Source organism: Dunckerocampus dactyliophorus, chromosome 6, assembly GCF_027744805.1.
Source record: "Dunckerocampus dactyliophorus isolate RoL2022-P2 chromosome 6, RoL_Ddac_1.1, whole genome shotgun sequence".
Taxonomy (NCBI): Eukaryota; Metazoa; Chordata; class Actinopteri; order Syngnathiformes; family Syngnathidae; genus Dunckerocampus; species Dunckerocampus dactyliophorus.
In genome coordinates, this window is record NC_072824.1 from 18,317,219 (window position 1) to 18,461,397 (window position 144,179).

Genomic DNA, 144,179 nt, shown 5'->3' on the forward strand with positions numbered 1-144,179 from the left:
CTCGATGTGAAGGAGCAGCGGCCCTCCTCTGAGCTCCTCCCGACTTAGGGTGAGTCCAGCCACCCTACGGAGGAAACTCATTTCAGCCGCTTGTCCCCGCGATCTTGTTCTTTCGGTCACGACCCAAAGCTCATGACCAGAGGTGAGCGTGGGAACATAGACAGACCGGTAAATTGAGAGCTTTGCCTTCCGGCTCAGCTCTCTCTTCACCACGACGGTCCGGTACAGCAACCGCATTACTGCAGACGCTGCGCCGACCCGCCTACCGACCTCACGCTCCAACCTCCCCTCACTCGTGAACAAGACCTCGAGACACTTGAACTCCTCAACCTGGGGCAGGACCTCATTCCCAACCCGCGAATGAGGCCTCTGAGTTACTACAATCGCCCTACTTATTTATCAAATATTCATCAAATAGTCTTATTTCCAGTCATGTGGAACAACATGACAAACTAATTCCCAGGCCATTGGGTAGCCAAATGGGCATGTCTCTAATCAAAACAAATCCTAATCAGTGAGCATGCACACAACAACCAAATCACATTCGAGCCTACTATAGAAACAATCACCCCTCCACCTTCTTACCCATATCACTTCTCTAGGCCACTTCCATCAGAAAATTGTTACTGTCAAGGCTACCCTCATTCTCATGCAAAATCGCAAGTTATACCTCGCATACCTTGCTGTCATAGCTCAGTTTTCTTGCTGATCCAACCTCTGCAGACTACTTATGTTCTCTTCAGCATTGCCATGCTCCATGCCATGTACCAGTTGTCCATACATCTCAAGAGTCCTGTCCTCATTTTTTACGTTAGCTGCCATTTCCAGTTGTGTCAAAAAATCAGCCCCATCGGGGTCTCCTGATTGTTTTTCACCTAACTGTATGGTTCAGGAACCTCTACATACGTACAAGTACCTACCCAGGAATGCTTTCCTAACAAAGATAAAGTGGCATCCGTTTTGGTTCACCAACAGAAAAGATTGCCTGACATCACGTTTAACAGTTTTGTATTGTACAGGTGGTTCTGGGTTTATGGTGTTAAAACGTTTCGTACATAGTTATGAAGGCGCTCCCATAAGTCAATTAAAACTGTAATTTTAGTCCATAAACATTAGACTCCCCGGAGAACTACTTACAGCACGCGAGGTGGCAATACACGCTGCCGTAGTGCAAGGAGTAAGGATAACAATGCTTATTAGACATTTTTGCACTTCGTTATATTTCCCAAGAGTAAGGCACGCTCTTCGGATTGAAGTCCATCAAGGAAAAGAAAAGACATCACCATGGAAGTGGACATGAATGCACTTTTGGTCTTAATTGTTGACTGTCGTGACCATCATGAAGGATAAAGTGTGTATAAAGTGTGTATCCTTTTCTCCAGGTACTCCAAAACCAAAAACATGCATGTTAGGTTAATTGGTGACTCTAAATTGTCCATAGGTATGAATGTGAGTGTTTGTCTATATGTGCCCTGCGATTGGCTGGTGACCAGTCCTGGGTGTACCCCGCATTTTGCCCAAAGTCAGCTGGGTTAGGCCCCAGCATGCCCCTGCGACCATAGTGAGGATGAGCGGCATAGAAAATGGATGGATGAATTTTATATGTCCATGTGTTCTGTGTGCAGTGTGAGTGAAACAGGAGTTCATTTAGGTATAAGATCAATCTTACACTGAAACTCGACTAAAGTCTAGGAACAGAACTCATTTATAACCCGAGAACCACTTGTTTATCTTCACAAATTTCAGGAATTGTGGTACAGTTACAGGAAATGTTGCCGACACATTGACAGCTTACTCTTGTTTATTTATAGGTGGGACAGACACAATACCTTGAATTAATGGAGGAAAAGTTTGTGTGTCTGCGCAGGTGTGTGTGTGTGTGTGTGTGTGTGTATGTGTGTGTGTGTGTGTGTGTAAAAGAGCGCACTCTAAAAAGTTGAAACAAACTCAGTCTTAATGAGCACAATGAAGCAAACGCATAAATAATACACTCTTAGCTATTCTCATCTTCATCATTGGCACAAACTCTCGCAACATTTTCTTCTATCATCCATCATGCAGCACAACATCTTTCCTTTCTTGCATCAATAAGTCAAGAATGTGCTTTTCGGCCTTGACACCTCCCTCGAATGTCGACAGGAGAGGTGTGCTGGTGTGTGTACTTCTGAAATATTGAAGATGCACAGCAGATGTTAACCAGCGCTCTCTGGAAATGTGTGTGCATGTGTGTGTGTGTGTGTCCGTGTGCTTAAGACTGATTATCTGGATGGATGCTATGAATATTTTAGATTCTCCCACATCAGGTCTGAAAGTTAATGATGTTAGAATGCATGTATGAAAGAAGGATAATGATGGTAATGATGATGGTATGCGTATCATATGGTCGTCAAATCAAATATTCCATGTGTTCTCATTTCGTTTTGCACCTTCGCAAAAAGTTTGACTGAATAATAGATTTGACTTATTTAAAAAATGACGATTAATTAAAAAGTTCCCAGAAAGTCACTTGTTATCATCCCTGGTTTTCCACTTTTTTGCTCACATCTCCAACTTTTTCTGTATAATAAAAAAATGAATAATCCTTGTAAGTCACAGAGTGATTAAGTCAAAAGTAATTCGCATTCAGGTTGCGATGAGGGGTTTGTATTGATAAGCACAATCCACACTTTAAATGCGGCTCATGAACTACAATACGTTGTTAATGAAGGTCATTTTAATCTTAAAACAAGCCTATGTTCAACATTGTTATGTAAGAGCGCAACTAGTTAAACCTATCATTTTATGTAAATCTTCAGGATGAGGTGGATTACACGTGCTTACATTTGTAATTCATGGACATTTCAAAGAAAAAAGACAGGAGTAGATTGAAGAATATCTGTCTTGTACTTTGACGACAGATGAAACAGTATGACCTTTTTATTTATTAATGATTTGTCACCAATATTATCAATGTTTCATGATATTGTTTAACTTTGCTGAAAAAATATTTGCACTTCAGCCAGAATATTTCAATTGCTGTCAATTGATTTGCCTTCTGCCAGTTGTGACGGTGACAGGACATACTGTCTCATGTGTTTTTTGTGCTATATTCAAATTATTGGTGATTCTTTGGAAAGCTTTACATTTAAAATACAATTTTAACATTGAAAGCAGCAAGTGAACACACTTCCTCATGCTATCGAAAGAGGAAGTCTGTCCGAACGTTTGACTGGTAGTGTATATTAACAGCATTGATTGTTCTATTGTTAACGTCCTATTGCCCAAAAGTTCTCTGTGGATCGCAACCTTGCCATGATGGAGAAACTTGCGTTTTCCAGTGAGTCTGAGGGCAATGCCATCTGGAGAGATAAAGCATCGGCGATGCATAGTGGCAGACACTGGAGACACCAGAAGTTTCTTCGGCGCAACCGACACCATCTATGGTACAGTACAAGCCACCATTGCCTGATCCCTCTGCACTGAAAGGATGCAAAGGGGCTCCAACTTTATCAACGTACGGAGGAAAGAGCACTTCCAAGAACTCAACCACAGTCACATCTGAACCCGATATCAACCATATCCCCCGGAATTCCATAAGAGAAAACATGGGGGAACCTCCCACAATGATTGAAGTGCAAGACGCGGCTCAAGGAAGGCCAGCGAGCACCGGGTGGGCAAGCGAAGTGCTTCAACCTTAGAAAGGATAACACCAAGACCAACCTAAAGAAATTTCATGTCACACTTGACAACTGGGAGCATGTCGTTGAACAGCTGCTCCTGAATTGCCATGCTGCTAAGACACAGCAAAAGAAAGATGTGCAAAGGCTCCAACCAGACCCCACACTGTTACTTTCCCCTACCCATACCGCTCCAAAATATGCAAGTCTCTGTGGATGGCTGCGGATTTGCATCCACAGCCCTCTCAGGACCCACAAGTAGACCCAACAGAGGACAGTCACATTAGTCTCGAGTGACCGCTGATGATGATGATGACCCAAAAAATTGGTACATCCCAGTCATTCCAACTAGAGACCTGGTTGTGTACAGAGACTTAACAGGAACACTACAAGGATTATGATATCTGTTAATTCCTATATAGTAATTTCACAACTAAATCTAATGTCTTCAATCTGCCAATCATTAGCTTTATGTCCTATAAAGTTATGGCCTTATTATTCTCATTTCCGGTGTATAAGCCACTACTTTTTTCTCACACTTTGAACGCTGTGGCTTATACTGTGATGCTGCTAATTTAAGGTCACGTTCTAATCTTGCAACAAGATTGATCTCGCAATTTTTGCTCAAGTCTGCCCGTGGATCATGATAGTGTCGAGCAGTGTCTAAAAATCCAATATCACCAACGGGTTTCGAAAGGCTGGACTACTGTGTGATGCAGAGGAGAACAGCACAAGCTGAAGGGCTAATTTGCCTCAAGATGAAAGTGACACTGAGAGTGAAAATGAAAAAGAGAGAGAGACTGACGTGTGAAGTGTGTGACGAAGAAATTATGAGGCTGTTCAATTCTGACACTGACAAAGGCGCAGTAGGAATTTGACAGCAATGAATTACTTTTCTGGTAGGGCACTGTTTAACTAGCCGTATTACAAACAGTGTTTAGAAAAAAGCATTTATTACATTAAAAGTTTAAAAAGACTTTCTGTGTAACATATTTCTATATACAAAATATCCCATGTTACGATGTGGACACCTGCGGCCTATAGACAGCTGTGACCGATATGCACTCCTGATCAAAATCTTAAGACCAGTTGAAAAATTGCTAGAATTTGCATTTTGCACATTTGGATCTTTTTCAGTAGAGCTACAATATGCAAAAGCTAGAAGAGGGAGTGAGACAAAAAGCATTTTGAAAAAGTAATTTATTGAAAACAGCAATTAAACTGAAATAGGCTGTTTATCAGCTGATCAAAAGTTTAAGACCATCGCTTAAAAAATAATAAAAAACTCTGGAAAACCAGAACAAAAAATGTTCTCAGTAGGAGTCAGTATTGAGTAGCTCCCCCGTTCTTGTTAATCACTTCAAAAATTGTTTTGGGCATGCTTGATGTGAGTGTTTCCAGGAGGCTAGTGGGAACATTGCTCCAAGTGGTGAAGATGGCTTCACGAAGGGCATCAACTGTCTGGAACTGATGGCCTTTTTTATAAACTTCCCTTGTCATCCATCCCAAATGTGCTCTATGGGATTTAAACAAGGGGAACATGCAGGATGGTCCAAAAGAGTGATGTTATTCTCCTTGGTCAAGCAAGCATTGTGAACTGCAGCGTTGTCCTATTGAAAAACAGCTTGGTAACAGCTTACCAAGCAGACGAGGGCCCTCAGTCATGAGGGATGCCGCTTAAACATCTGCACGTAAGCATCCGCCGTTTGACGACCCCGCACCACCTGAAGCTCCAGTGTTCCACTGAATGAAAAAGAACCCTAGATCATGATGGGCCTCCCTCCACTGTGCCGGGTGTTGTGGAATAATAAGAGGCACAACACATCTCGTATGCAGTTGAGGGAAAAGGGACACCCCGTTTATTCCGTTCACCCTTAAATAGACCCAGTGAACAATAACAATGACGTGGATTACCAAAACCTCGTCCTTCCTTGGACCTGTTGGCAGGACATTTTGAAATCACATAACATCTGGCACACATCTTGTATAACTTCGGTCACGATGACCTCCCCCTCAGTCACGTAGGCCTGAGTTCAACTGCCTTTCACAGAACAAAAGGTACTCTGGAGTTCACAGGACAAGAATCATTTTACAATATATTCCCCCCTTTTGGGGGTCCCAAACCCCCAAAACAAATGATAATGTCTCTTAGACCCGTCATTTCAACATTGCTCCCGACCTTGCCACACACCGTATCACTGCCCATAACACGTTCCCCACTTCCCCGTGCCCATTCTTCAGGACAAGCATGCATCAAAATCCCCACGAACTTAATCTTTGAACTTCTTTCGGAAAATGAAGACGGTGAAATGACGGGTCTAAGAGACATTATTATTTGTTTTGGGGGTTTGGGACCCCCAAAAGGGGGGAATATATTGTAAAATGATTCTTGTCCTGTGAACTCCAGAGTACCTTTTGTTCTGTGAAAGGCAGTTGAACTCAGGCCTACGTGACTGAGGGGGAGGTCATCGTGACCGAAGTTATACAAGATGTGTGCCAGATGTTATGTGATTTCAAAATGTCCTGCCAACAGGTCCAAGGAAGGACGAGGTTTTGGTAATCCACGTCATTGTTATTGTTCACTGGGTCTATTTAAGGGTGAACGGAATAAACGGGGTGTCCCTTTTCCCTCAACTGCATACGAGATGTGTTATGCCTCTTATTATTCCACAACACGGGTAGAAAACATCTCAGGTGGGATCTCCTTTTTGGAACGTTGGAAGCCATTTGGACTGTCAAAGTTACGTTTTTTCTCATCAGAGAATAAAACTTTTTTTCCACCTTTCAATGTCCCATGTTTGATGCTCCCTGGCAAAGTCTAAACGGGCAGTTTTGTGGCGTTGAAGGAGACAAGGTCTTTGAATTCCTTTTTTGTTTTTTAAACCCTTTTCCCGAAGATGCCGTCTGATTATTGCGCTGCAGTCGGCACCAGTAAGGGCCTTAATCTGAGTGGAAGACCGCCTTGTGTCTTGATGGACAGCCAATCGGATCCTCCGGCTCAGCGCAGGCGTGATTTTTTTGTTCCATAATGCTCAGGATCTTTCAAAAAATGTAGAATGACTGTCTTACTGCGCCCAACCTCAGCAGCAATGGCACGCTGCGAGAGGCCTTGCTTATGCAGCTCCACAATCCGACCACGTTCAAAAAGAGAAAGCTTCTTAGCTTTAGCCATCAGGAGGGCATGACAGTGTGAATTCCTGATAGAAAATTACAATTTTGAGCAGATTTTGGCTTTTATAGCATGTGGTCTTAAAATTTTGATTAGGTGATAAACAACCTATTTCAGTTTTGGGTTTTGTTTTGTTTCAATTACAAGTTCCAAATGTTTTTTGTCTCCCCTTTGTCTCACAGTTTTCAGAGCTGCAGCCCCCGAAAGCACAGCAACCTTCCGAAGCAATCAAAACTTGCTATTAGTTGAAGTAAAAATGTTGACAGTAAAAATATGGATAAAATAAGACCATGTGCAACTTGAAAAAATGAAAAAGTAAAGTGTTGCAATAAGAGAATACTTACAAAAACATTCAGAAAATACAGAACATAAAAAACACCATTACTTTTAAATTTGGCTCCCAGATTAATCAAATTACTGTATATTCAATTAAAATATTAGTGACAATCATTAAATCATATTAAATTAATCCATCCATCCATTTTCTATGCCGCTTATCCTAATTAGGGTCGCGGGGGTATGCTGGAGCCTATCCCAGCTAACTTCGGGCGAGAAGCGGGGTACACCCTGGACTGGTCGCCAGCCAATCGCAGGGCACATATAGACAAACAACCATTCACACTCACATTCATACCTATGGACAATTTAGAGTCGCCAATTAACCTCACCTGCATGTTTTTGAATGTGGGAGGAAACCGGAGTACCTGGAGAAAACCCACACACGCACGGGGAGAACATGCAAGCGCCACACAGAGATGCCCAAGCGACGATTTGAACCCAGATCTTCCCGATCTCCTGACTGTGTGGCCAACATACTAACCACGGTGCGGCCTTATATTAAAATATTAATAAATTAAACAATCATAATAAATTAAATAACAATGTAATAAATTAAACAACATTGGTTTTTTTGTCATTCTGCTAAGTGGTCACATGTAAGATAATGCAATGATGGCTTACTGTGTCTAGTTTGTTTCGAGAACTAATTTTTAAAATTGTTTATCAAACATATTCCAATACATCACTTTTCAAGTAACCAATGTGCACAAAAGGAGGACAACTAAGTTGCAAAAAATTTGATGTGATCATGACGTTAACAAGGTCAGGACCTAAATAAATTAATATTGCAAATCATCTAATCGAGTCATCTTAATGAGGACCGACTTTATCGTTGAATGAGCAAACATGATTTTCTAATATCCAGTCATTTTGGGGCCCAGATGCTTTATCACCTCCAACCTTGAGTACAGATAACAAAACCAATTCCTCATAACAGCCATTTCTACCAAGTAGTGCAGAGATATAAGGGCACACGTAGTTAGAAAGCAAATTGGACGTAGATTTAGATTTTAAAAAAGATCATGAGCAAATGAGAGAAGACTATCAGTGGGTCCATTAGTCCAATATTAAAGTATGAGCCTGAGAAATAAGAACATAGCAGTTCAAGTGAAGCTTTCCAAGGCAAAACTTTTTTTTCTATGTTTAAACTGTTTCTAAGTACAGTAAATTTCTTCTCCAGCTTCAAATGAAAAGAAAAACAAAATTCTCTGTGGGTAACTACGCAAAACGTTGTTTTGGTCTGAATTTAAATAAGGATCTGAAAACAGCACAGGTGGCAAGAGAACAGAGGGAAACTAGTCCAGATATGTGGGAAGAACAAGGAGAGGCAAACCAATTAGGGACAAAGCAGCAGAAGGAGAGGCTGGGAATGGTCGTAAATTAGGAAGGGTGTGTGTGTATGTAAGGACATATTGGTATCACTTTAAAATCCTCTGCAAAGTCAGACTGGTCTTTAATTCCCAAGATGAACAACCACTGGCCCACACACGTCCACCCAAAACACTTTCTTTGTTTCTCAATTTCTGCTGAAACCATTCAAAGACGCTCCAAACTCTCTACAAGAGCAGGTTTTGGACAGTGAGTAGGTTAACAACATAACAAATTAATTCGAGCAAACTTCTGTTTTCTGCACAAAAAAAAGCAATGGCTAAAATGGTCCAATTTATTTATTTTGTGTAGGACACTAGAACCACATGCGACTCTTCAGCCTCCATATTGCGGCTCCCATGCCGAGCTCTGATTTTTTTTTTTTTTAAACGCAGAAGCAGAGGATATGTGCGTTTTCGAAAGGTTTGAAATATCTGACTCACATCTAGTCCTTGAATGCATCTATACTACAGTACATTCTGACTGCTGGAGCTGACTGGTGATCGCCGGTGCTTATAAAATTGGTGCTCAGCCAAATGTAACGATCACAAAAAAAAAATGCTCTCTGATTACTGACAGTATTAAAGTCAACCTGTAGCACCCAGTTGGATCTGCTCCTGTGCAGCTATCATGCAGTAGCATTATGACATTATCATGCGGTACTTTTCAGCGCAATAGTGACTTCCAGAAGTTTTTTTAGAGAAACTTGGACTTGAACTTGGAAACGTGTGACAATAAATGTGCTCAATGGCAGACTCTCTTCAAGAAGACTTTCCTACTTTCCTGGCAGGTAGGTTTCATTTCCAGATCAATATGAAAGTGCATGTGGGTGGATGTTAGATGGCAGAGGTTTCTGCAAAGAAAAATATTAAAATCTGGGCTGACATTAGTTCAGACCATATTTACTTGACGCATTAGTGAGCTATCAGTCCTTTGCAGTGAGAATAATGTTGCTTGCCAATTGCTTTTTCTCTTTTCTGGGTAGAAGTTTCTTTTTTTTATGTTATATTTTATGTTACATATTCTGTGTGAATTGTTACGACTGCCAGTTGTCGAAATGTCAGGAAAGTTCCCCTGCACTGAGAAGTTTTGTGTGCATTGTGAGAATCTGAAGATCAAAACCATTGCCTAAAAAACAATGATGAATTATTCAGGGTTGAATGGCAATGATCATTGTCACAAAATATAAAAAGTTAAAACATAAAAAGTAAAACTTTTGGAAATTGGTGTTATTTCTGAGTTTCTGAGTTGTATACTGTTGAAAAGTCTGTTTATTTCCATTTTGAACGATGCGTCTTGTTGTGTTGTTAATAGAGTGATTAATACACTGCATGAGTACTCTCAGTTCTCCAAGACACAGCCACCTTTGTTTTCAGGTAAGTCCATAACCATTGTTACAACTAGCGATGTCTACCCAAGTTGGTATTTTTACATGCACTGACCGAATTCCCTCAGTACTACCGAGCACCGATTCCCGTAAAATCAAAAGGTACCATGTTTCGATACCTAAACGCCAGTGTCAATGGAGTGTCATGTCGCCGCTCCTAACAGCATTCAATTCACAAGCGAAGCTCGAGGGACAGAGTCAATGTTTACAACCGACAAAGAGAAAAATTAAAGCTACAGAAAATGAAAGAAATCATATTTTTTAATTATATGGATACAATAAAACCTACTTGTTTAATAAATGTCAGAATGTTCTGGAAGAAGATACTTTTAATACTGCATATTTTAACACGAAAACTTTTTGAATTCACAACATTTTTGAATTCACAAATGAATTCAAATAGATTGAAAATCACATGTTTGTATTTTGTAAGTTATAAGTTATTCACATCATAAGTCATATCGTTCATGATTCATAATCTTTCCACCTCGCAGTTTTGGCGCATCGTGATGCTGATGAGACAGCATGATTATTGCACAGATATACCTTAGGTTGGCCACAATAAAAGGCCACTCCAAATATGCAGTTTAACTGTATTGGGGGGGTGTCCAAAAACCAGTCAGTATCTGGTGTGGCCACCATTTGCCCCAAATACCATCTATGCCGATCCAGAGCATCCCAAGCATGCTCACTATCTTCAAAATACCATCAGTAAAATGCATAAAATGCACCTGTGTTTGTTGTCCATAACTTATGCGCCTGCCCATACCATAACCCCACTACCACCATGGGGCGCTTCACCCACAACACAGTTGCATTTTACTGTATTGATGGCATTGTGAATGCCCCAATACAGTTAAACCGCACATTGTAAGTGGCCTTTTATTGTGGCCAACCTAAGGCACACCTGTGCAATAATAATGAGGTCTCATCAGCATCTCGGTATGCCACAACTGTTAGGTGGGTAGATTATGAATAATGGATTATGAATCATGAATTATGAATGCTCACTAACACAGATTTAGACAGATTTGGAAATAATACTACTTGAGAGTGATAGGTACGTAGAAAAAGTTTAAAATCTTTTGAGTTCAGCTCATGAAAAGGGGGAGCAAAAACAAAAGTGTTGAGTATAGGTTTCACAGTGGAAATGTGGCTTCCACATCTGCCTCATAGTCAGGTTGTTCTGGGTTCAAATTGGGCTCAGACCTGCATGTTGTCCCGTGCTTGTGTGGGTTCTCTCTGGGTACCCCAGTTTCCTCCCACATACCAAAAAACATCCACGTTAGGCTAATGGGAGTCTTTAAATTGTCCATAGGTATGAATGTAAGTGTGAACGGTTGTTTGTCTATTTGTGTACTGTGATTGGCTGACGACCAGTCCAGAGTGTACCCCGCCTTTCATCCAAAGTCAGCCAGGACAGGCCCCGGTTCACCTGTGACTTTTAACAGTATAACTGGCAGAAATAGAATGAATGTGAAGACCAACATAACAGTTACATGAAATAAATAGAGTTTTTTTGTGGTGCCTGCAATGGGATCATATTCTCATTTGCTTGGTTGCATAATGTTTTTATCTCTGGGGCACAATTTGTTTCGCCGTCTTTTGGAGTTTATTATACAATAATAGAGAATTGAAATGCTTAGCATCAGAGATTTTTGAGGCAATCACAGCAAATGTTTTTGTTTATTTCCAGATGAAGAAGGCTGTGTGTGACGCAGCTGCTAATTTTGGAGGCGCATTTTCCGTATGAGAAAATGGTAACCTGGTTCATGTGAAACACAGGAAGTGAACAGAAACTGTTGAAACGCGGTGATGAGGGAGGATTATATTTAGGTTTAGGATTTATATTAGGTTTATATTTATCCCCACTCCTTTTCTGACAGATTGAATTGTGCAAATGACAACATGTGATGTACTTCAACGTAGCTTTATTAAGCATGTTTGAAATAAACCATTATATGCATCAATGTTTTTCTAATTTCAAAAATATGTGCTCATATCCATCATTAAAGATGCACAACATGCTATTACTCACTGTATTCACTAGAGGCCACTGTTACACTGTAGACTCTCTTCACATTAAACACCTTATTTAGAGCATCAAGCACGGGGATGTGCAATTCCGGACTGTGTGCAGTAGATGTCGCTGGAGTCCATCTTAATAGCTCTGCTGGAGAAGAGATGCGTCACTCTCAGTGGTAACTTTTGAAATATTGTATTATGTAACAATAAATAGACGGGGGCACACACACATCATTTGTCACCAATGAAAGCAATACACAACAAATGTGTTCTCTCCTACAAGCAAAGGCTTAACAAAACATTTCACCCTCTACAGCAGTGACCTTCACAGAGAGAGAGGACGCGATGCTGCTGAGGATGATGGGAATACATAAACAGTAAAGTATCAGAGTGACTGCACCAGGATATGTCTCGTCTGGGACTGTGTGAGACAGACTAGCTGAGCCAGGAAAGGTCCTCTACCACATTCCTTTTTAGAGATATCTTTTGTAGAGTGTGATGTTGATCAGGGTATATTTTAAAGTACATTATTTAAACCAAAAACCAAAGACACTCCTTGGTGTTGTTATTTATTTCATATCCCTTAATTTAATATCCAGCTACTGTACATGTTCAACTAAAAACTGTCTGACAATAACATATCTCTAAATGTCTATAGCCTCATGAATTAAAAAAGTACACTTAAAGAAGTTGACATAGTAGCAAAGTGACACCTTCAGCAAACCGGTAATTCTTTGCTAAATAAATAAGGATCTGAAAAATAAGAACGGAGAAATGCTCAACACCAGACCAGTATATTAATAATATGAGTCATTGTACAAGAGATGCTGCACATTCTAGTTTTTATATCCACCGAAAGACATTTTTTTCGATACCAACTTTATATTTATGCCTGATTCACCATACACACCTGAATGTCCTTCTTGAGATGATCTGTAAGATGTGGATGGATTCTGTCCAAGCATATGCATAGAGCATCATCATGGCTGAGTGAGCGCTGATGGATATTGTGGTTTGACTGTCCATTTCCCCTGGCCGAAATTGTCACATAACAGATTAAAACATACGCCCACCTCATCACACCAGAATATCGCCAAACCAGTTTATCCTGGTTCGAAATAAAACCCTCCATGAAGCCAGTCATGTGCGCACATGAGTGGAGTTGAGTTTGAACATCAGTGCTCACAGGTGACTACTTGTAAAAAAAAAAAATTTAAATGGTTTCAGTTAAGTTGCAATAAATAGAATAATAAATTATACCTATGGCAGGGTTCAGGAAGTAGTCTGTTTATACGAGAGATCTTTTGTTTCTTTCCAAGTATGGCCTTTTTATTCTATACTCGCCTTTATCAAAGTTACACCAAGAAGTTCTATTTTAAAACTAAATTATCAATCGGCTAAGGATGATATGCTGCCAAGAGATAAGCAGCAGAGTGGAGTTGTCCTGATCCTCCTCCATTTCCTCATCCCTACATCCCAGCTTCCTCCCTCCCTCCTTCCTGTGTTCCCTCACGTGGATGCATCAGCAGCAGCATGAGGGGGAGCACATAAAAAGCAGAGGTTCATCTCCACAATACTGGGGCAGCCACACTGCAGTGCCTCTCCTTTTGTTTTCTCATGATGTTTTTTCTATGCTTAATTGCCCTCATTTGTTTGACACATCAGCATCGCCATGTGTTGCTCAGCATCTTTCCCCTTTGTTGTTTTATATCATTTCTTCCTATTTTCCTTACATTGTGTTCCCCTCCATTCGTTCCTTCCCAGAACTGATTATTCTTGTTATACAAGTGCACACTGTAAATATTAGCTCTGCGTTTAATCCATCACATGAATGAACATGCAGAGCAAACACACACCATTAGGCAAGGTAAGTTTATTTATAAAATACTGATCAAATGTCTTGGGCCACTGACATATTTCTTGTTTCAGCAATGTTCTTTTCACGTTCTGGTTGGTCGTGACTTCAAGATGCAGAGACGGGAACCCAGTGCGGGTAAAAAGTGTTAATTATTCTCAAAAAGATGCAGAAGGCACATGTCACAAGCATGTAGATAAGGCAGGAAGCATGCACAGCTCTGCACTGCACTGCATGCACTGAAGACACGAAACAAACATATAATGCTCCATGTAGCGGCTCCCAGCGGAGCATAGAGTTCACAGTTAACAATCAGTACGAGATGTGCTCCAGAAAGTAAAGGCACTGACTATACGGTGCACAGCGGGAAATAGAAATACAAAATACCGTAAGAATCAAATGAACAAAAATGATGGAAACACGGGAAAACAACTTAAAGTCGTGATAAGTGAATTTCCACAAAATAGAATTCCTTATTTGTAAAGCGAATATTTTCGTATTTAGAGCATAGACAACCTGGTTAAGACCTTCTAAATGCGGTTTTTAACATTATTAGAGCTCTCTAGACTTTTTTTTACCTATCTCTTTTATTTATTCCTTTTATTGTTTTTATTCTTGTTTTAAATATTTTAATGTTTTAAATATCTTTGTTATTATTCAATGTATTATTTTTTACTGGAGTAATTTGTATTTTTACTTCTGATTATTTATTGTTTCACTCGTCTGTGCAGCAAACGGTGTTTATAAAATGTGCTACACAAATAAAGCCAATACAGTAGACATTATCCGAGAAAATAAGCCATTTACGACATAAATAAGACTCATGCTCGTGTGTTACTATAATTGTGTGAGTGACGGGTGGACAGGAAGTGACGTCGGGAGTTCAGAATTGAGTTTTAGCTAGGCATGGGTTACGGCCACAACAATAGCATGTGATTTTATTAGGGATTTTTATTAGGAATGTGTCTATTGCGAGACAATTCAAACCTGCAATAAAAGCCTGTTGTTCCGGCAATCAAGTCTGGCTTTTTTCTGTGTCACCAAACATTACAGTGACATTACTGACAGCTAGTGACCATTGTGGAATACATATCATTCACGGAGTTTTTTTATGTGTCTTCTGAATGTCTTATATTTGTATTTTAGTGAATTTAGACATTTTTATGCTTAAAAATGCTTAATTTATGCAATAAATATGAAAAATTGCCTTCAATATGCATATTTTTGGACTAACGATAGGCCATAGTCAACCACAAAACAGCATGATTTATTAATTAATATATTTTTGATAAATATCATAGAGTGAAGCTGCAAATTCGAAATTCGAACAGCAATGCGGCGAGGAACAACTGTACAACTACACACTTAATTAAGGCAAAACTAAAATTCAAGGCAAAAAAAAACAAACTGAACAACCAATGTCTATGTAAAAATGATTGCCGCAAAAATGTAAGAGGTTTCACAAAAGTATGGCAACTGCATATTCCTCATATGTACATTAAGAAATGGCGTCCCAACAATCTGATAGGAAGCTTAGTAAAGAACAAAGCTTGTCTTTTACTTCACCAAAGTCGACAGAGCTGTAAGTCCTACCCATTTTGTGTGTTTTAAACCTATCCATTTAGTGCTTTATCAAATTAAATATTTCCGGAAGCGGTGAGCCAGCTAAGTAAGCAACCATTTAACAGTTGAGTTTTACTTATAGCTAACATTATGCATAAATTCAATTATGTGGCTTGAATCGGGTGTCATTTTCCTGTAGTTAAGATGAGTTGAAATGAAATGCAAATTAAATTTGGGGTGCAAAGAAAAATATACAGTACTTTTCAACCTTCAAATTTGGGATTTGTCAAAATCCTTCGGACATAGATGTAATAATCCTTTGCTGACATTCCTTCAGGCTAGAGAGGATCACAGACGGTATGTTATTGAATCTTTGCTCAGTCTCTCGCTCACTCAGTATTACTGTACATCCTCCCCACTGCTTAAAATAGACACCGGCCTCCTGTGGGAACTCCAGCAGAGCTGTGCTGTAATATCGTGTGTGTGCATATGCATGTGTGTGTGTAACTTGAAACCATCACACACACAAGGTCATTTGCGAACTGTTTTTTTTTTTTTGTAAAAATCTGCTTTAAGGTGTGGTTTCAAAGTAATCGTTTTCATGGCTTCGAGTTTGTTTTTTGAGTTTGGTCACAAAGAGTTATCAAAACCAGACCAGACACCTAGATGTTTGCATTCATAAATATATACATAATTATGCTCTGTCAGCAAGGTCTAAGAGCCTGGAAAAACACTTCAGCAGCAGATGTGAAAGAGGAGAAGAACACGGAACAGCAGTTTTAAACAGAGACAGCAAGTCTGTTTGAACAAAGCCATCTATAAATTGATGGAATAACATGAATAGACACGTAAAATGGTAAATGTATTATTTACATAACACAACAACATTCTATCCGCCACACACTTCCACTTGAAGAGACAACTAATATAACAAATTCTCGAACAAAATTTAGAACTCATTTTAATAGATGGACAGAACAGAACCACCCAATTATGGAAAATGCTAAACGTATATGCTGCTGAAGTCTTGTAAGACTTCATAGAATAGAGCTAGACCAATATTTTCAGGGGAAAATAATGGCTTTTCAAAGTTGCACAGAATTTTAGAGGTCAAATCACCATCACGCAAGATTTCAGCTTGGGTGCGTTTTACTTTTGCTTTTGCTTTTTTTGTGAGGCTCCAGCTCACCCGCAACCCTAATGACAGAAGTGGATGGATGGTGGCGTCGCCACAGAAGCGTACAATTAAAGGTCTGTCATGGTCACCGCCTTAAGAGATCATCAAAGGGCGAGTAGTTTGATTTCATTTTAGTTTCGCTTCATTTTTATTTTAATAGGTTATTTTTGCATTGTGTGCACAATGAAAATGGTTGAGTAAAACTATTACCGTGCGACGAGCTGGTGTCAAAGGTTTTGTCATTAAATTGTCAGTGCTGCACAGGAATTATTCTTGTTGTCACATGGTTAAAATTAAAATACTGATTTGTTGTTCTTATTTGCAGGGAATCCATGAACAGAATGGGACTGACAGGAGCAGAAGACAGAAGTCAGTATGACTGCTTGCCAGCTGTTTGAAAAGAAAAGACCCTCACATTGAACAGAGGGCGACAGATGGCTTGTCAGCAAAGTCATGTGCTGCTAACACACGCACGCATAATAACTAGGAATGTTGAAGGGCTGCAGATTACATTCAAATGACCAATATCCAAATGATAATTTCCATGGAACACAAAATTATTAATAAAATTCATCAAATCTATCAATATGTCATGCAGGGTCGTGTGTTGAGGACATAGTGTCATTTTAATTTAAAAGACTGAATTGAATGTTGAATGTGACAACCAGTCCCAATGTCATCACAATGCACACCCTGTAATGTCCCCATGAAGACTGAGCTTTACAAACACATACCTGCATGCAGAAAGCTGTGAGGTGCAGCAAAACCACTGTTCAACGAACGCGCTGAGAAAATAACAGTAACAGGTGCATTGTCTCCTTCACAAATAATAACGGTGAGGTCAGCACTGAGTTCAAAACGGTCGCCTACGGCCAATGCTGTGTGAAAGCATTACGCAACAAACAACTTTACACCTACTCCAAATACTGCCTCACATGCAACACATACTGCGTACCCCCCCGAGTTCTTAAATACATAACCAGCCTTTTGGATGAGTGAACACAAACAAGTATGAATTTGCATTGTCGGTCTAATTTTAAATGTCCACTGCTTAATTTGAACATTTGTCCATGCTACTACAGCAGATATGCTGCTTCACACAGCAGACTTACAGAAGTAGTAAAGTTGTAGCCTCCAATGAGAGAACAGGGTGCAAAACACTCACAAACTACATTGAAAAAGACTTTTAAAAATGATTATACAGGGCTGCATGTGTGACTTGCAATTCTCTGCCAAAACACAAGGAGTGGTGATTTCCACAAAGACAACCCTCATTGACCCATTAGCTTGTTTGCTTCCTTTGTCACCTTTGTCAGAGCAGGAACTAATCAATGTGTTACAACAGTCACCTTCATTGCAAATGATCCAAAAGAAGGCCGAACTGTATGCAACACAAACTTACATTTGTTTGGAGGCGCATGTCAAGCTATGTAGGAGGATTTGGAGGGGGGGTGAGCTGGCATATCATACAGTGGCACCACAACGCAGGAGCATAATCCAGCATTAGGGTGTAGTCACACTAGGCCATTTGTACCAGTGACATGCAGTTCCGTCATGAAAAATGAACTAAATAATGCTAAACTAAAAATGATAACATAAAGTAACTATCAATACCCCGGGTGTACCCCTCCTCTCGCCCAAAGTTAGCCGTGATCCTGAACAGAATAAACAGTAGAAAATGAATGAATGTAAAAAAAATTATAATAAATTAAAAAAAAACACTTCATGGGAGTTCTTGCAAAATATAGTGATGTGCAGGATCTATTAAAATGTATTAAATGTATTAAAAATGACTGCAAACCCATACATCCTAAACTAAAATACCTTGCAACTAACACTTAAGTGATTTAGCTATTCACTCACTTCCCTTTTGACAGTTTGGACCTATGACCCACTAATAAATACAAATATTCGTCAAATTTAATCACATTTCTCTCACTCTTGACACACTAAGCTTTATTCATTTTTATCTTTTAAATGCTGCTTGTTTGTAATCAGGATTATTCAAGAACTACTAAAACAATTTCCACAACACTTGTGGACCATGGAAGAGCTCATTCATTTTTACTGCAGATTCATTTCTTTTGCAGTGTGACTGGAAGGGCTAACGCTGCATTGCATTGCCTGGTACAAGTATGGACAGCAGTAAAAACAACAACAATAACAAGAGCCTGTACTGCCGTTGAATTGTGCTTCCTTTTGCTCGATGTATGCGTTGGCGTGCATGCGAACACAGCTACTTCTATATGGACTAATCACGCTGAAAATGAAACAGTTGACAGGAAGTGGTTGACATTGGGTAAAAAACTAGGCTGTTCGAGTCTGTTGATATTTGAGTGTGTTGTATACTTTTGTATATGTCTAAATTTAAAATGTGGGTGCAAGCTACAATTAAGGACCTGAAATTAACATTTGACTACAAGCAGTGTGTTGCCTTATGTGTATTTGGTACCTGGGCTGTTAGTGGGGACTAAATATGTAAAAAAAAATGTCTTGCCTTATTAATGAGGTTGGGGCCATGGCGTTGTGTTGTGTGTGTCCAAACTTATGGCCTGTACTGCATATACTGTGTACAGTATATACATCAATAATATGAAAAATGCAATATCAAGAGGCGTGGCATTACAGAGAGAGGCATTTTGCGTATTTGGGTTGAACGCAATTATTACTACAGCACAAACCACAGTTAACCCTTTATCTTCACATACGTTGTCACCTATACATCTGCGTTACATTTCTGTGAGTAAATTCCTGCATTAGTTAACGGGGAAGCAGCCCAACGTGACAAAAACATCAAAACTCACCCGAGTATGCTCCTTAGAGGCCGTAAGCCAGTTGTACCACTTGTAAGCACTGGTCTGGAAGTGGCAACAACAAACAACAAACCCTTTCCCGGGCTGATACAAGCTTGCTGGCTTCCGAGTTGGCCTTACAACGTGTTGCTTTTCTGAAAAAGTCCAAATTGAAAATGGATTTTTAAGACTGTCCGACACCATGTCAATTTCTTCTCTTCCTGAGTCAGCCATCATGGGCGTTATTGTGTGCAAATCGCTGCAGACTGTTCAGCTTTGTTTTGTTCTGATCAACCAATCGCAGGATGATGTTATTGTGAGCCACCTAGCTAGTGAGTTGAATCTTAAATCTGATTGGTTAAAAAAACAGCTCCCTTGCTCATCAGAGTTTACATGACATCCACCAGCACTACTGATTTTGAAGATCACGGTCGGATTGGATTGATATGGCAAGACATAGACGCTGAAATCTCATTCATAATAATGGATTCGATTTTTTGTAGCACTTTTCAAGGCGCCCAATGTGCTTCACAATGAAGTGAAGCCATTATTCATTCACTCCTTAGTCACACACAGCTGCCCTGGGGTAGTCTGATGGAAACGTGGCTGCCAATTCATGCCTACGGCATCTACGACTACTACCAAACATTAATACACCATTATGGCCAGCACTGGAGGCAAGGTGGGTGAAGTGTCTTGCCCAGGGACATAACAACAGTGACTGGGTGGAGAGAGCGAGGATCAAACCGCCACCCTTCTGGTTTCTGGACAACCTGCTCCACCTCCTGAGTCACTACCGCCCAAAATCTGATTCATACACATACACTACTGGAAGTAGTGCAACCAAGAGAGATGCTACAAAATGAAAATAATAGACTGCGGAGAACAAATTAATACAATTTCATGGAACAAATACCATATACTAGGTCAGTGCTTCTGCTTAGGCCAGCAGAGAAGGCCTTGCTGGCCCCACTGATTTATATAAATGTTTATTGTTCAAACATTGTGACATTCCTGCACACTGTGTCCCCATAACAGAACGATCATTAGTTTATGATCTTATGAGAATGAATCTTGTGGAGCACAACTCAGGAATCTGAACTTTATTGCTGCAACAATGGCCTCATTCATCAACTGTGCATAAATAGGCCATCTCTAATAGAGGCAGCGGTCTTCATTACTACTGGGAAATCATTATTCAATTTAAATATATAAGTCACACAGGTGAAACTGTGCACAATCATACTGTACATACAAGTAGAGGGCCAAAATAAAAATACTGCACACACAGGTGTTCTGTAATCATTAATATTATGTTAAAGTACAAAATCCATATGATGACCACTAACCAGAAAATAAGAATGATAACAACATTAAAACGGCATAAACACCTAGTAGTGGTGCACACAACAACCCTTAAAAAAAGCAAAAACAAATGATATACTTTATCATTTAAGACAGTTCAGCAGTGCAGTCGATAAATATGCAATACAAATTATGTATTGCTTTTATAATAAATTGAGAAAAAACGTTTTTAAGCCAAGTGCAAACATTTGTTGCAAGGCAGACTTCAGCATTCAAAGTTCATGTAATTCATAGACATTATTAAAACATTAACTTAATGATAAATTTACAAAAATAATAACCCTCACTTCCAAATTTCTGCCCAGTAACCATTGTCAGACACCCATTGTTCTCTTCTATCGTCCTCAGGCAGCCAGTGACATCATTCCCCTTTCACCCACTTCTCCGAAGGCTGCAGTGAGAGGTAACCTCCGGTCAAAACGAGACGCATTCACGTATTTTCCCACACGTCCGACATTCAAGTATCACGCTGTGGCTCACTTGACTTCTGGTCAGAATTGTCGACACGAACAGCTTATTTGGACAAAATATTTACAATCACAAAGTGTTGTAAGTGATCGTACTGAAGAACGAAAATGGAAGTCAGTGAATTTCATAAATGCCAACGAATACTTATCATCATTGCTGTCGGTGCCAGACTGTTTAAACTTGCGCAGTGGCAGTACGTCCGGCGGTACCTGAAGTTAACACGAGCGCTTTTCTTTATAGCTGCTAAAGTGTTTATTCAACACAGGATCCCATCAACAGAAGTCATTTGCGGTTCAGCTTTCCGGCATTTATGATTGTCGTTTGTATTATTTCATAAAACTGGCGCTTTGCTTCTTTCTTTCTTCTATTATTTCTGCTTCGCAAAAATTACGACGTGGCTGTTCAAAGCAATCACATCAAAGGCAATATGACACTTAATGTGTATATATTATCAATTCATTTTGCTACACGTTATACACCTCTCATCCTCTCTGCTTCCATCTGTTGTATACTGGTATAATGGTAAGGTTACTATCGGTCAAATCGCCCCTCCTCCTTCATTCGCAGCTCGGAGGTTACTATCGGTTAAAGCTTTCCTCCTCCGCTTTTTCCCGAGTTCCAGCTTGCCAGTGCCCTCATGTAATTATGACCATGTGCTCAGTATGTCTTTATACCACAACTACCCTGTTGTTTTACTGGAACAGTCATTCAAGAGGAACTGAAACGTGGATTCACTGCAACGTTGAGATGTCTTACCCAGCTCTTAACAGAACAAACTTCAAAGGAAACGTTGAAATTAAATAAAATATGAATAACAAATAATTAACTATAAACGAAACCATCACCATCCAACTGCTGAATTCTCTCGGCATTCACAGCAATATGATTGTGTGTGTGATAAAATACATTATAAAGCCCAAACACTACACAATTCAGAGGTAAAGTGTGTGACAAAAGTGATTACAAACCTCACATTTCTGCATTCCATTTATTATATATTTTCATCGGACAACACTAAAGAAACAACACTTTGATGCAATTTAAAGTAGTCAGTGTACAGCTTGCATAACATTGTTGATTTGCTGTCCACTCAAAATAACTCAACACAAAACCATTCATGTTTACGCCGCTGGCAACAAAAGTACATCCTTTTGTTAAACTGTACAAATTGGGCCCAGGCAGCCTTTTTTTTGCCCCAGGGTCATGAAACCTTTGGTGGTACAAGGTCTTAGGTGTGAATGGGTAGGCAGTGTGTTAAATTTGGTGTTATAGCTCTCGGACTTTCTCAGGCCCTGTCCACACAGTAATGCGGCTGACATTTTTTTTGGCAGTTTGAAAAAAATTTCACGTTCACACATCGAGACGAGAACGGATCACTGAAAGCGATGTAATATACAAAGTTCACCTACGTGTGGCGCTGTGAACAGACACGCAGACGGAAGCACGTGATACGCCAAACCATAGAAGAAGAAGAATGCACGCACATAACTCTGTCGTCTTCTCCGTTCTAAGGCGCATCTAGACTTACGAGAAGTGGAATTGCTTCTCATTATTGAATATAAGACAACAAAGACAACAATATAAGACAACAAAATGTCAGGAGAATGTGGACTGGGATGGGTCATGTCAGTCGGAATATTCAGATGTTATGCTCAAAGCTCACTTCTGGTCACGTGACGCTGACGGGATGGAGGTGAGTTGGTGAAATCATCGTTTTCGTGTTGGCTACCTGCATGAAAATAACAAGCCTGTGTTTTCAGATTTTACCACTTCGAAAGCCGTTTTCAAAAAATACCATTTCAAGGCACCCAGAATGCCGTTTCCACGTGGAGGAGAGGCTGAAACAATAAAATACTTTGCCCTTTCGACCTGAACACACTTCTTTGTGGATAGCCCCTCATATTGGTCACTGGAAGTTCAACATGGCACTTCGTGGCATGGAACTCTCTGAGGATGTCATAAAAAGAATTGTCGCCCTACATAAAGATGTTCTAGGCTATAAGAAGATTGTCGACACCCTGAAACTGAGCTGCAGCACAGTGGCCATAACCATACAGCGCTTTAACAGGACAGGTTCCACTCAGAACAGGCCTCACAATGGCAAGTGGTGGGAGTGTATATGGTTAACAGTTAATTGTGGAAACATTGAATGCCAACATGTATTGTGTCATGATGCCCTCCCTTTAAAAACCTTGCAATTGCTATAATATGATGTGATGTACTGACCACCCACAATTATACTAGTTCATTGGCAATGGTAAATGTTTATTTGTTTCGGACATATTAAGAAGTTATATTAAGGAACACCATACACTTCCACTTACACAATTCAACATGTCCGAAAAGGAATAAGAAGAAGCAAAGTATTTAATCCTACCCCTTCTTCATGTCTATGACTAATTTTTCCTTCTCAGCCATACAGGGCCCGGCACGGTAAGATTGGCCTAGTATGAATACATCCTAAGAGGTTAGAAGGAATGCATCAAGCCAGCTTGGCACTGTAGAGTTACAGAGTCACGTTCTTGGACAGAACAGGCACAGGCCTTAATTTATCTCTGCTGTGGTCACCATGCAAGAGTAGGGACATTGTTGTTGTTGTTGTTGTAGTGTCACTGTTGTGTTTCAGACTGGAAATAGATGAGTAAGTGAGTGTGACAGTGTAGAGGACATGAAACAGGGATCAGCAAAAGGATTTAAGAATTTTGGTGGACTATCTTTTCTGGGCTAAAGGTCTCCTTTTTAATGGCGTGCCAGCACTACTTCCTCCAAAGAGCGTTTCTGATGTTTGCCACAGGGGAAGAACACATGAGAACGGAGTTTTAACACAACTCAGACAAGTTGAGACGCCAGGACTTTAAGAAGGGTAAAGGTCGAGTTGTATGCAGAAGTAGAGCATCTGAAGGTTGATCATCAACTTCAAAGATTCACATGAGCAAGTTTGTGGCGGAGATGAACACATGACTTTGGTCTTGTTGTGTGTTTTGTTGTGTATGTCTTCTGTCTACATTGTCACCCCTTGGTTGAACATTTTCTAACTCTGTGTTGTGCTGTACAAAAATAAACCAATATTTTTTGCCCTGACACTCCAAACAGCTTTTCCCTCTAATAATCCCATTAGCTTTTAGCGCATATCTCACACTGTCTCACCTCCATGTTGAAGCACTGCTCTCAAGTCAGTGGAATAACTTGTCGTGGCAGCTTGCCTCCTGAGCCGGATGACTGAGATGTCAATGACTGTACTTCCACAGAACCATTTGTTGGTCTGTTGCACAAAAGTCTCGTGCAGCATATTCACTCTTCAAAAAGCTATGTATCTAAATTGTCAAGAAAATAAATAAATGTAATTGTTTGCCCTGATTTTAAATATCGTTTTACACTCACAAAACTAAAATACAATTTTTGTTGTCAAGATGTCAACTGGTTTCATATAATTGTCTTTTGTTGAATATAACAAAATTTACTGCAAGTGTTGGTTTAATACGAAAATTGTTAGTTAATTTAACAAAATAAAATTGGCTGGGATTATCTTGCAAAAAAATGTTGATTACTTCATGTGTAAAAAATAAAGAAAGTTAAACTAATTGATAAAATGGCCATATTATACTCCAGTGTATGATCAGACAAAGTAAATTGTCAAAAAGAAGCAGTAATTCAATTTCAGACACCCTGAATGATAAAAACAATAAGAGTGGTATTTAATCCAGTCATTTTAAGTGCCTGTTCTCCATACTGAAAGCTCTAGACCAGGGGTCACCGACACGGTGCCCGGGTGACCACATGAGGTAGCCCCCCATGACCTCTAGGTAGCCCCCTATGACCACATGAGGCACCCGCAAGGCTACTTTTCATTCAGGTTTTCAGTTAATAATGTGATAACACTAGAAAGAAATGCATTCTGAAATACAAAATGTGAGTTGTGGATACCAACATTTTGTTAATGTTCTGGTAAAACAAGCATATTCTGTTTGTTTGGGTAAAAATAAACTATGAAAATAAATGTCACAAAAATTTGTAGTTCTTGGCCATTTTCATTTTGTAAAAGTAGCTCTCACAAGAAAAAACGTTGGAGAGCACTGGACTGGACAGTCTTTTTAAACGTACAGTATCGGTATCCACTTTTGGAAAATGACTGGAAAGAAGTAGGATTTACCTGCCCAGCATCTTCACTGCTCTCCTTACCTTCCCTCAAGCAAAGAGAGTGAAAGAAGGCCGTCTAGGGCTGTTAATCACTGCCTGAGGGCTGAGTTCTTTCCTCGTTAAGCAAGGTTGCTGATGAGTTAACCGGCAAACTGTTGAGGTGAATGGTTATGACCTGTACAGGGCAGTAAAAATGTTCATAGCTGTATTAATGGGTGATTCTTCTGATAGGGGTACCAGCGAGGGTGCCATCACTTCGAAGGGCATGACATAGTGATTTGAAGCCATAACTATATAAAAATATACTACAAACACATTGAATAACCAGTGGAAACAGCATCAAATACTTTCTTTGTGTCTGTTGTGTATAAAACACGATCTGATGTCAATTTCAGCCCATTTGTACATTGCCATTTTGTGACATGCAAAAGTGTGTCACAAAGACGATGATATAAATAATACAAAACGGTGGAATTCACGTTTTAGCTGCTGTAATTCACAAAGTGTAACAAGAACGTATCAAAATTGAATCAACGAAGACAATTTGCAAATGAGCTCACGTCTGCATTGACACACAGTGTGAACGAGTGAATACTTCCGGGTTTTTTCGCCACTTTTTCGTCAAAATTCCGACAATAACGAAAAATCAGAAATATGGCGTGGTGTCCATGACACATGTTACGATTCTATTTTCAACGATCTTTTCTAATCAATACACTTTGGGGAACTAGTATTTTACATCATGATTCCGGGGAAAGTCACGTGTGTTACTGGAAAATAACACGTATAATAACAACTTTCATTTTTGTTTGCTATGTCACGCTTTTGCTACCCCTTTTAGGAGAATGACCCTAATGTGAGATTCACTTGGATTACGGTCATATAATGCAACATTTATTTAACGCTTTTGACCCAATATGTGCTTGATATAAGAATATTGTCTCTGAAAAGAAAAGTACTTTTCATACAGTGCCGTTAGCGGTACAGTGGTCAGTGCTGATTTGTCAAATCCTTGTACTCGTTGAATATACTTGTATTTATACCTTTATTTAAGATAGAAATTTAGCTTGGAAACTAGTGATGTACGCTGATATAGACTGACTGTAAGAAATTGATTCCTCTTGCAGATCTACAATATATTTAGCCTTTCACGCTAAGAGATTTAATGCCAATAGATATGTCTGCTCTGTCTGCGGTGGTTGATTCCACTCTTAAAAATACTTCTCCTACGCCACATCTAACACAGACCGACATTTTGTGAAAATTAGTAATTCATTTCAGTAGAAGCAGTTATCCCTGCAGTCCAGCCCTGCACACAATGCACCCGAACCGGTGACCACATCCTGTAAGTCCACTGATTGAGCGTTAAGTCGAGCAGCGTTAGCCAGTGAGCTGAAAGGAACAGGTTGTCATGTCAAGTCACTGTGCTGCACATTTCTTAAGGGTCAGGTAGTGAGGTTTAACCAACGTAGTATCACAACCCTGCTACTTACACATGCACACCGTGCTTCTGTTTGTTGTATTCCGTTGTTATAGGTAACATTATGAACGACTAAAACTTTTAAAAGTTTATAAGATGTTATGCTTTGCGGCTCCGGACTATTTTTCTTTAGTGGGCGAGGGGGCAAAATGTTTTTTTGATAGTAAAGGTTGCCGACCCCTGGTGTAATGCCGAACCGATTACTCGAAACAACAAGCTTCAGATTAATCGACTAAGAAAATAATCGTTAGTTCTAGTCGTAGTATGGAACTAAATTGTGGAATTAATGGTTTGTTTTCGTAATTCTGAATATGTACTGTATCTCAGTATGTCACCAACATTATCGCTAGGTAATGTAGCTCATACAATGGGTTTGGGAGGAGGATAAGAGCTGAGAGCTGGCCATTCAACTTCTCAATCTTCCAAATGTTTCCCGAGATGCGTTGCCTACTGTGTGCTCTCACACCAACATCTTTCTGCCGTAGCAAGTGCCTGAGAAAACAGATCGATCCCATTTCTTTTTTTTTTTTCTTTTTAGCTATCCCTAAATTTATCTTTTAGAATATGGAACAGTGGTAACAGTCTTGGAAACATGAATATTTTTCCAGACTTAAGTTTCCATTCTCCATACTATTCCACACCTGGAAATGTATCAAATCAAATTCCATACTGTTGCATACTTCCCAGACTTGCGTACAAATACTGTATAATATTAAGCGTCCACACCTAAGGCATGGAAACAATGTAAATAAACATTATCTCGAGTGTTACTGTTTGTCATTTTTGGAAGTGAATTCTGAGATGTTGTAAATTCTTGCTGGTTGACCAGATTTGCAATAGTCAGCGTGGGTTTTTGCAATTTACCTAGGCGTCTCTTTTGAAGTGGGCAACGAACCGCCCCAAATCAAGGTGAGTACAGTTATGCTGTTCTGAGCTAAGCCGGTATTGTGCAGTAAAGAAGTGGCATCAATGTCTCTAAGCATTGCAGTGACGTGTAGTGAGGTTCTTTGGAGTTTTTGTTTATGTTAATACAGGTTGATCATTAAGAGAATAACAGGAAAAAGAAGAGAATAATTCACTTTTGCTCAAAAATTTTTTTTCAAATACTTCGACACATTTATTATTTTATTACCTGAAAAATATTTGTGATCTTACCTTTTATTTGTATATGAAGTACATGCATAATATCCTTCCCCAGGAAAAGTTCTGATACTTTGTTGTAAAAGTCTGATCAACTTCTGGTGAGCTTGGATATATAATCCTCCATCTTGGCAGACAATTTCATTTATTCATAAAAATATCATTAATACATTTGACTTGCTGCTAAACAGCTGGCACTACTGCTGTCAAAAAAGATGGCTTTTCTTCTCTGTAGAAGGACGGCAGTGACAAGCACCTTCCAGCTCACACACACCCAAGTCCTTTCAGGATGAGGTGGAGTACTGCAGCACCTCCGTGTATTACTTATTTCTGTATTTTATTGTCTGATGAGCAAGAATAATGATGTCACTCTTACATACACATGATGCAGAAAGTCACGTGTAAAATGAATCTTTTTGCAACATTATACGACAGGTATTATTGACAACATGCTGACAAACACAACCTGGCATTATCCAGCTCAGTGCACTCACTGAGTGCACTCAGAGCTCACGGCAGCCTCACCTTAGGTTTCTGCCTTGTATTTGATCAAAAAATATTCAAATTCAGCAATTTTTACTTAAGAAAATGTTTTTAAAAAATTCTTGGAATCATTCAGAAAATACATTTATTCAATGGACACAGTTCAATGGACAAATATTAATATTTATTTAATCTTTTTATTGTTTTTTTAATCACCATTACAGGTGTGGCTCCTAAACTGCCTCCCCTGACCGCATGTCAGTGGGTTTAATGTTAGTTGGCGAGGAACCAAACGGTCAGAAAGACGAACAAGTGTTTACTCTTGCTTTTCAATAAAAATATTGTCGGACATTTGTGATTTACAGTTACTCAGCTGTTGTGCTTAAGACTGTGTGTGGGTTAAGACAACGTACCAATGTAACGGATTACGCTGAAGAAGGCAATCACACTGGTACAAGTCAATGCATTCTGTTGTTCTAGGAAATTGTATCACTAAACATACACTGTACAGATTGATGGAGCATTGTAATATGTCTTGAAGTTACAGCAGCACAAAATTATTACTTCATGCTCACTCTTTTTGTCTTTGATATTGTTTCAGCCGTGAAGGGTTGTGAAAAAAAACAAGAACTGTATGTCCCATAGCATAGGCGATTGTAGACTTTCAACTTGAAGACGGATTGATCGATAGATCATCATCTTTTTTAACAATAATGAAAAATCATAAGTATATCCTTGTCTTAAGAACCTATCTATTTTAGAGGAAGCTATTTCTTGGAGACGTATTTGGAATAATTACACTGCCTTGCTGATATTTTTTATTACCAAAATGTATATGTACTGTACTCCATATACGTCAAAGAAACTTTGCTTGAGATTTGTTTCCAATAATCTTGCCTCTTTCAACAATCTGTGTGTGTGTGTTTTTTTTAACTTGACAGGTAACTCTTGACAGTCTTTGATAGATGAAAGCAGTAAGTAAAATGACACAAATCCAAGGTAAAAATCCATAGAGTCTTTAATTTCTGTCATTAATTCTGTTCATGGTCCTGTTGTGGATGGATTATGATGGGGGAGGGGAATGACCCCAGAGATGAGTTCTCTTGTCTTCTCCTGTGGCTGGCGTTGAAAGAATTCTACTAAGGATGTTGTCATTGATCATGTCATGCTACGGCAGCTAAAGAAAAGATTTGATTACTGTTGTTCTACGCATCTTTGAAATTGCCATGTATGAAGCATAGCCAATCAGTGACAAGCATAGCGCAATCATGGACCCGTCGCAGATAACTTTTATATTTCTATACAGCATACTTAGGTATGGTCTTGATTGGAGTGATAATGATACAGTACATGCAGTGAATTCCGTATATATATGGGAACAAAGTGTTTGAAATTGAGCAGATACAACTATAGCTCCATTCTCGAAGAAATCATGTCCCTCCTTGAAGAAAAATGCATTAAAGCAATACATACATTTGTATACGGGACTTTTGTTACATTTTGAAACCAAAGTCACCAACCAAAACCCTTAGGCCGCCACAAGCTTGACTTTATTTACACAGCAGTCATTTGACATAGTCATACTTGAGTATTTAATTGTTCTACATGCAGTATCCCTATGATCTGTGCATGAAAATGTGTTGAATGACCAGAAAAAAGAATTTGACAAATGTTGCTGAGGTCTACTGTGAGGCTAAAACAAATTATTTTTGTTGTCAAATCATTATTTTGTAAAGTCGTAGTCGACAGAAAAGAGAATGTAATTAAAATTCCTATGTACGTAACCTACTTAACACCTACATTTGTAGAGCACCTCAGTCAAGCAAGGCGGCGCCAGTGTTTTGACGCTGGCCCTTTAAGAGCTGTTTTGACTGCGCACGTGCGCTCCTTATATGGGTTAGAGGCAGCTAGTGGTGACCGATAGTTACCTCTCCTGCTTGCTTCTACGCGGCACCAAGCGGGGTATAAAAACCTGCTGGGGTTGAAAATGTGTTTGCTTTGACTCAGACACACAGCTGCAGAGCCCCGCTACGGAGTAGGAGGTGGTACCGTTTTTTCTTCACTTTTATTTCTCCGGAATAGTTATTTCTATTAATGAGAAAGGAAAAACGGAGAGGATATTCAACAATATTCACAACAAAGGTCGGTGAGTTGGATTTTTTGTGTAATTCAAGTGGATTTGCTTGTATGTCAGAGCAAATTAATTTGTAATTTTCACGTCTGTGTATATATACATATTTTTAGATAATTCTTTAATGAACATTTGTTCAACCTTTGTTTCCAAGTGCTAATTGTCCGAAATTATATTTGATGCGTTTCTAGAAGAATGACATCATGCTGAATCTGCATGTTACATGACATAATATTGTTTTTTGAAGGAGGGGTGACATTCATGGTAAAACATGTAATGTTTTCTTTGTCACTACTCAAGTGTTTTGTGTGTGATGCCAGTATCCTCCTCTCTTGCCGTGTGTTCTATTGACTGGATTATTGTCAAGGGTAAACTAATTATTGTGCTTATTTCCGGTAGGAGCTTTCAAAATAAACGCCATTTTATCTTCATCTTAATAAGCATTTAGAAAAGTGTGATTAGGAGGGAGAAACCCACGCTGTGTCTTGGATTTACAATGATATTGCCAAGCACTGTTAGATATTGGTAGTGGGTATTGTTCTTCATAGGGTGATGCATTTGAAGATGTAAGGCGTTTTCCTTTGTCGTAGATAAATGCAGCGCTTGACGCATTTGTGGGTCATCGCAGGGATGGTGACTGTCTGATTGTTACCTCGGCTCAAAGCAAAAAAAAAAAAGCAAAAAAATCGTAGGATCAGAGAACCAATTATTTAAATGACTTAATCAAACAGCAACAGTTGTCTTGTCTGCCCGTTTGCTGTGTTGTCTTTGCAAGGCAAAATTTGAAGCACTGCGGCTGGCTCCGTTGAAAACTGTGTGAGGTTAATGCGATGTTTTGTTTTTATTAGTGCTATTGTCTTTAAATTTAATTTGACGAAACGCATCTACATTTTTTGAGCAAGGTTTAATTTACCTGAAGATTAAATAAACTATCGATTTATGGCATTGCTTGAATGAATGAAGTCATAACAATAAATGTGACATAACAAGTGAACTGGAATGGATGGTAAACAAGTCTAAAATTGGACATATTTGGCTTTATTACCACTAGGGGCGCTCTAGCTCTGCACCATTCTTGTTTAATGGAACTCTTCATTCAAAACAACGTCTAATAGCACCTCGATGTTTGCAAAAATGACACAACAACCAGTCGATGTCGAAGTCTGGAAAGTGAGTCGACATTTACAAGCAATGTACGTACTTACGTTGCACAATTAAGGTAATAGCATTTAGATCCAGTAGAAAACAGGATGCCATCTTGTGTGGCTCGCCACATGAAGGTGCTATAGAGGTGCTTCATCAAAATGTACAATAGCATAATGTGTGTAAACTACTAGGTGATAAAGTGGAAAAGTTAATATGCACTAATGTGGTGATGGTGTCAATGCAGGTACAGGCCACAATATTAGTTACAAATGCACAATACAATATGATTAAATGCAAGACAACCCTAATTTACAAAGATAATACCACTCAGTTCTGAGTTCTGTCAGAGATGCAGTGTATTATATTAATAACAGTGTCAAATAAGCATTAATATCTTTATAAAGGAAGACTGATTCATTGGATCTCATCAGATGAAACTTGTTGAGGGTCACATCACAATTATGGCTGCCCTTAGAGAGCCACTTATAACTGAGTACAATACAATACAATACAATACAATACAATATAATATAATACAATATATCCATCCATCCATCCATCCAGCAAGCTGTGCATTGTTCAAGCACATTGTTTGCAGGCCACATCTGGCCCCAGTCGGGCATTGAGTCTGACACCTGTGCATGAGATGATGCAGGCGTGGCTAATGAAGTCTGCATGTGTATGTCAAGGCGGGTCGCGTAGATATACCGTAGCTTTATGTGTTGAGAGATGTTTGGGCACTTTTCTTTTGGTTAATTTAATGCCTGTTGAAATCCATTAATAGAGCAAGAAATTCTGATGAAAATAAGTGTATTTTTTTATTTGCTGGTAATGTAATGCAAATGATGTGTTTTTCATTTTAGTGTACATAACATAATACAGTCAAGATGGTGAAATAACGGCCGTGAGTGCTTCCATTAAATTGAATGACTCACAGAGAAAGCAGATGTGAAACAGTCCATGTCCATGGCTCATTGTGTCGTTTGGTCATCCTGATGTTCCTATTGATTTTTATTGCAACATTTTAGACATTCCAGTGAATTGACTTAATGCTGCTTTTGTGAAACTGTGGACAAAATGGGTCTGATGTTTAGCTGGGGTATGACAGTAAAAATGTTTGCCAGTCTACTTTGCTTTAAGGCAGAAAATATTGATACAGCTATAAAATGTCAGTCATGCCAGAGATAATATGAATTAGTGTTATGTTAAGAATTTATATTACGCAAGATGTCATACCAACAAAACCACAATAATGATAGGATTATCCTTCAAGCAAATAATCAACAAGCTATTTTTCTCTCCCATGTTTGCACATCCTTTTGCCCTTGACATGGTCTTGCTGTCATCGAACTCTGTATTCCATCCAATCAGCTTTATCTCAGGGAGTGGGGTGACAAAAGGAGCTGCATTAGCATGAACCTTCATTTTTAACTGATTATCCCAAAGAAATGTGCATTTACATGCGTCAAATACCGAAATGTAGTCTGTGTTGGGCTTTCACAGGGAAAGACAGCTTTAGCTTTCTTCATCAAACCCACTGATGAAACCGTCATTGGCTTGTTTAGAAGTTAGATGAGTGAGGGTTTGACATTTACATCGCAATGGGAGTACTTTACATTTGTAGCCAGTAAGAAGGTGCAAAATGTGACTCTAAAGGGTTGCAGACTACTTTGGCACTATGTCAACTGGATGTACTTTTACACTTGTGTCACCCCTTTTTTGAACTGTCATTTGACCTTTGGACACTGGACTTGAAATATGTTGAAATTTGCAGTGGTTGCCTGCTTTCCTCACTCATTCACTGTCTGGCTATCACAATTGTCAGACTTGGTGGAATAGAATTTGATAGGCAAATCTGTTGTTTTCCCTTTTGACAAGTGTGCATTCCTAAGGTAGCTGTTTTCGTTTCCCATTCTGACTAACTTCTTCTGAATTGTTGAGTTACTTAACAGTATCCAATCTGATCCTACCTGATGATGGAAGCTTCAACCACCAACTTGTTTTTATGGATTCACAGTGAGGAGTTGGAGTGTGCTCAGTGAGCTCGGAAAGACGGCGGCATGGCGGTCTCCACTCAGCTGGGCTTACTGCTTTGGAAGAACTTCACATACCGAAGAAGGCAGACTGTAAGTAGGAGTAGCGTGGTCAGCAATGTGTTTATTTGTACAACAGTTGTAGATTTTACACACAATACATATGCTTTACCCCTCAACTGTCTCAGTCGACCTAACAGGTCCGATGGTAGATTGACTTTAGCTTAAGTGAATTTTTGTGAATATCGTTGTCTATATTAATATATACATCTGATTTTCATCACTTGCTGTACTTTATTTTTTAGGTTTAATGTTCAATTTTTCAATCTGAAAATGGGGCATACTCAAATCTTGCATCATTTTCATTATATTACAAGATATTTTCTTACTGTGCAACACATAAACGATATGATAGTCCTCTCTTTGGCACCTGGATAGTATTACAGCTCATATTGCTGTGAGTCATTCAACAATGTGATGACACAATAACACATCGTCTTCATAATCCAGTTAACATCTTAAGCAGCCTGTCGTCCACTCACTCAAAGTTATCTCAATCAAATTCAGCTCTAGGCCGAAGCACAGAGCCACCCTCTTGTTTAAACAAGAGGTCTGTTTTGCATACAGTGCAGTCCTTTATCCCTCCATCAAGAAGGACCCTTCCTCGAAGTGACGGCACAATTGCTGCTTCATTTTCAGTCCAGTTGATTCCAACAAAGAGGTACAGTGTACTGTCAGAGAGAATGTCTTTATTCTCCCCCCACCACCGCTTTCGGTGCATGTCTGCCATGCTGGTACAGACTTAGAGAAGCCATATGGAACAGATGGGCAGCAGTCTATTCTGAACCCTGCAGACTTCTCTCGTTGTCTCCCCTTATTAACCCATATACTTTACTACTCAGTCTCATGCTAGGATTACTCCTGACAGACCCCCTCCGCTAGCACACATGCACTTGTTTTTATGTCTAAAGCACTTAAGATGACCTAAGTTGAACCAAAAAAAAGAACAAAACAATCAGGACACAGTGCTTCTGTGAATTTCTTGTCTCATCCCTCTTTTTTGGTTTCTTTTCTCAGATTCAGCTGCTGATTGAAATAATCTGGCCTCTATTCATCTTCTTCATCCTCATCTCGGTTCGGATACACTATCCACCCTACGAGCAGCATGAATGTAAGATATGCCGTACTACAAAAAAAATAAAAAATTGGGATTTAGTACACATTGCGAAACACTGAATGTATTAATTAATAAAAGTCATTTGTATGCCATTTGTACTATTCATTGTTCATAATAAGAGTATGTTTTCTGTGTATAAGGTAAAGTTTAGACAAAGTTTGCGTAGTTTCTTGGTAAACGTGAATCATCCTTTGCATGTTATCACAGAGGGATCTTTTGGATTTGTCAATATTTACTTGGACCCCTTGGACATGTGGTGGGATTTTCAGGAAAATACAATCATTATCTTGCGTCGCTTCTCCGCTGAGCTGATTTAACAGCTTAGTCTGCATCCCAACGAAGGTTTCTTTACTGCTGTGAAAGCGACGAAGAGGATTCATTGCATCCAGTGTGAACAATCTCTTTAAGGGTTTAGGTTGCAACACACAATAACAGAAGACCTCTTTCCTGAGGAAGTATGCTTTCATGATAAAATGATTTTGCAGTGCCCAACCCTTTAAATGAGGCTCGTACATTTCTTCCTCGTCTTGATGGTGAAACTAATACTAACAAAAATAATCATGGCGTTTTATTCTGAACTTCTCAGGCCACTTCCCAAACAAGGCCATGCCTTCAGCAGGCACTCTGCCCTGGGTACAAGGAATCATCTGTAACGCCAACAACCCTTGCTTCCGGAGCCCAACCCCTGGAGAGAGTCCCGGGGTGGTGGGCAACTTTAATGATTCAATGTGAGTGATGAATATGACCTTTCACATTCACATTAGCGCAGTCATTGTTTTTTGCGTAATAATTGTTTGTGCAATAATCCGAAACAGCTGTTCTATTTACATCTAAAAAAGTAATAACGAGGAGTTTTGATTGACACTTTCAGAGAGGTATTCATTTAACAATATGTTTATTACTATGTTTTGCAGTTTGCAGTGTTGTACAACTGCATACTGAATAAAAGCTGTTTCCAATATTTTTGGTGACCATATTTACCTGCGTCTTTGTAAATACTACATTTTTGATATACAGTAGCATTAGGTTGCTGTGGCACGTGAGTGTAATATTTGTATTATTGACATAATTAGGTGGAATATCTCTCTTGTCTCACTGGGAATGTGTGCGTACTGTGTTGTGTTTTCAGACTCTCCCGACTGTTTATCGATGCTAAGAAGATTCTGCTGTACACCCAGAATGATAGGAGCTATGAGGGCTACCGTGGACTGCTGAGGGCCCTTCACAAGATGCAGAAAAACACCGCCCGTAAGAATATAGTCACATTTTTTGTTTTGCATTAGGCCTGAGTTTTAAATATCCCCATGTTTGTTGAGTTCACTGTTGTATCCATTTTGCTTCAAAACTACACAAACCCAGATGTGATTTAACCATACACTTCATTGCTATTTACTGTAGATGAATTATACTAGTCAACAGAAACATAAAGCTTCTTTTTCGAGATATTCAACCCCTTTTGAAAACAGACACATTGGATGTTCACTTGCTTGATGTATACCATGCAGTCGCTTAAAAGGCACACTTAGATCTTAAATGAATAATTGCTAAGCAATCGATTTGTGCGTTGCAAAATGAAATGAGTTGTAAAGGTCAGCAACTTATACAAGAAAGTCTCCAGAGCACTAAGCATGTTTCTTATCACTGTCTGACAGCCTGGAGGGACCCCATCTATCAGAAGTCACTGGGTGTTACATTTCCTTTCCTGTCTTATTATGTGCCAGAAGAGGTGCATATGCACCACTCTGAAAATGATTGTGTAATCGGTACACAAATCTGCAAATTGTCCCAACTGGAATGTTGCCACTTCCTGGCTCTGAGGGCACACGTTGGAGCTTAGTTGAAACACACCGTTCAAGCATTTTGATTTTTTGGGCAACATTTTATAAGAGAGTGAGAAAAAGATCCATTGCTGTGACCTTAGCTGTAGAGAAAGGTTGTGTTTCTAAAATAACGTCTCGTTGACGACATCACTGGGCAGACTTGGTGCAGACAGTTTTAAATTTAGGAACGAGTACCCTTTTGACTCTGCAGAAATGTAAAACAATGAAACACTTTGCCGAAGGAAAGGAGAATCTAAGGAAAAAAAAGTATTCGCAATGCATTGTAGGTTTGTAGGAATCATACAATGAGCAACCAAAACAAAATTCAAAAGAAGGCAACATAATTGGCTTTAATAAACCACACTACTCAGCCAATGTAAAGCTAGCGCAGGAGCAACCAACAGTAGTATCAATCTATCTCATCTAGTAATGTAAGTTGTTTTATTTGAAAAAAACAAACAAGATACACGTCCAATAAACATGCGATCAGTTCAATTAGTTCCCATTAATGTATTAATGGGAACTAATTGATCTAATCTACTGTAAGCTTATTTGCACGAGACCCTGATGTCCGCCTTCAGCTGTTATGCAACTAAACACAGCAACAATGGTTCTTGCTGTATTTTGCAAACCCATCTGTTCTTTTTGTCCAAAGGTACAGAACATTGTTATGCAACAGCCCTGCAAGGCAGAGCAGACCCTCAAAAAGACAATTATTTGACATTATTTACAGTAGAAAGTCATATTAATGTCGAAAGAATTGTAAATACTAATATGCTTTCCTGTGCCTTTTGTGTAATATTGCTTATTGTGTTTGTATTGTATTTTCCCGTCGATTTTGTTAATTGTACATTAGATATGACCTAATCTATGGGCATTCTAACTGGAAGCCTTAATCTCAATCAATTACTAAATGCGCAGTGTGCGGTGATCTTTCACCAGCATGAAGGATTGCTTCACCTCGGAAAAAGGAGATGTTTAATGCTGGAAAATACACAGGCAGTTCTACTGCAGAGTGATGCTCTCGGAATTAGAGCATGGATCAAAGAGATAAGAGGGGAAGCACTCACGTGTCTGCTAACAATTGAGCAGCTGATGTGAATCGGGAATGGGATTTATACTGAAAATAAAGGGAGAGTGAAAATGGCCATATTTTGCATATAACCGGAATGGCATTCATTAAAGTGCAGACGTCCAACAAGGCTTAACAGTCTTTGTCGACCTTCAAGACAGTGCAATGTTTGAGCTGTCTCATTTCCAGAAAAGGCCTTTCTTAGCTTCTGGCAGGAGCATAACTCGTTAGGTTGAGTTCAACCATAAACTAGTGGAATTGATGTCAGAGTTGTGTAGCAACCCACTGTTCTCGCCACTTTTTGTGCTTGTTTGTTGGGTTGTAAAATTGGGAGTCTGTGGTTCACAATAATGGCAGCCTGTTTATGGACCAGTTTTGGTTGTGATGAGACTGGTTGCTAAGGAGTGAGGACCCATCCATCCATCCATTTTCTATGCCGCTTGTCCTCATTTGGGTGGCGGGGGTATGCTGACTTTAGGGGAGAGGCGAGGTACACTCTGCACTGGTCGCCAGCCAATTGCAGAGGCGTGAGGACTTTTCAACAAAAAAAAAACACTGGCAGAGGCCAACCTTTGTCATTTTCAATCTTCAAGCTTGAGTTGGGCTTAGGAAAAACTCTTGTGATCCTGATAACAAAAGAATTTCAACCACTTAGACTCAGTAAATGAGGACACACTTACACAGATTAGATAAAGGACCTGGGATGGACACATGCATCTTGGCTGACTGCATAACCTCCCATTTTAATGAGGTTGTAGCATCTATTCTGTTGTGTCCTCAAGGGTCTTTGTAGGCCCAGTACCAATTGGGGCCTTTCTTTCCTACTGGGACACTGATTAGACCTTATTAGCCCTCCATGGAGATTCACCTCGGGAGAGTTGAGGTCACCCATAGACACAAGTGCACGATGTAACACCCACACTGTGCTCATGCAGCCATAGAACCACGCTTTTCTCAGTCACTTCCTCCCTCAGGATGTTCACTCCGTCTGAACCAAACTTGTTTTGTGTGTGTGCGTCAGACAGGAACAAACCATTTAGTTGCATGTAGAGCAGAGTGGAACGGCCTCAAGTAACCTTAACCGAGGTTGAGGAGTTCAATGTGTGCAATCATGGAAGTGAGTCAGGTTGTTAAGACACATCGTTGACATCCTTGGTATTCAGAGGAGGCACAAAAAGTCCTCCGGAGGTGCTAAACAGACCGTTAGTACTCTGGTTTGTGATGTTATGACATAGTCCTCAATACATCCCCCCTTTTCTTGAATTACAGGGTAAATATTGAACAAGGTAACATCAGAATGATTTCATTGTTGGAATGCTTAGTTGGAGACATTCTCGTCACACACTTTGCAGGAACAAATGTTTGTGCTTTTCCTGTCGTTTATGTATGAAGTAGTGTGCTTACTATATGTTGTTCTTTTGCTTCTAGGTTTCAAGCTGAAGGACTTTTTGAAAGATAACGAAACCCTCTCCCACTTCTTGCATCACAACGCCTCACTTCCTCGTCACGCGCTGAAGCAGATAGTAGAGGCTGACGTCAATCTGGAAAAGGTAGAATATCACACTTGGCATTTCCAAATGTCAAAGCCCAACACAAAACAGTGACAATTTGTTGTTTAAAATGTACTGTACTTGAATAAAAAGATACAGACCATAAATCCTCCTACTCAGTGCTCATGCACAAATCCAGTGACCTTGACTCGATGGAGTCTGTTAAGCCCTTAATACCAGAAAAAAATCATTCTGGGTTGGGTTTAGATGGGTGCAGACACTGTGAGAACAAATGATCTCTTCTGTCCCTTATTCTGCTTAAATAAACTACAATTCTCAAATGGATTTAACATATACATATATTCTTGCATTGGGAAATCATCCTCACGCACGCACGCCTCCTCTCCCATTCACATCATCTTAATTTCTCTAGCCAACCAGCTTACATCCACGTCAACAACAGCTGCCAGTAAGTCACATCATAGCAGAGCGCGCGAGTCATGTGACCGCTCCCCTTGCTGCTCCCCTTGCTGCCAGCCCACCCCTATCCCGTCCCTCCTCACGTGCAGACACGCGATGTGACTCGGCTCCGCCCACCGCTGCTACACAGACGTCTATTGATCAGTGACGATGTGCGTCTGTTAACCTGGCAAGGTCGTTATTCAAGGAGAGGGCTTGCTAGCCATTTTGGTAATTGGTTTGCAGCAAATCTACAGTATGTTGAGCATATCTTTGATGTATTCTTCTAATTACAGCTATTTCTCTTCAGTAAGTCCATAAAACACGCTTGTTTATAATAATGCTTGTGTTTACAGTACATATAATAGCATGATAAACGTGCTGGCAGTACGCAGGTTGGTCAAGGACACTTAGAGGACAAATGTTTCTTAGGTTTGAAGCATAGACGTACATAAAAATAAACATTGTGTCTGATAAAGGGTAGCGTCTCCTATGTCCTTGAAGGTCTCCCACTGAGAAGTAGAGACGTCATTAGCTCCACTGGACTGGACGCAGCTAATATCTAAAATAAAGTCCTTGCTCTTACCTGCAACGTTTTTTTCGGACTTTGATGTCGTGCCTGCTCCTTGCTAACTTTTTTAGCATGTTAGCACACGCTGTTGTGATCGCGTGGGCTCTATCTAGTGCTGCCGTGGAGTCTCGAATGGACAGCTTGTATCACCAATATAATTTGACACTCGTACAGTATTTTCGCTAATATTGGAGTGATATCCGCTCGGAACACCCCTACCTTTTATGTGTCATGGAATAATCACTGTCTCCTTCTCCCTTTCTGTATCCAGGTGCTGACTAAAGGTTTTGGCTTCCATCTCAGAGACCTATGTAACACAACACCCCTGGAGGAGTTTGTCCATATTGCTGATGGCAATGTATCTCGCCTGACGCAAGAAATTATTTGCAAGTCCTCCAAGGACTGGCTGAACAAGGCCCAGATCCACTTCCTGTCGAACTTGGACTTCCTCAAGCCAATTCGGGTAAGTGTGTTAATCAACCAAATCTGTTATGCAACAGTATGACTTTCTGGGCTTCATTTTTAATGTCAGTAATTAAGAATTGGGGTCTTCTAGTATTGTTTTGCTCCTTAGCTCCCACGACAGCTGTGGAGTCCAATTTAAAGGAAAACTGCACTTTTTTATTTTTTATTTTCCCCGTCATCCATGAAGCTAGTTGCTAGCTGGATAGCAGCTAGCCGGTGCAGGGTGTTGAGGTGTCACTATGCTAGTAAAGTAGTTCTTCGCTGTAACCATGTTAATAACAATAACAATGTTGCTATAGCATGGTTAATATGCAGGTCACATTGTGTAAATGGAGCATTGTTGGCAGTTTTTAGTTTTTTTCAGAAGGCTTTTTATGCGGAATAGTTGCGTCCCATTACGGCCATTCTTAGCTGCCTCTTTTTAGCTGTTTTTATAGCTTTAGAACGCACAGTAAAGAGAAAGACGTGTGTTCATGTGTCACATAAGGATTGTGGATGATGGGCAAAATTTGAAAAAGTGCAGTTTTCCTTTCATGAACCACATTAGCAAATGCAGTGAGAAGCAAAATAAGACCAAGACAGTCTTTGCACATGTGTTATGTTATAAAATATGCACTGATCATATTAATGTGCAGCAAAGTTTGTACATGCGCTATACACTACTCACAGTAACATTACCAGTAACCGCTGTGAGCAAGAAAGTGGGTGATGAAGATTTTTGTTTGTGAAACGTACTATATAACTACTTTAGCTTTATAACAAGAGAGATTAGTGACCAGTGTCACCTTTCTCCCACATTTGTTTTCCCAATAAAGCTGCCCACTTTCCCTCCATACCAGTCACAGGCAAGTGAGTCATGCGGGAGTCGGAGCAGAGGTGAACAAAACATTCTGTGCTACCGATGTTTGAAGACCAAAACCCACAAAGGAACAGAGACAGTGAATGTTATTAACGGCAAGAATCATTTGATTAAAGAAACAAGTAATTAGTTGAAAATAGTTAGTCTGTGTGATTGTATGCTTGGAGTGGTCAGATCTTTAGGAAAACAGAAAACAAAGCTGTATGAGAGTAGGCTAGAAAGTTGACGCATTTCTCTGCCCCTCCAACTTGGTTTTAACTGCAGCAATGCCTGTGCTTTATTGTGTGAGACATTTTAGCAGCTGACTACTGAGTGATAGGTGAGATCAGACCCACTGTCCATGCAGCAGTATGACACACGAGAACACGAGAGGCCAAACCACTGTGACATCTTTTTTTTTCTACCTTCCCTCTTTTCTCCCCCTTGTTATAATTTGTCAACTTTGAATGCTTCCTGCTGCGTTACGTGTCTTTATTTTGACAGTATCATTATGGTACTAAATTCATGTTGCAAAAATATTTTCTTATTAGAGGATACATCTTAGTGAAGTCCACACATACAGGCGTATTAAAACAATTATTTACCGATTTCAAGGCAAAATAATTCTCTATGACCCTGAAAATATATTTGCATTATGAAGCAAAAGTGGGAATCATACATGTGGAAGTCTCTGGCATGGAGGCATATAAGATTTGAAGCAGGTTAACAAAGGAAAAAACAATAAATATAGATATGTTAGGCTCCTGTAAGGCGATAATGCCTTAAAATAGGACTTCAGAACATCCAATTAATCTATTGGCCATTTGTAAAATGCATACAGAAATGCAATTAAAAAAAATACCTGCATTAGTGTAGACTTAACCAGTCATTCTTTTGTATTGTTATGTTAAGCTGCAATGTAAGAGTATATATTTACTCTGTTATTTGTCTTGTTTACAGAAGGATGTAAAGTCAGATCCCAAAGTAGTTCAGGAAGTCTCCGCTGCAACTGACTATCTCCTGGAGAGCCTCGGACAACTGGCTGTGGAGGTACATAAACTACACGTGCTTACATGAACGCATGCATCCAAAGCACAGACACGTGAGTGGAGGCACGAACAAGACACGCAGCCTATGGCCTGCATAGTAATGCTCACCAAATCAATGGCAAATTGTGACTGCCTTCTAATGCTTGCACACACTTACACATGGCAAACATTCCCTTTACAATTAGTTTTTTCTCAGACTGCTTCATTTAGACTGCTACATAAAGGTAAATGTTTATGTAATCTAGGCAAGCAATATTTTACATGACCACAAAAATGTTTATGCACTGTTAGTGTTCACCTTCACGCTTTCCATCATTCATCTAACCAGTGTTTATAAACTAAATCTCTAATCTCCAATCAACATTTTTTAGATACTCATTAACATAAAAACATGAGTGAAATATTTGACATTTGTTCACTTTGATCACTTTTTCACAAAGACAACCCCCCCCCCCACACACACACACACACTTTGGCCTGTGTTCTGCTATGCTGACAAAGCGTTAGCATACAGCTGTGTGTGTTCTTTCCTGTCTAATCAGCAGTAAGAACAACAAACCGTGTTTTTCTTCTCACCCTACCGTTGCAGCATTCAGCATTTTCATCCCCCACCCCCCCAAACTCCTCTTTGCCTGGCACTGAGACCCTATCCACATGGTAATACATAAGGCACACCTACATGTGGCGCTGTAAACAGACACACCGACATAACCACGCGACACGCCCGAACTAAAGAAAGAACGCATGTGCATAAAGTCCGTCGTTTTCCGCTTGACCAGGGCTTGTCTAGACTTAACGACGAAGTGGAATGTGAAACTGCGAGGCGTTATGGAGGATAAGACAAAAAAAATATCAGGAGAATGTCGATTGGGGTGATTGAAAATATCCACATATTATGTTGTAGTGGTGTCACGAGACACTCAGTTCACAAGACAAGACGATACACGACAGAGAGAAGATTTTAACATTATTTTTAGGAAAATAGGAATATATGACAATGTATTGCAATCTACTAATAAAATTTTTCTACTACTACTCTTCTGCACTCGGTGTGAATGCTACCGGCTCCGCCTTTACCCAGGAGACAAAGCGACAATGACTGACAAAAGTGCTCACTCCGTTCATGTCGTTGTTCGATGGAAGAAACACGCCAAGGTGCTGAAACCAATGCACAAAGTGAACCTACTTTCTACCTCTTTGGAGGCAAGAGACAAGGAAAACAGACACGCATGCACATGGCTATATATTGAGGCTGGCAAAATTATTGAGTTCATTCGTCTGTGTAGGCTCTCAGTCGTACAGGAGTTGTCCATCGAGGAAAAGGCTTCTTGAGACGTCATCTGTACTTCTGTGTAGAAGGTGTCGGACGTTTCGCTCCTCATCCGAAGAGCTTCGTCAGCAAACTAATAAGTGCTGGTAGCTTAGGCCTTAAATACAGTAAGAGTGGGCGGAATTGGTGTGCCAACACCCTCCTCCTATTGGTTCGTTACACTAAGCCTGCATTCCTCATCTTTACAGTGGTATAATCCTATCCTGTTATTCACACCTACGATAAAAGGGAAGTGTCGCTCCCTGAATTGGGTATGAACGACTCTGATACTGGCTTGTTAGCATCTATTGTTCTGGCTCGGCCCTGCCTTCACCTCATTTGCAAGACTAAGAGCTGTGGGTTTTGGTCTCAGTAACCTGCTGAACACAGGGTCCAAATTGAACCTCAAACCACCATTCCGATTCAATGATGGGTTCTGTTGTTTGACAAAAATAGCTTCCTTTACTCCTCTTTCAAACCATCTGTTTTCTTTGGCCAAAATCTTTACCTCGCTGTCCTGAAAAGAGTGATTGGTAGCTTTCAGGTGTAGATGTACTGCTGATTGAGGACCACTAGCATTGTCCCTGCGATGTTGATAAAGCCTTTTTTGGAGCATTTGCTTAGTTTCCCCAATGTAGTGCTCTTTGCATTCCTCATCTTTACAGTGGATGGAATAGACCACATTGCTCTGTTTCTGGTTTGGAGCCTTGTCTTTAGGATGCACTAATTTTTGTCTCAGGGTATTTACTGGTTTGAAATAGGTAGGAATTTTGTGTTGCCATAAGATCCTCTGGAGTTTTTCGGAGACCCCCGCTACATAAGGGACTACCACTCCTCTCCTTTTAGCTTCTGTGGGCTTTTGGGTTTCTTTCCCTACTCTCTTCTTTTGACATTTGTTAAAAGCCCACCGTGGGTACCCACAGGTTGAGAGCGCTCTCTGGACATGTTGTGTCTCCTTTTTCTTTCCCTCAGCACTAGTTGGTATTTGTTCCGCTCTATGTTGGAGGGTCCTAATAACCCCTAGTTTATGTTGTAGTGGATGGTTTGATTCAAAAAGCAGGTATTGGTCAGTGTGTGTGGCCTTTCTAAAGACCTCTGTAAGTAGCTGTCTGTCCTTTCCTATAATTACCTTGCAGTCTAAGAAGGCTAGTTGGTTTTCTTTAGTGTCCTCGCGAGTAAATTTGATATTGGTGTCCACCGCATTGATGTGATCTGTGAAAGACTGAATTTCTTGTTTTTTGATTATGACAAAGGTGTCATCCACGTATCTAAACCAGTGCCTTGGTTTTGTCCCTGAGAAGGATGTGAGAGCCTGTTTCTCCATCTCTTCCATGTACAGATTCGCCACTATGGGTGAGACTGGTGAGCCCATAGCACAACCATGAATTTGTCTGTAGAATTTCCCTCTAAACTGAAAATATGTGGTGTTAAGGCAAATTTCCAGTAATTGGCAGATGTGGTCAGCACTAAGTTTTGTTCTCCGATGCAGAGTTGAGTCCTCGAGCAGTCTCTTCCTCACCACCGAGACTGCTGCTGAGGTGGGGACAGATGTGAAAAGTGAAGTCACATCATAAGACACCAAAGTTTCCTCTGGCTCCAATCTGAGGTCTTTGATGCTCGCCACAAACCCTTTTGTGTTCTCTATATGATGATCAGTGTTGCCTACCAATGGGGATAAGACTGAGTCTGAGAATATCGGCCCTTCTCAGTAGTGCCAAACCACCACCGTCCAATATCACGTTAGGTGAGAGGAAAGCATTAGCGGCTCTGCAGAAAGATGAGAGCATCACCATCTTACCAGCTGATAAGGGCAGATGCACAGTGGTTCTCAACACATTGGACTACGAAGAAAAAATAACAAGTCTAATTAGTGATGCCAGCACATATGAGCAACTTAAAAGGGACCCATCCAGCAGGTATAAGAAAGAAATCATACACTGTCTCCAAAAGTTAGAGAAGGAAGAACTAATTGACAGACAGATGTATCATAGGTTATACCCTGGGGAGGCTACACCATGTATCTATGGCCTTCCAAAAATCCACAAGGAAGGGTTTCCCCTCAGAACCATTGTCTGTAGCATTGACTCTACCACGTACAATGTAGCGAAATATGTAAAAACAGTCTTATCCCCATTGGTAGGCAACACTGATCATCATATAGAGAACACAAAAGGGTTTGTGGCGAGCATCAAAGACCTCAGATTGGAGCCAGAGGAAACTTTGGTGTCTTATGATGTGACTTCACTTTTCACATCTGTCCCCACCTCAGCAGCAGTCTCGGTGGTGAGGAAGAGACTGCTCGAGGACTCAACTCTGCATCGGAGAACAAAACTTAGTGCTGACCACATCTGCCAATTACTGGAAATTTGCCTTAACACCACATATTTTCAGTTTAGAGGGAAATTCTACAGACAAATTCATGGTTGTGCTATGGGCTCACCAGTCTCACCCATAGTGGCGAATCTGTACATGGAAGAGATGGAGAAACAGGCTCTCACATCCTTCTCAGGGACAAAACCAAGGCACTGGTTTAGATACGTGGATGACACCTTTGTCATAATCAAAAAACAAGAAATTCAGTCTTTCACAGATCACATCAATGCGGTGGACACCAATATCAAATTTACTCGCGAGGACACTAAAGAAAACCAACTAGCCTTCTTAGACTGCAAGGTAATTATAGGAAAGGACAGACAGCTACTTACAGAGGTCTTTAGAAAGGCCACACACACTGACCAATACCTGCTTTTTGAATCAAACCATCCACTACAACATAAACTAGGGGTTATTAGGACCCTCCAACATAGAGCGGAACAAATACCAACTAGTGCTGAGGGAAAGAAAAAGGAGACACAACATGTCCAGAGAGCGCTCTCAACCTGTGGGTACCCACGGTGGGCTTTTAACAAATGTCAAAAGAAGAGAGTAGGGAAAGAAACCCAAAAGCCCACAGAAGCTAAAAGGAGAGGAGTGGTAGTCCCTTATGTAGCGGGGGTCTCCGAAAAACTCCAGAGGATCTTATGGCAACACAAAATTCCTACCTATTTCAAACCAGTAAATACCCTGAGACAAAAATTAGTGCATCCTAAAGACAAGGCTCCAAACCAGAAACAGAGCAATGTGGTCTATTCCATCCACTGTAAAGATGAGGAATGCAAAGAGCACTACATTGGGGAAACTAAGCAAATGCTCCAAAAAAGGCTTTATCAACATCGCAGGGACAATGCTAGTGGTCCTCAATCAGCAGTACATCTACACCTGAAAGCTACCAATCACTCTTTTCAGGACAGCGAGGTAAAGATTTTGGCCAAAGAAAACAGATGGTTTGAAAGAGGAGTAAAGGAAGCTATTTTTGTCAAACAACAGAACCCATCATTGAATCGGAATGGTGGTTTGAGGTTCAATTTGGACCCTGTGTTCAGCAGGTTACTGAGACCAAAACCCACAGCTCTTAGTCTTGCAAATGAGGTGAAGGCAGGGCCGAGCCAGAACAATAGATGCTAACAAGCCAGTATCAGAGTCGTTCATACCCAATTCAGGGAGCGACACTTCCCTTTTATCGTAGGTGTGAATAACAGGATAGGATTATACCACTGTAAAGATGAGGAATGCAGGCTTAGTGTAACGAATCAATAGGAGGAGGGTGTTGGCACACCAATTCCGCCCACTCTTACTGTATTTAAGGCCTAAGCTACCAGCACTTATTAGTTTGCTGACGAAGCTCTTCGGATGAGGAGCGAAACGTCCGACACCTTCTACACAGAAGTACAGATGACGTCTCAAGAAGCCTTTTCCTCTATTGAGTTCATTTTCATTTATTGCGTGATTAATTAATTAATGTATTATCATACCAGGCCTAGTGGCCACGAGATGTTTTTTTTCTGAACGAAAAATCAAGATCTTCTGACACGAGATCCTGTGACACCCAAATTATGTTGGAATGTCGGTAGCGGTCACTTCTGGACATGTGACGGTGACGGGACGGGGACGTCATCGTTTTCCGAAGGTAGTGGTTTGCTTGTCTACACGGAAACGACACGGCAACGTTGCCAGATTTTCCCACTCTGTAAACAAAAATACCATTGCAGGGCGCCCAGAACGCTGTTGCTGTGTGGATGAAAGGCTGAAACAATACAATACTTTGTGCCATTTCAACCTGAAAATGTTTCCTTGTGGACAGCTCCTGCATTAGAAGGAAATACGATGCAAACTTTAACTGGTGAATGTCAAGGGCAAAAGTAAAAAGTTTCCAGTCTGTCCATGTTTTTGGTTCCAATGTGTCAACGATGACTGAAAGAGCAAGTTCAGTAATCATCGAGCATGGTCTTGAAAACAGATGTTTCCTGATTAAGTCATTTTGCTGGCTTGGCTCGCTTCGGAGATATGAGGCTGGCATATTGAGCGTTTCCCGTATGTAACCCATGTTTTTTGGCTTGTTGTGTTTTTTTTACCACCAAGAATTTGCATTGCTTCCAAAGCCAAAAAGAAGTATTAAACAATGTTTACAAAATGTCTTTTCACCAAACCATGTCACATATCTCTGATACAGTGTATCTGGTATGTAAACATGGCTTTGAATTGTTGTTACGTCACTGAAGCATTGGTTACTGTAAGTGAAATATAAACACTGACCATGAAAGCAAGGCCTTCACAATGGCGTAGCATTATATTAGTAATAATTACAGATAAAGATCATTCATCCAGCTGGTCTTCTGTAGCTGGTTGATGAAAGTGAACTGACGCCGGTCAGGCTCTTCTAAGAGGAGGTTACTGTGGGACATTAAAAGGCTGCTGATGGGGAGTGTATGACCCATGCTAACATGGTCATTGTTTCTCTTAAAAAGTCTCTAAATTACACACACATAACAAATCAAAAGAAAAGATAAACACAAGAATAAATGCCAGCATTGGACACAATAATGGTCTCCAGTCATTGCTGTTTTTGAAGCTTGTGCAGCAGAATAATCATTGGACTGCATCCACACAAGACAGACGCACAAACACAGATATACATCTAGTTAGACAGACTAGCTCACAAGCATTGCACGCAATATTTTGCCCGGCTGGGAAAAACAATGTGATGGTTTGATGCAGCCGAAGGCTGAGATAGCAAAAACCGCAATTGGAATAACCTCTTTCTATTTGTGCACATGCGTCACAGTTGTGACATGCATGTTGGATATGTTGTTGACAAACACACTAAAGACAGAATGTGAACTGAACGAGAGTTAAGCGAAATGATGCTGAGGACAAGGTAAACTGAACCATGCATGTCAGAATAGTGTTTATGTACAACAGCATGTGCGTGCGTGCTCAGTAGCATTTGTCAGTTTAATAGCAGAGTACTTGTGGAGCCCGCGGAAGTTTGCCTATTAGGAGAGTGACCGAGAGTAACCTCGCTTTGTTCTCGCCTCGTCTTCTCCCTCCCTCTTGTTCATTTCCACCTTCTACTCCCATCGCCCTCAAACGTTTATCTCACCCGATAAATGACATTATCTTACAGTTTGGTTTCCTCCCTTGTATATTTGCTCATACTTTTGGTTTTTCAATCATTTCTTCCTCAGAGTGCGAGCTTTCACATTAAACTCAAGTAACCTCCTCTAATTCGCACTTACGGAAACAAAAGCTTCACACTTCTTACTTAACCCTTGTTCTTTGTTACACAAAAAACATTCACCCCCCGCCCCCGCCCCCACCCCCTCCTTTACTGTCACGAGTTGCTGACAGTGCAATTAATGCAGAACTTGCGCTAACTTGTTTCGTGTCACAGCCTCTGTCTGTCTGCACAAAATATAGTCAAAAGGAAGTGAAGGATGCCAGAAGAATGTAACAATTCATAAATTTTTTTTGACGCATTCAAGAAAATAAACAGCACCATAAGCATAATAGATGGGAAGCATGGCAAAAAAACACAACAAAACTCACAAACATACATGATACTGTAAGTATAATCACAAGAATAATACCGTCTAACATGATTGGCTGAAGAGACACAGGACAGAGACACAGAAAAGGAATCTAAAAAACAAGTATAGATTTCATGCATATATCCTCCAAAGTAGGTATTCATTATTAGTGGAATATGCTAGTTATAATAACTGTAATACTCAGTGTCAGCCGTTTACTACAATATGCAAAACATAAATAATAGCAACGCAATAACCACAGTGGAGACACACACCATTTAACATGAGAGACAGCATGTAAGTGTCACACTAACCTATGCATGTTATCTATCAGAGCTCTCTGCAGAGACACTCAGGACCGGGGATAAGTGTCTACACCCTGCACAGTGCCACACACACACACACACACACACAGAGCCATGTCTGAAATACCATTCATCATGCGACTCGACCATCTGTTTAAACCTACAGGCTTTCTAACGCAGTCAGACTCAACAGTGTGCACGTGTGGTTACTTGTATCGTATTGTGATGCCGTTACAACAGCTGATGTCATATGATATGTTTCCGTACCTGGAAGGAGATTGGCCAACGTGAACATTACATTCTGTTGTTAAGAATCTTTGCCCCGAAGATATTTTATGCTCAAATATTTGCTCTGTGCCTGGTAGATGACTTGGCAGTGTTGGACATTTTTTGCTGACTATAGTTTATCATCATTCATCCTGTTCGTGTTTGACTTGCCCTTGAAAATATTTTATGACCAAATATTTACACCTTGGCCTTTTCTTACCAGTGTAGAGCTGAACATGTTTTGACTGACGGTGCGCATGTAGTGAGTGTTTGTTGTCTATTTGTATTACCTAACTCATCAACATTCATGCATTGTATAAACAAAGGTATTTGTGCATATGACCAATGCAGAAACAGGAAGTGAAAGGGGAAGAAAATACAGAGGCAGCCCAGCTGGTTTGCCTTGACTTGGTAAACTACTTGTAGATTCTTGATGTTGGGTTAGGTTTGGGGTTATTTGTGAAGTCACTGCTGAGCGGGACTGCTACCTCACAAACTCAGTTGTAGTTCAAATGTGTTTGACAGGGTTTAGGTCAGAGTTGTCACATTCCTCCACACCAAACTCACTCAAGCAGGCCTTTTTAGACCTTGCTTTGTGTACTTGAGCACTATCGTGTTGAAACAGAAGCTTACATGCCCAAAATGTCTTGGTAAGATGAAGAATTAGAACGAAGGAGTATAGTATTTAGTAGAACCCAATGGAAAGCGGACTATGTTTGTCTGAATTGTTGTTTCTTTCCACTAACTCATCATGACTTAGAGACCATACACACCGAAATCTTTTATTTTATCGTTTCAGCGTCTCATCCACACGGAAGCGGCGTTCTGGGTGACCTGAAACGGTCTGGGAAAAACGCCGCTAGTCGTTTCCGTATAGACGAGCAATCCGCTGATTTTTTTCACCGTCATGTGACCAGAAGTGAGCTTTGACGAGAAACCAACACAATATCTGAACATTTCGAGTGTCATGGCTCACCGCAGTCGACATTTTCCCGGTATTTTCTTGTGTTATATTCCCTAAATGACGCACATGTAATTCCACTTTGTCGTAAGTCTAGACGAGCCGTGGTAAGCGAAAGACGACGGACTTATGAGCATGTGTCCTTTCTTCTTCTACAGTATGGTGTGACACGTGGTTCCGTCTGCGTGTCTGTTCACAGTGCCACACGCAGGTGTGCCTTGTGTATTACATTGTTTTCACTCAGTGACGCATTCCCATCTGGATGCAACTATTTACTAATCTGGGACAGTGTGATCACAAATTTTCTTCTCAGGAGTGTTCCTGTTTGGACAGGTCCTTAGACTTGCAATGTTATGACTGTTGGTGGTCCGTTCTTTATGCTCATGTCTCCTGTGTTTCTCCCTCCAGCTTGCCAGCATGAAGAGTTGGAAAGATATGCGAAAGGAGATCCTGTATCTCACTGCCAATCCCACAGGCTCTCCAAATCAGATGTACCAGGCGGTGTCACGTATTGTCTGTGGCCACCCTGAGGGAGGCGGCCTCAAAATCAAGTCTCTCAATTGGTATGAGGATAACAACTACAAGGCGCTGTTTGGAAACCACGGAAACGACAGCGACAGTGAGCCCCTTTCCGCATATGACAACACATCCAGTAAGTGTCCAATCAGTGCTTTTGAAAGGCCAATCAAAATAGCCATAAAATCTAAATGCTCTTGCCTCTTTTGCCAAGCTCCTTACTGTAACAACATGATGAGAAACCTGGAGTCCAGCCCCATTTCCAGGATGATCTGGAGAGCTCTGAAGCCTCTGCTCATGGGAAAGATCCTCTACACCCCAGATACTCCAGCGACACAGAGGATAATCCACGAGGTAAAGTGTCCTAGAGCCTTGCTGGAAATCCTTTTTAACACATTCCCACTGAATGTTGACTGATGTGTGTGATTGTTGGCTCCAGGTGAACAAGACTTTCCAGGAGCTGGGCTTGTTGAGGGACCTTGGAGGAATGTGGGATGAGATGAAGCCCAAACTATGGAACTTCATGGAGAACAGCGAGGAGATGGACTTAGTCAGGGTGAGTGGGCTGTACTGACAGAACAGGCATACAGATGCTTGTTTTACTTAAGATCTTGAACACAGTAATCTGTACAACTCTGTGGCATATGTGCAATTAGGTGCTTACAAAAGGGGTCATTTCATTAAAAAAAAAAAATCACTTCAGGCCTCACAGTCTATCCTGCTCGGCTATGGACTCACACTTTTACTGTTATACATCCACATCTGCCCCTGATCGAGTTTGTTTATTCTCAGGCTAATGAGAAGACTTCACATCGTGGGAAAGAAAGTCAGAGGAAAATAAAACAGTCTGGGTTTACACAAGTGAAGCATAACTCTGACAATAGGCCGAAAATCTGAACCCACAGATCATTTTTAAATAACAGATGAATACTCAATGTATTTGCGTTACAATAGCCTTCTTAAAAACATGCAGTATAATTAAAGTTTTGAATGTCTAAAAAAAAGTTTTTAGGATGAGGTTCACGTAACATGGTTACTCTTGGTCAGCTTTCACAGTGTCAGCACTGCCTCCTAGTGCTCCTTGTTTGAATTACACTTGATAACAAAAGTTGTGTTGCTGCATGGGCCCATGAAGTCAACACACGTTTTGCACAAAAATGTTCTTCATTCCGCGTTTGCATTCAATAAAGCTATTATATATCTACTAGTTGACACTTAATCTTTGCGCATTTTTTTTCTCATGTTATTAAATGCATGTGTCAATGCATATAGTTTTATATAATATTTTTTATAACAATGCGTTCATTCTGTGTGTCAAAACATATCTATTTTACTTTGTTTTTGTAGACACTGCTCCAAAATAACGCGAGCGCCACTTTCATGAACACTCAACTCAGTGGTACTGAGTGGCGTGTGTCCGACGTATCACGCTTCCTCTCCAAGTCCTCGGCAGACAAAAAAGCTGCAAGATCAGTGTACACCTGGAGGGATGTCTTCAATGAAACTGACCAGGCCATCCAGACCATCACCCGCTTCATGGAGGTTAGTATACAGAACTGGAAAAAAAACACACATGGCAAATTTAATGAAGTAGGAGTTACATTTGAACATTGACTATGTATGCTCTTGGAGACTGCAGACCGTAAAATTGATTCATGGCCATGCCGAGTAGGTCACTGTGTTCTTCACTGTGCTCACTGGGTCATCATGCCAGCCAGGGCCAAGCCTTAGCTAAAGATCTACCACATACGCTCTTGCCAAACATTAACCAATCTTCATGCCCTGCTGAAAGGGCCTTGTTGTTGTATTTTTTTGTGTCAAGGAATGAATTCTTGGAGGTCCTTTTCGTTGAGTTAAATTGATGATGCCAAGAGGACAGTGTTTGTCTATGAATCCAACTCATGATTGAAAAATGTGCAGTTGCGTCGGATCGATTATGTGCCTACGTCATAAAAACTAACCACAGGACATGTCTAGTCCCAATGTAAACAACATACCGACCTACTGACCTACTAGGTGGGATTTACCTCCTAAGGAGCTCACAAGGCCCCGCGACCCTCATGAGGATGAAGTGGTATAGAAAATGGATGGATGGATGGATGGAGCTCATAAGGCATACTTGCTGTCATTTTTCACAAGATCTATGTCAAGGCCAAACAACAATAAAGAGGTCTGTCATGCATTTTGCACTGGTGAGTGCTCATGCTGTCTTTTCATCATGTGTTGAACTCAGTGGCCTTTCAAACACATGGTGCAGATGAGCTTAAATACGTCAATGTAGGAAAGACTCAGATAATAATGTTGCCCATCTACTAAATATCCATCCATTTTCTATACCGCTTCTCCTCGTTAGGGTCGCGGGGGTATGCTGGAGCCTATCCCAGCTGACTTCGGGCAACAGGCGGGACCGGTCGCCAGCCAATCGCAGGGCACATATAGACAAACAACCATTCACACTCACATTCATACCTATGGACAATTAACCAATTAACCTAACATGCATGTTTTTGGCCTAACATGGCCTAACATGCATGGAATGTGGGAGGAAACCGGAGTACCCGGAGAAAACCCACGCACGCACGGAGAGAACATGCAAACTCCACACAGAAATGCCCAACGGAGATTCAAACCCAGATCTTCCCGATCTCCAGCCTGTGAATGTGTGGCTAACATGCTAACCACTATGCCATGGTGCGGCCCGTATAATAAATATAACAAGGATATAGGTGTTGTAATTTTGATTTTTATAATAGAGGATTATTTAGTTTTCAATAACCATGACCATTCTTCTTTTGCCTCTCAGTGTGTGAACCTGGATAAACTGGAGCCAGTAGCAAATGAGGAGCGCTTAGTCAACAAATCTATGGGTCTGCTTGACAATCAGAAGTTCTGGGCGGGCATTGTCTTCTCCGACATCTCCCATAGCAACAGCTCTGACTTGCCCCCTAACGTCAACTACAAAATCCGCATGGACATCGATAATGTCGAGAGGACCAACAAGATCAAGGATGGGTATGAGAAAGACAACTAATCATTTTTGAATTGCTATTCAAGCAAAATTATTGAGCTAATAGGATTTTATATTTTTATGTGTGAAGCTACTGGGACCCTGGCCCCAGAGCAGACCCCTTTGAGGACTTGCGGTACATCTGGGGAGGATTCTCCTACCTGCAGGACGTCATTGAACAGGGAATCATACGAGCTGTGACAGGCAGCAAGGAAAAGACTGGAATCTACATTCAGCAAATGCCCTACCCCTGCTATGTGGATGACATGTAAGTGACCACACAATGTCAAAATAAAAGAAAAGTAGTACAAATTATTCAAAAGACTGATTGTGTTTTACTTCCTGCTTCCTTTCATAGTTTCCTGAGGGTGATGAGTCGTTCCATGCCCTTGTTTATGACCTTGGCGTGGATGTACTCCGTGGCCATCATTATCAAGGGAGTGGTCTACGAGAAGGAGGCCCGGCTCAAGGAGACCATGAGGATCATGGGACTGAACAATGGCATCCTGTGGCTCAGCTGGTTCATCAGCAGTTTGATTCCATTGCTGATCAGTGCTGGCTTATTAGTAATGTTGTTGAAGGTGGGTGTTTGTCTGTCTATCTAGACACTTACCTATAAATTAATGTGGAAAATAATGGATGTCATGGTTATTAAGTATTTTTCTCTGTTTTTCTCACCTCTCTCCTCTCAGATCGGCAACTTGCTGCCTTACAGCGACTCGGGTGTGGTTTTTCTTTTCTTGAGCTCCTTTGGTGTGGTAACCATCATGCAATGCTTCCTCATTAGCACGTTGTTCTCTCGTGCCAACCTGGCAGCGGCCTGTGGTGGAATCATATATTTCACCCTCTACCTGCCCTACGTGCTGTGTGTTGCCTGGCAAGACTACGTGGGATATGGAGCAAAAATTGTTGTGGTGCGTCGATGAAATTTTATAATCTACAAAGATCCAGAATGTAAAATAATGTTCCCTTTGCATTAAATGTATTTTCTTCACCGTCCTCTTCTCAGAGCTTGCTGTCTCCCGTAGCTTTTGGATTTGGCTGTGAGTACTTATCCCTATTTGAGGAGCAAGGTGTGGGAATCCAGTGGTCCAACTTGCTGGCAAGCCCTCTGGAGGAGGATAGCTACAACCTGAGCACCTCCATCTGTCTCATGCTGTTTGATGCTGTGCTCTATGGAATAATGACATGGTATATCGAGGCTGTGTTCCCTGGTGAGTCTGCACAAATCCCTCTTGAAGTGTGGTGTATAATAAATCCGAAACAAACAGATGAATGACTATGTACTGAATGGCAATGTCATTCTTTTCAATACAGGCCAGTATGGAATCCCCAGACCTTGGTATTTCCCTTTCACAAAGACATACTGGTGTGGTGAAAAGGAGAACAAGAACCTCTCAACTTCTTTGTCCAAGAAAGGCAACGCTGATGGTGCAAATAATTTTTTTTTTGCTCAGTTAAGAATGTTTTCAAGACATAAAACAAACAATAAGTGACACTAAGATGCTATTGTTGTTATTGAATTGTAGCTGTGTGCATCGAGGAAGAGCCGAGCCACATTGATCCAGGTGTTTACATTGAGAACCTGGTGAAGGTCTATAGCCATGGAAACAAGCTGGCAGTGGATGGACTCTCCCTGAGATTCTACGAGGGACAGATCACCTCCTTCCTCGGCCACAATGGCGCTGGCAAGACAACAACGATGTACGTCCTATTTAACAGAGGTCTGCGTTGACGACTTACTGACCTGTCCCCCCTTGGTTTTATAACAGGTCAATCCTGACAGGGTTGTTCCCGCCCACTTCAGGGACGGCATACATCCTGGGCAAAGACATTCGCTCGGAACTTAGCGCCATCAGGCGGAATCTGGGTGTTTGTCCCCAACACAATGTGCTTTTCAGCATGTAAGTATAACGTTTTTGCTGATATTTGCAGCCAGGTATTTTGATATTGCTGGAAATTGTCTAACATCTTGGCACTGATTTGTGGTCTGACCGAAAATGAATCCAGGCTGACAGTGGAGGAGCACATCTGGTTTTATGCCCGCTTGAAAGGACTGCCTGAGGAAATGGTGAAAGCCGAGATGGAACAAATTGTAAACGATGTCGGATTGCCTCATAAGCGACAGTCACGCACCAGCACACTTTCCGGTCAGCTCTCTTATTTCCCGCTCGGGAACCAAATGTGGTTGTGTAATAATTGTGTTTAATGTGGACACTTGTCCTTGTTGATGTACTAAAAAAGGTTTTCTTCCAATTATTGTCGATTCAGGTGGGATGCAGCGGAAGTTGTCCGTGGCTTTGGCTTTTGTTGGAGGCTCAAAGGTGGTGATCTTGGATGAACCCACAGCCGGTGTTGACCCCTATGCACGCAGGGGAATCTGGGACCTGCTACTTAAATACAGACAAGGTAAAGCAAACAGGAACAATCTGAGTGCAGACCACCGCCAGATTAATGAGTGAACCGCTAGGATAAAACCTTAACAGCTAAAAAGCAGATAAAAGGACACAGCATTTGGATTGTCTCCAAAATTGAATAGGGTGGTCATTTTACCTATTGTAAAATCCCAAATTGATGTAATGAAAAAAAGCATACACCCAAAGATGAAAGATGAAAACATGAGACACTAGAAATGTACAGCCGTAGTCACTCATGTTGTGAAGTTGCCGTTTCACATATGCTTAAGTAGAAGAACATCAAAGTTGAAATTAAATAACAGTGAACGTCTATCTGTCAGGCCGCACCATCATCCTGTCTACCCATCACATGGATGAGGCAGACATCCTGGGTGACCGCATTGCCATCATCTCCCATGGCAAGCTGTGTTGTGTCGGCTCCTCACTCTTCCTAAAGACCCAACTGGGCACAGGCTACTATCTGACCCTGGTCAAGAGAGACTACGATTTGACACTTCAGTCTTGCAGGAATTCTGCTAGCACGGTTTCCTATAGCAAGAAAGCCGAGAAGGTAGGCGGGAGCATGTGTTTATTATTTTACTTGCAATAATGCTGTCTTGTTGTACTCAACTCGATATATGCTTTCACACAGGAGGATAGTGTGTCTGAGAGCAGTTCTGATGCAGGACTTGGCAGTGAACCAGAGAGTGAAACCACCACAATTGGTAAGATCAAATTTCATTTTTTCAATAAAGTTCACAGTGTTAGATTGACACATTGTTATGTCTCTTTTTCTGACCACTCTTCCCTCCAGATGTTTCCCTCATCTCCAATGTGATTTTCAAGCATGTCTCAGAGGCTCGCCTGGTGGAAGACCTTGGGCATGAGCTCACTTATATCCTGCCCTACCAGTCAGCCAAAGATGGAGCCTTTGTGGAGCTCTTCCATGAGCTGGATGACCGTCTCACTGACCTGGGGATATCAAGCTATGGAATATCGGATACCACCCTAGAGGAGGTAAAGATCTCAAGATGCAAACAGTTGGTGTTGATATTTTCTTTACTATATATTTTCTCATTTAGATTTTCTTGAAAGTTGCTGAGGACAGTGGAGTTGATTCCGTGGAACTTTCAGGTGAGATTTGATGGAAGATTATAAACCTTTGTTCATCCCCTGTTATACCCATGTTCGAAAAAATACAAATAAATTGTAAACTTAAAATAATGAGTCCAATGGTTGTGTGTATTTGCAGACGGAGTGGTGCCAACGCGGACCCGTCGGCGTCATGCCTTTGGAGACCATCAAAGCTGCTTGAAGCCCTTCACAGAGGATGACTTTGATTTCAATGATTCAGAAGGTAACAGAAGGAACGCTCTACCCAGCATGCATTGCGTAGTCTTCTTGTTGTATTCATAAATACACAAAGTTTTTAAAAAGCCTGACTTCATTTTCCTCATTGCCCATTTGTGCTCTGCTGTGTCATTCCAGAATCTCGTGAGACTGACTGGCTCAGTGGAACAGATGGTAAAGGCTCATACCAGGTCAAAGGCTGGAGTCTAAAGCGACAGCAGTTTGTAGCACTACTCTGGAAAAGATTTCTCTATGCTCGGCGTTCCAGGAAAGGTTTTTTTGCACAGGTATGCTGATGCTTTTTCATAAACATATACTTAATGTGGACAAAATTGTCCACAAGGGACCTGGCCAGTAGACCTGCAGGAACTGAAAACGGAAGTAAATGTGGACTTGGTTCACCCATTGTTAGACCTTTATGGGCCTTAATGCATGCACAGGGGCACAGTCAGGCTGTTTCCACAAAATTGGATGCAAAGAATTGTCCAAAATGTCTTTTCAAAATGAAGAATTAAGATTCCGAATGAATCAAAGGGTTTAGCACTATCAGTAATTGATTGATCCATGAAGTAAGAACGATAAATGTTGCGTGACTTTTTTTATATACTAGTAAGGCAATTTAATGTAATATCATGTAAGTGGTACTTAATTTTGTCAGTCCTTTAGTTTTAATAATCAGCATGTGTGTTTTTTGTTCCTCCAGATCGTCCTCCCAGCTGTATTTGTGTGCATTGCCCTGGTGTTCAGCCTAATTGTTCCTCCGTTTGGAAAGTACCCAAGTCTGGCCCTCGATACTAGCATGTATGGGGAGCAGTTTACCTTCATCAGGTTTGTTTGGAATTTTTAATCCTTGTTAAAGTAACAGTATAGCTTTGCAGAACCATTTTTTTGTCTTCAACTGAATTATGTGATAAGACACAAACACGTTAAATAAACAATAATATTGTGTGTCTTTACAGTAATGACATACCTGAGGACCCTCACACCAACAAACTGCTTGGAGCTCTGACAGACAAACCAGGATATGGAACACGCTGCATGGAAGGAGGATCCATGACGTGAGTATATTTCATAACTGCAAACAATATATAAGTTATAGATCAAATGTATTTAGCAGCACGGAACAGCTCTAAAAGAGTCGAATTACAAATTTTTACATTTAGTAGTTCCATTTTCTCCATATGCTACAGGAACACTCCATGTGCAGCAATGGAGGATGAGTGGTCAGTTCCACAAGTACCTGAAAGTGTGACAGACATGTTTGACAAAGGCAACTGGTCCATGGAGAATCCATCTCCTCTATGCGAGTGCAGCTGTGAAGGACGCAAAAGGATGCTGCCTGAATGTCCAGCTGGTGCAGGGGGTCTTCCACCTCCACAGGTTAGTGAAGCCAGATCATTTATACTCAAATGTAAAACATAACGGTTTAAATCAAGTGTAAATGATCTGTTTTGTCTGCTTTTGTATCCAGATGAAACTCAGCGATAAAGACACTCTTCAGAATTTGACTGGTAGAAACGTGTCGGATTATCTGGTGAAGACCTACGCTCAGATCATTGGGAAAAGGTAGCGCTGATTACACATTTTATAATTTTATTTATTTTGAGAAACTGGCCATAATTAAACTTCTTTCTTGTCTGTCTCTCGTCACAGCCTAAAGAACAAGATTTGGGTCAATGAGTTCAGGTACAATATCTGGCATTTAATTCCTCTTTGTGTTTATGAGTGTATTGGTGTATCCACTCTAAAATAGTTAACAATATCTCTGCACAGATATGGTGGCTTCTCGCTTGGCGCCAGAGGCTCTCAGCTTCCAGCCCACAGGGACCAGGTCGATGATGCTATTGCTCAACTCCGCAGACGCTTCCGTCTCGAAAGGGTAAGACATTTCAAATGTAATAGTTGTACTGTTTTAGCTTAGATAAATACCTCGACAAACAAACCAAATGTAAGAAACTAAATATCTATGTTACAAATATGGACACAAGTATAGGGACACAAAGACCTCAACCCATCAAACACCTTTGGGATGAACTAGAACAGAGATTGTGAAGTGTTGAAGATGTTAAAGCTACACATGGCATATTTTTTTGTGTTTTCTGGTTGTGTCTGGGAAATGGGCCTGTCTCCTAGTATCTTTTGTCCCGAAAATGTGCTGTATGTTGACTGTACCTGTTATCTTTACTGCTACAAGAGACGTGACTGACCTTTCATCCTCTCTCCAGGGAACTGCAGCAGATCGTTTCTTCCGCAGTCTCTCCAACTTTATTCAAGGATTGGACACCAAAAATAATGTCAAGGTCAGTGCTTCCTCACGTGTAGCATGTAAAAATGGGATATGGGATGGTCATGTAATCGTAACAAATCAGCAACAAACTCACATCCGTCAACAGATCTGGTTCAACAACAAAGGCTGGCACAGTATCGGCTCTTTCCTAAATGTGATGAACAATGGAATCCTTCGAGCAAGTCTGCCAGCTGGCAAAGACCCCACCAAGTTTGGTATCACTGCGTATAATCATCCTCTCAACCTCACCAAGGAGCAGCTGTCACAAGTTGCACTGTAAGTGTTCATCAATTTTGCTGGTGAACTTAAAGTAATATTGACAAGGAAAACTAATTGATGACTTCCCTTCACTCTTTAAATGTTTTTCAGAATGACAACATCAGTGGATGTGCTGGTGTCCATCTGCGTGATCTTTGCCATGTCCTTTGTGCCTGCCAGCTTTGTTGTTTTCCTCATCCAGGAGAGGGTAAACAAGGCCAAGCACATGCAGTTTATCAGCGGAGTGCAACCTTTCCTCTACTGGCTGGCCAACTTTGTCTGGGACATGGTACGACATTGATGCTATCAGTGGTGGAACATAAAAAGGCGCTTAAATAGTGGAAGTGACTTAGCGGGTGTTATTGATCCACAGGTTGGGATTGTTGCCAAACAGGCTTTTGCAAAATTAAACATTTGGAGTTTTAATTCAATTAATTTGAAGAATTAGAATTGGACTTTAATTGGCTACACCCTACAGCAGTGGTCCCCAACCAAGGGGGTTCGTACATGATAGCGATCTAATTTATCTTATTTATTATGTATTGTGTAAAACTAAGACATGAATAACATCAAATTAAAAGCACAAAATGAATGCCAACCCACCATCCACCAGTTCAAGCTTGGAGTTTTTCCAGAGTTTTCCAGAGTTATTACATGGCTGTTTGATGTGTGTGGTAAAAGGCAGCGTGCTAGCATGAATTAACATGAGACAAATGTGCACATTAGCACTCAATAAGTCATCACAACTTACCTTTATGCATTCCCACATAGAATCAGCACTTGAGACCAAATATGAGGTGAAAGAAGAACAGTAAAAATACAGTAGAAAGTACAGAGAGAAAGTTAGCACACACACAATGTGAGACGAATGTAACAAAGAGAATCCGGCCACTTTTCAAAATAAAACATCAAAAAAATTTTTAAAAATAATGGAAATTATTTTTTATTTTTTGTGCGGCCCGGTACCAAATGACCCACAGCCCGGTACTGGGCCGCGGGCCAGGGGTTGGGGATCACTGCCCTACAGGATGTTTGATTGACTTTACAAGCGCTAAAATTACATACAAATTCCCTCTATTTTGAATAAATTGTAGTATTATTTTGATTTGAAAATGAACAAATGACACAAATTGTGGTAAATGCCAGAATCATTTATTACAATTCTTAATTTATCGGGTAACATTGTTGCATCTAATTGTAATAAAGTTAATAACTACTTGGATAAAGTAAAGCACGCTTTTCCACCATTTTTCTTAAATTAAATGGGTTTTGATAGAAGAATTTTGTACAAGGCTGGTACATATGCAACACTAATGGATGCCATCACTATGATATTCAGAATAGTTAAGCCATGATTATATCTTACTCATTGTGCTTTTTCTCCTTTCTTACAGTGTAACTACATTGTTCCTGCCACACTGGTTATCATTATCTTCATTTGCTTCCAACAAGAGGCTTATGTCTCCTCCACCAACCTGCCTGTTCTGGCCCTGCTGCTGCTGCTCTATGGGTAAGTTGGAATATATATATTTTTAATTTTGGGCTCAGACCTTGCTCATTGTTTAATGTTGTTTTTTCAGATGGTCCATCACCCCTCTGATGTACCCAGCCTCATTCTTCTTTAAGATCCCCAGCACGGCCTATGTGGTTCTGACCAGTGTCAACATACTGATCGGAATCAACGGAAGCGTGTCCACGTTTGTACTGGAGCTGTTTGGAGGCAATGTAAATAAGAACTTCCTTGTTGTTTGGTTTTCTGACATATACTGTATTATTGGAGGATTGAGAGTAAATGCTTCAATACTGGTAGGACATTGGCGGTATCAACGACATCCTGAAGAACGTGTTCCTCATCTTCCCTCACTTCTGTCTTGGGAGAGGCCTGATCGACATGGTGAAGAACCAAGCGATGGCTGATGCTTTGGAAAGATTTGGTAAGCCCAGTAAAGTGGCCTGCTGGCAGGAACAGGAAACTGACACGTACTGCTTTTAATACGCTTTGGGTTTTTAACAAGATGGATTTTGTGTGTCTTCAGGGGAAAACCGTTTCCGTTCTCCATTGGCCTGGGACATGGTGGGAAAGAACCTGTTTGCAATGGCCATTGAGGGAGTCATCTTCTTCTGCATCACCGTCCTCATTCAGTATCGCTTCTGCATCAAGGCTAGGTCAGTGCATACCGATGTCATTATTCTACTTCCTCTCTTCTAAGATATTCACAATGTGGATGACATTTTTTCTTTCATGAGTCTGCTTTTGAGTGTGTCCTCACCTCCATGCATTGCCTTCCAGGTCATCCTCCAGTCACCTGAAGCCAATCAGAGAAGAGGATGAAGATGTGGCCAGAGAACGACAGAGAATCCTCAGTGGAGGAGGACAGGCTGACATCTTGGAGCTGAGGCAGCTCACTAAGATTTACAAGCGGAAACAGAAGCCCGCCGTGGACCGACTGTGTGTCGGCATCCCCCCAGGCGAGGTAGGAAATACTCGACAACAACAACATACCCGACTCTTTCTATATACCATACTTAACTCTATAGACCAGGGGTGCCCATCACATTGATCGTATGGGTCGATCGAATATGTCACCCACATCATAAACGTATGACATCATTCAGCTGACATTAAGCTCCCCTCCTGGTTCGCTATTGCGCCACTGTATCACTGTATATTGAAATGTGTCAAAAGTCTATATGGTGGGTTTCTTTGTCTTTCAGTGCTTTGGTTTGCTGGGAGTCAATGGAGCAGGGAAAACCAGTACATTTAAAATGCTGACAGGAGACTCAGTGGTCACAAGTGGAGAGGCCTACCTGGCAGGAAAGAGGTAAGACACTCAATATTTATTATAAAATGACATGATGATGATTTATGCAATCTCAGTGGAATTAGAACAATAAAACTGTATGTCTCACTCCAGTGTAACGACAGAAATAGATGAGGTACATCAGAACATGGGATACTGTCCTCAGTTTGATGCCGTCAATGACCTGCTGACAGGACGGGAGCACCTTGAGTTCTATGCCATTCTGAGAGGCGTGCCTGAGAAGGAAGTGTGTGAGGTCAGTAGAGCACATACACACACACGCACACAAACCAGCAAAACACGAGTTTAGCAGATTTCCCCATCAAAAAGGATGAGGATGGCTGTGTGCAGAGAGGAAGGTTGAGTTTGCTGATGTTGTTTTGGTGTGACAGTATCCTGTTTTGTTTGACAGTAGTCATTCTTACATCATCCAGGTGGATGTTAAAATACGGCCATTGTCCTTAAAGACGATTGCGAGAGCCAAGCGTTTGAGACTCAGACAAACAGTTCTGAGCACAGCAGCTTGTTAGAGTTGTTTTTTGAATTTTCCATCCAAGCAATTTGAGTTATCATTGAAAATCCAATCGAATGTGTTCGTTTTGAGTTCTGAGCAACACACAACATAATTGATGTCTGCTTGTCTCCATTAGGTGGCAGAGTGGGGCATCCGCAAGTTGGGGTTAGTCAAGTATGTGGACAAGGCAGCAGGCAGCTACAGTGGAGGCAACATGAGGAAACTGTCCACCGCCATCGCTCTCATAGGAGGACCGCCTGTTGTGTTCCTGGTCAGTAGGGAATAACCACACAATCATATAAATGTTCCCCAATGAAGTGAATTTACATCACTTTTTGTTTATATTATATTTATAACAGGATGAACCTACAACAGGCATGGACCCTAAAGCACGGCGCGCCCTGTGGAACGCCATACTGAGCATCATCAAAGAGGGACGATCTGTCGTCCTGACCTCCCACAGGTTAGATGTGATGTGGTCATTGAAGATGATAGTCCCAAACATGCACAAACTCAGCTTGGTTATTTTTTTTTACAGCATGGAAGAGTGTGAAGCGCTTTGCACCAGGATGGCCATCATGGTCAATGGCAGGTTCCGCTGTCTGGGGAGTGTGCAGCACCTGAAAAACAGGTAGGAATCACAGCTCTTCTTGGGGCAGAGTGAATTATATAACATTGTTGCGTTTACGACGGTGATGTCTTAAATGCTGATCTCACATTTTATGTACAGTATGCACGGATGGACATAATATTAATCATCATCTTTTACTCTTCAGGTTTGGGGATGGTTACACCATCATCCTCAGGGTGGCTGGACCGGATCCAGACCTTCGGCCGGTGATGGAGTTTATCGAGCAAGAACTTCCCGGCAGCAACCTGAAGGAGAAACATCGCAACATGCTGCAGTACCAGCTGCCCTCATCCCTGACCTCCCTTGCACGCATCTTCTCCCTGCTGGCCACCAACAAGGAGGCACTCAGGATAGAGGACTACTCTGTCTCTCAGACCACTTTAGACCAAGTAGGCGGCTGTCTTATTAGTATTTTTTGCAATCATTTAAAGTGTTCATGCTGTACATAGAAATATATGTCATTTATCTCTACAGTAAAAATGGGCATATTTCAGACTTAGTTGCAAATGGTGATTAATCATGATTAATTTGAAAACCGATTAGTTGAATTAAAAACATTTTAATCATTGGACAGCCCTACTCTCTCTCTCTGCACACACATATACTAAATTTAATGTCCTATGTAAATATTGCTTGCATGTATTATATGAACAATGTTCATTATTTTATCATTATTTAATTGTATTTGCATAGAATTATATTTTGACAGCTTATTATGTTTTTGTTATTTTTTTTAAATAATTTAATATAAAATGTATTTTTTAGAATAATGATATAATTATTGAAGTTCATTTTATTTAGGCAAAGAAATAATTATCTTTCCTTCTCTTTGCCAAGGTGTTTGTAAATTTCGCCAAGGACCAAAGTGATGAGGACCACTTGAAAGATGTCCACCTAGGCAAACGGGACGCTGTGGTCGTGGACATTTCCCAGCTAAACTCTTTCCTAATGGACAACAAGACCAGGGAGAGCTGTGTCTGATTCCACCACGCCACCTTCCCCCAGTGGGTATCTAATGCATCACCCTCATGGCGTCATCCCTCCACAGATAGTCTGTACCACTATAATCTGAAGTGGGAGACGGGACAAGGTTCACTTTATTTTTTCTCATTTGTAGACTTTTTTTATTGTTGTTGTTAATCCTCAGTGGACCTGCTGTTAAACGCACAGCCTCTGAAGACGTGATGAGGCAGAGACTGCAGGTATCGTGAAAGACACTGAACTCAATGCAAATCAATGCAAGAAATCTATATATTTAAAGACGAGGGGATACTTGAGTGATGGTTGGAGACTGGTGCTTCTCCCTCACTGTATTTGGACACTTTAAGTGGGATTGTCGAGCTGTGTTTGACTGGAAAAGTAGCCATGCTACTCACTTAGAGGAAGTCTAGTTTTGAAACCCATTCCGAAAAGTTGCGCTCATTCACTGCCAGCTGCAAAGGACGGACTTAAACCTTATCCAGGTGTAATTTCTTCGTTACCAGGAGTAGTTTTATAACGCAGGATGTGACTCTAAACACATTTACAGTCTGACTCATTTCAAGGGTGGAACACCAAACACTTTTACTACTTCGATTTTTTTTAATACGGTAAGTCGTGACTTTGTTGTATTTTTTTTTAACATTGTCTCTTTATTAGTTGTTCCTCCTTGACGTGGTTCATCACAGTGCCTACGTGAATGAAGGAGGGGGTAGTAAATATGAGCACTCCATTGACCACAACAACAACATAGGCTGCCAAGGAATGTTTGACTCAAGCGTCAAAGCACAGAAACAGTTTTTTGTGGAGAAAAGAAGTCCTGACTTGATGGAAACAAAAAAAAATCTTGTAACTATGGCCTCTACATGATGTGCAGTCTGCTATAATGGCTTCTTTTTACTCACCCCCACCATCTTTAAATGGGTGAACAATGTGGAACTACAGTATGTGATGGTGAAGATGATTATTGCATGCTCTCTTCTGCCTGAACACACACTCATGGATCCTCAGCCCTATTCTGTGTGTGGTCAAGCATGCAGACTTTGAAAGCTTCGTTGTTGGATTATTCCGCACATCACGTACATGTGGGCTTGAAATCCAAATGAAGGTGTGATTAGTGGGATGCAGATCAGAAGGGGTAGCATTCATACATGCTAGATGACGAAAATGTAACACAATTGGGAGTAAAGATGGCTCTTGAGTTGGACGTAGATGTTTCTGTACAGTAGCAGTCTTGTGATGTCAGCGGTGGAATTAAAAAACTGTGTGCCAAATTAAAGTTAAATATGTGTCAACCAGCAGAACAATGATGAGGCAACTGTTTGTAAATTGAAAGTTGTTCTTTGGTGTCACTTCATTTTATTTTCCTCCGTAGACCGGTCAGTCAAAGCAATTGTCAAATGACATTATATGTGAAAAATAGTGACAAGTTGCCAAACTCCAACTGTGCTGCCATGACGTCACCCGCAATTAGACTGGATGCAATCAGGGACCACTGCAATTGAGACAAGTCTTCTGACCAAATGAATACATATCCAGGGTTCAAATTGATGAGGCTTTTATCATTGCTTCTGTGTTTTAAAAAAAATGTTGTAGAAAGGATTTCTAACAGATCTGGAATTGGTAGAAATCTGTTGCGCTTCATTCAACATGTTGACTAAAAGAGAAGCTTGAGACATGGAAAAAGAAAAACACTGCACTGGAGCTCCAAAAGATTTGTCTGAAGACTGAACTTAGTAGGAATGAGTGGATGAGCCAGAAAACGAAGTCAAACGATTTGACACGAGCAACGGCAGTAACATGGTGATTTTCTCCTCTTGTGCTCAATATTATTATTCGTTTACATTTTTTTCAAGTATTAAACAGCTGTTTGAGTCTGTTACCTGTTATGTATAGTAAATATTAAAATAAAGTTGATACGTTTTGAAAAAACAATGGCCTTTGTTGACTTTTTTTAATTTTAACTATTGTCTATATGGAATTTATTTTTCTGTTTAACATGAATGTAGTGAACCCAGCACACACCCATAGTGATAAAAGTTTTATTTTGTGGCAAATATTCCATTTCTATAATATTTGCGTTATTTATACAGAAAAATAGTAATTTATATTGCATAATGTTTATTACACAAAATATGGCCAAAAGGTATTTGGACGTAATCTGTGCAAAATCCTTAAATTGGCATAAATAAAGAATATCAAAAATAAGTACAAAGGGCGTAAATAGTGACGTCACACGCCAGTTTGCTACACGTGTCAGCAGGCACCGAGCACGTCGTCGTCAAGAGAGCTAACAACGCACTGTTGTAAGTTGTAAGTTAACCTAATAATAGTTAAATCAAGATTATTTATGTGAGTGTGTTTGCATCAGGGAGCGCAGGACGTCTGAAGCCGAATAAATGTGGCCATTCAATGAGGTTATTGGTTAACAGCATCTATTTGCACCCCGAAGAGAGGTATGCGGCATTTTATTAGTGGCATGTTATTTTTCCATTGGATTGTATTGAAGGGGCTACTTAGGTGTGTGAGTTTTAATAAATGTTTTGCTATGGTTTAGTTTCACGGTACTCATGAAGAAATAAAAATTGTACCAGCCGAGCTCAACGCTGTGATTCTTGACACCAAGGGCTGCTACAGTGAAAGGCTAAGCTCCATTGGCGCCACCTTGTGGCGAGTACGATCATCCACCTGCGGCTTGAACATTCAACCATTCAACTGCAGTGACCGACGTCTGGTAGCTGCGGGGTAAAGTCACTCTCAACGACAATGAAATCGCATGGTTTTGAGCAAATATAAGGAGTCATCTGCCTGCTTCTTCAATCACATAAGACGATGGACACAGATTTTAAATGTAGTCCAATTCTGAGCAAATCTTGATGACTGCATAAATGCATGAATGTAAATGTTAAAGGTAGCATCTAAGGTCAAATCATTTTAATTTTGGAATTAATGTCATCTTTATCACTGGTATTTAATAGTTGAAGTTTCCTGAGTGTGCATTTTTACCAAGGCTTATTTTATTGTGGCATGGTTTATTTTCTATCTAAAAGGTCTAAAGGTGTTTGATAGGAGTGGTGGTTTAAAGCATTGAAAACCGATTAAAGGTCACATCTCAAACTTTAGTTAAGACAAGATACACTCAAGCTATTTATCCATACGCAGTCATAAAGTAACATGTTAGCACCCACTGAAGAAGGAAAGAATCCCACTGAAACTCAACACGCAAGGTCTAGCTCTCGTGAGCAAACCTTAACAGAAAATGGCCAAGAACTGCAAAAACAGGAACTAAAGAAGGAGAAAGCATTTAATAAGGCATATGAGACTTGGAGATTGGCTGCTAAAGAAACAAGAGCCGAACTGAAGACCTTCTGCTCACTTGAGGAACTGGAAGACAGCCAAAGAAACACAAAGGCAGTGAAGTCCACAAAGTTTATGCCTCATGTCTTGACTCAACATGCTGCTGCCACTTCTAGCATTGTTCCTGTTCTTGTGACTCCACGTTTATGCTGGAAGACTTGGCTGTAGAGATGAGCGTGAACACTCAACCAGCAAAGCCATTGGATAAGTCGCACATCCCAACAAAGCGCACAGCTCTTTAGTGGCCTCACCTCAGCCATTTAGCCAACATGTTGCCACTACTTCAAGATTGTGAAGTTGGACTCCTCATGGGCTATAACTGCCCTTTAGCTTTGGCTCCCCTAGAGGTCATCATGGTGACACGAAGACTTTTGCGCAACACACTGTGCTTGGCTGGAGCATTATGGAGTCAGCCAATTCTCACTTGGACAAGCAGGGCAGCCATAGTTTTGTGCATCGTGTGGCAGTTAAGAATTACCTAAGGCAGATGTGTTAAATAAGTGGCTCAGGATGATGTTGGTTTTATACAATTTCTGACTAATAATATTAAACAAGAAAAGGGTGGACATTATCAGATGCCCCTCCCCTTTAAAAATGACAACCCACCAGTACTGCCAAACAACAGAAGGCTAGCTACAGTTCAGTTACAACAGCTGAAAAGGAAGCTATCCCCCAAGAAGCAATATTATGGCCAGTACACTGCCTTTTTATGGAAGAAATGATTAGCAAAGGTGATGCAGAGCCAGCTCCTGCGGCTTGGGAGGGAGAAAGTGTCTGGTATATCCCTCCATCATGTGTACCACCCAAGGAAACCTAATAAGCTAAGAGTTGTTTTTGATTGTTCAGCAAAGTTTAACGGCATTTCACTAAATGACACCTTACTTACTGGTCCTGATTTAATGAATTCACTGGTGGGAGTTTTGTGTCGATTTAGAAGGGAGGAGGTTGCTGTGATTTGCAACATTAGAAAATGAAGCACAAGAATATCAAATGAAGTTCATCTCTTCGGTGCCGCCTCCTCACCTGGATGTCCTAACTTTGGCCTGAAGTATCTTGCTCAGCAATGCAAAGCTATCCATTCTGAAGCATCAGCCTTGTTGAAAGGAACTTTTAGGTCGAAGATGGATTAATCAGTGTTCCAACTGTCTAACAGGCCCAAGAACTAATTGAGGCATAGGAGCTGTGTAGTCGTGCCGGCCTAAGATTAGAAGAAGTTTAACTCAAACCACAAGGATGTTCTCTCCTGTGTAGCTCCTTCAGAAAGGGCATCAGAACACAGCAAGGTTCCCCAAGGTAACATCAGAAGGGCATGTACTTGGCGTTCAGTAATCAATGGTGAGCGACTCCTTTAGCTTCAATATCAATGGGAAAGATCATCCTTCAACTCGGCATGGGCTCCTCTCTGTCATTGCTTCTCGGTATGATCCACTTGGGTTCATTGCCCCTTTTACCCTGAGTGGAAAGTGCATCCTCCAAGAACTGTGTCACAAAAGTATCGGATGGGACTCTGGAACAGACACAGGTTCCCTGACCGATATCTGGCGTCTTGCCTTCGGCTCAGGTACACGTCCCACCAATGGTCGGAGGTTTGACCTATGTACCATCTTGGTGAGCCCTCCATCCAGGGGTTCCACAGTGTAGTAGTTCCCTGGGCATGCACAACCTTGTACACGGTGTACACTGGATTTTATAGCTTCCTGAAGCCTGAAGCGGAGGTACACCAGATCTCCTACAAGAGCTGGACAATATACTTTCTCTTGTTGCTGAGTCACTCTTTCTGCTGCCTTGGGCTCTGTGATCTCCTTCGCTCTTGCATGGGAATTTCGTAGTCTGTCCTGGTGTACAGTCAGTTTTGCCTTCCTTCAGTTGTTCTTGGCCTAGCAGAGCGTCAACGGGAAGATGTGGATGGACTCCGAACTGCAGGTAATAAGGTGAATACCCTGTTGTTGAGCGGGGTGTAAAATTGTACGCATATACAAGCTCTGACGATTGTTCAGGCCAAAGGTGTTCAGGGAGAAGTGTGCGCAACAGGTGATGTAAAGTTCTGTTGAATCTTTTGCATTGTGGGTTGCCTTCGGGGTGGTGGGGTGTGGTTTGGATCGTCTTAACACCGTACAACTTCCACAACTCGGCGACCAATGCACTTTCAAAATTGCAGACGTTCCAGACCACTGCAGGCGTTCCAGCCGCCCATACTTGAGAAACCACTCTGTGATAATGACTTTTGCTGTAGTATCCGCATTGTGGTCTTGAACGGCAGAAGCCTGACTGAATTTTGTGAATACATCTGTTATCACAAACACACATCCACGTCCATCTGTGGCACATTCAGGTGTAGTAACATCTACAGCAACAACCTCAAGCGGTCTGGTGGCCAAAAATGGAATTTGAGGGGCTTGAATCTTTGGCTGCAGCATTTTCGTCAGAACGCACCTTTTGGCATGTCTTCACTCACTGCTCAACATCTTTGTGCATGCCTCCCCTGATGGCCCATCTGGTCATACACACTTTTCAGCACTTGTTCCTTGAAGCAGGCAGGTAACAGTAATTGATGGCATTCCCCAAGGTGCACATCTTCAATTACTCGATACAAGAGTCCATCTCTCAAGTCGGGGTCACTGTCCCACTTGCTGTCTGGTCTGGTCCTAAAAGTGTCCCTGCCCTCAGTGAGCTGCATACTGCTATGCAACCATCGTATTCCGCAACCTCACTATTTATTCATGGCCATATCAAAGTGAAATAATTAATTATACTCATCATCTGTGACAAAGTACTCGGTGGATTGATGAGTTGCGTCAGTGTGCTGAAGGCATGCTGTACCTCGTGATGACCGCAACGTGGCAGTGTTGACATTTTGTGGTGACCTTTTCTTTGTGACTTTTTCGGGACCAGGTTATGAGTTTAGCCTCAGTTACCACGGTGATAACACCGCTTAAAAGAGAGCTACCTTCGCTGAACAGGCACGCCCGGCTTTACACTCAACATACCTCGCTAACGCACTAAACTCGCTTCGCAGTATACCCCCATAGGCAACGTGCATGAAACAAACACAATGCTCCAACAAAGGGAGATGCCACCATCTGAACTAGATAGGAGAACTAAAATTAGCGGCAGGTGTGTAAAAACAGGAAAGTAAAGGTGGCAGAAAACAAGGCGGAGCAAAACAGGAAGAATTACAAAATAAGAGCCTCACAGGAACTGAAATGATAAATGATGAGCCATTTTCTTTTAATCTTAATGGAGTGCCTTAGACATTTAAACATGCATAAAAATCCAGATTAAAACACTACTCTTGTGTTTCTGTCACATAAAATAAGTCAGTAACACGGCCAGTTTGAACAATGTGATAGTAATTATTACTTTATTGAAATGTAGTTACAACATTTGCATCATTAACAAATTTGGTTAGTTTCACAGTCAAGAAAGGAGTATTTATGAGGTCACAGAGTATTACATGCTCAACATCTATTTTAAATGTATGAAATAATACTACTATTGCAGACAGTGTAGCTACAATGCATGGGGGCAGCGCAACTGTGCATGGCTCAAGTGTGACAATGCAGCAACAATAGGCTCTGTCGTATGTAATTTGACTCCAGTGCCTACACAACACTGAGGCAATGCTTATCATCTCAGGCCGTAGTGTATTTCCACAGTAAAGAGCCTGTGTTTTCTAACGTCTCATCCATGGCAATGCACAGTAAATGTAAGAACATCATGTGTTTAAACATTTGTATAATAAGGCACAGTTAAGTGCATTTTCTATGCTGACCAATAAGAGTAGATGTATGTTTAATTTTCAAATCGGATTTTCCAGACTGTAAGTCACACTTTTTTTTTTTTTTTAAGAAAAAACACAAATTGAATGATAACACTTTGTTACAGAATAATTTCTAATACACTTCTTCTGCCTTGAGACAGTGTCTGTAAGTACTGTGCAACTATAATCATATAATACCTGTGTGGATTGAGAAATGTCATATTTTGGACAGCAGTGTTGTTTAATTAGGGCACTAATTATGTCTAGCTTCGAGATTGTAGCTGTTGTCAGCCATTAACTAAATACACACATGATTTTCAGTCTTTTTTACTTCATTTGGGAAGACAAAAACAAAAGTTTTGGTGTTAAAATACAACTTTTAGAATGTAGAAGACAAGTGTCTTCTACTAGAACATTCTGACATTTATTAAACATAAGTTTTTAGTGTATCTATGTGGTTAAAATGTAACTTATTTCAGCTTTTGTAGCTGTCGTTTGTCTCTTTGATGGTGTAAACATTGCCCCCTCACTCTGGCTTTGTCTGTTTCTATTGTGAATTTAATGTTGTTATGAGCAGTGCTATGACACTCCTAAAAAAATGCTCACTCTGATGATAGCTTGATCATAAATACCAGTCCAGAGCGACTTATAGTCTGGAAAATACGGTACATAAAGACCACATTCAGTTAATGGAATATTATACAGTCAAATCTTCAGGATTATGATTCCTTCACCTTTTCTTCATAAGTGCCGCTACCCTTGTAAGCTGCGACGTAGCCGCTTGTGTCTGGGATGTCCTCACGTCCGACTTTTCCCTTTCCTTTTCCCGAATCGTCAAATCGCTCCTTGTGTGTTCCTGTGTACTTGGTCGTGTCGGTCAATCTGTCCACAGCCGCTACCTTTGCTGCTCTCTAAACAAACATACAAAATAATGTTTGCTGAAAGAAGGAAGTCATTTAATCTTTGCTTATTTTCAGTCAGACTTGCCAACACTGAGACAACTTACACGGCACATCACTACACTGTACTTGCTGTTGCCTTATAAACATAAATCTCACTTTTGATGACAGCAGTATTCATTCAATGATATGACTTTTATTGTGGTTTGTAGTGGTGCACAGCTGCACTGCATCATACTCATACTGTATGAGGGTTCTTCTGCTGTGTAAAGGATGCTTGAGTGCTGTCTTAGTAATGACAATGTACTCACAGTAATTCCAGCATTGGCAGGCTCCTTGCCAACAATGAGACCATAAATTAGCTGCAGCGCCTCCTCTTTGCTACTGCCTTTAAACCGCTTGGGGGCCAGCTCAGTCAGGGCCAGGTTGAACTGCTCAAATGTGATTACCCGAGCTGATTTGGACCTGAAGAAGCATACAATGTTGCTTGAATTATGCTCAAAGGGAAATATTTCCAAAAATACAAAACAAGTAAAAGTTAGTATCATATTATCACAATCAACTGTGATTAATAAAGATAAAATTGCAAAAAATAGTAAGTGGTAATAACCCACAAGATTAAAAAGCAGCTAAGCGCTGTTAATAGTTAAAACATAATAGCAATAATAGTCAACCTTAACTTGTTAGGATTATGTTTGGAAAGTGAGTCGACGCCCATAAAGACTTAAAGCAGTGACAACTACGTGCTGCCCTTGTCCTCCAGTAGCGACACCGAGAATGAAGAATTCAATGGATTCAGTGATGTGGAATGAGATCGGAAGCTTGGTGAATTTGCTTACTGGTAACTTGCTTGTTGGACTCACTGGTTTATGTTAATTTGGCCTATTCACCCGTCCAAGTATGTTCTTTATGCTATTGTGTAGCTAAGTTAATGTTAATGTGTTGCATTAATGTACCAAACTCCTATTCAGCCTGTTGTTCTGTGTGCTACTGTGTAGTTGAATAACTTGCCTTTCCAGACGAAATGTCTGTTCTTGGTCTTGAATTTTATGAAATACATTTCTAAATAAACGTGACTTATAATCCAGTGCGATTTATGTTTTTTTTCCTCTTCATGACAATTTTTTTGACTGATGCGACTTGTACTCCAGAGCAATTTATAGTCTGGAAAATACGGGACTATAAATGTCCATCTATTTTCAATACCGCTTGTCCTCATTTGAGTGAGCTGAAGCCTATCCCATCTGACTTTGGGAGAGAGGCGGTGTCTACTCTGAACTGGTCACCAGTCAGACAGACGGCACATACAGTATAGACAACCATTCACACTCACTTTCACACATATGGAAAATTTTTACCCAGAGAAAACCCACATGCAAATTCGACACAGCGATGTTCAATTATAAGTGTTAATAACTAAAAAAAATAAATACAGTGGTGTGAGAAAGTGTTTGCCCCCTTCCTGATTTCTTTTTTGTTGCATGTTTGTCACAATTAAATAATTCAGATCATCAAACAAATGTAAGTAATAGTCAATGGCAACACAACTGAACACAAAATTCATTTTTTAAATGAAACTTTTTATTAAGGGATTGAGAGCCATCAGTCTGGAAAAGGTTATAAAGCCATTTCTAAAGCTTTGGGACAGCAAACCACAGTGAGAGCCATTATCCACCAATGACAAAAACATGGAACAGTGGTGAACCTTCCCAAGAGTGGCCGGCCAACCAAAATTACCACAAGAGTGTAGCAACAAGTCATCTAAGAGGTCAGTTAAGGTCAGTGTTCATGACTCCACCATAAGAAAGACTAACACAGCAGAGTTCCCAGACGAAGACCACTGCTGAATAAAAACAACATTAAGGTTGTCTGCGTTTTGCCACATTTCAGAAAAAGAATATCATTCCATGATTAAAATATGGTGGTAGTAGTGTGATGGTCTGGGGATGTTTTGCTGCTTCAGGACCTGTTAGACTTGCTGTGATAAATGGAACCATGAATTCTGCTGCCTACCAAAAAATCCTGAAGGAGAATTTCCATCCATCTGTTTGTGACCTCAAGCTGAAACGAACTCGGGTTCTGCAGCAGGACAATGATCCAAAACACACCAACAAATCCACACCTGAATGGCTGAAGAAAAACTAAATGAAGACTTTGGAGTGGCCTAGTCAAAGTCCTGGCCTGAATCCTATTGAGAGGCTGTGGCATGACCTTAAAAAGGCGGTTCATACTCGAAAACCTTCCAATGAGGCTGAATTTCAACAATTCTGCAAAGATGAGTGGGCCTCCACAGCACTGTAAGCAACTCAATGCAGTTATTGCAGTTGTTGCTGCTCAGGGTGGCCCGACCAGTTATTAGGTTTAATGGGAAATCACTTTTTCACACAGGGCCATGTAGGTTTGGATTTTTTTTCTCCCCTAATAATAAATAAAAAGTTTCATTTAAAAACTACATTTTGTGTTCAGTTGTGTTATCATTGACTAATATTTAAATTGGTTCAATGATCTGAAAAATGTAAGTGTGGCAAACATGCAAAAACAACAAAAAAAAGAAATCAGGAAGTGGGCAAACACTTTTTCAAACCACTGTATGCTGAAGTCTCATGTCACAATGCATGGCTTGGGATTTTTCGTTTTTGCCTTGCAAAAGTTTGTCCAAATTCTGCATGATTTGACCTATGAAGCATTCACCCTTACTGTGTGCTGCACTTAGATTATTACTTGACTTTGCTGAAGACTATGTCAACATCTGTGGTGGTGACGTTCTTGCCGTCGATGATATTACAGTCCTTGCAGATCTTTGCAAAGTTCTTGCCATTCATCTCCTTCCCCGTCGCCTTGGTGTCTCCGTGAATGGCAAACTTCTGGAAGGACGTCTCCACCTCTGCTGCAGACACAGAACTCTCGGCCATGCTGACAACACACACACACTGGTCATCATAAGCATATATAATTACCGTTATTGTTGTGGTGTTTTGAATTGGTTTTGGATACGTTTTGCAGGAAAACAACTTGATAAATCAAGACTTGATTGTCAACCTAATCAGCCCAAGTGGACATTTTTTTTCTTTCAAAGGATGCAGACACACACTTTTCCATCTATCACTGCTTTGTTAGTGTTACTCAAGCTGCGCTCAGGCCAGTTTAATCCAATCAACTCCATCTACAAATGGCCACTGTGTTGCTCACTCACAAAGGCTGAGCAAACAAGGTCATTTATTTTCTCTTTTCTCCTCTGCTCACTCTGTGTGAAGAATATAGCCAGCCATCACGTGTTTGTTGTCTTACTACATTGCTTATACAGCTTGTGTCTAAAAATCAGCTATGAATTAGTTTGCAGCCATGAAACCCTTTTTAAGCCATTACTTTTACACAAAGCTTATCATTATTAGTATTACCTAATCAGTCAACACTATTTATGCTACTTCGACTTGCCTCCAAGTTCTTTGTCCTTTCAATAACAGCAATTTCTTATACTTTCATCAAAAAAGTTAAGTAATTGGCATCAGTTGCAATTGGTAAATAAGTAGCAGCCTGATTGGAGTATTTCCTGTTCTATTGGTCCTGAGAGCATGTAGCAGTGATGCTGCAAAGAGGACATAAAGTGTACCTGCTGCTGTAGGCTGCAGGATGCTTGTAGCTGAAAATATTCAGGGAATCCCTGATTCGTTCGGCGCTCCTCAACCTTCTTGTTCTATTCCTTCCTCTTTTTTGCCTCTCCACTTCAACTCCTCCTCCCTGCCACTCCCAGGCTTTCTACAGTGACGACACAGATGCAGATGCACGGATAAGCAGGAGGAGAGAGGAGGAGGGAGAGAGTACCAGCCTGCGCCACCAATGACATCATGGCCGCTCAGTTAGTCCTCTGTGTGTTTTAGTCTTATAACTGTTTTGACTAGAATATTATGTTATAGTGTCACTAATTATTATAATTAAATTGTATTAACCATCATGCCAAGTAGTCTTTGTGTTCGCTGTTATATTTTTGTCCAGTCTGCACATGTGACAGCTTTTGTTTCCACAACAAAGGTCCTCTTGTTTGAATCCAATGAGAGCTACACTTGAAGGGACAAAAAGCACAGACAATGTAGATGACAAATAAATCCAACAGTGCTTTATGAAAGTTCAGCTGAGCACTCTCTCATGTACAGCAGATTAATAAGGTAACCCATAACATTAGACTGCAGGGTAGTTGTACAAACAATATATACATTTGACATGTTATTCTGTTGACTTTACACATTTACACATTACAAAATACTGTAAGAATGCCACTTTCATATAATTGGCATCTTTATAATGTAAGATTAATGTCTTCAACAAACATTAACCATCGAATTGAATCGTATCGTTTGTACAATGCATCAAATTGTATCAAATCGTTGTGGTTTTAAAATATATAGTTTTAAAATTGTATCATACACTGTATATCTAGATTCGAATCGAAGAGATTTGCATCCCTACAGAGAACCTGTCCCTTTTTCTCGAGGAAAAATACACTTCTCCTGTACAGGCATATTTGTGTCAATAATTTACATTGTCTGATCCTGCAAACCCTCACCTTGGACTATTTGTCCACATTCACAAGTATGTGGGTGCCCACATCCTGACACCATGTGTTCTGTTCGCAGGGTAAACAGAGTTGTTTTGAAAACATGCACCACCATGAAACTCAATGGTCAGTCACACAGAAAGCTGGGGAATGTTGAAGCACCGTGCGTTCTATAACTTTGGCGATATAATATTAGTAGTAATAGTACTAGTCGTGGTATGATGAGTTCTGGAATCAGATCAGTATTGGTATTGGCTGACACTCAAGGCTACAATATCGGTATTGTAATGGAAGTGAAAAAGTTGCGCAGTATTATATGCAGTATCATATGCTTGTTTATACACTTGTAGCTTGTACCTGTATATACACCTGAGCTGGTGATTTCATAGATCAACATTGCCCCGTTATTCTGTGATAAATGCTGTCGTGTTACCACTAAGAATTGTTTTGTTAGATTATTGTCTGCTGTCTGGGTGAAAGCTGTTTGTGTGTGTGTGTGTGTGTGTGTGTGTGTGTGTGTGTGTGTGTGTGTGTGTGTGTGTGTGTGTGTGTGTTTCACTGAAACCGGTGCCAATAGCAGACTCGGCTACTTTAACTCATTGTCTGCTTGTAGTGTACACAAAACCTCCCCTTTTGAATATCAGCATAAAACAACAGTGTGTCAGCATGCTGGGTCACAAGTGATCAGAACATCACAAGTTCATGAAGTATTGACTTATTCCCAGCACATTGTGGAACTACAACCATTTTTCAACCATTTTCAGATAGACAGGAATCATGGCTGAGTCTGGTTTCCCTTTACCACCAGACTCCATCTGCCCTCTGTGTGTGGATTCACAGCGAGACCCAGTCACTATCCCATGTGGGGACACATACTGCCTGGAGTGTATCAAGATCTACTGGGACCAGTTTGACCACATGGGAGTTTACAGCTGCCCACAGTGCCGTGCCACCTTCACTCCGAGGCCCGTGCTGAGACGAGACATCCCAGACGTTTACCACGAGCCCAGACGTCAGCTTACGGAGCTTACGCCTTTCCCTTACATGCATCGGGAGTCTTTTTGTGATTTCTGTGTTGGTCGCCGCAACAAGGCAGTCAAATCGTGTCTCATGTGCCTGGCCTACTACTGTGAGACACATGTCAAGCCGCATTACGAGTCGTCCACTTTTAAGAGACACAAGCTGGTGGACGAAACCGGCCACTTGGACAGGAAGATCTGCCCCCAGCATGAGAAAGGACTGGAGCTGTTTTGCCGCTCGGACCAGATGTGCATATGTGTGTTGTGTACTGTTAGAGAGCATCGCGGCCATAACATCGCCTCGGCAGAGGAGGAGCGCATTGAGAAACAGGTGAGTGTCTGGGGGACATTTATACTGAGAGCTATGGAAGGCTCAAGCAGAGTCTACAGTAGATTTAGGGGACATGGTTATGGCCGGTCTGTATGTCAGTCATTACACGCAGCAGCAGTGATTGGTCAGTTTCATCACTCACACCAATCTGCAGCAAATTTTGGTTGGTTACATCACTCATTCTTAATTACTCAGTCTAGATGTCAGTCATTGCACTCAGCAGGAAGAATTGGTCGGCGACTTCACTGCCTCTTAATTGGTCAGTCAGTTCTTGGATGACCTAGATGTCAGTCATTATAGGCAGCGGCTGTGATGGATCAGTTAAACCAGTCACGTGTCATTGGTAAGTCTAAATGTCTGTCATTGCCTACAGCATCAGTGATTGGCCAGTTACATCAGTCACACTTTATTGGTAAGTTTACGTGACAATAATGACAAGCTGCATCAGCGTTTGATCAGTTACGTCAGTTGCTCTTCATTGGTTGGTCTTGGGTCACATCAGTCACTTGTCATTAGTCATTCCACAGGTCCATCATTCAAGCTTTTTTCCAGCCGACACAGACATTGAACTATTATCAGTATTTAGCAAAAAGGTATTCTGTAAGAAAGCCATGGGAAAACACACCAGGAGTACCTAAAGTGGAATGTTTTTGAGCACTGCATACTAAAGCCTGTGGCTGTAAAAATATAGAGTCATTGTTCAGTTGACTAATGAAAAGTCTATTTTCATTTTCTCCTTTTAAGGTCCATTATTGTATGACAGTTATTTGTTGTACTTCACCCCCACCACCCTCTCTCCAAAACCTAAATATGGCCAACCTACAGTAGATCCAAACTGACATACTGTATCAAGCCCTGAAATTTATGAAGGTCCTAATATCATCATTTCTTCCCATCAGAAAGTGCTGGTGGTGACACAGTCGGATGTCCAGCACATAATTCAGGAGAGGATGAAGGAGCTGCAGGAGCTCAAACACAACGTAGATGTTCTCAAAGTAAGACCACTCCTTGACACACAGAAAGTCCCACCTCAGAAATATAACTTGTAGTCACATTGTCCTTACAATGTGACCTTATCTGCTAGAGCTGTGCCCAGCGAGCCCAAGCTGAGAGTGATAAGACATTTCACGAGATGCTCCAGGCGGTGGAGCGCTGGAAGGCTGAAATCCATCAGATGATAACAGCCAATATGCAGGCGGCTATGTCTCAAGCGGATGGCTACGTGGAGCGTCTGGAGCAGGAGATACTCGAACTGCAGCGAAGAGACACAGAGCTCAGGCAGATCCTGGAAACAGAAGACAACATTCACTTTCTGCAGGTTCTCTATTGTAATTTATCTGTAAATTCACAATGTACGAATGTGACATGAGCTTGATAAAGGTTGTGAAAGCAAAACAAAAAAGTTCATTATATTTTCACGGTTCATTGATGTTACAGTTAAAAGTACAACAAACTCATATTTTAATCAGACTTGCTTTACAGCGGCAGCGAACGTTCTTCCAATGTTCTGGAATAATTGCTGGAGTTCATTAGTTGGATAGCATTGTTAGTTATTTTGGTTAGTGCGGTGGTTCTCAATGACTTTCTGTCAAGCCTCCACTGGGGGCCAGAAATGTTTTTGCATCCCCCCCGATTTGAAATGCTATTGAAAATCTGTACAGACTGAACTCGAAACTGATGCAACAAAATGGAGAGCAGTGAAGCAGACAAACGTATTTAAGAGTTAAATTACCGGGGGGGGGCCCACACCACTATTTGAGAAGCACTGGTCTAGTGGTAGTTAGCAATGTTTTGTTAATTGGTATTCTTTAGAATCAACTAGTGATGTAGTTTTTCTAGTTATCAAGTGAGTTGGGTATTTTGGGTTAATTTGGTTGCTAAGTTAACTGGATATTGCTACTTTCGGTTAGTTAGTTTGTTAGTCAGAAAATTTGTTTCTTTTGTTTGGTTGGTTGTTTAATAGGGGTGTCACAAGATCTCGCAAGAATAAAACGGGACAAGATTTCTTGCCTGGGACCATAATAAATTAATTAATCACACAATAAATTGAAATGAACTAGATGATTTTGCCTGCCATGTGCATGCATGTCAGTTTTTCTCGTGTCCCCCATCAAAACAGTCAGGAAGAGTGTTCACTCTGTGCATTGCATTTATAGTAAAGTTAAAATCTCGGCTCGTCTCGTTCTCGTAGACCCAATCTTGTGTATCACCTTGTTTCTCGTGTATCGTGACATGCCTATTGTTTAATATCAGTAAATTCTAGCTGGTTAGCTAGGTTACACTAAAGGTGTTAGATATGTTGTTGCGGGGTAGCTAACTATGTTTTTAGTTAGTGGCTTGTAGTGGCAAATTGATTTGGCTGTTTGGTTAGCTAGCAAATTAGCAGGATTATTCTGTGCCGTGGCGCAGTGTGACGTGATAGATCGCCAGGTGTGCTGTGAGAAACTGCCTAATTTCACTTAATTGATCATAAAATTCATATGTCTTTGTTCATCTGTCTATGCCAGCGATGTATAGCGACAGGCAGAACAATTAAATAGTCTTCTGCTAGATGGCAAAAGGTACATAATTAACCAATGTATCTACCTGCTACCATTCATACAGCATTTTTAATTGGTGATGCGCCGTGTGATTTTTCTAATGTAAAATACCTTGAGAGAACTGGTTTAAGGCGTCAAAAGATTGATGCTGTTCTGTGCTCAATGGAGTATGCAAATATTAATCTATTGTACTCCAATATGTTGTTAAATAGAATTTTCCAACCCTGTGTGTTGCTCCGGAAGCCATGGTGCCCAAAGTGCTCATCAACCCTCAGTTCTCCTTCAGTGAAATGAGCAAAACAGCTTTGGAAATGAAGGAACACCTGGATGACATTTGTAAAAAGGAACTGAGTAAAATCTCCAAGACAGGTTTGCCCAGATAATTTAAAAAGCATGACTTACCATACAAAGCATCACAAAGTCAAGTCAGTAACATATTTATGTAACATTGACAGTCAGCGAAACACCAGTGTACATCCTTTTGCCAAGAAATGGGGACAAAAGGCTGAAAGGTGAGTGAGCTGCAACAACTTTGAAGCAAAAGAAAAGATCAACTCAACACGAAAAATACGTTTCACACTAACAGTTCCAAGCAGAGTGGATTTTCAGGAGCCGAAAACGAGAGGAGACTTTTTAAGATGTGAGTATTTTGCAACTGATGTGCAATCTTAGTTGGAGTACAATAACTGTAGATTCAAACTGAACTGTAGTTTCAAACTGTAGATGAATAGGGATGTTTCTTTGTCTTCCTTCTCAGACTCTTCAAAGATGTCCTTCGATCCAAACACAGTCTATAAAGAGCTGGTCCTTTCTGATGGAAACCAAAGGGTCACTCGGAAGAAAACGGTCCAGTTTTATCCTGATCATCCTGACCGATTTGATGGTTTCTCCCAGGTGTTGTGCAAAGAGCCGCTGACTGGTTTTCGATTTTATTGGGAGGCTGAGTGGAGCGGTGAGTTCTCAGTCGGTGTGGCTTATAAAAGCATCAGTCGCAAGGGGAAGAACTCGCACAGTCTGCTAGGCTACAACAACAAGTCTTGGAGTCTGCTCTGCTCCGACTCGGGATATTCCGCCTGGCACAACAAAACCGACCGCGACCTTCCCAGTGCTCCTAGGACGTCACGGATTGGTGTGTACCTGGACTATGCCGGCAACACTGTCGCATTTTACGCCGTCTCAGAGACTATGGCGCTCATCCATAGATTTAAGGCTCATTTCAGTGAGCCTTTGTATGCAGGATTTGGTGTGGGCTCTTCAGTTACTCTTTGTCAGCTCAAGCAAAATCCTACACCTTACTAAGATAAGCATACTCACTCACAAGTATGCTGGAAAGATAGTTTTATAAATAAAACAATTCAATCATTTTATTACAACACTGCTTTTTATTACGACAATAGCAATGCCATGGCAACACCACATCACTTGATTTAGTGGGCTAATATGTTGTTGTTGTCTGCATTTTTTAAACAATACTAATACTTAAACATCGCTTCTTTAATATTTAATAGCTTGTTGCAAACAACTAATTTCATGAAATTGCATTCCAACACGATAGGACAAACATGGGCAAATATTTACTGCTCATTAGCAGCCTCAGTCGGGTGTTTTTTTTTAAAGCTAAAATCAAACCGATCAAAGCAGTAGAAGATGGAAAAATTTATTTTCAGTACTTCATAGTCTGTACACGACATGTAAACAAAAAAAAAATAAAAACAAAGACAGTGACAGTGACAATAGCAATGAAATGTGTCTCTGCTACCCTGTGCTGGATGAAATGGTCACACACACATTTATTGGCAACGACAATTTATCATTACAACAACACTGCAGTAGATACAAAGACTTATACATGCGCATGATTTTCACTTTTTCATTGGATGGATTTGCAAGGTCTCGCTCTATGGAGTACACCCACCCCTATTCACCAGTCAAGAACCTCACTGCACCTGCTACCTGCAGTACGTACCTACCGTACCACAGTACTTTCCTTCCAGTCTACCTATGTTAGCAAAAAAGCATTGGCTAAAGTAGAACAATTAATTGCATTTAGTTTTATATTTGCCTGATTGTCTTGATTTTGCACTTTCTACGCTCTTGTGTGCTTTTTGTACTCTTGCTTTTGCTGCTGCAACCCTGGAATTTCCCCTTGTGGGACTAATAAAGGCTTATCTTATCTTATTTTATCTTATCTTATCTTCAAGGGTGTCTTGAGTGTGATATCTTGTAACATTTCAACTTTTTTTTGGAAACATTATAACTTTTATCCTACTGTTTATTTTACATGTCACCCTGATGCTCCTTTGTAAAGTTTTGATGTGGGCATGTTTCATTTTTTAACCCCTGGGCTGGACATTGAACATATCTGGTCTACCTTAAGCGGAACTGTTTGTACTCAAAATCAAATGTTTTCTAGTTTGAAAAGAGAGCACAATTCAAATTGGACTGTGTTTTCCCCATACTTTTCAGTTGGTAAACCACCTCACACGGAAGTATCATGTTGGCAGTGCTTCTTTCTATCTTGGTCACCTTGAAAAGCTCATAGGGAGGAATTAAGACTTCCCTCTCAGACTCTCCAAGCTTAGAGTAGAGTGAGATATCTGCTCCAAAGCATGTGGTCACCTCAAAGCATGTTTTGTTTCCGTATTTTTCTGCACTCAGGTACTGACCCATTGAACCAGACGTGAAAGCGCCGAAGCGGATCGGTTTGTTGAGATCTTTTTGACGGAAGGAAGCATTCACCCTTCGGAAGATGGTCACGCATTTTTCTGCTGCAGTCCGACGTGACCTCAGAGTTTTGATGGCATCTGTCAGGAAGAAGTGAAGCGTGTGATATCTGAATGTGGTCTTGTACTTGGACCTCTGGCTTCGCACTGCAGTATTGAAATCTAAGTAGATTGGGGGTTTGTCAAGGGAGTAAATATAAATAGCCATTATTTGTTCTTTCCCCAGTGCACTGGAGGGTCTCCTCGACTTCTTGCGCCCCCATTTTTTCTTGTAGTATTCCTCAGCTTCTGTCCAGGCCAGTGTCATCTTTTTGTCTTGGTTCTGCTCATTGAGTAGATAGTCCCTCCTCACTTTGCACTCCATCTTGTCTCTGCAGCCGTCGTACATGTCGTCAACAGCATCCGCAGCCATGTCAAGTAAAAGCCCGTTGCATGAAGCCTGCCAAAAGTTAGCACAGAAGCAGATTCAGAAACTACCTAGGCCAGGGGTCCCCAACGTGGTACACGCGGGCACCAGGTAGCCCCCACGACCACATCAGATGCCTGTAGGCCTGGTTTTCAGTTAATATTGTGTGATACACTAGAAAGAAATGCATTCCGAAATACAGAAAAAAAACATTTGTTGATGTTTTAACACAAAATGTGAGTTGCGGATACCAACATTTTGTTCATGTTAAAAAAAAAAACGTTATGACGATTTTAAATGACTTTGTATTTAGTTAATTAGTCAGTACATGTCATACAATTTGACCAAAATATGACAAAATATGCCTATGTTAGGGTGACCAAACAGTTTCCCAGGAGGTGTCTTGTTTTCACGTCATGTTCTGGGTGTTTTTTTTATGTCGCGGTTTTCATGTTTTTCATTGTGCCATAAATTGACTGGCATTGGGTACTCTGTGCTGCATGTGACGTAATCCCTGGAGGTTGCTGGATTTCCTAAATAGATAATATTGTTTCATATTTTTTTATTCTTTTTAAATATATTCTAACGACGACGACGACGATTTGTCCTTTTTTCAATATCTCCTCCTCCTCCACCACAACGACGTATGCTCGACCACTCCTCTTCTATACTTTTACTCTTGCATAGCAGTTGGGAATGTCAAACCATTTCCTGTACAGTTAATAAAGTTTTATTATGATAACAGTTACATGTTTTAATAGTGAACCAATTAATTGTAATTCATTATTTCCATTTGCATTATTTCCTAAGGGGAAAATAGTTTTATGAATGAATAAATAAGAGGTCGGCCAGTGACCTGAAGAACATAAATACAGTAAAATGCTTTTTCAACAACATTTAAGTAATTCCCTGTCTTTTTTAATTCCCATGATTTCCAACTTTGAAAATTCCCTGAAATTCTACAGCCATACCTGTGTCATTCCTAAGGAGGCTCCATAAAACACGGTAGCCACCACCCACAATGACATCGCGGCTGCCATTGTTAACCTGTCAACACAGCATTACAACATTAAAACACACGCAAAACCCAAGACAGGAATATCATTGCATGTTATAACTGACTCACCTCAGTCGACTTTCTGCTGTGGATGGTTTTTTTATAATAAAGATCTGAGTCAATGAATTTGCCTGTTTTATTCTTGCAAGGAGAGAGTACAAGATGACAGCAAGCGGTTAAGCAGTCAATGCAGTTTCTGAAGAGGAACCAGAAAGGGCGCTTCTTTTTATACAGTGCATTAGACTGTACAAACTTGCACAGCAAAAGCGGAACAAATGTATACTTTTGTGATAATATTAGAAAAGATAAGACATCTGCTTCCTTTCTCAGAACACAGAAGTTCCAGTTCTGCAAATGTGTTTTAAGAAAAAAAAAATACATTTTCCACATTTTCATTTGGCCTGTACTGCATCAGCAATAATGGTAATTTCAAACATATAATGCTACACGTTTCTATTTATCACACTTGACTCAAGCAAGTGTTAATTTATACCACAATTTCCAGCATTGCAGTGCAAACCATTGAGTGCTTTAGTGATGGGACCATTTATAGTAGAGATGGCAACTGAGCCAAGTTGTTCCTCAGATTTCCATCCAGCCGTCCATTTTCTATACCTCTTATCCTCACTAGGGTCGCGGGTATGCTGGAGCCTATCCCAGATGACTTCGGGCAAGAGGCGGGGTACACCCTGGACTGGTCGCTGGCCAATCACAGGGCACATATAGACAAACAACCATTCACACTCACATTCATACCTATGGACAAATTAGAGTCGCCAATTAACCTAACATGCATGTTTACCCGGAGAAAACCCACGCACGCACGGGTGCCACAAAGAGATGCCCAAGCAGAGAGATTGGAACCCAGGTCTTGCTGATCTCTTGACTGTGTAGCCAAAATGCTAACCACTCGGCCACTGCGCGGCCCTTTATTAGAGACCTATAGCCATGAAATAAAAGCCCTTGTCACCTTTACACTATTACCCAAGAACAGAAAATAAGACATATTAGACATAAATAAGACATAACATAGATTCACACATTAGCATTGGGAGAGTTCCTTGTTTTTTTCTGGACAGCGTACTTCCTGCGGTGGCTATTGTGTCATTAATGTAATGTAATGGCGGCTGAATGACAACACGTCATGACGGCTGTAAATTAGTCAGCTTTTTAATTTGAAATAGACACAGAGCAATATGCCTTACAGGCACACGCTCAAAACACAGCATGAACAGTTCAACACTTCCTAATTCTCTTCTTCGGATTTATTTCCTAAAAGACAGCTCTAACCCAGAATGCAGCGGCGAGGGATGACTGTGCAGTAAAAAGGTTTTCTCAACATTTACTGTAATTCCCCGTTCTAGCTTTACCTTCAAGCCATGCATATGTGATACCCACTGAAGTGTTGTCACAACTGTGTGCAGTATTGCAGAATATAATTAATTTGTTTCAACCATGTTTGTATAAAGAACCGTTTCATTTTGTACATAAGGTGGGTAGTAATGGGCACTCGCCAGCAGGGGGTAGTGTGACGGCTGGTCTGGCTGCAGGTGCATCGTCAGTTGGTCTGCTTGGCGAACTTCCTCTTTCTGCTTAGCAAGACGATGGGCAGCTGTTGGCTGTGTTTTATTAATATATCCTGTTTTCAGGTGGGTGGAAACTAAATTGAGCCATGTGACTAAAATACACTATAAATATGTTATGAAATGTTTGGATGCACAATGATGGTAGTAGAAGCTATGCTTTATTGCAAGGTAACGTAATACAATGTTGTGATTGTTTGTTGTACATTTGATTTGTTGTGTCAAACAAAATCTAGCTCAGTAAATGTGCTGTCTGTGTAATGTAATGCAATGTGATGTGATGTTGAACTCCGTGTTTATGCTGAACTAAGTTGAATTTGGGTTAATGAATGTATTGGAAACAATGAAAGAAGAGAGGATTTAATGTGCAGATGTTTAATAAACGTCCTCTCTTTCTGCTCAGCAAGACCATGGACAGATGTGAAGTTGGCTGTGTCTCATTAATATATTCTGTTTTCAGAGAGGGCACCTGCAACACACATTTCCTTTTTTTTCCTGTTAATTCTCATGGAAAGTTTCAGACTTTTAAAATCCCCTTGATTTCTACAGGCCTACCCACCTGTCATTCCTAGAGGCTCCATTAGACGTAATAGCTACCACCCACACTGACATCATGACATCCATGGGTAACCTGTCAGCACATCGGTGATAACATTAAAACACAAAACCACAGACATTAATATCAACACATATTATGATTGACTCACCTCTGTTTAAGTACCAACTTTGTGTTCTTGCTCGACTTGTGTTGAATGCGAGTGGAAGCTTGTCTCACCTGCTGAAGTTGTTTCACAACATGCATTGCACTTTTAGTCAGTTTGGTAAAATGCTGTTTTATAACATCTGGTTTATATCCTATACTGATCTTTGTATGTTTTCATACAGCCCTAAATTTAATCTTAGCACCCCCTAGTACCACTAGTAATCAGAGGTAAGGGACTCGAGTCACACTGGAGTCGCAAATTTGAGGACTTGAGACTTGAGTAACTGTAAATAGACTTGAATTGCTTACGTATGACTTAGTCATCTTGAGACTTGATATAGAATTGTGGCAGTTGACTTGAATTACCTTTGCATTTATTTAAAGTTAGATTACACTTGAAATTGTTTTATTTTGAAACATTCTCAGGGCATTGAATCGATTGCAAATGGACTGGTCAGGTGTTCTGAGAAGACGTTTTGCCTCTCATCTCAGCAGCCTTCATCAGTTCATGCTTAAAGACTAGATAGGACAGCTCGTCTGAGAACTTGGTGCAAGATCAGGTGCATTTATCCTCTAGAGGAGGAGGCATGTCCAGACAGGCAAGGTTTCGCTCCTTTGTGGTGACAAATGATCGTCGTTGGGATGCTCTCATCATTTTGCAAACTGTAAACCACTCACAATATTACACACTGTTTACATCATAAAATGTTCCAACACTTAGAAAGATTATACATATGTTTTTATTTGCTGCAGATTCAGTTTACAATTCAGATCTCCCCTGGGTGTTTTAGTGCTTTGTAGTTTGTAGACAACATTACACCACTGCTTATCAGTTAGTACATCAGTGATAGTGAAAACCTCATATGGAGGAATCAGCACTTGTCCCTCTTGGCCTTTAGCAGAGTAGAATGTCACATCAGCACCAAAGCAAGTGTGGATCTCAAAGCAGGAAACTTTGCCATTGGACTCAAACGTCTGCTTGTTTGTAGCCGCCCAAATGAAAGCACCGAAACGTATGTTTGTGTTCACCACATTGAGGTCATAGCGCTCCGAGGTGCGATGATAGCTGGTCTTGCAGGACGTGTGACGCAGTAGCTGGATGACTTCCGTCAAGTAGAAGTAGAAGTAATGGAACTGAAATTCATGTGTGCTGTATGCTTGTTTCCCTTCTTTAACTGCTGTGTTGAAATCATGTTGGACCACAGGCACACTGGTGTACAAGTACAAAGAGATGGCATGTTCCTGCTTCATGTCCTTATGCACAGGTGTTCTTGCGTGTGTTTCAGCAAGAGCCCAAGTAGAACCGAAGCGTTTGTTATTGCGGCGCTCAAATATGCCAAGCAGGTCAATCACGGGAGCCATCTCAGACCGGCAACCTTCATACATGTCATCAATGGACTCTGTCTCCATGTCCAGCGGCAAATGATCAGGCCTCTGGAATGACAAAAGGGCTACAGTGAGTATTAAGTATTAACAGTGGAGTTATTATATGCCGGCTATACACCAGGAACCTACCTGCACTTAACTATTATAAACAACAAACATCAAAAGCTGTTTATACTAGTTAGATAGTAAGACACCCATACACTGAAGAACTTGTTCCAGAAAAGTACCACAAGGCTTATGTGACAAGTTTATCCTTCTTAGTAGTGTACTGACCTGGGCAGGTTCCGGAGGCCACCAGAGAATTACAAATGGGTCACGATACAAGGCGAACATTGCCGCTAGCATCAACAGAAGGGTTGCCCAGTTTGTCAGTGATCTTGGTATCTTCATGACCTTTCCAACTTCATATCTGAATCCAAAAAATTCAACCATGCATTATAAACTCCTGATCAACATCTTAAGACCAGTTGAAAAATTGCTAGAGTTTGCATTTTGCACATTTGGATCTGAATGAGATTTTAAGTAGAGCTACAATATGCATAACTTTACAATTACTTTATAAATATAACTTATATATGACTTATTGGAACATGCAGGGGTGGGACTCCATTCCATAAACATGGGCTTCCTTCCGATTCTTTTTCTTCCTCTCATTGTTGTACACTTTTCTGGGCATTAAAACACGTGTCCAATATAACCACTGGTTGCGGGGGTTGGGGATGTTGGGCATTTTGGTGGAGTTTAGGGATGGAGGTGGGATGCGCTGTGGCCTCTGCGGGTGGGCTTGGCCTTCTCTGGGCTCTGGATGGGCATGTCCGGCTGTTGGGTGTCTCTGTGCTTTTGCGCGGCTTGCTGTTCTCTGGCGGGGGGCCGGACGGCAGGGATGCCAACTGCTGGGGGCGCTCTGGGCTTGTGGCTGCTTCCCTGTGGGAGCAATCTGTTGGCGCCTTGCAGTGCAGCGGTAGCCATATTGATGGCTGAGGCACTGATGGGTGTCATCCTGGTCTCATGATGTTGAGATGTGTGTGGCTTGATGAAGAGGACTGTTAATATTGTGAATGCATGGATCACACATCTTTGGGAGCTTTGCGGATCGGCTCCTTGTTGGAGGGCGGCGAGTTGTGCAGGGGTATGCAAGGGCGTTGGTATTTGGGTATATGCATTTGGGGAGGGGTGGTCAGGTTCGCTTGCGGAGGTCGTGGTGCACTTTGGCTTCGTCCTGGGGTTTAGCCTGGAGGCCCAATGTCCCTAGCTCTTTGTGAATCATGTATATTGAATACAGAAAGTGAACAAATTTGTTAGTGATTGCTGTGATATGGAAAGGGGGTAGGATTAAATAAGCGCCGCTTCTTCCTACTCCTTTTAATGTAAGCTTCCTACTCCTTTTAATGTAAGCTTGTATGCATAATAAACCAAACTAAACTACAAAACCACTTAAAACATGTATCACAGTTTTTTTTTTGCCTTTTTACACAATAAAAAAGATATTAATTCATTCATATTCTATATCACTTGTCCTCACTATAGAAATAAAAAAATACATGAAAATATGAAATACATAAATATAGGTCTCTCTACCTATCCACCTAACCTTAGGTGGGGTATAGTCTGGACCAATCACCTGAAAAACGCAGAACAAAAAGATAGGCATACGCCAGACATGCTCACTATACCGTTTGTTTTGTAACTTGGGCTCGGGGCATGCTTGCATGCGTGCTTGTGTTACTTAAAAGCTAACACAAATTATTATTAATTGTTTAGCTAATTGGATTATGATATGCTCAATTAATTTTTTCTTTCATTTTGGAATTGAATAAATGCTTTCCATTAAATAAAAATACATCCATCCTCTGTATCACTTATGTACAGTGTGAGGAAGCTGGAGTCTGTCCCAGCTGACTAGAGAGCCAGTGTACACAACGGACCGATCACCTATCAGTCGTAGCACTGACATATAAAGGCCGACAACCATTTACACCTAGTCATCAGTGAACCTATAACACACATGTTCTTGTACTATCCAGAGAACAGTCACACAAAAAGAGAACATACATGCAAATTTCACACGCATTGGTCTCAGTCAACACAGATGCAGTTCATAGCATATTGACTAAACCTGCACGTAAGCGTGTCAGTAAACGCATATAGACCCCTAAGAAATACAGAAGTAGTTTTATTGCCTTACCTTTTTGTCTGTGAAATGTCCTGAGAAGCATGTGCGGATATTTGGAGGTGCACTGTTTGACAGCAAGGAGGTCCTTACTAACAGGATTTACCTGAACAGCAGCACGCTTAATACAGAAGGAAATAACTTTGATCACACCCTACGCATTTGACATAGTTTTACCGAACAACCTGCAGGCACTTTGCATTGAAACAGTATCAGGCCATCAAAAAATTAACATATTCCACTGGGTTGTATCCAGAAGATCTCTACCCGTTGTATTGCTGTGTGGATTGGATTTAAACAAGAGATTGAAACTGTGGAAAACAGGCTGTATGACTTCAACGCTGCTGTGCAGAGTGTGGCAACACTTGCAGATCTGGTTTGGTAGCCCACTTGACTAAGGTGTTGAGTGGCTTAAGAGAAAAAAAGCCTAAAAGAAGAGACCAGGAAGGACTTCATTTTCTTTTATTTAAAGGCAAACGTTACCACTGTGATGCTTTTAATGGGGTAAGCTCTAGATTAAAAAAATGCATTTGTCATTTGGATTTTTTTTTACCTAAGTTTGTATTTCAGTTTCTATTTTAACAGTATTTAGTGTTTTGGTGTATAATTCAGCTGATTTGATTTGAAGACATGATGTTTTCAGAGCATTATCTCATCATGTTTGTACTTTATAAGGGACACGTGTATATGGGGCACAACAACTAGTCTCTGTTTTGGAGCATGTTGCTGCTCGTGTATACAAAGTAACATTCACATTGTTAGAAAATAGTCCAGTTTGTCCATAATAGAAATACTCTTTGTACAAAGTTCTACCTACCAGTCATAAGAACATGCACACACAGGTGTCCAAAATGTGGCGCTGCGGCTATCTGTGGAACGTAGCTCACTGTAGAAACAAAATAAACAAAAACCCAGAAAAAGTGGAAAAATTTAGCAAAAAGGCATAATGTAACTAGAAAAGGCTAAAATGTTGATACTAATGAGTAATAAAAACACAAATATTGGTCTTTAAATATATGTATAATGTTGTTTTTTCATTAGAAATTGTGTTTTTTGTTAATTATAACTTTGAAAGGACAGCTGGACTGATGTAAACAGACAAATACAAATAAACAAGACAAAATCAGTGAGCATCATTATTATTATTATTATTATTATTATTATGTAACAGTGCTTTGTTTAGTCTCAAAAATGTTGACAATAATATTTTTGAGCGTCAGTCGGCTAAGTAAAAAAGTTTGTCCAGTCATATTTTTTCATTGCACTTTTCTTAAAGTTAATGTTAAAATCTCGTCTTGCCTTGCGAGTTGCGTGTTTCATGACACCCCTAGTGTACTCTACATGTTTTGAAATCACAGGACCAGCCAAACAAAGAAAAGAAGTATCAATTATACACCCGAAAATCCGGTAATCCTATGACTCTCAATGAACTGAGCTCGAGTGAGGTACGTTGACGGTTGAGGTTGTGGATGACTTCCAAGGTGTTTTTTTTAAAGGATATTTAGGTGAAATTGTGTGACTTCAGTGGTGTTCAACACGAAAGGTTCAGCTATAAATTAGTTTTAATCCAGGACATTATGCCAAAAAGCATTTTGGGTGGTTGTAAAGGACCTGATGTTAGTTACTTCTGTCTTCCAGATGCATTTTGCAGAGGAACCCAGCATGTGCCTGTTGATGTCTGTTATCATATATCTCCTTTACCACAGCCAATACATTGCTGCAAAGAGACGTATTTGTATTGCATGCATGAGGGATAATATTGCCATCTAGTGGATAAATGCTGACACACTGCTTTTCCTGTTGAGAATTCGTCACAGGCTCCGTCCTATGGCACCAGGGACGACAGTTGCAGAATCGATCCAGTTGTGTTGATTGACATGGCCATAAGAAAGAAATGGCCTTCCCTGACAAACTTCAGTCAAGCTTGGAGCGATGCAGAAGAAAAAGCTAGAAAGCCAGCGCACAAGTACATTGAGAAGCAGCATGCAGTTGCCATACACATGTATACCAACTCCTTGCTACAGCATACCAATGGGAAATTGGAGAGTGTGATAACAGCTGGACGCCATCAAAGCAAGAATGAAGCAGTTTATATCAACCCATTTCTTTATTCCGCTCTGAGCGATGCCATTCAGGTTCTGAAGCATAGTCAGGTAACATGTCTTAGAACCTACTACAGAACACAGACACTTTTACATTTGAACATGTTTAACCAACAAGTCCGGTTCGGCTCTTTCATGTTATTTTTTGACAATAGTAGTCTTGAAAGTCGCCTTACATGTTTTGAGATTAATACATGTTTCGGTGCCGACATATCCTATTACTCTGTTTTGGACCAAAATCATCAGGTGCTGATTCCCCCCTATGAGGTCTTCAAAGTGTCTCGTGTCCACCCAGTTATCACTGAGGGCTGTAACATCACCTACAAACTGGAGAGCAACCTTGACTGTGTGTATGATATAGAAGGCAACATGCTGCATTCCATATCTGCATCACCAGTGGAAGGATTGTGGTGCCTTGTCATCGTCACTTTTATGATCATCATCTGTCTTGTGGTCATCATTGTAAAAGTGTATCGAAAGAAAACTGATCTTCAAAGTGTTTATTTACATCCACGCGCAAACTATCATTGTGAGGTTGTCACGAAAACACCATTATTCAACATTAAATAAATTACATTTTAACATACTTTGTTATCATTGTTAATTCTGTATTTCTCTTATCACAATTTGTCTTATCAGATAGTAATGATACTATGGTTTTGTGATTTTGGGTAGCAATACTCCAGGATGCAAAGACCTGGTGAATGGTCGCCAGCCACAACCTTTACGCTCATATTGCCCAATATAGCAGATATAATCAGAGAAAATAATCAATTTAAGACATAAATAAAACTTGTGTTAGCTTGTCGTGGGTTACGGCCGCAACAGTAAACGATGTTATTATGATAATTCAGCCATCAAGTCTGGCGCTTGCATATTTCACTGAACTTTAAAGTAACATTACTGACACCTAGTGACCAGTGTAGAATACTACATATCACAATTGAATAAAATTTGAATCTTAATGCCTTATATTTGTATTTGAGTTAATTTAGCCAGCGTTGTGCTTGAAAATGCTTAATTTAGGCAAAAAAAAATGTAACCTTTGCTTAAATATGGATATTGTGAAACAGCATGATTTATTATTTACTACTGCACTACTATACTACCAAGGCTTGATCAACCTCCATTTCTACAGAACAGCTTAAAATAATTGACTCATTGTCCCTGAAATAGGCTTTTTCGTATAATTCTGAAATACACATTATTTTTCAGTTTTGGGTAATCTTACACCGCACTTCACCACTTACCTTTGGATTTCAAGCTAGTCATTGGACTTGAACGACTTGAATTTCAAAATTGGGGTGTTTTATATATATATATATATATATATATATATCAGTGCTTGTCTTATGTGGGCTCCAACTGCAATATGTGAACACAGTCCATTGACTTACTTGACACAGTAATTCATTCAAGTGATGATGATGTGTTCCTGGCAGTTATGTCTACAGGGCTCTGTGTAATGTGTCATAGGCCTACACATGTAATGTTTCATAGGCCTACACAGTGCAAAGTCTACACTATTGTGCGGCACCTGCTGATCACCAGTTCTTGTCAAACTTTCTGTTGGGAAATCATGGCCCAAAAGCAATAAGACAAGAGGTGGGCGTACTATTTAGTAAGCATTAGGTCAGGCTTGCTGTTCTGAATTACTAACAGCAACAACAAAGCATTATTAATAACCAATCTATAAGTTATTGTAAAGTTGCAACTGTGATTCATCACTCACTAACAAATACATGATGATAAAAACATAAGCAGAGGTCAAAATTTCAGATTCAAAGAGGACATGTGTCAGTTTTCATAATTATGACCCTGAAATACATAGAACATATGAATTATTTTTAATGTGTCCTCTTGTGACATGAGAGGGTCTGCGCAGGAAAAGGCATCAATGGAACACTATCATCAAGGATGTGTAACAACAAGACATGCAAGGGTGTGGGCGAGGGCGTTTGTTCTTTAACGCCATCATTCAAGCAACCTATAAGAGGGCAAACTCAGACTCACCAGCACACACACACACAGTCCGGCGGCTTGCCGATAACACAAGAAACACACAACCCTATCTACCTGTGTGCAAACTTTGGGAATTCACTCTACAGAGACCGAAGCGGTGCCAACTGCTGAATAAAACTGCACCTTTGTCAACGAGGAGAACATATAAGCAGAAGGTGAGGGCGGCTATAGTATTTGTTATCTACCTGTGATCACAGAGTTGGTTGTATTTGTGTATGACCGTATTATGTGAATTATTGTTTTTACAAATGGGAAATGCATAAATACATGTCTAACCGTGGTCTGTACGTTGATTCATTGTCCTCTTTATCCTCATTTGGCTCTTGCTTGAATTTTGTTCCCCAGGTAATCAAGTGTTTGTCTTCTTACTGCTTGGTTACACCTGCTTCACTGCTTGGAAACTTTCTGCGCTTCATCACATTTTTCTAACAAGTCATCACAGGTATTGGGGGGAGCATATATCATAGAATAATGATTAACAATACATGGACAGAGGTGTTTACACAAAGTTTGCATTTTGATCTCAGTCCTCCAGTCGTCATTACCATCATCATCATCATGAGCACCGGTTGCTCTGTCCTGCTCCTGTTGGCGGTGGTCGTCGTTCTCACAGGCCTCACACAATGTTTCCAAGCACTATTTGTGTTTGATGGCAACTCCACTACCCACCGCGACGTTACCCGAAAAGCAGTTCTCCGAAAAACGGCCGAGGTCTGCCAAGACATTGCTGCTGCAGATGGACGAGACTTCACTCTAACTGTAAGATACGTATATACACATTTATGCCTATCTCAATTCGATTATATGTCTAATATGTGCATATTAAATAGTCTTGCTGGGAGGTGTGGCAAACAGATATTCTTCAGCTGTATCTATTATGTACACACGCCTGTGCGTGATATCAAATTCAAGAATTGCGTCAAAACATTTGAAACATGATAATGCTAAATTTGACTTTGACACTTTCAGAGAGGTGGTTACACGTGGTCTGCGGGTTGTGCCAACGCCTTTGGAGACGGCTTATGCTAGTGGAATGAATATTCAATTCACAGGCAACATCTCTGGTGGACATTCCTGCGGTCAGCATGCCTGTTGAACGCTCCATCAACACTTGTGTGATAAAACGGCACCTTTTTGGAGTAGCCTTTTATTTTGGCCAGCCTAAGGCACACCTGGACAATAATCTTGGCAATTAACATTTTATGCCACACCTGTGAGGTGGATAGAGAGGCTGTGTTGTGAAATGAATCCTTCTCTGACAATCAAACTGAGCGTCATTATCTTTGTAAAGGCGTAATATTCAACTGATAGATGTACCTGATGCTGTGGCTAGCTGTGTACTTGACCCCTGATCCAGCTTCAGTTTTCAGTCTGTCCCCACAACACCACAAGCCTACTTCAAATATCTTCTTTTTGTCTTCAGATTGATGACAGTCTAACAGCTGAGCGAGTACAGGATGCATGTTCTTCAGAAAATTCCACCTCGCTCCTGTCCAGTGTCTTGTTCCATAGTTCCATTGCCAAAATGTACTTCAGTAATGCCAACGTGGATTTAGTGTCTGTGTTGAGTGACAAACACCATTTTGATGGCGAGGCCTTTCAGGAAGGACGAGACTTGATCACTCAAGGTACGCAACGTCTTCTTTTTGATCTGCACAAACGTAAACACAACAGTAGAAGTAGAGAATAGCAAAAGCCAAAGTTCGCAGTCTTTTTGGGTTTCTCTCAAACATTTGACAGACAGGTGAGAAAAAGTGCAAGGTGTGTGTGGTGTTGGTTATTATTAAAAACCCTATAAACTCTTTCTGGCAACACGTGGCCAGGAAACTGCGTAACTCTTATTGTGGTGTGGTCAAGTCCACATTGAGTTTGTGCGTTTTTTAGACATTTTCACCCGAACTCTCACTATTTTATTATGCTGGTAAGGTGTGTCTGCTGTAAAAGCCAGTGTCAAACAGGAAAACTTCATCGCAGGGCGCTGGACTCTTGGACGAGTATGTCATACTCTGCAGGTGAGTTGGAAAAGACACTAACTGGTTTAGTTTTGGAAGTTAGGCGCATGCGATGATGATGTTTTGTATTCCTAGGACTTCTACAGCCACAGTAACTGGGTGGAGTTGGGGAACACAGCTCCTTACAGTGTTTTGATCTCACCTGACCAACCTCTTGAGAATCTGGCAGGTAGGCTGTTGTAAGTGTGCCCATTCAAAGGGTATGCTTTTCACCGTTAGCGCTGATTTGTTGGAATGGCAGTGAATGCCTCAGTGAAATATGACACAAAGTACATTGTTACCTTATCTGTCACTTGCAAGGTGACAAGCATGCCGTAGTTTGTTTTCAAACCGGTCCAGATACAATGAGTCCCCTATAGAGGCATCAAAAAGTCAGCACGTAGCTTGGGTGTGTCACAGAGGACAAAATGGGTCAAAAGTGGAAAAATTTAAAATGTGGAAATTGAACGTAGAAATGAAATATCTGAATTCAAGGTCAAAAGTGCTTTTTTTTGTTTTAATGTTGCTCAACACTATCTGTGTAAGACCAATGTATCTTAAAGGGATAGTTCGGATTTTTTGACATGAAGTTGTACGACATCCCCATCAGCAGTGACTTACCCCACACTTTGTTCCGTGAGCAGAGCTCTGGTCGGATTTTGGTTAGGAGAAACGTAGTTCCGGTTAGTTTCTGGGGTCTCTTAAGTTAAGCGTTTTGCTTTTCAAAACAATATGCGTTCAAAAGAGTAATACATTTGCATCACAAAATCGTTGCTAATAAAAAAGTCAGAACTCTCAGTCGCTCGGCGTTATTTCCTCTCTGTTCGTATCACTACGCTTTCTCGCCTGTCCATTGTTGTGTGTGTGTGTGTGTGTTCCACGGTGTTTACACGCACGGGTTTCTCCGCTGTTGAACACATGCACAACAATGTACAGGCGAGAACGCATAGTGATACGAACAGAGAGGAAAATTTTAAAAATCCGAACTATGGCTTTAAGTAATATTTCTACTGAAGTCTGAAAAAATCTAAAAAAATAATCAAAACTAAAATTAAAAAAATAAATAATAAAAACAAACATATACAAAAAAATAAAACAAAAAATATTTAGCTTATTTTAAACATATCAGATTTCAGTATATTGTAGATGTTACTGAATGTAAGCAAATTGGTCTAAGATAAAAATGCCTGGTAAAAACCAAAGGATCTCTAGTCAACAAACGATTTTTAAGCTTACGTTTCTAATTTTTGTAGTGTGACTACACAAAGTAAATTTATTATGGATTAATGCACTTTAGCTCACTGATATAGATGTATACAGTGACGTGTTTGCCCCCTCACTTGGCTCAGTTAAGGTCAGTGTTCATGACTCCACCATAAGAAAGGCACTGGGCAAAACTCATCGCAAGTTATCGCAACCGCTTGATTGCAGTTGTTGCTGCAAAGGGTGGCCCAACCAGTTATTAGGTTTAGGGGACAATCACTTTTTCACACAGGGCCATGTAGGTTTGGATTTTTTTTCTCCCTTAATAATAAAAAGTTTCATTTAAGAACTGCATTTTGTGTTCAGTTGTGTTGTCATTGACTAATATTTCAATTAGTTTGATGATCTGAAACATTTAAGTGTGACAAACATGCGAAAAAATAACAACTCAGGAACGGGGCAAACACTTTTTCACACCACTGTATATGTATCTATAGTACAGGTATGGCAATGTGGTTATTCACCATGCAGTTTCTTAACTAATACTGTGCATATAAATGCTAATGTTGTTCACAAGTTATTTCAGTGCTGATAACATTTACATTAAAGATATTTTCATGCATGACAGTGTGGGATATGCAGAAATGAAGATTCAGAATATAATTTGTCATTTCAGTTAGCGGCTGTAGACTGCTAATGGTAAAAAACCTGGACACAGAGGATCGATGCTAAATACTCTTGTGTTATAAGGACTGAAATAAACAATGTTACTGACAAATTCAATTACAGAGTAGTTGGAGAGCTTTTGTAAAAACAGTTGGTAACCCCTGACTAAAGACATGTCATTTTTAATTGATCGCTCCTCTCGCAAGAAATTCATGAGCGCTGCCACCTTGCATAAAATAAGACGGGAGATATTCCACAAAGTAAAGGAAATTGAAGTAAAACTGCAGAATAGAAGTGATGAGACAAGAAAATGGGATGTAGCACAAATGAGGGCAGGCCAGCGGGGGCCAGGAGAAGGAGGGGGATTCATGCCCAAGTCCAGCAGAACATGAACGGCCTAGTGTGAGTATGCCCTAAGTGAAATTCAATCTCTTGTCTTATACTGATGTCAAATCTTGATATATACATTTTTGTTTCGATATGATTTTTCTGACATTCACCTAATTTGCTTGCAGGTCTTAACATTTCAACATGCAGAAACTGTACGGGACAAAGCTGTGATGACAACATTTTGCCTGACGTGCTGCAACAGGGGCTCCTCACCTCTGGCTACTTCAGCCTCTTCTCTCCAGAAAAACCGGAAGGTAACTGAGACTGTCTGTCGCTTTTGTGTTGTATAAATAATTCTCTGCATAATTAGCATAGCATGACACCGACTAACAACTACACTCACAGAGAAAATAATTAGCTGGGTAGATCATGCAAGATAGCAACACCAATGACAAAAGGTCATTTAACATGTGCATTCTCCTATACCAGTTTTAAAAATGCTTGGGATAAGCATGAACATTTTTTTTTTTTACCAATAAGACCATGAAGCCTTCCTGCAGGGGTCTCAAACGCAACTCAACTGGGGGCTACTTGAGGTAGACTCTGGGTGAGGCTGCGCCACGGCAAGTGTTCAGTCAACAAACAGGAGGTCATTAGTCATCATAACAGTGTGACTCACAGTGTCATAAATATCACTATAACCATCACACAGCAACATAACAAACACCAGGTAGATAACACATACATACACAGGGGGCAACTACTACTGTACTACTACTAGTGGAGGATTATAAATAACAACCATGTTAACTCTAAACATGTAACTTTAGCAGATTTTTGACAAAACAAGAGCGGCAAAGCATGCTTTTGGGTCTGGCGGGCTGCAAATGACAGCCCTGCCTTGCTGGATTACTAGCAGGCTTGATAACAACATTAACAAACCAAAGTCACCACCTGATGCATTGTCCCCAAAACAGGTCATCTGGGCTTTTTAAAAAACAATCGAGTACAGACAAGAATGCACTATGACTCCTAGGTAGTGATGTGCGGCTCAATAGTGAAATATCAATACTTCCGATACCAGATCTTTGGCTCTAAAATTGATTCTCAAATCAAAATATTGATACTTAAGTCTTTTGAGGTAATGTATCGCATATCATTAACTACAACACAGTGGAAAGTAACTAACGACTGACATCTTAAATTGATCTTAAAGGTTTCTTCTTGTAGTCGTTCTTAATAAGTAATAATTAATTTAAATGGTTGTATTATTTTACTTTTTTGTTTAAAACACCATTTTCTCATATTTTATACAATTTTGTTTTTTCTGTCGTTTCAGATTTGCTTGGCTATAGTGTCAATTATGCCGCTACCTCAATATATTACATTTTGATGTATTTTGTATTCTTTATTCTATGAGCTAAGCTAGGATTTGAAATACATTTATAAATTTACCAGACACATTAGGTGTGTTTTCCACATAGTATCAGATCAATTTTAGCGATACCAGTCTGAATTTTACTCAGTATCGTATCGAAAAGGAAATCAGTGGTATCGCAAACCACTACTCCTGGGAAGGTTTCCAACTTTGGCAAGGAATATTGGTCTTTTGATTCAGTACTTATCATATATCAATCAAAATGTATGGTTCTTACCTTGCTTTACCTGCATCGCATTGATTGCTCTTTAAAGTTTGAAGAAGATTGAGGAACTTCAACTTTAAAAGTAACTGAAGAAGAAACCTAGGTGCATTTGCAATCAGCAATTGGTTGTTCTCGTGTCAAAGTGATTAATTGATATCAGCAAGGTAACACAATGCTATATCCTATTAGCTGTAGTAGTCGGCATTATTGTGAATGTAGACTCCTGTGGTAGTACACAGTCTTGTTTTGTCTTTGTACTCTCAGGTAAATGCAGTCATGGAGGTCAATTTGACCAAACTAGTAAACAGGACCCTCTCGGAGGCATCAATAAGGATGACATTGGATCTAGCCATGGCTCACTTCATCATCAAGCAGCTGATTTGGCTGTAAATGCAACCTTGGAGCTCCTTGAGGACATCAGAATAGCAGTAGGAGACAAAAACTTCCTACGGTATGAAGCAATTACACCTTGGACCGATCAAGATAAAGATATCAAGATAAATATTAATATCTCTGTTTGAATTCCTGCAGCTTGATGGGCCTATCCCAGTCGTCCGCGCTATGTTTTGTCATCGACACCACAGGTAGTATGAGCGATGACATAGCTGAAGCCAAGAGAGTTTCCTTTGACATCATCGACAGTAAGAGGGGAACTGAGCAGGAGCCTTCAGCCTACATACTGGTGCCTTTCAATGACCCAGGTATACATTGTTGTTATAGAATGTAGCACATTCGGTGTCAAGTTATAGGCTAAATGACACCAAAATAAAATGCCACCTACAGTACTTTATACTGTGAATAGCAGGGCATTGTTCTCGTGTGCAGGGTTTGGGCCTCTGCTGATGACAACTGATGCAGACACATTCAAAGAAAGCATCAACAAGCTGACTGCCAGCGGAGGTGGCGACATCCCAGAGCTGTGCTTGTCTGGACTGCAGGTGTTTGCAGCACAATAAACCCTTTCAGTTTTTTGACGTTTTTTTTGACACAGTTTATTAAAGACAATTTCCTAAAGAGAGATTAGCCATTCAGGAGAACACAGAGACAAATTCTCATCGAATACCTCACACAGTGATTCAGAATTACAGTTTTCTTTTGTTCATCCAAGCAGTAGTAAGATTTGGACTTGTCGTGTCCTGAATGTTTCTGACTGACAGCTTGCCCTTACCGCGGCTCCTTCGTCCTCCGAGATATTTGTCTTCACTGATGCTCCTGCAAAAGATGCTGACTTGAAAAACACCATCACTGCCCTTATAGAGAGCACCAAGTCTGTGGTGAGTCATTTCCTCCCCCAATGTTGTATGCCAAGGTCACAGCAGGGATGGTCTTACACAAGGTGTGGTGCCGTTTGTCTTGTATTGTGTGTCTTTTCGGGTGGTCCGAGTGATTTGTAATGCTTTATGTAGGTTTGTCAAAAATAACATGTTACTGACGGTAACCAATTTATTGAATGAATTATGTTAAAATGAGTGTGATTAGCATAATTAACGCATGTTCATTAAGAGGATGCCAAGAAAAAGAAGACAATAATTCACTTCAGTTAAATATAAAAGTCTTCAATGTCTCTTAGTTCAACTTAATTATTTATTTATTCATGTTTGTGTTCTTATCTTTCATTTGTATGTGAAGTTCATGCATCCCTCTCCTTCTCCAGGATACGCTCTGATACTTTGCTGTAAAAGTCTGATCACCTCCTGATGGGTTTGGGTATATAATCTTCCATCTTGGCAGTCAAATTCATTCATTCATTCAGCTAAGCATAAAAATTATGGAAGAACACGAGGGAGGGACAAGCAACTTCCAGCTCACGCACACCTGACCCCTTCAGGATGCAGCGGTACTGCCATTTTAGAGCGGTACTGCCGTATACTTTATGTATCTCCAACTGGCAAACACGTCTCTCCGTTTGTCCTCGGAAACAAACACTTTCACAGTCTCACCACACTACCGCTAAGTGTATTCATGAACACTCAGGACGCCGAACATCACTCTTTATTATGCGTGCATGTGCGGTTTAAATACAAAGAATGACAAAGAAAACCAATAAGTGGATCTCCTTATCCGCATTAAAAAATGCTCGTAAATCCCAGAAAATAGAGTCAAAACATGTGAATTCAACTCAAATTAGGCGGTGTCTTTGAAAACCACCCCTCATTGATCATAATAACGCGGTTGAAGTGGGATTCAGTTGTTCTGCTACTATTAAAAAGACGAGTGTTCGGCAAATAGGTTTTCAGACGTGTGGTATCTTTTATCTTGATTTAAATTTTCAGTGCATTTGGAGGTGTTAATAAATGCAAATACTGTATATATAATCACATAATGTCATTTATCTTTCTGTTCATAAAATACAGTTGAAATTGGCATATAACCGCGAAATCAAGGTTTGAACATTGCTCCCTCACTCTATTGCAGGGGTCACCAACGTGGTGCCCGCGGGCACCAGGTAGCCCCCCACGACCACATGAGGTGCCCTCAAGCCTGCTTTTCATTCAGGTTTTCAGTTAATAATGTGAGAACACTAGAAAGAAATGTATTCTGAAACATAAAATGTGAATTGTGGATACCAGCATTTTGTGAATGTTTTGGTAAAACAAGCATATCTGATCTGTTTGGGTTGAAATAAGGTATGAAAATCATTTCTACAAAAATGAGTAGCTCGTGGCCATTTTCATTTTCTAAAAGTAGCTGTCACAAGAAAAAACGTTGGTGACCCCTGCTCTATTGTGTTTTTTCAAAAATGGAGTAAATTAATAAATGATCGCTTTTTCGTGGTTGCTACTATTAGTCAAAAATATTGAAAGACAAGATATACAGTCATGGAAAAAAATATTAGTCCACCCTTGTTTCTTAACCTTAATAACCAAAATCGCTCGTTCTTACATGAATAGCTTTAGCATTGTATTACCAAAAATGTAACTCTTATGAGCTATGTTGTCCAAACAAAGATACCTTTAGTTGTATCAGGCATTAAAATGAACTAGAAACTGAAGAAACAAGGTTGGTCTACTAAATGTTTCCATGACTGGATGTGAATGGATATATAGATTTTTCCTTTATGTGTATAGTTTTATGTACTGTATAGATAGATATTCACACTCTGTGCATGTGAATGGACAAATGAATGTTGACAGTTTCAGTGAATGTGAATGGATAAACTGATGTTTATATTTTGTGCTTATGTGAAAAGAAGTTTGATGTGACAAACAACTATGATGTCGCACATGGTTAAATAAAAGGTGGCTAATCTCAAAGTGTCTCTGCCCTTAAAATGTTTCAATGATGAATTTTTGTAATGAAACAGTATGTAAACTAGACACAGTATTCTTTTTTTTCCAGGTGACTTTCTTGTTGACGGACGTTCTGGCCAGGCGGCGCAAAAGAGCACTGAACCAAGCAGATGCTCAGCTGTACCGTGACCTCGCCCGGGCTTCTGGAGGTCAGGCCATTGAGGTCAGCAAGTCAGATCTCTCTATGGCTACGAGTGTTATAGAGGATTCCTCAGCCAGTGCCGTGGTAAGAGAAGAATCGAGGATGGAAAACCGTCAATATAGTACAGGATGACTAAAAATAGTTTATGATCTATCTCTTTCAGGTGACCCTTTTTCAAGTAGTGAGGAATCCTGGAAAGCCTGATAATTTTACATTTACAGTTGATGGTTCACTACAAAATATGACTGTTTATATAACAGGAACTCCATCTCTCACCTTTAACCTCACTAGCTCCACAGGTATACTGCATGGCGAGTCCTCCTACGAATCATCCGCCATAGAAGCACTGACAGTTTGTGCCGATTCAACAGTCCTTTCTTCCTTTGCAGGTGTATCTCAGAGCTCCAGTGAGTCTAGCGGACCTCTGGCATCTTTGAGTTTGGCAGGTAATCTACGACGACTGAGCCTCAACAGTGATAAAGATACAGGACTGTGGGAAATCAAAGTAGACTCCAATGACCCCTACTCAGTCAAGGTTATAGGTCAGTAATAGAATGGAAAGGTGACAGGTAAATTGTGTTATGAATATGCTTACCATTGTAAATATTTGTTTTTACCTATGCTGACATCAGGTCAAAGTTCAGTGAATTTTATCTACAACCTTGTGGAAGCCCATGAAGGAGTTCCTTCAGAATACTTTCTGAAGGAAAGTCGGCCTCTATCAGGTCAAATATATTCGGTTTCATCATTGCACTCTGTTTTCATGTCCTAGGAACTGTAAAAATGACATCTGACATTTCTTATGCCAATTTTCAGGTGGTAATACCAGCCTTTTGGTCACAGTGACAGGAGGTGACGCTGTGAAGGTTCCAGAGATCACACTGTACGACAGCTCAGGACCGACAGAGGTCAATGGGACAATGCAGGCATGTAGAATATTCTTCAACACAGCAGTGAAGATGAGCCAATAATTCCAAAAAGATTATACCCTTGCTCGACATTTTAATACTGGCTTCCATAAAAAGCTGGAAATTGTAATCTGTAGCATCCTGACCAAAATACCAGAAGACCTTGACCCCAACTAATGAAAAAAAAAAAATTCTTTAGCATGACATGGAGTGTATTGACGCAAATACAGTCATGGAAAAAGTGATTAGACCACCCTTGTTTCTTCAGTTTCTTGTTCATTTTAATGCTAAGCTACAATGTACAAGTACAATGCTATAGCTATTCATGTAAGAACTTAAGCGATTTTGGTTATTATCAAGAAAACAGTAGAAGTTGGTGGATATCAGCTTAAACTTTTATGAGCTATATTTGTTATCATCATTATATTTGTCCAAACAAATGTACCTTTAGTTGTATCAGGCATTAAAATTGATCAATAAACTGAAGAAACGAAGGTGGTGTAATCATTTTTCCATGACTATATAAATGTATATACTGTGTATATATATAATTGTGATCGATCACTCGTTCATTCATTCATTCAGGCTGTCTTATACTCAGGATCATATTATATTTGGACCTACAGAATACGTTATTTCAGAAAATTTGATGAAGATTGGTTGAACGTTCTCTTGAGTACTAACAAGATGCATGGATTCATTCTCTTTTGAAATGAATGCAATCAGAAAAAAATCAGTGGGGTTTTTGCATTCTCCTATGGCCATATCTCAAGCAGTTTGAAATTGTTTAAGAATTGCCGTAAAAACTTCAGAATTGCGCTTAACGGGAAACAAATTCTATACACCCAGGTGGTCAGGAGCCGTGGCACAATGTGGCCACAATGTCTATGTGACCACATTGAAAATGGCCCAACACCCAAATTGAGGTATTGAACTAGGCAAGTGAAGATGGTTGAATAATTTGTGGCATCTGTTGATATAACACTGGACTGCTAAAAGTCAATGTCCCCATCTCTACTTCTTAGTTTGATGCAGATTTCAATATTAATTGCAAATATCTGGTCGATATCTGATATCCTTTGACAATATCAGACTTGTCCTTTCCTCCGCAGTCATTAGGAGACGGTAACTTCCTGGTGACATTCAGTGAGATTCCAGCAGGTGACTTTGTGGTTCGAATGCGAGGAGAAGACAGCAGCTCATCATCAAGGTCAACTCCAGGCACCTTCCAGAGGCAGGCCTCTACTCAAATCAAGACTTCTAGCATCTCTGTGACTGTGAGCTCAAACACCTTCAGTTCTGAACTATTCATCTGTTTTCTATACCGCTCATCTGTTCAGTGTCACAGGGAGTGGAAGCTTATCTTATCTGACTTCAGGTGAAAGGCAGACTACACATTGGTAGCTGGCCTATCATAGGACACATATACTGTAGACAAACAACTTTTTACACTCACATTCACATCATCACTGGTTGGTTGATTGTGCCACTACACTACAAGTGACAGCTCTCAACCAAATAAAAGCAACTATTCACATTAACCCTCAAAACCCTCAAGACTCGCCTTGCATTCCTTTCTTAGGAATACAGTATTTCTGTTAAGAGAATGAGGGTGTGTTCTCACTGTTGCTCGGCATTGACATTGGATGCTTCCCCCTGTCATTTTAATACTGACCATGCATATGGTCTGTGCAGTTTATTCTGCTGAACTGACCAAATGGCACCACATTTTTGTTTGTTTGTTTGGACTGAGACCATCTCTTCCTCTTCATGCGGTCTTGGTCTTGGTTGATGCACACTTTCACACTGTTTGAACTTTTCCAGGCCCAGGCCAACAGCACCAACATTGAACCAGGCTCTACTGTCTCCATCCCTTTCACTGTCGCCACAACAAGTGGTGGAGTCCTCAATGAAACAGCAACCGGGACTTTCACAGTGCGTGCCACCAATGACCGGAGCTTTGATTCCGCATCACCCAGCTCTGTTACCATAGAAGAAGGCAATGGTGGGAAAGCCAACGGCACAGTGACTCTGACCGCTCCTGACAGTGCGACATCAGGATCAGACGTAACGCTTACAATTGAGGCTGAAGATGCAGCTGCCACCGATAATAACTATGTTGTCCTGAGGTTTTCAGTTGCTGCTAAGGTAAGAGTCTGATAGTGTTTAATATTCTTACATTCTACAAGCTGGCTACAAATAAATTGGAACCTCTTTGGCTCAGTCACAAATCCGGAGATTGGTCTGGCCAAGACAAGGTCCATGATCTGTTGATCCTCCATCCACACCTTCACTGACTTTGATTTGAATCAAGGCACATGCAGTTCCAGTTCTGCTGGAAGAAAATTTCCGCAACTCTTCAAGTGAAGTGCTTCATGCAACACATCCAGATCAGTGAAGGTGTGAATGGAGGACCACCAAATCACAGACCTGATCTCCACTAAAAACCTATGGAATGTGATGAAGAGGAAATTGGACGGTCACATGCCATCAAATGAAGTCAAACTGCTTGAATTTCTGTGCCCATTACGTCACCCAACAAATAAATGCTCTGAACATTTTTATTTGGAATTGGAATAATGTTGTCAGTAATTATAAGATATTGTCCATTATTGAAAATTATTTTTCTTCCATATATCATACATATTTATTATGTATATAATATACTTGAAGGCTTGATCACTCCTCTCCTCTCTGTCTTCAGGTAACTGATGTCAACGGACCATTGTGCCAGGAGGTCAGTACATCCACCAACTGTCCCTCCTCTTCATCACTCTGCGACTCCTCCCAATGGGAGTTTGTGGCCAATGTGACTGACGGCGTCAATGGGACAGGCATTGAAAGCGTCACCATCCGTGAAGGGAACGGCACCCTCAACACGAGCACAGTGGTTGGACCAGGGGGCGAGAACGTCACCGTGGCCTCTTATAAGGCCTCCTGCTGTGCATACAGAGTGCAGCTGTCTGCTGTGGACAACGTGGGGAATGTGGGCTTTTGTGTGGGCCAGGCAAAACAGTCCACCACAGTTGCACCTGTTACTACAGCTAACGTAACCGTGAATGCTACGTCCACTGGGGGGCACACTATGTGCATGTCATATTGTCTCTGGATTACTGTTGTGGTACTCCCACTTTGGAAATAAAATGAGTGCAGGGAATTATATATGCAGCATATATACTGTATCTATATATGTATATAGATATATATAGATACAGTATATATATAGATGAAAATGATAATTATTAATTAGGGCACATGAACCAGCTACTTTGAACATTTACATCTGTATTTCACTTTCTTTAGCAGTAAGGAAATCAAATTATATTCTGTTGTGATTCTTGATTGACTGTATTGATTTGTATTGTATTATTCTCGCTGTAGCTCAGCTGGCCAATTATAGATGATATACTCAATGGAAAACCAGTCGGAAGTTTTATTGTACTGTTATATTGTACAATGTCAATGTCAATACCAGGGGTGTCACAAGACACAAGACAAAGCGATACGTGTGATTAGATACATGAGAACGAGACAGGATAACATCACGTTACTTTTAAGAAAAGTACAATAAAAAATCTAAAAAAATAGGGCAAAATTGTGCAATCTAGTAATTTAATTTCTACTACGGTACCTTGCATTGCTCCTCACAAAGCTACACTCTTCTGCACTCTGTGTGTATGATACTGGCCCCGCCTCCACCCACTGAGACAAAGAGACTGTATGACTGACAAAAGGGCTCTCTCCGTTAATGCCGTTGTTCTAAGGTACAAATGTGCCCAGGTGCTGAAACCAATGCACAGAGTGAACTCTCTTCCTTGGAGGCGAAAGACAAGGGAAACAGACATGCATGCACATGGCAATATATTTAGACCGGCAAAATGCTCAAGTTCATTTTCATTTGTTGTGTGATTAATAATTTATTTTTCATCGTTCCAGTGCCAATGAGACATTTTTTTTCTGAATGAGAACTCTCGTCATGTTGTAATCTCGTGAGATCTTGTGACACCCCTAGTCAATACTTAGAGAGACAAATGAATTAAATGGTTTTACTACTCTCACCCACTGCGACGTCATTCACATCAAGGTAAAACAAAACAAACATCCAATACAAGAACTGCATATAAAATTCTGTCCTTAAAAGACAACAATGCTGAGTTTTGATCAACGCTATCAGAGAGGTATTCATTTAACATACATTAATATGGTTGTAGTTTGCAGTAGTTTAGAACTGTGTGAAATCAAGGTATGACATAACGCGGTCAACAGTCCGGGCTTTTGGCCGTGTGGCCAGCGCTCTTGTCTCCCACTGCGAAAGTCCTTAGTTCAAGCTCCAGAGCGGGTAGTGTGAAGCAGGGCGGGTTACAAGTACAAAAACATATTAGCAACAAGCATCTTTACTGTAAAATGTCGACAAAAGAATATTATAGTAAATATTATAGTAAAGCCTCTTGCTTCAGCCTACTCCCTTTGAGCTTCATTACTGTGCAATGATGTGATTTTGATTGTAAAAATAATGTACCGGTGTGCCAATTGCTCAATAAACCAATTAATGTACATACATATATAAATTCGTAGACAAGAATAAAAATAGGGCAACATGGGGCATCCTAAATAGCATCATCAGGAGTGGCTGTAAGAAACCAGATTATCCTCAATACTTTAAGATGACCATGTGAAAAAAGAAAAAATGAACAAAGCAGTTGAAAACTTCAATAACTACTTTGTAAATATTGGACCAAAATTGGAAGAAAAGATCACAAATCCCTTGTTAGCTGAGGAATGGAACGATACGACAAATAGGAAACCAGCTTTGATGTTCCTCGTGGGAGTAACAAAAGAGGATATACTGTAATTGATATTGTAAATATATGTAAATCCAAAACATCAACCTGAAATTCATATTCTTGTGACGGGTAAAAAAAAATCGTGACATAGCAAGCAAAAATTTAAGTTATGTTCTGTTTGAGTTTATGAATAAAAACTGACCAGGAAATTTTTGCACTGACATTTTTGCATGTATCTCAAATTCTCAGTGTGATGAACAAGTGCAAACAGGCTGAAATTGACAACAGATTGTGTTTTATACGCAACAGGCACAAAGACAATATTTGACACTGTTTCCCCTGTTTATTCAAAGTGTTTGCAGTATATTTTTATTTGATTATACCCTGAAAGCATAATAATCTGTGTAACACTGTGTAAAGACTTCGCCAGCATGGGGAAGGTCCTTCCGTCTTTATTTACCCAGGAAAACTTACATACAAACCTTTGTATAAGACATGTGCAAATGCGCCACTAGCGTACGTGTCACATCCCTTTACATCCCTTATACATTGCAACAGGAATCACGACACTAACTATTCCGGTGGCACGAATGTTACGTCACTTTCTAGTGCATCGCATTACAAAATACAGTAAGAGCATCACATATGGAAAAGTCACCTTTAGTTTATGTTTCATATATTGTGCATCATATAAGACTTACATGATTTACGGTTGAAAGTGGCCTTTTGCATTTTTTTCATACAAGATAATCATTTATCATATATTTTACCCAAATCATACACATTTAATTTTGTACACATTTACGAAGGATCGTATACCTGGCTTCACTGTCTGATGCGTTGCATGCGAGTTTAGTTGAACACATCCTACCGAAACACATCATAGTAGTCAGGAAACTCATGCCATTGACACATCCCGTCTGAAGATACCTGGTCCAAAGATACTGAGAGAAGTGTACACGGAATAGCCACGTTCATCAAGCATCCAGTAAAGTGGAAACCGCTCTCAGCCTCTGCTCCAGTCTCCAAAATAGAATCCTCTAACCCTGACTATGCCTCTTCAGCTTTGCTTTGCTTAATGCAAACTATTTTTTTCAGGTCCGTGGCACATTTTTTCAAGTGGCACATTTTTTCGGGAGGTGGGCCAAACCTACCACGCATTCATCGGTGGTCCCGGCAGGACCCAAAGATGACAAAAACTGCCACTTTTCAGCCGTTTTTTCAGGTCCACGGCTGTCGTGATACTGCATTTTTTCAAGTTGCTGAAACGACATTTTTCAGGTCTGGGAGGTGAGCCAAACCCACCACACATTGTGTGTACTTTGAATCATTTTAAAAATGTAAAAAAACAAGGTCATTTGTCAAGCAAAAGTCCATCTATCCATTTTCGATGCTTGTCCTCATTAGGATCACGGGGGTATGCTGGAGCCTATCCTATACACCCCGGACTGGTTGCCAGCCAATCGCACATATAGACAAACAACCATTCACACTCACATTCTTACCTATGGACAATTTAGAGTCGCCAATTAACCTAACATGCATGTTTTTGGAATGAGGGAGGAAACCTGAGTAACCGGAGAAAACCCACACACCCACGGGGAGAACATGCAAACTCCACACAGAGATGCCCAAATGAAGATTCGAACACAGATCTTTCCAATCTCCTGACTATGTAGCCAACATGCTAACCGCTACGCCACCGTGCGGCCCACAAACAAAGTCAGGTCAGTTTATTGTGCATTTTGAGAATTAATGATTTTGTGCTTAAAAGGGAAGTACATGAACGTAAGAGAAAAATGGTTGACACGGAACAAAACATATGAAAGGAAATGGTAAGGTAAAGGTTTAGGTTTTTTCGAACATGCATGCAAAAGATTGCATTGGAGTACATCTCTTGTTTACAGTTTCACGGTTCAACATGACCAACAAAGAGGACAAGGAGGAAGCAGAGCTTATTTAATGCTACCCTTCTCCATTTCACAGCAATTATTAACAGGCTACATTTATTCATTTTTTTCATAGTGATAAAAGAAAATGATATGATGTGGAATATGAGGCGGTTATTGCGGTTATTACAATAATATGCAGAAAGCATATAGATGTTCATAAATAAATAACTAATAAATATAGAAATAAATAAGTTATTAAAGTGTTACAGTTAACAGAAACATTGTTCGGTGATAAATGAGTACAGAATATATTATACTTTAAATAATCATAAGGAATGAAGAATAAATTGTAAGTACAGGAGTACATTTTCCTTAAGCATTGTATATTGAATATACTTGCCATAAACCTGTATAATAAATAAATATGTAACAGAAGGATTCTTCTTCCTTATACCTTGTAAACGCCATACTTTTATACTGTTTCTTGAAATGGATCATGTTAGCACATTGTTTGATTTCTTTGCTTAACCTGTTCCATATTTTTACTCCACACACTTAGATGCAAACATTTTTTTGTGTGTTGTAGGTTATTTCTTGACGCTTTATGTTGTATATTTTTAATGTGAGATTTCCAGCTCATTTTATGGTCCATACTAACACCAAGACATTTGATTTTCTTCACCCTGTTAATGTCTACACAACCATGTCTGTCTGTATTTGTGTTTGAGTGTATTTTCTTCTATTACCAAACAACAAGCAAGAAAAGGAAAAGGGTGGTGGTTCTGTTTAACAGAATGTTAAGTACCGTTAATTCCGGTGTATAAGGCGCACCCATAAAATTTAGAGGAAAACCCATACATATACATACTTATACTTGTACATATATAAGCCGCACCGGAATATAAGCCTCACATGTCCACATCATAAAATGGCATATTGTGGCGCCCACGAGTCCATGAGGACCAGGCAGGTCTTTATTTGACAGGAGCCAATCATGAGCTACAAAAAAACTCACAACAAGCTTGTCATCTCATTGGAAATTGCAGGAGGTCATTACTCAATTTAACAGTCTGACTCCCGGTTTCGTCTTACAAAGAACACTAAACTCATCACACAGCAACTTAGCACCCATAAGGTATACCTACTAAATATACAAACATGTACCAATACCAGTTTAAAAATGAAATAAAAAAAACCTTGTAAATGTTTTCCCATAAGGCAGATGGTTGAGGTCTGTCGAGGCATTGCTCCCGCAGATGGGAAGCGATTCTTCTATCTGTATACCAACACATAGTATTCCTAGCAAATACAAGTAGAAAATTCACACTGCTCCATGTTCAACACTGAAAATGAAGTTCAAACTAAGACAAACTAAGTATGGCGGAGGTAATAATACTTACTTTTTCCTCACATTGGTATATTTCCTGAGGTATTACCACTAATATGTTGCACCACTCTCTGTGTGCAGTGTTGCAGAACTTGACCTCATCAAAGTGAGATATGGTTCTAAAATTTTGACTTTCATATACATACCCAGTATATGAGAAATCAAACCTGTTGACACAGCGCTCAGTCTTATATTGGAGCTCATCTGATTGTGCATTAGTGTTTGTACCCGTGGGACACAACAGAAATCCAACCTGCAGACTCAGCGTATACATTGTAAAAACAGCCATACTTGAAAATAAGCCCATATTATCTTAAAATTAGATAACTTTTCTTATTTTACAATTCTTTTCCATTGGTTTGACTCATTTCTGGAAACAGAAATTACATCCTCAAAACTCGCAACTGGACTGGTCAGGTTGTCTTAGAAGACCGAGCAGGCTTCATGAGTTCATGCTCAAAGAATACCGTAGGTGGGACACACAACAGTCAGACTAGATAGGACATCTTTAGAGTGAGAGCTTGGTGCAAGGTCCACTGTATTTATCTAGGACGCAGGTCCAGATACTGTAGGAATGGCTGGCTCTTCAGTGGTACCAAATGACGATCATCAGGATACAATGGAGTGGTGCCTCTGTCCGCCAGCGATGGTCGTTTGGGTGATATCAACTTTGTTAGCATCCCATTCAGATGCAATGATGGTCATGGACTCACCTGAAACCAAGGTGCTTGTGCCTTATTTGTTAGAGGCTAAATGACTGAATCTTTTAGGAAGGGATGAAAGGACAGCCGCTGTTGCGGTCTTCGGTCGGATCACTGACCAGTGCTGCTGCGGTACCCATACCCTCAGTGTGGATGCGACAAAGAAGAATTGTGTAGACTAGAGAAGTTTGCGCTAGCTACCAATGGGCGGATGTACTGTATGTCTCCTGTATGGTTGAAGGAGTGATGGACCCTTGAATATACTGTATAATACAGTACATATAAAAAAATGTGCTTACTGTATAAGGGGAGGGGCGAACACATTTTTGAGATACTGTATCTTGTCTGATTAATAAACTTTTTAAAAAAAATTAAAGCAGTATATAAGCATCTTGCAGCTGTAAAGTAATAATAAACAACACCTGAGGTAAGTTGAAGTTGAGGTAAACATACAATATCAGGACACAAGATGGGTAAGGATGCATGGAATATGTTTTTATTATCTACCTCATAAAAGCAAAACAATAATACTTTAACAAAGAACCCAATGAATCAACGGTCAGATGAACACTTTTGGGGGCCTATTTCACAAAGCATAAGTGGACAAGAGTACAGGAAGTTCATTTGTTCATTTACAGCTTCTCGTTTATGAGACAGGCCCCAGTTGTCATCAGGGTAAGTTTGAATAGCGAGTGAAACGCAAGAGAAAGAATTAAGAAAAAAACGCTTGGTCCTTCAGTCAAATGATTTTATCCTTCAAATGCAGCCACAAAAATCATAACCGAGCAGGTTTACTCTAAAACACAAAAGAAACATAAAAGCCAAATCACTTCTCAGTAAACATGGCATGTACAGGTACACGTCAAAGCAGCCACTTCACTAAAAGGAAAAGATGTTACAAACTATACAATTCATTTATCCTGCAGGAAAATAGAAAACAGCATCATCATTTCACCACTAACATGAGGGGCACTGAAACCTAACAGAATGGCAATGATTCCTTCATTGAAGCTGCCGTTCATATCACACAACATTAGAGTGAACCGATTTAATGCAAGAAACTTACTATATTAATCCATAACAACAGTATTTACAATACTCTTTTAAACAGAGCAGACCATTTTACACAACTGAAAATGTTAGCTTTTTTAAATTGTAACAGCCAGTGATCGATCAAATATATCCCTGACAAGAGAGATGGTAAATACCAGATTTGTACGCATGTATACTCTATTAGATCTAACATAGATGGCCAATTAAAGGTTTACAATGTTGATTCTCAAAAAGACAAAGACAAAAGCTATAGTTACTGATAACTAAATACAATTCTTATAGCAAAAGCAAGTCAGAAACTGTACAGAATATTAAACGGCTTTTATGGCAAGTAAGACCACAGAAGGCTCCAACATTGTGGCCAACATTTTGGTCCAGGAAACCAAAACAGGACATTCTTCCAGTCACACAAACAAATGTGGAGAGTGCAACATGCACTTGGATGGCAAAAGTTAAGCCTAAAATGAATCATAACATGGCCAAACATGGTATCAGTAATGTCTTCTAGCTGGAAATAACACAAAAAAAGTGCACAAAAAACTTCCATGTCCAAAACGATTCATAGTCTCTCAGTGTTATACATGTATAGTCAATTTGAATGCTCTAGACCAGGGGTGTATTTACTTTTTTTTTTTTTACATATAGAAAAATAGAAGGACACATTGTGTTTAATTTTATTTGTGGGATATGCAGTGTGACAGTAAAAAAAAAAAAAAACCTGACTGTGGACACCACAGCTCTAGATTATGGTAGATAGAAGCTAGAAAAGTGCAAAATATTGTGTTTACTGAAAACTGTTAGTGATATGAATCATTTTCAAACAGTAGAAAGGTTTTTTAAATTTATTTATTTTTAACCATTTTCTTGTCATTTCCAGCTAAAGAAACTATCCAATCCATAAAACAAAATCACATGAACTAAAAACTGTATGACTGTCATGTGATGCAATAACCCATTTGCGTCTATTATCACATCAAGTTAGTAGGATTTCATACGAAAGTAAAGCACAAATAACAGAAAGCAAACCATGCATACCGTATTGACCCAAATATGAGACTTCCCTTACTGAAAACACACCTTTTAGTCCGGGTCTAGAGATTTATATATGCAAACCAGCAGCTGGCACAAAACCACTTCTCTTCAAGCGAGTCACAGCTTTGCGTACCGTCACTCCCACACACCAGTGACCTGGAGAGATGCAGTCGCGATGCAGTCGCTCATGAACAGTGGTTGATTGAAAAAAATGATGGAAAAATAACTTTCCAAAAAAAAAAAAAGACACTGAGGAAAAAGTTGTCTTAAATTTGGGTCATACAGTACAGTAACATCAAAATATAATCTTTCTTCACTGCCATTCACACAAAAATACCCAAATTGTAGTTCTCAGTTCAGTAATTTGTTGTTAACGTTTTGGATGTTATTCTGCTAAATTTTCCTGAGGCCATGTTGCCCAGTTGTATTCTTGGCAAATAAACAGTATATAACTGCGTATGCTGATATATTTTGGATAACTAGGTGAGAATGCAATTGTGGCATGCAGAGGCACAAAGTTGAAAGAGTGTGTAGGTCTATATTCTCTTGGCATGCTCACATCTCACTCAAAATGTCGGTAATATAAAAAGAGTAGCATTGAGGCATTCACTTTTTCATTCAGTTGCATCATCAAAATGCAGTGAGGCGATCCATATTTTGACTGCATATACAAATATGCTTCTTGGAATATACATCAAGTAGGAACATTCCATGCAGCATATAGAAGCACTTCCAACCATTAAATGTGCCTGTTTGATCACTGAATTATCGCTAACCCATAAAAAGGTATCTATAGTTTGTGAGGTTACATTAATATAAAAACCAAAAACACCCCAAAAAACATGAATTTGACAATTTACTGACCACTAGGGTTTGATATGGCAACATGCAATGATTTGCTGCCAAGAATGTTTTTCAAGGTCAATCCTCATAAAGCACCAAAGCAGTGATCGACAGCATGTATCAGCTCTTCTGCAGGCAACCCCCCCCCCCAAAAAAAAACACAAATCAGCTTGATTTACACAAGGTGCCCTCCCCTCGACTTTACACGTAGATATGGTACAGTGTATTAAAAAAAAAACTCACCCAAAATGTCCTTTTTCCCCACAATGACAGTAAAGTGATTCTTAGATTTGACTAATATGAATCACATTTACAGTACCTGGCAAAAGTCTTAATGCACCACTAGGTGTGTTGTTGTTTTAATGTCCTCTTTTCCACACCAGTCGTTTTAGTAAATACTGTAATAGAACAGAGATTACACAATCAGATTTCCGGATAAAGGTGCAGATTGAGGAATTTATTTTGACCATTTGAGTCATCATTGGAATAGTCCATTCCCCTATATTATGGAACTGGCCATCTCAGCGAAATCCTCCAAAAACAAGGGCGGAACAGATGGGCAGACCAACAAAAACTGATTTTTTTTTTGTTAACCTGTCAGTCTTGTTGGAGGTCTGCACTGCACTGTGTGGCATTCTAGTTAGACAGCTAAGCCATAATTATTCATACTGTGGCCCAATCAGGAGCTGAAGTGAATTTATATTGACTGGGTAGCTTCGAGTTGCGACAGAAAAATGTCAAAAATATTAATCATCAACTTTCTGTGTTGAAAAGAGAAGTCCAAATGTCCAAAATTGGTCATACATTTCTCAGCAATTAGATAGGTAAAGATTGTTGCTCTAGAATATGACAGAAGTAGAAGAATTCTTCCAACAAATTGCTCAAAATATTTTTCATTAACGTGGCCTAGCTCCTTTTCTATCTTTTTCCAATTGCTAGCAATTCAAAAATTTTGATTTAGTTTAAATCAATACACGTATGTTCATGGTTATTGTAGAATTTCTGAAACAAATCTAATGGTGGTCTAAGACTTTCGCATAGCACTATAAATCACCAGATATCCCAGCATACATTATACTAGTGGTATTTTTGTGATAATAATGACTTCAGTAAGCTCCTAATATTAACACCTTCCAAAAGTTTAAGTATGGCACACTGCCTAAGACTGCAAGTGCACTAAATGGCTTTACTACGCATAGGCAAATAGTTTGATTGTTGTAAACATTGTGAGTTTGCAGACTATGCTGTAATATAAAATGTGGCTGTTTGGCAACAAGCAGGGGCGAAAGGTTACAGTGAGATTACTGCCAGGTAGAGGAGGGAAGACCTGAGGTGTGGACACTGATTGTACTGATCATGTCATCCAAAAGTCTGTCAATGAAACGACTTTACACAACTGTTATTCACAGCCTTTCTGTACTGCAACATGTCAAGTCTGTGCTATATTGCACTTTGCACTGTGATTAAATACATGCAGCCATATAGGCTTTAGACACTGCAGTACTTCATCTGCACACACAATGGAAATGACCTTATGGCTCTGTGGTGCTAAGGCATCTTCTTCTTCTTGGTTCAACTGCTTAAATATCAGCTAATTCCAACTGAGGACAACATAACTAAAGAAAAGGACTTCAATTTAAGAAAAATAATGAGGGCTCTGAAATGGAAGTAAAGGGTAAAGAAATTAGGAAATGGGCCTGGGCATGGGGTGTCCGAAGTCTGTAATTCTGTTCTCGTTTGCCTTGTGAAAAAAACGAAAAAAACATGTCTTGAAAAGACATCGTCTTATATTCGGGGTCATCTTGTGTACAGTATTTGACTGATTAGCATTTCTTTCCTACAGTGAACTGGTTTTACTGTGTTTCATAAACAAAACGTATACTCATGTACTTAATATACAGTATCAAAGTGGCCTCCGCAAGAGATAATAATAATAATAAAAAAAAAGAAATTCCTGGCCAATGGGAACAGTTTTCAACTAAAAACGGAAAAAGGGTTGCTCATATACTGTATTGTTCACAACGTCATCTATGAGAATGTCGCATCCCTTCATGAATGTGCAGAACGCAGGGGTGTTCTTGCATACGCCACTCAAAATAATGTGCTTGTAGTGACGTGCGGTCAGGGGAGGCATGTGCATATATATGTATATGCATATATATGCATATATATATATATATATATATATATATATATATATATACATATATATACATATATATATATATATATATACATACATATATATATATACATATATATACATATATATATATATATATACATACATATACATATATATATATATATATATATATATATATATATATATATATATATATATATAATAAATGTATTTTCTATGTGATTCCTTCCATTTTGGTTAATTGTCTTAACTAAAAATTGCAGAATTTGCTCATTTTCTGATCAAATACAGGGTAGAAAGCTGAGATGAGGCTGTGGCAACTCTCTCCTCTGCTTGCCCGTTTCTGTTTATCAGACATATTTATTATACACCATGACTTTCTACAGCCTGTGTAATGTATTCATTATTCTTGCTAATCGGACAATAAAATACAGCGAAATGCCACATGGGAGACGCTGCAGCACTCCGCCTTTCTGTGATAAAGGTGGGGGTGCGTGTGAGCTGGAAGGTGCTTGTCATTGCCGTCCTTCAATAGAGAGGAAAATGTCAGCTCAGGTTTTTTTTTTCACCAGCTGGAGAGGAGCATGTCAAATGCATTAAAAAGATATTTTATGCTCTGCTGAATGAATGAATGAATGAATGAATTGGACTGTCAAGATGCAGGATTATAAAACCGAGTTCAACAGAAGGTGACCAGACTTTTATAACAAAGTATCAAAGCTTGGAGAAGGATAGGGTGCATGTACTTCATTTACAGATACAAGGTAAAACCACAAACGTTTTTCAGTTTATAAAATCAAATAAATAAATGGAATGTTTTTTTAGGACAAAAAGGTTCACAAAAGTACCTTATTCTCTTCTTTTTCTTTGTTATCCTCTTGATAAGCAACCTGTATTAACGTATTGTAAAACACTCCAAAGGAGTCAGTGTCTCACCAGCCATCAACCTCACCACACGTCACTGTGCGCTTGGTAACCAGTCTTCCATTAACTTACTGTGATCAGTAGAGAGACATTCCTCCATAACACATACTGGCAATTTAAATAGTGTAAATGCTATTACAAATAAGTAGTATTACAAAGTATTACAAATAAGTTTTTGGATAAGACTGGGAGGGCAAGCAATGCATGGTACTGGCCTGGCATGAAAAGTAGCGCATCAGCAGCTCTGTATGAATGAGAATCATTAAAGTTTTCAAAAATGCAAAGAAAAAAAAACTAGATGGGTGTAGGATGCGGTCTAGGATGCGGTCTAGGGTGCGACAATCTCCTGCTAGAAAAGACAAAAGACCGTGTCAACATTTGGACACCAATCTTTGGAGGTTAGACTTAACTCAATGGGAAGTGTGGGGGAAGACATTCTAAGGTCCATCTAGTGTTCTCCCATTTCAACAAGATCAGAATTGGAGGAAGGCGACGTGGAGGACTGGAGGTGATTTGAAGAAGGTAGTGGGCTTGGAGTAGATCCCTGCAGTGCATCACTCGGAGGCGGATCGGGTAGAGTTAGGGTTTCCGGAGCAGACTTCTTACGGGGACGGTCCTTGGGGACAGAGAGGGAATCGGGTGCATCTGTGCACATAGGAGTGGACGGGGCGCTGGCGGGGCCGGTGAGGGCGCAGGAGGACAGGGGTGTCTCGCTGATTGAGATGGACGGAGGGAACATTCCGATCTTCTGGTTGGTGGCCTCCTGGATTGTCCGCTCAAATTCTCTCACCTCATCCATTGTCATGTCTGGGTGAAGAAGAAAGGAATTGAAAACAATAAGGAATTTTGCGGTCAAGACTTATTTATAGATGCATATGAATGCAATAAAATAAACTCCATAACACAGAAAAGTAAATAATAGTACAGTGGAACCTTGGTTCGTGCCATTAATTCATTCCAGAAGGGTCAACTCTAACAGAAACGGATGCTAACCAATCCATTGTTACCATAAGAAAGAATGTATTTCGAATTAATCAATTCCATTAAGTTAATAATGTTAACACAAAACACGTTTTTATAGTTTTGTAATTATGCTTTTACATGCAGAAAACAATCCAAAATACATATAAATGCATGTAAATGAAGAATGAAAAAGTATAACTCAACATTTCGATTTACTTTTACCTTCATTGAAGACGAGATTCTTGACGTGACTGTTCCCAAAGACACAAAGTGGTAGCGAGATCACACGGACACCGTCTTCCTGTTTGGCCATGAATTATTTCTTGAATTCAATAGTGTTTCTCACTTCAATAACCCAAAATGGAGCCAAATAAAGTTGCAAGTGGCATTTGATAAAGTGGTGAGAAACACTGTTTAATTAAATCAATAACTAATTTCTCTTGGTGTGAATTTCTCTTGGAGATGAATAAAGTATATATCTATGACAAAATAGAACGCTGTTGATCTCACTACCACATCGTGTCTTTGGGAACAGTCACGTCTTCAATGAAGATAAAAGTAATTTTTTTATTCATCATTTAAATTCATTTACAATTGTTTTATTTATGTAAAACTATAATTGTAAAACTATAAAAATGTGTTTTGAGGTAACATTTTGACAGTCAACCGCTGATGACATCATAAATGGGCGAAGTAACTGACTTCCGGTTCCGGTTGCCATTTTGTTAGCAAGCTATGTTAACGTTTGTGATAAAAACACCTAAAAATACATTAACACAGCTGGACTCACGCAGTGTACTAATAACACAACAAGACACGCACCATATTGTATGCTAACTGGAAAAATGTACACAAACAGAGACTAAACTGAATACATTTTCGACGTTAATCGAAAACATGCTAACCGGAGCAAATGCTAATCAAGGTTACACTGTAATCATTTACATTCAATAATTATGTTAAGTTCATTGCCGTCTCTTCTTTTTTTTGCAATTGCGACCATCAAAAGTTCATAATGAGCCAGTTGAGGAAAAATACAAAACAAAAACAAAAAAGAATGAAACAAAGTCACATACACTTGCTTCCTCATGGATGTCTATGTCATCCAGTGAAGATTGATTTGTTGTGGAATGCTCTTCCTGCTCATGGCAAACCTTAATGTTGGTTTGCTCATGCATTTTTCTCTCGTAATTCCGCACGTCATCCCAAGTCATATCTGGAAGAAGGAGGGAGGGGCAAATCTGGTAACTTCCAACTCAAATGGCACTCCAGTTGAGGGGCAGGTTGGGAGGGATAGGGAAAAGGTGGCAAGAAGATGCATTTTGAGGGGTAAGGACAGTGCTTTAAATATACGACTAGCGTTTTACAAGGAAAGCGGGAAGGAAAAGCGAGACTGAAGATTTTTGTGAAGGAAGTACAAAATTCCAGCGTTACGGAGAAAAAAAACGGTCAAGGTGGAAAGGGCATGGTCATTCACTGGGCAAAATCAATCCATATTTTAACAGCAGCAGAGGAAAAGGTCGTGGCTGAGTGTTAGATGGTAGTAGAGGAGAGTATAGATCGTTGGAATAACATGAAGGTTGTGACATCCTTTGAATCCATGCAGCTTCCACACAGCAAAGTTTAAGTGTTGAAAGTCAGAGGATCAATGCAGTCATGAAGGGATAGGACTGGGAGTTGTTGGGTTACATGAAGTGGTGCAGCGGAGTTTAACGTACATGCACACTCCTCAACCGTGGTTTAACAATCATAGCTCTGCAACACAGTATGCATCTCTACAAAATTAATATTTTGGAACTATACTGACTTAACTATAAAGGGACATGAAGACATTACACCAACAGGGAGTGGAGGAAAAGATGGAACTGGTCCCCACTTGGCAGTTCCCAGTCTTCTGGAAGACTTTCTATGAGGTTTGTTACAGAACAAGGCCTTCACTAAACTGTTCCCAAAGCTATACTGTGTAGCCAGTAGGAGTAGTGACCCACCAATCCATTCGTCCACCCAAGCAAAAGCCTGCCTGTGTCCAAGCAGCAACACATCCCGAATCACCTGCAAGAACAACAAAAATATGTTTGAACATAAAACAATAGAATATAAGCACAAAACATGAATGGATATTATTGAATGTAACCATGAACAAGTTGAATAATCATGGGCCACAAATGTCTCACTTTTTTTTTTTGTTTGAACCAGCACGCCTGACATCTACAAGCATGGTTTGCTTTGTCACGTGAGGGACAGATGGCAGTAGATCGACCATCGCTAAAACCCAGTTGTTGGTAAAAGATGTAACCACATATTAATTAATCAATTCATGCAAGCCCACGTCGGCAATGCTATTTGACTGCCAATGTACATATTCTTCCCTGAAGGACACAGCGGATGGCAGTAAATTGCTGCAATTACAACTTCAATAGACATGCAAAATATATATATATATTACGGCTGTCAAATGATTACAAATTTTATTCAAAGTAATCACAGTTTTAAAATTAATCATGATTCATCACCATTTGCTGTATTTCATGAAAAGAAAAGATGAAATGGGAGTGAGACAAAAGCAATTTATTGCAAACAACCATTAAAGTGAAAGAGGCTATTCATCAGCTCATCAAAAGTTTTTAAGACCACGGCCTTAAAAAGCCAATATCTCTGCAAAAATGTGGATTCAGTGTCATTTTCTGTCAGGTATTCACACTGTCATGATCTCTTGATGGCAAAGGCAAAAATGCGGCTTTGAACATGGTCGGATTTGTTGAGCTGCATAAGCAAGGCTTCTCGCAGCACGCCGTTGCTGCTGAGGTTGGACGCAGTAAGACATTCGTTTGAAACTTCTTAAAAGATCCTTAGGGTTATGGAACAACAAAACGTCAAGTGGTAGACCCCAAAAAAAATGTCAACGGCCCTGAGCCAGAAGATCCGATTGGCTGGCCGTCAAGAAACAGGACGATCTTTGGCCCAAATTAAGGTTGTTACTGGTACCGAGTGCAGTCTAATTACCAACAGACAGCATTTGCAAGAGAACGGTTTCAAGAACAAAACATCTTCAAAGGCCTCGTCTCCTTCAACACAACAAAACTGCTCGTTTGGAATTTGCATGAGAGCACAAAAATGGCACATTGAAAAGTGGAAGAAAGTTTTATTCTTTGATGACAAAAAATGTAACCTTGACGATCCTGATGGCTTCCAACATTACAGGTATGACAAGGAGCTCCCACCTGAAATGTTTGTGGAGGGGGCGTCATGATTTGGGTTGCTTTTTCCTTCAGTGGAACTGAAGGCCCTCGTCTGTGTGGTAATGACTGTGTTTTTTAACAGGACAACACTGCAGTTCACAATGACAAGGGACTTCCAGAAGGACGTCACTCTTTTGGACCATCCTGCGTGTTCCCCTGATCTAAATCCAATTGAGAACATTTGGGGATAAAGTTTACAAAAATGGGCATCAATTTCAAACAGTGGATTCCTTCCATGAAGTCATCCTCACCACCTGGAGCAACATTTCTACTAGTCTCCTGGAAACACTGGCATCAAGCATGCCCAAACCAAATTTTGAGGAGATTAGCTAAAATGGCACAGCTACTCATTACTGAGTTTTGAGTTATTACTTCCATTTCTATTTTAGGGTGGGTTTTGTTTGTTTTTTTTTTAACTATAGTCTTAAACTTTTGATCACCCGATGAGCAGCCTATTTCAGTTTAATGGTTGTTTGCAATAAATTGCTTACTCCAATTTGTTTTTGTCTCACTCCCATTTCTTCTTTCTGCATTTCCATCTCATGTGCCACGGATGGATACTGTAGTATCCACTGTACTGTAGTATCACTTCTTGGACTTCATTATGTCTACCACGCGTAAAGCAGGTTCTTCTGGGCAAAGCGTGATGAGAAAAAGAAAAGCCATCACCATGGAAGTGAAAAATGGACATCATCTGAAGCTCTGAGAGAGGAGAAATGTCCACCAATATAGCCCTCACTTTTGGTCTTAGCCGTTCAACTGTGACATTCATTATCATACATATCATTATTCATTCATACATATCATCATTCATACATGTCATTTAGGATCAAAATTGACCTTGTAAAAGAATGTGCTCCAATGAAAGTGACAGTGATAACTAAGCAATGCAGTGGGTCTTATTGAAGTCTGCCTGTAAGACCAAAATCAACACAGTATCCCAGTGACCCTTATGTTGATTCAGGAAGTTATCCTGTACCTGCTTACTCAGCACCTTCTGCAGATTCTCATGCAGCTCCTCGTGCCTCTTCTATTTCCTCCTCCCCATAAGGTACCACAGTAAAGAGTACTACCTGTCTAGCATTTACAAAATTTGTTGTACTGATTACTTCCACCGAAGGAGATACATTTCACCACCATGTGTTTCTTTAATTGCAGCACTACTTAACAAATTTCCACAAAACTTTGAAACCAGAAGCGACAGCATTCTTTGCCTGTATGCCCTCTGACCTTGTGTACAAACTGCTCCACACGCGTCTGCAGGCCCCACACCTCAAACTTGACCGTGACCAGTTTGTATGAGCACATGATAGGATGCTGCGTGTCCCTCCATCCCTCCTGAAGCACGCCTCGAGCTGTCTTCTCTGACTTGAAGTACCGCAAGTCCTGCATTAAGACACATTAAGACAATACTGTATTGCAAATACCAGGAAGTACAAAATGAGTAAAAACAGACCATAAAGCTTCTTGCTATCATATAAATGACATTATTTGCTACTGCTACGATCAATTAATACGTAACTTATAAAGTTTGAAGCTTTAGCAAATGCAATATCATTACATAATACAGTTACACTCAAAATGATTGTTTTACTTCATCACATTAACACAAGATTCATCATTATGTTCTAAACTAACGAGATTTACAATAGTAGAGGGTAATACATAATAGACATACAATTTATGTACAGATAACTGTTAGCTGTGTGACACACACACAATCACACAATCACAGACTCACCTCAGACTCTTTATAATAGCGGTCAGGGATGTCGTCATAGGCAATGTCAACAAAACACACCTCCCTCTCCTGGTCCTTCAGCTCCGAGTCAAAAATCTGAGAAAAAAACATTCAAGCCTTGATATGCCAAATATAATAAAAATAATACAACTCAAAAGTGTTTTGGAGAAAGGGGCCACCATAGAGCATTGTAATGCCATATAGAACCAATGGAGGGCACTATGTCCATGCCTTGAAATCATCAAAGTCAAATGGTTTTATGCACTGTTTTATTCACCGATAAATTCTTCATTCACAAACACTGCACTTGCCCAGGGTGTGTTGTTAACGTACTCACAAAGTACTGCAATAATATCACAATAATAATTAGGATGTCCCCTATTGGCTTTTTTGCCGAAAACCGATATGCCGATATTGTCCAACTCTCACTTTTCGATTCCGATATCAACCGATACCGATATGGGTAACATCACATATCTTTTTCTAGAGTAAAATTGGTGTAAAGTAACAATACTTTGAAATGAGTACAGTTGTTTTCTCTAAGTAGATAATGTATTACAAATTGTATATAAGAATACATTTGTGTTTCTTGTGCCTTGATTTATGTTAGTTTTAGAAAGATTTAATTTATTTTAGTTAAAGGGGTATTGTTTAAAATACATGAATTTGCCGATTATTATTTTGATTGAAAACTTTCATGTTCTTATTTTAGATTCTTATTTTATTGCATTAAAACTACTATATATATCTCCAATCCAATCCATTTTCTATACCGCTTTTCCTCAATAGGGTCGCGGGGCATGCTGGAGCCTATCCCAGCTGACTTCGGGCGACAGGCGGGGTACACCCTGGACTGGTCGCCTAGGCCACCATGTGGCCCATAAACGGGAGGCATTAACTTAAATTTCTTTGTACAAAGGCGTTTTATGAAGTACATTTTCTTGTATTCACGTACAGCGCAGCCTTGCCACATCCAATATGGCGTACGACTCAGCGAAGCGGCGTCTATATACGTATATATGGTTTTATATACGTTTCCCTGCGTGCTTTGCTGTACTGTTGTTGTAAATAGCCGCTAAGTTACATGTTTAGAGCTTACATAGTTGTCGGTTATTCTGCATTATTCGTTGGTAGTGTCTTGTCTGTTGTTATCTACCTATTACTTTGCTGTGTGATGTTTTTTTATAGGTCTGTCTTTAAAAAAACACCATGAGTAAGACTAGTGTGTGGAATGGTAACCCCCATGAGTTCTAAGGTGCCAGTAAGTTCATAGTGAGCTTTGTTATTTCGCTGCTTGTTTAAACAAAGAATTACCTTATTCTTACAAACTTGTGAGCAGCACAGTATTAACTTCATGATGCAGAAAGTTCAGCAGTGTTGCAAGCTTGCGGCCTTGGCACTTAAAGCTTTGTAGTGGCTTTTATTGTAGGCGAAAAAAAACAATACCAATGTTGGCTGATATCATGTTTTTATAGAAGTATAGTATATAGTATCTGTATAGTATAGTATCTGCGGCCGATAATATCGGACATCCCTAATTATAATAAATCACATTGCTTGCTGTCTCTACTAAGTAGTGGTTGGGAAGAGCTGTGTATGTTAAGAAGAAGCAGGGATTTAAAAGACGGAATACCCATTATGCATGCAATTTGATCAAAGAAAAGTCTTTGTACATACAGTACAGTATGTCACAAAAGTCAATGCGAACCTCACCCATCCATCCATTTTCTATGCCGCTTCGGGCAACAGGCGGGGCACACCTTGGACTGGTCGCAAACTTGCAACACTGCTGAACTTGCTGCATCATGAAGTTAATCATGAAGTGATACAATGTAAACTAGTCTGTGTACGGCTTGGATAACAGTGTAAATTTACTGCGCTCCGGCTGCTCAGTACAATATGGCTAAAGCAACAATAAATTGACCTATACATTATAGATATAGTACATTATAGTCGATTATATTATATATTTGTAATTATAGGTATTACAAAGAAGGAAAATACATGCTCCTGGGGCACCTCCTCCCCAAGCCTAATGCAATGCTATAGCATCAAGGCTGAAGCGCTGAAGTTACATCATCACTATACATACATCCTCATATTTTAATCTTTCCATGAAGAAATGAATCCTTCAGTATTCCTCGAGTAAGAGATTGTATTTACATGCTGTTACATTTTTACAGGCATACACATGCACAGCTACAGTCGTCCCTCTACAAATTGCGGTTCAAATTTTGCGGCTTCACTCTATCACAGTTTTTCAAAATATTAAGAAATCATGCTGTTTAGAGGTTGAACACAGCCTATTATTAGTAAAAAAATATGCATATTGAAACAAATGTTATGTATTTTTGCTGAAATTCAGCATTGTCAATCATAAAAATGGCTAAATGAAGTAATATGCGAATACACGGAATTAAGAAGCCACATTAAAATTGTGAATGTAGTTTTTTTACATTGGTCAGTAGGTGTAATTGTCCAGTGAGACATGCACCAGACTTGATCACCAAAACAATAGTCTTTTATTGCATCTCACAACAGGCACAATAATGATAATAACATAATCATAATCATAATAACAACACAGGCTACTGTTGTGGCTGTAATCCAGCTAAACTCAACTCTGAACCCCCAACGTCACTTCCTGTCCACACGGTCAGAGGACATTTTTCCATAAACACACCGGAGCACGAGTCTTATTTATGTCTTAAATGGCTTCTTTTCTCTGATTATATTCAAATGTAAAGGTGACTATATGGGTGTTATTTCATGTCTAGAAAGCTCTAATAATGTAATATTTCATCATATAATTTCAGAATTTAACTACAGAATATTCCATTCATAAAGAAGGAATCCTACTTTGTGGAAATTCACTTACCACGGTCGGGTCTGTGACCAGTTGAACCGATAAACAAGGGATTACTGTACTGCATAGTCAAATCATTTGCATTTGGATGTCAGGGTAACGAAATGGCCTTGCCCATGGACACCTCGATCAGTTTGAATGTTTTTAATGAATAGCATTTTGTCCAATGCAAGCATTGAACTGGCTACCTTCCAGTGGGCCTTACAACAAAGTCCTTTATTTATATACATACTTGTTGAAGGCCTCCGCAATAATGGGTGAGTCAATTATAGCTTGGAATCCCTGAGCCGTGAATGAATGTTTCAGCAGACAGGAGTCCATAATAAAGTAATATTGTGACTTCACTGGGTGCCCTTTTCTCTGTCCTCTCTGCACTCTCATTGTGGGTTGATAAGGTTGTTTTTCATGAACATCTAAGCTAACAGAGCTTCCGTTGGTATTGTTGGTATCATTAACAGGCTGCATGCATGTCTTCCTGTATCTCAGCGCTGTGTTACCATGTTGAATGCAAATATTTTGTTTTTTCTCAGACCTACACTCCCATTTCTCCTTCCAGGGTACCCTCCGTCAGTGACAATGTGGATGAGTATTGGTGGCATAATAAGGATATGTGCATGTGTGTAAAGGGATGAAGGGCAGGTGAGCAGAGATGGATAAAAACAGTAAAACCAAAAGACAATAAGGGGGTGTAGGAGAGGGTTGGCATAATATACAAGTAGATTATGAAGCAGATGAAAATGTATGCTGGTACTAATGATTTGAATATGTATTGTATGGAAAAAGCCAAACAAGCTGCAACATTTCCATAAAGCAATAACTACTGAAAACTATATGTTTTTATGTTTTGCCCTAAATCCAAAGTGGTTTCAAGGTTGGATGTATTAACTTCATAACATTCATTTCTTTAAAAACTTGTAATGTTTACTTTTATATTATATTTTATGTCTAATCCAAACAATTTTTTAACACAAAATTATTTAATGTTGGATGAATTTCATTTTGAAATGCAATTACGTGAACATAAAAGTATTAAGTCGACATTTTATTATTTTGAGTCTACAGTCCATTAAGTGTCTACTACATTATTACGTATTTACAACACCCATGGGTACGTGTGTGTGTGTGTGTGTGTGTGTGTGTGTGTACCAGAGTTTAACTTTGACCAGAACGTGTGAAATTCTTTATGTACTGCACAAGGCCCTCTTTTACACCCACTCACTTCCTGACCACATACATGTTTTTTCCCCTTCACTTGCACCCTTCCTTCCCCCTTTAGCTCCTTCTTCCTCTCTGAGGACTAGTAACGCTTGTATAGTCGCTTTTTGCTTTAACTCATTTCTGTAAGGCATCATTAATAAAACTTTGGTAATATTATATCCCTGACAATCACAGTAATACTAGTTAATGTCCATTATCGTAAGCAGGGACACCTGAATTAGCTATTGTTTGCTATTGCAAAATATAAAAAATTTTAAAATAAATTAAAAATGTTTAATCAAATTAATCACACTTTACAAATTAATTCATCAACATTATCACCATTTGGAACAATGTCTGAAATATGTCCATTTTCACTGTATTTCATTAACAGAAAGATAAATGACAGGACCCGATTATATACAGTATATATTTAACATACTGTAAGTGTGAACAGCTACATATGAAACACATACTACACACCAAAATAGAATTGGTCTGTCTGTTTGCAGTGTCGCTTGCATGTCGGCTATAGGCTATGGGGAGCTACAGGTATTTAAGACAGTATTGCAATTTTCAAATGCAGTACAGTAAGAATACGTAGTAAAATTAATTACATTGGGCCATCTTAGCCATTGCTCTTTTTTGAGAGGAAAAAATAAAATTGCTTGTGTTAGCTACTTTTCTGAGACCCTTACATTTGTTCATAATGTTGCAAAACAAGGAGGTTTATTTTGTTGGCAGGGAGGCTACTTAGCTACTTTCTGAGCCCCTTATTTTGTTCAGAGCAGTGACTGGCAGCACTTTTATTGTGAAGGCTGCAAGTGTGTTTGTCTTGGCGCTGTTGACGGCAGTAGTGTGTGATGATGAGACGAAGTTGGGCGTTAATCAAGTTCTTCATGTTCAAAGTTGTCGTCCTTGCTTCGTGTTTATGGTTACACTTGAATTCATTTTAGTAGTTGTTGTTATTGACGTCCAGTGGTCTTGTAACAATCTGCTATTGTTGTGTTAATGTCCGGAGTTCCGATGTCCGTGAATGCACTTCGCGTGAGTATTTTGTTATATTTCCTGGTCTTTTTTATCCTCCGTCCGCTCTCCACACCTGTGTTTCTTCTCTAATCAACAGGCAGCCTGTTGATTAGATTGAGCACTGCTGTCACTTAGCTGGATGCTTGTGTATCGTTCAAGCATGGACACCACGCATGCAGGCAGCGCATGAAGCCTCCTCTCGTGCCTCTCACGCCCCCCCCAATAACTCACGCAGCAACCTACTAATTCAGAAGCACTGCGTCAATGCATTTGCACAAATATTTGCTGAAATTGAATTCAAATAGTTTTCAATTTGATTTAAAATCTATAAAAGTAAGATTTTAGAAGTAGTACAATCATTTGTAATATGTGATCTTGGCATTGTATTGTTAAAATAATCATTTTGCAGTTGTTTCGGTGAAAATAGTGAGGTAGAGACAGGAAAATTGCTTTAAAATGACATCAAAACTACCTCCTTGCCTTTGCAAACGATTGCTCAAATGTGTGCTCAAATATTTAATTCGTTCCCTTTTTTTTTTTTTTTAAATTGTCACTTTTTCTGGGTCTGGAAGAGGCGGAGCAAGTAAAGTCTACACCGGACCGTCCCACCCGAAAGTTCCCGTTCACTACAATGCATTCGCTGTTGTTGTGCTACGGTTCTCGGGGCATTTCCGTTGTTTGTTACATATTTTTTTAAATGTTATGCCTGCTGGTGTTGAAGGCTTTTGCTGGAACACTTGAGGAGACTGCGTAAGCTTGTTTACATTTCTCAAAGACACCATTCGCCTCGTCAGATGATCAACAAACTTCATGGGACAAATGTTTCGATACTGCCCCGCAGATGGAAATAAAAAGTCCAAAACCCACAAGACGTTCAACCATGGAAAAGCGTATCAAGGTGGCAGTAAGTCACTTAGCATTTCTCCTGCTAATATGCTCCATAATAACAGCCTAGTGCTCTAGGCTAATGCAGAGTAGATTCCTAACTGACGCACTAGCTAGGCGGATAATGTTTTATCTGTTTTATCTATCACAGCCAATAAAACACAGCAAACTCCTCACAACACAATATTAGTTAATGTTATTGTCGTGAAATGTCACTTTCTTAGCGTGCGTTCATGGCTGTGCTTGCTCGCACCTGGTTGTCGGTCTCACCCGCAAGTGTTCCAGTCATGGGATTGGATGGATCACGTGTCTTTCTAGCGTATCTTGCAGTCGATCTGTCAGTAAGTAAATCCACCCTTTTTGACTGGATCTATTCTAGAAATCATACAATAATAGAATGGGGTTTCATTCCAGGGCTTAACATGGAGCGATCGCTGCTCACTGGTCTTTTATTTTGCTACTGCCTGTGTCACTTACTTGTTCAGCCAAGATGGCGTCGGTTCAGAAAACTTGCTGGCGGGGGTGACAAAATCGTGTCAAAATCACCAATTCATTTCACTCCTATTTCATCGTTGCATATTTATCTATGACAGCAGTGTTACAAAAATGGTTTATTAAGCTAGTACTTTTATTTTGTTATTGTTTTATTCCAAACTTTTTTTTGGCGTCATAAGCACTTGCCCACAGATGGCCAAAGTGCGGCCCTGGGACCATTTTTATTATTATGCTTAATTCATAATTAATAACATAATTAATATGTTATTAGCTATTACTTTAATTTGCTTTTATGCATGTATTATATATTGTACATATTCACATAGCTTAGTTTAGATTTACAATGGATTAGTTTTAGCGTCTGTAACGCACACAAAGTGTTAAATCAATTTAGTTTTTTTTGTATGAGTCCCCTCAGTGGAAAAACTTTGGACACCACTGCTAGCCAACTTCTACAAAACCTAACAGAGGGTTGGGGCTTGGGTCAAAGAGGAACACAAAACTGTGGTGCATCGAATCCAAGTGGCGGTGCACTAGATTTAAAAAAATGTAGTGAGGAAAAAATATTTGTAAGGAATTTTTGTGCCAAACTCCGAGCTATTCTTTCAGCTCTCCGCCCAAGCAGTGGTAGCTTGTACTGTTAATGACTAAGACATTTACGAAATGAAAATTGGAGTGAGCTACAGAAAAGTTTCTTTGGCAGACTCTCAAATCCCCTGCAAATGGGTTATGCCTTGCCAAATCTTCCGGATGTTTTCGCTCATGTTGTTTTTTTCAGTGACTATATCTGCAATGTGATGTTCTTTAAACTAGGCTTTTTTTTTGTTTTTTTTGCTTTCAAAAAAATGAAAGGATGTAGACGAGAAGCTAAAAGCAAAAGAGTGCACTCACATTATCATTGCAGCCTTTGTTGTCCTCGTATTTGGTCTCTATGTGAATGGAGAACTTGGGAAGGAAGGAGCACTGTGGAAAAAAGAGCAACGCATACATATTTTAAACCTCGTATAAACCCATTATTCTAAATAGCATAGGCCACCTTAATTAAGGTTGAACTGTAGTTCATGAACTGCAACATAAAAGTGGCTCTTAAACTAAAGATAGAATGTTGCTTTGGAAGAAAAACACCTTTCTAGCGGTCAAATACACTGACCATGACATTTAACAATGCGCAAAGTGCAAGTCTGACCGTGATGTTCCTCAGCGTAACTTGTTAAGCATGTCCGAAACAAATAAAAAACCATACCATAGGTGTATAGTGCAAAAAGTGAGTCTTCGACAAACTAAAGTCAGCATTAATGTATGTACACTGACTCACACGTGTATGCTGAGTTCCTCCTACAGCTAGACAAATATCAGACATTCTGTCACCGTCACGGCATTGTCGTCTTCTTCCTTTTCCAGCCCATAAGAATGAGTGCGACATTTGTCATCTTGTATGAATGACACACAGAAGCAAAAAAAAAAAAAAAAAAAAAAAAAAAGCCATTATCATATGTACTGTAACTTCCACATTTCTATGGGGTTAATCACAGCTCACGGGCGTGTGTGATTATTAAAATGTGAAGGAGTGTCTTTGAAAATGTATGATTATACAGTATTGTGTAATGAGGCTGCCTTTCAAAATTGTAGCTATAATGGAAGTCAACTTTTTTGTCCTGTCAGGATCTAACAGGGTCGTAAATTAAGAATCTGACAGTGTAAAAAATAAATAAATAAATAAATAAAACATCAAAATCCATTTTATTAATAATCTTATGTATATTTGTGCTTGGTCTTTTAAAATCCCCAGTCCACTAACATTTATTATATGGAAAATAACTCATTGTATGTGTACTTTCCAAAATAAAAACAGTAACATCATTCATTCAAATGGGGTATTTAAAGGGTTAAATTAATAAAAATAATAAATCTGACATTTTTTCATAGCAGTTATTGGAAGAGGGTAGTAAATTTGAATGAACAAATACTGAATTGTATTATTTTTCATAAAAATAATGGGGGGAAAAAAACGTTCCATTTGGAGTAACAAAACCAAAACCAAAGTTATGAGCAAAAACTTACCTGAAAAGGGCAACAACCAAAAAAAAAAGCCCCTGTTGACTCCTTAGGGCTAACTGAATTTAGTTGCTCCTGATAGCAGGTAAACTGTAAGGACAAGCTGGCTAAAAAAGTATTTTGACCAAACACAAGTTCACTAACCTTCCTGCAAAATTAAGCTATGATTGCTCTACAGTTCCAAAATAAGACAACTAACATCTAAATAATATAGCATTATCATACAAAACAGGACAAAAAATTCTATACTTACAGTATATTCTATGGCGTGGTGGATACACATCAGCCCACGTCCAGAAACGCACAACAAAAACAGAAAATCAGGCACTCAATTGTTATCACTTTACATTTATTCAATAACATGTACAAATACACGTGTCAGTAACATGTTCATGTTTATTTTTTCTCTCTCCTGGCAAACTGCAACCAAGTGATGAACACGCTGCACAAGCACAAGCCACAGTGTGATCACTGAGTCACCATCAGACATGAATCTAGTTGTTAAATGTCAGCACAGTGTGCGGAATGGAGTGTTATACACAGCCTTTTCCTCAACGAGGCATCAAATATCCTTGCCATAATGTCACCTGATTAAATGAATGGCTCCTAATACTATAATGACCCTTAGGCCCATGATGTACTGTTCATGCATGTGTTGTCGTAAAATATGTGTTCCAGGGTGGGGGGAGCTGAAAGGGGTGGCGGACAGAAAGTGACGTTGTTATTGTGGATTTTGATCTCCAAGTCTTGATCAATGAGATTAGCTTTAAGTGAAGCTGTGCACAGAGCACCAGACTGGATCGCCAAAATAAAAGGCTTTTGTTGCAGTATTGAAATTCTCACAACAGGCACAATCATTCCTAACACGGGCTACTGTTGCGGCCGCAACCCTCGTGAAAACTAATCTCAGTCAAAGACTTGGAGACGAAAGACACTGATCTCTGCACTAATGAATGTCACTTCCTGTCCGCCACCCCTTTCAGCTCCCCCAACCCCATATTTTAAGGCAACAAATACATGAACACAACACATAATGAGCACAAGTGTCATCACAATACTTTGATTTATTAATATTCTTAATAGCTTTACCAAGGGGGTTATGTTTCCATCCAATAGTTTATTTCAGGGGTGTCAAATGTGTGGCCCGGGGGTCATTTACGGGCAGCGGCTGTTTTTTTATTTACATTTTTTATTGTAAATTATTGTAAATTTTACATTGTAAAATACGTTTAACCAAGAAAATAAAAATAAAAAAAACACAACAGAAAAAATGGAGTAGTAATTTTTATGAGAATAAAGATAAATATTAGGAGAAGAAAGTCATAACATAATGAGAAAACATATCGAAGTTGAAAAATGAAAGAAAAAAACTCAAAACAAAGAATAAAGTTGCAATTTTTGGAAAATTACCTTGGTAAAAAGTTAGAACAATAATAGTCAAAATATTATGAGAATAAAGTCATGATATTACAAGAAAAAAAATTGTGCAATATTTTAAAATGTATTTATTATTTACCTGTATTATTTTTTTTTATTTTTAAAAAGCATAAAAGTGAGAAAAAGTTTTTTGTTTTTTTTTTTTTTCATTTTTCAGTATGCCGCCCTCGGTAGAAAAAGTCTGGACAATCCTAGTTTATTTGTTCCTGCGGTTAGTAGGAACATTCTTGCAAATGTTGTCATTAAAAGACATGTTTATTTATTATAAGGTATAAAGGCATAATAGAGAACAATTTAACTTGTGACTATGTGATTCAATAATTTGATGAATGAAGACAACATAAATGTGTCTCCTCCTTCACACTGCCCCTAAAAGACAGCGTTTTGTAGGGTCGTGTTTTAAATCTTATTTAACAAGGGAACAAGAAGTTATTGACTTAGGGGATTCACTTCATTTCAATGCAGTGATGGACGCACTTAAGTACATGCACCTTATAACACGCAGGGGCAATAAAAAAAAGCATTCATCATGTTTCCTGTTCCATGTAAGTAGATGTAATGTATACATCGTTGTGCATCTGATATCTCATAATAACTTGCACACATACATCAGTCGACGGTCAAGGGGAGTTCCACTGGAGTACCCAGCATGCCTTGTGGCCACTTTGAAAATAAGGGTTAAAGTTATGTGCTTGTTGTTAGCGTTTAGTCTTTAACCACATAAAATGGTAGTTCATTGTTGTTGCGTGTTAACTTACCTGTTACGTGACATGCTGTTTATTTTTTAGTTTGCACCTTGAGTAAGACTGTCCTTCTGTTTGACGGCTGTGTATCTGTTTGCAGCCGAGGGGTTAAGCTTGTTTTTGGCTATTGCTTGCAAATGGAAGTGTGTCTAATGCAGTGTTGTCAACGCAGTGCCCCTGGGGGCTCGGGGGGGAACTGTCAGGGGAGGCGTGAAAGGCAGGGAGTACTTTCAATGTTGTGCAGACCTGCCAACATGTACGAATTTATCATACTCAACATGCGGTTTGACTCTTGAATACGCTTGTCCTTCACAGGTCTCCATTTTCTTGGTTCAGTTTCGAGTTCAGTCTGTACAATACAGATAAATAAATAGGTATTATCAGTTCCTCAATGGTATTTTCAAAAAAGCGGGGAGGGGCGAAAACATTTCTGTCCCCTAGTGGGGGGCATGACAGTAAATAATTGAGAACCGCTGGTGTAATGCAAGCTGCACTGCTATTCACCATGCAGTGTCACAATGCCATTTACTGGCCAAATTTGTAACGACAAGCCAGTCAGTCATATTGTTCCAATGTAAGCGTAACAACATAAAGTAAATGTAAAAGCAATAGATTTAATCGTTTTACAGATGTTCCTGTTCCTCAAGTAAAAAGTAAAGAACCACAGTGATGGTCCGAGGATGCTCACCTGTGATGGTGTACGGGTAATAGTTCCACGCTTTCTCTGTCACGTAGAAGATTTTCGGAACCACTGCTCGAGCCCAGCTAGGAAGTTTACTGTAGAGACATATGGAGACAGGCGGATTGGCACGCTGGTGGTGCTGAAGCAATTTTTAAAGAAAGACGGCCTCCTTTTTATCAAAGCAGTCATTTTGTTCCTCTTGCTCACTGCACAGATTAGTGGAACCGAAAGGAGTACATGAAAAGAATAACAAACAAAAATAACCACTTTAATGACCATCGCTCATGCGCGTGACAGCTTGCGGTGGTGTTTGCTGTCTGGTTGAGACACATCTGCATGAATACTTGATGTGGCCCAGCCTCACTCAGCGGCTCCTAGTGACATTGAGTTTAAGACCCCTGCTTTAAATGTCGTTACATGCACAGCATATCTTTACCTACATTGGATTCGTGTTAGCCTGTTAAGAGAAGGTGAAGAATACCAAAAGGGCCGCCACGTCCTTCATATTTTTCTGCACGCAAACTCAACTGCACTTATTATATTGCCATCTTAATAAATGCAGACTTTTTGATACAGCTCTTGTATTGGATCTCACCAGGTTACAAAGGTGGACCTCATGCACAAAGTGACAGTTTCAGCATTCTGCACTTTCTTTGAATGTCAACAGCGCTCAGTCACATTATGGCGACAGTGAATCAAATATAGAAGAATGAAATGAATGAAAAGAATTATGCATATACTGCATATCGGGGATGTTTATCTCTCCCTCTCTCTGTGTAAGCGGCACACACTCCTACACCTCCATCTGTTGATTTCTCCCATTCCCCGCTTTACACTTAATCTCTGCCAGCGTCGTGATGCCAAGCCTGTGAGCTGGGTGGGAGGCTGCCCATTTTTGCCACCATGCAAAGCTGGCAAAAACAAAAATCACCAAAAAAAAATACCTGAATCAAAAACAGTGTTCCAAACAAACAAAAGTATTGACAGAATCCTTCATTTTGCACTCTTGGTAAACGTTACTAGCTGGACATTCATGGCAGGGATGTTGAGGTGAGATGGGATCAGACTAAACAATAAAGAACAACAACAAGCAGATGGTGAGGACTAATAAGAAGGTGACATGACATGTTCCAGGTCCAGACTGACTTGCCAGCTGGTAATAGATGCTTTGACATTGAATATAATGGCCGTATTTTGGAATACAAGCAACAAAAGAAGTATGATTTTAATCTCATCTTTTGTTACATGTGTGCAAGAGAGTATTTTTGATTGCCATCTACTGTTTCTAGGAAGTAGCCATGAGAATTGTTAAAGGTATATAACATCTTCAGCATCTTCAGCTGTTTTAGCTATTGGCTATTCTAACTCCATACAAGAAAATATATGAATGGAAACCCAACTTCTTATGCTTTTACTTTTTTTTTTTCCTTCCTGCAGGGCAGCACTATGCTGAATCAGCATTATTGGTCCCTCCAGCATGGTGAATGCTGACACAGGTGATTGTGCTTAAATGAGTTGCCCGCAGCTCTCTGTCTCTCTTTTCTCTCATCTTGCCATCGTTTTCACCTTTCCTTCATCCCGCCATTGACTGGCTTAATGCACATTCAACTTCATGGATCATATCACATGATTGTATTGCTAATATGCAGATGTTTACTGTTCACCTCTGCCAAAACCGACTTAACGGAATTCCATGAAGCTTTGCAGAGAAGTGAAATATTTATATAGTTAAATATTGGTGCATGAATACCCACTTTTCCTTTTATTGTGACACGTTTCAACATTTCCCTTTATATTCAACTTAGTAATAGCTAAATGATTATGACAAAATATTCACATGCTATAGGTGTGTATCCAAATTCATGAATCCAAATCAAGCTTGATCTCTAATAAGTGTCATTTAGTTGGAGCATGCATTATTCTTTTTGTGGAATTTAATGGATGGGTGGGGCACAAAATTACAAAATTTGACTTTTTAAAACTTGTTCCTTCATAACCCTGTGACTAATACAAAAAGCAGAACACAAAACTTACTTACAGTAGGGACAAAATGCATAACTTGGTGTCGATCCAAATTAAGATTTTTCATCCGTGATGGGGGTTCTGTGCTCTGTTGAGTGCCATTCTATTTTGACCGGCATTACAGTACAGGAAAAAGAGAACTACCAGATGTCCTCATATAATCGCTGAGGGCCTTTAATTTGAAAGGAATGGCCGTCTGCTAGGAAAATTGTGTTTATTAGGGGGAAAAATAATATTTTTCAACATTATATGTTTGGACGATTTTTTATTTATAAACTATGATGCCTGGTTAAAATAATACACATTACAATAGAGGGTGGGCCAAAAGTAGGGTTACAGTTACTTCATTATCCGTTTCACCTTAACAATCACGTTTTAGATATAAATTATAGAAAATAATACTGAATCTTTATTCTACACTACTTACTCATGTCTTAAAAACGTTACACATTTTATAAATTATTTTTTTATTTATAAGAACCATGAACTGTGAATGATGGCAAACAATTACATTACAGACCAAAGAAAGTGGATTATAAAAGCAGCATTGGAGGTTGGAAAATGCCGAGCATGTGCACACAGCAAGAAGAGAAGAAGCCTTTCATACTCCTCCACCTTCACTCAAGGCAATTTACCGCATAAGGGATACATTTGAAACTCTAGGTTCAGTGTGTAATGCTCCAAAATCTGGACGTCCTAAGACTTCCATGACTGAAGAAAATAAGATGTTGGTGGCTATGACATTTGTAAAAGCTCCAAAGAAGTCCACACGACGTGCTTTGCTAACTATCCATACCAAGAATCAAACATCAATCATCAAACATCAAACTGAAACCTTACCGTCCACAACTGATACATGGTCTTTTGGAGGATGACCCAGATAACCCTACTTTTGGCCCAACCCGTATATGTCTAAAATGAAACTAGAATTTAATATTAAAATCAAAATGAATTAATGTATGAATAAAAAAAAAATTAGGTCAGAAAGGTCACTTTGACACATTTTTTGGCATTAAAGATGCTAAAACCAATCCAATGTAGGTCAATATATACTAAGCTATCCAAACAAAACATCCACATCTGAGATTTGTGTTCTAGGTGACAAAGGAAAACTGTGTCATATACAATGATATAGCTCATTAATAATAAATTCATTTTATTTTTACAACAACCGACGGCCAATAAAAATGAGCAGTGGAACAAAAATGGCAAACGTCGCACTTTGGACACCGCTGCATCTGAAACACTGCTGAAAAGCCTTGGTAGGAGCTACTGCTCTGATTATCAACAGTCAGTAAAGCAGTTCAAATTAGCTCAGCAGGTAACTTTTTAATGTCTGTGTGTGAACACCACTACTAAGTAAGGGGTAGTTCCAATTACATGTTTTTCCTCAAGAGTAAGCCTATCTGGGTAAAGGCGAATGTGACGCACCCAAAAATGAACTGAGACACGTCTATTAGAGTGGATGCCATTAATTTTAGAAAATATTGCATATTTGTTAAATAATACTGTGGAGCAATGACATCTTAGAAAATGAAAACATTACTGCATGAAGTAGTCTTCAAAGAGAAAATACAACACTACACTAGTGATTGCAAAATACTGTTGCTGTGTTCCACACAACAGGTGGTATAAAACACTGACCTGTTGAGGTAGACACGTTTCTCTGTGAACTGTCCCTGGCCATGGGTGGGGTCTTCATAGGGTTCGTTCTGAACCACCTCCACACCTTCCCCACGATCGCTCTGCTCATGGCTATGTTTGCTGATCATGTACAGCTGCCCAATGCGGTACTGGAAGACACAAACAGAAACAGGATACAAACTTTAAAACATGCAATAGTATGTTTGGTCTTTAACAGCTGGAGTAGCAGGCATGTGTGTCTTGTTTGATGGAAAAGAGCTGGCAGTCTGCCGCACAGCAAAACAAACTGTTGGAGTTAAAACTCATGAGCAGCCATGGGCTTGCAGAACCACAACAGCAACAACCACGGAAGCATCTCATGGATCATATTGGACATTTGCTGGGTTTTTGAAGCGACTACAGCAACATAATAGAATCTGGTCCAGATCCTCTGCAGCTACAGAATGGAAGTTGCTTAGTAGTGGTCTAATAGAGAAAATCAAGGCTTGCTTCAAATGACTTGATTTGTTTTCTCAATGTAGCCCGCTGCAGCACACATGCTTTAAGAGGGAGGGGCACTCATGTCCAAGTCCAGCACAGTATGAATGACCTAGTGTGAGTATGAGATGGAATCACTTCCATAGCTGCTCTCTTTCTTACCTTTACCTGTCAAGTGTGGAAAAACTACGGAATCACCTGAAATACATTTCAATATGTCAGCATCCTGCTGCTGTTGCAAGGCTCTAAAGTAATTTATTCACACGTTCTGGCAAAGATCAATAAAACAAACGTCTTAGGCCTATTGGGTCATCAGACAGGTGAGAAAGATGCAGAACCAAGCAGAAACCTATGCTACCTTTTTATGATGATTTGGGCATTTGCTGCACAATTACAGAATTTACCAGATGGAAATCCAAGAGTCACTAATCACATAATGTGAAGACAATGTAATCTTGGTTTATATACAATCTGAAGAGATCCAATACAAGAGCTGTCTCAAAAAATTCTGCTTTTAGGTTAGCGTGCAGTTCTACACCATCATCTGTAATCTTTAACACAGAATCTTTGATGCAGCTCTTTCGCTGGATCCCATTAGACTGAGCAGATCTCATTGCACTGTGCAGTCATTACAGTGGAGTTGCAGTGACAGCTTATATTTTGGATCACCTTGGAGTTGCACTCAGGGGGGGCTGCTGTGTCAGGTGTCATTAAAGCAACGGTCTCGTTGGCTGTGAGGCTCATGTGATCAAAATCTGTTTGAACAGTTCCCCCAACCTGACATCCGATGAAATAAAGTCAGGCAGTGCAGCAGAGAAGTGAAGGGCGCAAGATTATAAATTTCATCAGTCATTACCCTCCAGAGCGTGTATTTCTAAAGGATTGACATGCAGAAGGGAAGAGCTCCCACAGTCCATTGAATACTGCAGCTCTTAGAACACGATGTAATGGAACATGTTAACTCGATTTGTGCAGTATAGTAGAACATGGAAAGTCACCAAAGGTTGTGAAATAAAAA

The 144,179-nt window shown here is 40.0% G+C and overlaps 8 protein-coding genes across 12 annotated transcripts in view; 4 read left to right on the forward strand and 4 right to left on the reverse strand.

Moving 5' to 3' along the window:
- The first annotated feature begins 30,377 nt into the window (after positions 1-30,377).
- LOC129183345 (phospholipid-transporting ATPase ABCA1-like) lies at positions 30,378-73,341 on the forward strand. The gene is made up of 49 exons (XM_054780465.1): positions 30,378-30,546; positions 33,699-33,807; positions 34,792-34,885; positions 35,478-35,619; positions 36,021-36,139; positions 39,212-39,333; positions 40,575-40,766; positions 42,567-42,656; positions 51,812-52,055; positions 52,134-52,273; positions 52,359-52,475; positions 53,267-53,461; positions 54,723-54,931; positions 55,018-55,194; positions 55,285-55,507; positions 55,619-55,840; positions 55,936-56,140; positions 56,244-56,357; positions 56,456-56,630; positions 56,699-56,830; positions 56,937-57,076; positions 57,198-57,335; positions 57,664-57,893; positions 57,975-58,047; positions 58,137-58,339; positions 58,405-58,456; positions 58,575-58,679; positions 58,811-58,959; positions 59,376-59,500; positions 59,632-59,730; positions 59,863-60,052; positions 60,144-60,238; positions 60,326-60,358; positions 60,446-60,551; positions 60,898-60,972; positions 61,066-61,235; positions 61,329-61,506; positions 62,612-62,727; positions 62,798-62,942; positions 63,028-63,151; positions 63,254-63,383; positions 63,508-63,691; positions 63,933-64,039; positions 64,133-64,274; positions 64,669-64,803; positions 64,892-64,995; positions 65,071-65,163; positions 65,309-65,552; positions 66,001-73,341. Exons 2-49 carry the CDS (start codon positions 33,742-33,744, stop codon positions 66,142-66,144), a joined length of 6,807 nt encoding a protein of 2,268 aa, XP_054636440.1. The 5' UTR covers positions 30,378-30,546; positions 33,699-33,741; the 3' UTR covers positions 66,145-73,341.
- On the reverse strand, positions 72,702-77,935 carry tppp2 (tubulin polymerization-promoting protein family member 2). Of its 2 annotated transcripts, none has more exons than XM_054780470.1 (4): positions 77,768-77,912; positions 76,879-77,087; positions 74,469-74,622; positions 72,702-74,169 (listed from the first exon to the last, which is right to left on the reverse strand). In XM_054780470.1, exons 2-4 carry the CDS (start codon positions 77,067-77,069, stop codon positions 73,978-73,980), a joined length of 537 nt encoding a protein of 178 aa, XP_054636445.1. In that variant the 5' UTR covers positions 77,070-77,087; positions 77,768-77,912; the 3' UTR covers positions 72,702-73,977. The 2 variants fall into 2 exon arrangements, with proteins under 2 accessions (XP_054636445.1, XP_054636444.1); XM_054780469.1 differs by having other exon boundaries at positions 72,704-74,169; positions 76,879-77,070; positions 77,768-77,935.
- A 1,425-nt stretch (positions 77,936-79,360) lies between these two features.
- On the forward strand, positions 79,361-86,894 carry ftr84 (finTRIM family, member 84). The gene is made up of 7 exons (XM_054780467.1): positions 79,361-80,059; positions 80,959-81,054; positions 81,144-81,377; positions 82,812-82,968; positions 83,055-83,111; positions 83,186-83,239; positions 83,357-86,894. The coding sequence occupies exons 1-7, from the start codon at positions 79,487-79,489 to the stop codon at positions 83,896-83,898; spliced, it is 1,713 nt and encodes a 570-aa protein (XP_054636442.1). The 5' UTR covers positions 79,361-79,486; the 3' UTR covers positions 83,899-86,894.
- Positions 84,243-86,984, reverse strand: LOC129183347 (erythroblast NAD(P)(+)--arginine ADP-ribosyltransferase-like). Its single transcript, XM_054780468.1, has 3 exons — positions 86,855-86,984; positions 86,700-86,775; positions 84,243-85,761 (listed from the first exon to the last, which is right to left on the reverse strand). The coding sequence occupies exons 2-3, from the start codon at positions 86,766-86,768 to the stop codon at positions 85,009-85,011; spliced, it is 822 nt and encodes a 273-aa protein (XP_054636443.1). The 5' UTR covers positions 86,769-86,775; positions 86,855-86,984; the 3' UTR covers positions 84,243-85,008.
- A 1,398-nt stretch (positions 86,985-88,382) lies between these two features.
- Positions 88,383-95,299, forward strand: LOC129182641 (ecto-ADP-ribosyltransferase 4-like). The gene is made up of 2 exons (XM_054779019.1): positions 88,383-88,434; positions 94,266-95,299. The coding sequence occupies exon 2, from the start codon at positions 94,505-94,507 to the stop codon at positions 95,297-95,299; it is 795 nt and encodes a 264-aa protein (XP_054634994.1). The 5' UTR covers positions 88,383-88,434; positions 94,266-94,504.
- LOC129182640 (GPI-linked NAD(P)(+)--arginine ADP-ribosyltransferase 1-like) lies at positions 89,798-92,937 on the reverse strand. Its single transcript, XM_054779018.1, has 3 exons — positions 92,643-92,937; positions 90,731-90,866; positions 89,798-90,505 (listed from the first exon to the last, which is right to left on the reverse strand). Exons 2-3 carry the CDS (start codon positions 90,845-90,847, stop codon positions 89,798-89,800), a joined length of 825 nt encoding a protein of 274 aa, XP_054634993.1. The 5' UTR covers positions 90,848-90,866; positions 92,643-92,937.
- Positions 95,300-96,966: 1,667 nt separating the features above from the next.
- vwa10.2 (von Willebrand factor A domain containing 10, tandem duplicate 2) lies at positions 96,967-110,869 on the forward strand. Its single transcript, XM_054779021.1, has 19 exons — positions 96,967-96,986; positions 97,297-97,510; positions 98,175-98,379; positions 98,678-98,763; positions 98,839-98,932; positions 101,127-101,255; positions 102,849-103,035; positions 103,116-103,285; positions 103,410-103,522; positions 103,742-103,858; positions 105,924-106,100; positions 106,180-106,315; positions 106,406-106,558; positions 106,649-106,741; positions 106,833-106,942; positions 108,037-108,201; positions 108,749-109,072; positions 109,629-109,973; positions 110,861-110,869. Exons 1-19 carry the CDS (start codon positions 96,967-96,969, stop codon positions 110,867-110,869), a joined length of 2,847 nt encoding a protein of 948 aa, XP_054634996.1.
- A 10,106-nt stretch (positions 110,870-120,975) lies between these two features.
- The window catches only part of LOC129182554 (cytoplasmic phosphatidylinositol transfer protein 1-like), a 78,301-nt gene continuing 55,097 nt past the window's right edge, over positions 120,976-144,179 (reverse strand). For 2 of the 4 annotated variants that reach the window (XM_054778814.1, XM_054778816.1), the window contains exons 2-9: positions 142,685-142,833; positions 139,025-139,113; positions 136,410-138,685; positions 134,993-135,064; positions 127,630-127,725; positions 127,119-127,274; positions 124,638-124,701; positions 120,976-122,493 (exon numbers count right to left, since the gene is read on the reverse strand). In XM_054778814.1, coding sequence (XP_054634789.1) covers positions 122,135-122,493; positions 124,638-124,701; positions 127,119-127,274; positions 127,630-127,725; positions 134,993-135,064; positions 136,410-136,439 — 777 coding nt within the window. In that variant the 5' untranslated portion in view covers positions 136,440-138,685; positions 139,025-139,113; positions 142,685-142,833 and the 3' untranslated portion in view covers positions 120,976-122,134. Of the gene's footprint in view, positions 122,494-123,725; positions 123,866-124,637; positions 124,702-127,118; positions 127,275-127,629; positions 127,726-134,992; positions 135,065-136,409; positions 138,686-139,024; positions 139,114-142,684; positions 142,834-144,179 lie in introns of all 4 variants that reach the window. The other 2 variants (XM_054778815.1, XM_054778817.1) reach the window with 2 other exon arrangements.

What these genes read in the sequence shown, in the direction of transcription:
- LOC129183345 (XM_054780465.1), top strand. Translation starts at nt 33,742, where the DNA reads ATGGCGGTCTCCACTCAGCTGGGCTTACTGCTTTGGAAGAACTTCACA. An exon ending in ATAGCAAGAAAGCCGAGAAG is followed by an intron (nt 57,894 to 57,974) that starts GTAGGCGGGAGC and finishes GCTTTCACACAG; the next exon opens with GAGGATAGTGTGTCTGAGAG. An exon ending in GAGCAGTTTACCTTCATCAG is followed by an intron (nt 59,501 to 59,631) that starts GTTTGTTTGGAA and finishes GTGTCTTTACAG; the next exon opens with TAATGACATACCTGAGGACC.
- tppp2 (XM_054780470.1), bottom strand. Translation starts at nt 77,069, where the DNA reads ATGGCCGAGAGTTCTGTGTCTGCAGCAGAGGTGGAGACGTCCTTCCAG. An exon ending in ATAGTCTTCAGCAAAGTCAA is followed by an intron (nt 74,623 to 76,878) that starts GTAATAATCTAA and finishes ATGCTTCTTCAG; the next exon opens with GTCCAAATCAGCTCGGGTAA. An exon ending in CTGCCAATGCTGGAATTACT is followed by an intron (nt 74,170 to 74,468) that starts GTGAGTACATTG and finishes ATGTTTGTTTAG; the next exon opens with AGAGCAGCAAAGGTAGCGGC.
- ftr84 (XM_054780467.1), top strand. Translation starts at nt 79,487, where the DNA reads ATGGCTGAGTCTGGTTTCCCTTTACCACCAGACTCCATCTGCCCTCTG. An exon ending in AGGAGCGCATTGAGAAACAG is followed by an intron (nt 80,060 to 80,958) that starts GTGAGTGTCTGG and finishes TCTTCCCATCAG; the next exon opens with AAAGTGCTGGTGGTGACACA. An exon ending in TGGGGACAAAAGGCTGAAAG is followed by an intron (nt 83,112 to 83,185) that starts GTGAGTGAGCTG and finishes TCACACTAACAG; the next exon opens with TTCCAAGCAGAGTGGATTTT.
- LOC129183347 (XM_054780468.1), bottom strand. Translation starts at nt 86,768, where the DNA reads ATGGCAGCCGCGATGTCATTGTGGGTGGTGGCTACCGTGTTTTATGGA. An exon ending in CCTCCTTAGGAATGACACAG is followed by an intron (nt 85,762 to 86,699) that starts GTATGGCTGTAG and finishes AACTTTTGGCAG; the next exon opens with GCTTCATGCAACGGGCTTTT.
- LOC129182640 (XM_054779018.1), bottom strand. Translation starts at nt 90,847, where the DNA reads ATGAAGATACCAAGATCACTGACAAACTGGGCAACCCTTCTGTTGATG. An exon ending in GGCCTCCGGAACCTGCCCAG is followed by an intron (nt 90,506 to 90,730) that starts GTCAGTACACTA and finishes TTGTCATTCCAG; the next exon opens with AGGCCTGATCATTTGCCGCT.
- LOC129182641 (XM_054779019.1), top strand. Translation starts at nt 94,505, where the DNA reads ATGGCCATAAGAAAGAAATGGCCTTCCCTGACAAACTTCAGTCAAGCT.
- vwa10.2 (XM_054779021.1), top strand. Translation starts at nt 96,967, where the DNA reads ATGACCGTATTATGTGAATT. An exon ending in GACGAGACTTCACTCTAACT is followed by an intron (nt 97,511 to 98,174) that starts GTAAGATACGTA and finishes TTTTGTCTTCAG; the next exon opens with ATTGATGACAGTCTAACAGC. An exon ending in ACGAGACTTGATCACTCAAG is followed by an intron (nt 98,380 to 98,677) that starts GTACGCAACGTC and finishes TATGCTGGTAAG; the next exon opens with GTGTGTCTGCTGTAAAAGCC.